This window comes from Tamandua tetradactyla, chromosome 23 (assembly GCF_023851605.1).
Source record: "Tamandua tetradactyla isolate mTamTet1 chromosome 23, mTamTet1.pri, whole genome shotgun sequence".
NCBI classification, from domain to species: Eukaryota; Metazoa; Chordata; class Mammalia; order Pilosa; family Myrmecophagidae; genus Tamandua; species Tamandua tetradactyla.
The window spans coordinates 11,428,596-11,571,504 of record NC_135349.1 but is presented as its reverse complement, the minus strand read 5'-3'; the positions used below and the strand labels follow the sequence as shown (position 1 = coordinate 11,571,504).

The following is a 142,909-nucleotide window of genomic DNA, read 5'->3' as shown; positions in this document are numbered from 1 at the left end:
TCTGCAATGAGTGATGCTTAATCTAATCACTGGAAGCCTTTTAAGGAGGATTCATAAGAGACAGGCTCTCTTCCTGCTTCGGCCAGTGATCCTCTCTTGTGGAGTTCATCCAGATCCTCCATCAGAATCATCAGCTTCACTTTCTTTTAGTTCTTTATAAAAGAAAGTGTGAGGATTAAGTCTTACCAAATCAAGAATACCAGAAAACAGAAGTTATAAAAAAGAAACAACTAGAAATTCTGGTTTTGACAAAAAGCTATGACTGAAATGAAAAAAAATTATTAGGCCTCAATAACATATTCAAGGTATCAGAAGAATAAGGCAAGCTTGAAGATAACAGAGATGATTCAGCCAGAGGAGTAGAAAGATGGGAAAAAAATGAACAGTCTCAGAGACCTGTGGGACACTGTATTAGTTAGGGTTCTCTAGAGAAACAGGATGAACAGGAAACATAAATATAAAATTTATAAAAGTGTCTCATGTAACTGTGGGAATGTATAGTCCAAAATCTGTGAAGCTGATGATTCTGATGGAGGATCTGGATGAACTCCACAAGAGAGGATCACTGGCCGAAGCAGGAAGAGAGCCTGTCTCTTATGAATCCTCCTTAAAAGGCTTCCAGTGATTAGATTAAGCATCATTCATTGCAGAAGACACCCCCCTTGGCTGATTACAGATGGAATCAGCTGTGGATGCAGCTGATGTGATTATGATGATTTAATTCCATGAACTGTCCTCATAGCAACAGACAGGCCAGCATTTGCCCAGCCAGACAAACAGGTGCCACCACTTGGCCAAGTTGACACATGAACCTGACCATGACAGTTCACCTCTTGTCAGCTTGGCAGCTATACATACCACCTTAAGCCATACCTAATTTCTAGATGAAAAACAATAAAACACACATTTTTTCTTTCACCTAACAATACTCTTGCATATAACTGGAAACACATTAAATCTCTCCAGAATACGGTGCAAGTCCTTAGGTAATCTTCATTCCTAAACTTGACGTCTCATAACTTAAATAGTATAGCATGAACAAAACAGCATTACAGTCCCCGATTCTGTAACTGATCACGTGGTCGTAGTTCATATTTATCACTACCTTCTTCCACTACCCATTCCATGTTCCCTTTACCCTCAGCAAGCACTTCAGCTGGCTGTGGTTCTTTGCCTGGTGGCGTGACCCAAACTTTCATTTCTGAAGTTTTAGAACCATTGGTAGTCTTGCTGGGATTAGGTTGCTGCAGTTTTCCATTGATTTTAATCACAGGGCATGGTAGTACTAAAAGATGCTCTAGGGGATCTCCTATATTCCAGGAAAACCTTTCTTTACTTCCACTGTGTAGTTTCAGTCCTATTTCCCCCTAATAGTCAGGGTCAATCACCCCAGCCAATAATGCAATCCCCTTCTTGGCTTGTTGATCCAGGGGCATGAGTAGCCCAAAGTGAGAAGGTGGAAGTCTTAGATTCCAGTTCAATGGAATCATTGTTGTTTCTCCTGGTGGAAGCACTCCCCCTTTTGGAACTAAAACCTGTAGACCAGCAGAGCTCAGGGTCACAGGGACAGGAAGCAGAAATTTTCCTAGTGGATCAGTAGGGGTAATAGTGAGTGGTACCACTCCCATTTGCACCCCTTGGTTCCTGGACCCACGGATCCTGGCTATGGGAAAAATGGCACCATACAGCGGATGCTGATTCAGAGCCTACACAACTTCCTGGAGCACATTACCCCAGCCTTTCAAGGTACTGCCACCTAGTTGGCACCGTACTTGAGTTTTTAAAAGGCCATTCCACCGTTCTATCAATCCAGCTCCTTCTAGATGATGGGGAACATGGTAAGACCAGAGAATTCCATGAGCATGTGCCCATTCCCACACTTCATTTGCTGTGAAATGTGTTCCTTGATCAGAAGCAATGCTATGTGGAATACCATGACGATGGATAAGGCATTCTGTAAGCCCACGGATGGTAGTTTTGGCAGAAGCATTGCGTGCAGGGAAAGAAAACCCATATCCAGAGTATGTGTCTATTGCAGTTAGAACAAATCACTGCCCCTTCCATGAAGGGAGTGGTCCAGTGTCATCAACCTGCCACCATGTAGCTGGCTGGTCACCTCGGAGAATGGTGCCATATCAGGGGCTGAGTGTGGGTCTCTGCTGCTGGCAGATTGGGCACTCAGCAGTGGCTGTAGCCAAGTCAACCTTGGTGAGTGGAAGTCTATGCTGCTGAGCCTATTCATAACCTCCATCCCTACCACCATGACCACTTTGTTCATGAGCCCATTGGGCAATAACAGGAGTTGCTGGGGCAAAAGGCCGACTGGTATCCATAGAACGGGTCATCTTATCCACTTGTTTTAATAATCATGGCCCAAATGTGCATGGTCTTTCTCTGCTGAAGTCACCCTCTAGTGCACGTTCACACTATCTTCACAATATATCTTCATGTTTTTAGCCTACTCAGAAAGGTCTATCCACATACCTCTTCTCCAGACCTCTTTGTCACCAATTTTCTAATTATGGTCTTTTGAAGTCCCTGACCATCCAGCGAAACTATTAGCAACAGCCCATGAGTCAGTATACATACACACCTCTGGCCAGTTTTCCTCCCAAGCAAAATGAACAACCAGGTGCACTGCTCGAAGTTCTGCCCACTGGGAGGATTTCTTCTCATCACTGTCCTTCAAGGACACCCCAGAAAGGGTAACCTAGTGCTGCAGCTGTCCACTTTCAGGTGGTACCTGCATATCATGCTGAATCATCTGTAAACCAGGCCTGAGTTTTCTCTTCCTCAGTCAATCCACTGTGAGGAACTCTCCATAGAGGCCAAAGCTCTGGTCTGGGAAATAGAAGGTAATGTGGCAGGAGTGGAGACCATGGGCATTTGGGCCACTTCCTCATGTAACTTACTTGTGCCTTCAAGACCTGCTCTGGCCCTATCTCGTATAGACCATTTCCATTTTATGACAGAGTGCTGCTGCGCATGCCCAACTTTATGGCTTGGTGGGTCAGTCAACACCCAGCTCATGATAGGCAACTCAGGTCTCATGGTAACTTGGTGGCTCAAAGTTAAGCATTTGGTCTCTACTAAGGCCCAGTAGCAGGCCAAAAGCTGTTTCTCAAAAGGAGAGTAGTTATCTGCAACATATGGTAAGGCTTTGCTCCAAAATCTTAAGGGTCTGCATTGTGATTCTCCTATGGGGGCTTGCCAAAGGCTCCAAACAGCATCCCTACTTGCCACTGACGCTTCTAGCACCATTGGATCTGCTAGATCATATGGCCCAAGTGGCACAGCAGCTTGTATAGCAGCCTGGACCTGTCACAGAGCCTCTTCTTGTTCAGGTCCCCACTCAAAATTAGCAGCTTTTCTGGTCACTTGATAAATGGGCCAGAGTAGCACACCCAAATGAAGAATATGCTGTTTCCAAAATCCAAAGAGCCCAACGAGGTGTTGCACTTCTTTTTCGGTCATAGGAGGGGCCAGATGCAGCAACTTATCCTTCATCTTAGAAAGGATATCTTGACATGCCCCACACCACTGGACACCTAGAAATTTCACTGAGGTGGAAGGTCCCTGTATTTTTGTTGGATTTATTTCCCATCCTCTGAAACACAAATGCCTTATCATAAGTCTAGAGTAGTTGCTACTTCTTGCTCACTAGGTTCAGTCAACATGATATCATCAATATAATGGACCAGTGTGATGTCTTGTGGGAGGGAGAAATTATAAAGGTCCCTGCGGACCTTGACATAGGGCTGGAGAGTTGATATACCCCTGAGGTAGGACAGTGAAGGTATATTGCTAACCTTGCCAGCTGAAAGCAAACTGTTTCTGGTAGTCCTTACTAACAGCTATTGAGAAAAAAGCATTTGCCAGATCAATAGCTGCATACCAGGTACCAGGGGATGTACTGATTTGCTCAAGCAATGATACCACATCTAGAACAGCAGATGCAATTGGAGTTACCACCTGGTTGAGCTTACAATAATCCACTGTCATTCTCCAAGACCCACCTGTTTTCTGCACAGGCCAAATAGGAGAGTTGAATGAGAATGTGGTGGGAATCACCACCCCTGCACACTTCAAGTCCTTAAGGGTGGCAGTAATCTCTGCAATCCCTCCAGGAATCCGGTATTGCTTCTGATTTACTATTTTGCTAGGTAGGGGCAGTTCGAGTGCCTTCCACTTTGTATTTATTACCATAATAGCCCTCACTGCACGAGTTATAGAGCCAATGTGTGGATTCTGCCAGTTGCTCAGTATGTCTATTCTAATTACACATTCTGGAAGTGGGGAAATAACTACAGAATGGGTCTGGGAGCCCATGGACCCACTGTGAGATGGACCTGAGCTAAAACTCCATTGATCACCTGGCCTCCATAAAGCCCCACTCTGACTGGTGGACCAGAGTGACGTTTTGGGTCCCCTGGAATTAATGTCACTTCTGAACCAGTGTCTAATAATCCCCAAAACATCTGATCATTTTCTTTTCCCCAATGCACAGTTACCCTGGTAAAAGGCCGTTTGTCTCCTTGGGGAAGACTTAGAGGAAGGTTAACAGTATAATTTTGTGGCAGTGTAACACGGTTCTCCCCCAAAAGGACCTGGCCTCCCCTTCATTCAAGGGGCTCAGGGTCTGTAAACTGTTTCAAGTCTGGAAATTGGTTAAGGGGCCGTGACTCTGTGTTTTTGTAATTCAGGTTAGACTTCCGTTCACTCGACCTAGAACTCTTTTGTTTATACAGCTCCAACAAGAATTTAGTAGACTGCCCTTCTATTGTATTTCTAGGTACCCCATGATTTACTAGCCAATGCCACAAATCTCTGCTAGTCAGATTATTTTCACTCCTGCTTTGAGTTTGTTGTCTATTATAATGGTCATGTCCACCCTGTCTTTGGCGATTAAGTGCTGCCACCTGGCTTCTGCCAACTCGGGATCCTGTCATCCCCATTGTGTTTAAGGATTCCAGCTCAGTGACAGCAATTCCCACAGTAATATCTGATCTACAGAGAAGCACAACTACAGAGCTCTTCAGGGATGATGGTGCTAGTCTCACAAACTTATTTCTCACTGTTCTGGTAAAGGGTGCATCCTCCGGACATTCCTGGGGTGTAAGAGCAGGCTTTGCATGATACATCCACTCTAACATTCCAATCTCTCTAAGCCTCTGGATCCCCTCATCTACATTATACCAGGGCAGTTCTGGCATTTCAACCTCAGGTAATGTTGGCCACCTTTTGATCCATGTTTCAACCAACCATCCAAACAAACTGTTAATGCCTTTTCTAACCACTTGAGCTATAACATTGAATGCAGAATCTCTGCTTCGTGGGCCCATATCCATAAATTCAGCCTGATCCAGCTTTGTATTCCTCCCACCATTATTCTATACATTTAAAATCCATTGCCACACATATTCCCCTGATTTCTGTCAATATAAATTGGAAAACACAGAATTCTTTTGGAGTATAATTGTCATGGTCAGGTTCATGTGTCAACTTGGCCAAGTGGTGGTACCTGTTTGGTTGGGCAAGTTCTGGCTTGTCTGTTGCAATGAGGACATTTCATAGAATTAAATCATGATCATGTCAGCTGTGTCCACAGCTGATTCCATTTGTAATCAGCCAAAGGGGAGTGTCTTCTGCAATGAGTGGTGCTTAATCTGATCACTGGAAGCCTTTTAAGGAGGATTCAGAAGAGATGGGCCCTTCCTGTCTCGGCTGGCGAGCCTCTCCTGTGGAGTTCATACAGACCCTCCATCAGAATCGTCGGCTTCACAGCCTGCCCTGCAGATTTTGGACTCTGTGTTCCCACGGTCATGTGAGACACTTTTATAAATCTTATATTTGTGAATTTTCCCTGTTGATTCTGTTTCTCTAGAGAACCCTAACTAATACAAAACAGATAATAATTAGTAAAATTATTTTTAAACCCAAATTTATCAATAATTGTAATAAATGCAAATGATCTAACCACACCAACTACAAGACAAAGATTGTCAGAGTGGATTTAAAAACAGCAACAACAATAAGACATGACTATAAGCTCTTTTTTTTTTTTTTTACATGGGCAGGCACCTGGAATCGAACCTGGGTCCTCTGGCATGGCAGGTGAGCATTCTTGCCTGCTGAGCCACCATGGCTTGCCCGACTATAAGCTTTATAGGTAAGTTAGAAGTTAGAAGATGAAAAAATATACACCATGTAAACGCTAGTTAAAAGAAAGCAGAAGTGGCTGTAATGATTCCATTTGTAATCAGCCAAAGGGGAATGTCTTCTGTAATGAGTGATGCTTAATCTAATCACTGAAAGCCTTATAAGGAGAATTCAGAAGGGACAAGCTCTTCCTGTCTCGGCTGGTGAGCCTCTCCTGTGGAGTTCATCCAAACCCTCCACTGGAATCGTCAGCTTCACAGCCTGCCCTGTGGATTTTGGACTCTGTGTTCCTGTGGTCATGTGAGACCCTTTTATAAATATTATATTTGCAAGTGTATCCTGTTGGTTCTGTTTCTCTAGAGAACCCTAACTAATACAATAATGTACCTCCTCATATGTGATACTTCGTACTTCACCTTTAGGGGCCTGTTGGGACTTTAGTCTAGTTATAGGTCTGGAAGAAATGAGGGGTGGTGAGGATGGGTCATGAAAAGAATTAGAAATATCTTCCAAGCCATTTGCTTCAGGGCATTCATTTGCAGTTTCAGCTGGTGAAACAGGATTAATCACTCTAGGGCTAATCCCTTCAGGTGGAGGTTGGGTGGCCAACTCCTCAAAGCAGGCTGGAGGTGGGGCAGTTATGTCCTCAGGGCAGACTATTAGAGGGTTATCTCAGCATGACCTAGGGTTTCAACCTTGCCCCCGACATCATCATCAATCCTTATGTCACCATCCCATTTTTCAGGGTCCCACTGCTTTCCAATCAGTGTCCTCACTTTAATGGCAGACACCATGCAAGATTGAGATTTCAGTTTACCTTGTAAAGTTGCTCTCTAACAATAAGATTCTGAGTCTGATTTTCAGAGATCTCAAGTCTACGGCTACAGGAAATAAGATTTTCCTTCAGGATACTCATAGAAACGTCTACATCTTTCAGAGGGCACTTAAGCTTCTGGTTTGAAGCCTTAAGCCCATCCCTTTCACTCATTAATGTGTCCAGTGTATCTAACAACAACCAGCCAACATCTCTATACCTCCTATTTCCACAAAACTCCATAAAGGTGTGAAACACATTATCCCCCAGAGTCTGGCTTCATACAAGGGAAGCATTAGAAGAATTGAATGGTGATATTTTGACTATCTCTTTTGCCAACTCACTCCATGAATTGGCAGTGTCATTCTGATTATGGGAATCAAAGTAGAAAACAATTCATAAAAACACATTTTTAAGATTCTGTTTCTTAAGAACCATTCCTGGTACCAAGTTGTATTAGTTAGGGTTCTCTAGAGAAACAGAATCAACAGGATATATTCATAAATATAAAATTTATAAAAGTGTCTCATGTAACTGTGGGAATGTAGAGACCAAAATCTGTAGGGCACACTGTGAAGCGGACAATTCCAATGGAGGGTCTGGATGAACTCCACAGGAGAGGCTCACCAGCCAAATCAGGAAGAGAGCCTGTCTCTTCTGAATCCTCCTTAAAAGGCTTCCAGTGATTAGATTAAGCATTATTCTTGGCAGAAGACACTCCCCTTGGCTGATTGCAAATGGAATCAGCTGTGGATGCAGCTGACGTGATCATGATTTAATTCTGCGAAATGTCCTCATAGGCCAGCACTTGCCCAACCAGACAAGCAGGTACCACCACTTGGTCAAGTTGGCGCATTAACTTGACCATGACAGACACCATAAAGCATACCAACATATGCTTAATAGGAGTCCCAGAAGGAGAGGAGGGGAAGAAAGGGACAGGAAGAATATTTGAAGAAATTTAATGAAGACCAAGAATCTCAACACACTTCAAGAAGAATAAATTCAAAAAGATCCACACCTAGGGACATAATAATTAATTCTGCAAAAGATAAAGAGAGAATCTTGAAAGCAGCAAGAGAGAAGTAACTCATCATGTACAAGAGATCCTCAATAAGATTAACAACCAATTTCCCATCAGAAACCATGGAGACCAGAAGAAGTGGGATTATATATTCAAAGAGCTTCAAGAAAAACTGACAGTCAAGAATTCTAGGGCAGTACTTAAGATTAGGCCTAAGAGTCACCCCCAAGAGAACCTCTTTTGTTGCTCAGATGTGGCCTCTCTCTCCAGTCCACACGACAAGCAAATTCACCACCCTCCCTCCAGGACATGATTCCCAGGGGTGTGGACCTTCCTGGCAAAGTGGGACAGAAATCCTAGAAAGAGCTGGGACTCAGCATCAAGGGATTGAGAAAACCTTCTCTACCAAAAGAGGGAAGAGAGAAATGAGACAAAATAAAGTATCAATGGCTGAGAGATTCCAAACAGAGTTGAGAGGTTGCCCTGGAGGTTATTCTTATGCATTAAATAGATATCACCTTGTTATTCAAGATGTAATAGAGAGGCTGGAGGGAACTGCCTGAAAATGTAGAGCTGTGTTCCAGTAGCCATGTTTCTTGAAGATGATTGTATAATGATAGAGCTTTCGCAATGTGACTGTGTGATTTCACAGTGTGATTGTGAAAACCTTGTGTCTGATGCTCCTTTTATCTACCTTATCAACAGATGAGTAAAACATATGGAATAAAAATAAATAATAGGAGGAACAACAACAAAAAATAGAATTCTAGGGCAGGCCATGGTGGCGCAGCAGGCGGAGTTCTTTCCTGTCATGCCAGAGACCTGGGTTCAATTCCCAGTGCCTGCCTATGCAAAAAAAAAAAAGAGAGAGAGAGAGAGAGAGAGAGAGATAGAGAGAGAGAGAGAGAGAGAGAATTCTATATCTGGCAAAAGTATCCTTTAAAAATAAGGGAGAACTTAAGACATTCCCAGATTAATAAAAACTGATAGAATTCTTTGCTAGCAGACCTGCCTTACTACAAATGCTAAAAGGAGTTCTTCAGGCTAAAATAAAATAACATTAGATAGTAACTTAAATGTACACACACACAAATAAAGAACATAGGTAAAGGTAACTACAGAGGTAAGTATAAAAGATAATTTGAATGTATTTTTTTTATTCCTTTTTTTCTATCTGATTTTGAAAATGTTGATAGGAATACAATGTCTAAAGATGTAATTTGTGATGACTGCAGCATAAGGGGCTGCTGATGGAGCTATTTAGGAACAAGTATTTGCATACTATTGATTTTAAATTGGTATTAATCCAAACTAGACCATTATAAATTAAGATCTAAATTGTAACCCCCGGGCACCCTTTAAGAAAACAATGCAAAAACTATATAGTAAAAGAAATAACAAGGTGATAAACTGATACAATAGAAAATGTCTATTTAACACAAAAGAAGACAGAAATAGAGAAACTGAGGAACAAAAAAATAATAAACAAATAACATAATGGCAGAAGTAAGCCTTTTTCTCTCAGCAATTACGGTAAATGTAAATGAATTGAATCTCTAATAAATAAAGGGGAAAAAAGACATGATCAAACAATATGTTGTCAACAAGAGACTCACTTTAGATTCAAAGACAAACATATTGAAATAAAAGGACAGAGAAAGACATCCCATGCAAACAGCATCAAAAGAATGTTGGAATGCCTATTAATTTTTAAAAACTAGACTCAGACAAAACCTGTTACTAGAGATAAAGAACGACACTCTAGCTCCTTCTCCCCTCTCTTTCTCCACCGGCCCGCCACGTGGCGCCCATGCCCCGCAGCAGCCGACCTGCCCACCCTCCTTCTCCCCTCTCTTTCTCCGCCGGCCCGCCGCGTGGCGCCCACACCCCGCAGCAGCCGACCTGCCCACCCTCCTTCTCCCCTCTCTTTCTCCGCCGGCCCGCTACGCAGCGCCCACACCCCGCAGCAGCCGACCTGCCCGCCCTCCTTCTCCCCTCTTCCCCCTCCTGCTCCGGCGGCTCTCCAACCACCACGGTGCCCTCTTCCACCTTCACCAGCTCCTCCGCCACCAGCCTCGACAGCCTTGCCGCCCTCACCTTTCCTCCTCCAGAACAGCTACTGGGGGAGTGGAGACGATACAGAGCAGCTCCCGGAGCCATGATGGAGATCAAAGGGACAGCGTACCCCATCCTGGAACGGCTGACTGTCTGGGAGAACCAGCTCCGGTGAGAACACAGAGGGACGCGGGCTTTCCTGGGAGGGACGGCAAGCGGCCAGAGTCCCTCCCTTCCTCCTTCCCAGGCCAGCTGGCAGAATTGGGCAGGCGGTCCATTCAGGCCGCGGCGGCTGGCGTCCACACCACGCGAGGCCCCCCGGACCAACTGAAAGAGTTGGGTCAGAAATCCCCAGACTGCGGAGAACGGTGACAAGGGGGTCCCCTCCAAACACGTGACTCCCCGGTCCGCCTGGGAACAGTGCACTCTCCCGGGCTGCGACAGCTGGCGCCCTTCCGCCACGCTTGGCGCCCCGGGCCGACTAGGAAATTTGGTCGGGCACTCTCACGTGCTGCGGCGGCCGGTGACCCTCCCCGCGTTCGGACCCCTGGGCCGGCTGGCACTCTTCCAAGACGCTTCGGCTGCCAAACCTCCCCTACGGCGAGAGTTTTCCAGAGTTAAAGGACCCACAGCAACTTTTATTGGTGGATCCCATAGACAAACGTGTGCCACGAGCGCCACCTACTGGGCAGGATAAGAAAAACAGAATCCAGAGATCTCACAGAAAAATCTTACAACCTGTGGGGTCCAACACTCAGGGAAATCTGACTAAATGCCCAGACGCCAGCAGAAGATAACGGATCACGCTCAGAAAATTGAAAATATGGCCCAGTCAAAAGAACAAACCAATAGTTCAAATGAGATACAGGAGCTGAAACAACTAATGCTGAATATACGAACAGAAATGGAAAACCTCTTCAAAAACGAAATCAGTAAATTGAGGGAGGACATGAAGAAGACATGGGCTGAACATAAAGAAGAAATAGAAAAACTGAAAAAACAAATCACAGAGCTTATGGAAGTGAAGGATAAAGTAGAAAAGATGGAAAAAACAATGGATACCTACAATGATAGATTTAAAGAGAAAGAAGATAGAATTAGTGATTTGGAGGATACAACATCTGAATTCCAAAAAGAAACAGAAACTATCCGGAAAAGAATGGAAAAATTCGAACAGGGTATCAGGGAGCTCAAGGACAATATGAATCGCACAAATATACATGTTGTGGGTGTCCCAGAAGGAGAAGAGAAGGGAAAAGGAGGAGAAAAACTAATGGAAGAAATTATCACTGAAAATTTCCCAACTCTTATGAAAAACCTAAAATTACAGATCCAAGAAGTGCAGCGCACCCCAAAGAGATTAGACCCAAATAGGCGTTCCCCAAGACACTTATTAGTTAGAATGTCAGAGGTCAAAGAGAAAGAGAGGATCTTGAAAGCAGCGAGAGAGAAGCAATCCATCACATACAAGGGAAACCCAATAAGACTATGTGTAGATTTCTCAGCAGAAACCATGGAAGCTAGAAGACAGTGGGATGATATATTTAATTTACTAAAAGAGAAAAACTGCCAACCAAGACTCCTATATCCAGCAAAATTGTCCTTCAAAAATGAGGGAGAAATTAAAACATTCTTAGACAAAAAGTCACTGAGAGAATTTGTGACCAAGAGACCAGCTCTGCAAGAAATACTAAAGGGAGCACTAGAGTCAGATACAAAAAGACAGAAGAGAGAGATATGGAGAAGAGTGTAGAAAGAAGGAAAGTCAGATATGATATATATAATACAAAAGACAAAATGGTAGAGGAAAATATTATCGAAACAGTAATAACTCTAAATGTTAATGGACTGAATTCCCCAATCAAAAGACATAGACTGGCAGAATGGATTAAAAAACAGGATCCTTCCATATGCTGTCTACAGGAAACGCATCTTAGACCCAAAGATAAATATAGGTTGAAAGTGAGAGGTTGGGAAAAGATATTTCATGCAAATAACAACCAGAAAAGAGCAGGAGTGGCTATACTAATATCCAACAAATTGGACTTCAAATGTAAAACAGTTAAAAGAGACAAAGAAGGACACTATACACTAATAAAAGGAACAATTAAACAAGAAGACATAACAATCATAAATATTTATGCACCGAACCAGAATGCCCCAAAATATGTGAGGAATACACTGCAAACACTGAAAAGGGAAATAGACACAAATACCATAATAGTTGGAGACTTCAATTCCCCACTCTCATCAATGGACAGAACATCTAGACAGAGGATCAATAAAGAAATAGAGAATCTGAATATTACTATAAAGGAGCTAGACTTAACAGACATTTATAGGACATTACATCCCACAACAGCAGGATACACCTTTTTCTCAAGTGCTCATGGATCATTCTCAAAGATAGACCATATGCTGGGTCACAAAGCAAGTCTTAACAAATTTAAAAAGATTGAAATCATACACAACACTTTCTCGGATCATAAAGGAATGAAGTTGGAAATCAATAATAGGCGGAATGCCAGAAAATTCACAAATACGTGGAGGCTCAACAACACACTCTTAAACAACGAGTGGGTCAAAGAAGAAATTGCAAGAGAAATTAGTAAATACCTCGAGGCAAATGAAAATGAAAACACAACATATCAAAACTTATGGGATGCAGCAAAGGCAGTGCTAAGAGGGAAATTTATTGTCCTAAATGCCTTTATCAGAAAAGAAGAAAAGGCAAAAATGCAGGAATTAACTGTCCACTTGGAAGAACTGGAGAAAGAACAGCAAATTAATCCCAAAGCAAGCAAAAGGAAAGAAATAACAAAGATTAGAGCAGAAATAAATGAAATTGAAAACAATAGAGAAAATCAATAAGACCAGAAGCTGGTTCTATGAGAAAATCAATAAGATTGATGGGCCCTTAGCAAGATTGACAAAAAGAAGAAGAGAGAGGATGCAAATAAATAAGATCAGAAATGGAAGAGGAGGCATAAATACTGACCTCACAGAAATAAAGGAGGTAATAACAGGATACTATGAACAACTTTACGCTAATAAATACAACAATTTAGATGAAATGGACGGGTTCCTGGAAAGGCATGAACAACCAACTTTGACTCAAGAAGAAATAGATGACCTCAACAAACCAATCACAAGTAAAGAGATTGAATTAGTCATTCAAAAGCTCCCTAAAAAGAAAAGTCCAGGACCAGACGGCTTCACATGTGAATTCTATCAAACATTCCAGAAGGAATTAGTACCAACTCTCCTTAAACTCTTCAAAATAATTGAAGTGGAGGGAAAACTACCTAATTCATTCTATGAAGCCAACATCACCCTCATACCAAAACCAGGCAAGGATATTACAAAAAAAGAAAACTACAGACCAATCTCTCTAATGAATATAGATGCAAAAATCCTCAGTAAAATTCTAGCAAATCGTATCCAACAACACATTAAAAGAATTATACATCATGACCAAGTAGGATTCATCCCAGGTATGCAAGGATAGTTCAACATAAGAAAATCAATTAATGTAATACACCACATCAACAAATCAAAGCAGAAAAATCACATGATCATCTCAATTGATGCAGAGAAGGCATTTGACAAGATTCAACATCCTTTCCTGTTGAAAACACTTCAAAAGATAGGAATACAAGGGAACTTCCTTAAAATGATAGAGGGAATATATGAAAAATCCACAGCTAATATCATCCTCAATGGGGAAAAATTGAAAACTTTCCCCCTAAGAACAGGAACAAGACAAGGATGTCCACTATCACCACTATTATTCAACATTGTGTTAGAAGTTCTAGCCAAAGCAATTAGACAAGAAAAAGAAATACAAGGCATCAAAATTGGAAAGGAAGAAGTAAAACTATCACTGTTTGCAGACGATATGATACTATACATCGAAAATCCGGAAAAATCCACAACAAAACTACTAGAGCTAATAAATGAGTACAGCAAAGTAGCAGGCTACAAGATCAACATTCAAAAATCTGTAGCTTTTCTATACACTAGTAATGAACAAGCTGAGGGGGAAATCAAGAAACGAATCCCATTTACAATCGCAACTAAAAGAATAAAATACCTAGGAATAAATTTAACCGAAGAGACAAAAAACCTATATAAAGAAAACTACAAAAAACTGCTAAAAGAAATCACAGAAGACCTAAATAGATGGAAGGGCATACCGTGTTCATGGATTGGAAGACTAAATATAATTAAGATGTCAATCCTACCTAAATGATCTACAGATTCAATGCAATACCAATCAAAATCCCAACAACTTATTTTTCAGAATTAGAAAAACCAATAAGCAAATTTATCTGGAAGGGCAGGGTGCCCCGAATTGCTAAAAGTATCTTGAGGAAAAAAAAAACGAAGCTGGAGGTCTCGCGATGCCGGACTTTAAGGCATATTATGAAACCACAGTGGTCAAAACAGCATGGTATTGGCATAAAGATAGATATATCGACCAATGGAATCGAATAGAGTGCTCAGATATAGACCCTCTCATCTATGGACATTTGATCTTTGATAAGGCAGTCAAACCAACTCACCTGGGACAGAACAGTCTCTTCAATAAATGGTGCCTAGAGAACTGGATATCCATATGTAAAAGAATGAAAGAAGACCCATATCTCACACCTTATACAAAAGTTAACTCAAAATGGATCAAAGATCTAAACATTAGGTCTAAGACCATAAGACAGTTAGAGGAAAATGTAGGGAGATATCTTATGAATCTTACAACTGGAGGTGGTTTTATGGACCTTAAACCTAAAGCAAGAGCACTGAAGAAAGAAATAAATAAATGGGAGCTCCTCAAAATTAAACACTTTTGTGCATCAAAGAACTTCATCAAGAAAGTAGAAAGATTGCCTACACAATGAGAGATAATATTTGGAAATGACATATCAGATAAAGGTCTAGTATCCAGAATATATAAAGAGATTGTTCAACTCAACAACAAAAAGACAGCCAACCCAATTACAAAATGGGAAAAAGACTTAAACAGACACCTACCAGAAGAAGAAATACGGATGGCCAAGAGGCACATGAAGAGATGCTCAATGTCCCTGGCCATTAGAGAAATGCAAATCAAAACCACAATGAGATATCATCTCACACCCACCAGAATGGCCATTATCAACAAAACAGAAAATGACAAGTGCTGGAGAGGATGCGGAGAAAGAGGCACACTTATCCACTGTTGGTGGGAATGTCAAATGGTGCAACCACTGTGGAAGGCAGTTTGGCGGTTCCTCAAAAAGCTGAATATAGAATTGCCATACGACCCAGCAATACCATTGCTGGGTATCTACTCAAAGGACTTAAGGGCAAAGACACAAACGGCATTTGCACACCAATGTTTATAGCAGCATTATTTACAATTGCAAAGAGATGGAAACAGCCAAAATGTCCATCAACAGAAGAATGGCTAAATAAACTGTGGTATATACGTACAATGGAATATTATGCAGCTTTAAGACAAGATAAACTTATGAGGCATGTAATAACATGGATGGACCTAGAGAATATTATGCTGAGTGAGTCTAGCCAAAAACTAAAGGACAAATACTGTATGGTCCCACTGATGTGAATGGACATTTGAGAATAAACTTGAAATATGTCATTGATAACAGAGTCTAGCAGGAGTTAGAAACAGGGTAAGATAATGGGTAATTGGAGCTGAAGGGATACAGACTGTGCAACAGGACTAGATACAAAAACTCAAAAATGGACAGCACAATAATACCTAATTGTAAAGTAATCATGTTAAAACACTGAATGAAGCTGCATCTGAGCTACAGGGTTTTTTTGTTGTTGTTTTTTACTATCATTACTACTTTTATTTCTTTTCTGTATATTAACATTTTATATCTTTTTCTGTTGTGTTGCTAGTTCCTCTAAACTGATGCAAATGTACTAAGAAATGATGATCATGCATCTATGTGATGATGTTAAGAATTACTGAGTGCATATGTAGAACGGTATGATTTCTAAATGTTGTGTTAATTTCTTTTTTTTATTTTTCTTTTTTTTCTTTTTTTCTTTCTTTCCGTTAATAAAAAAAATAAAAAAAAAGAACGACACTCTATCATGCTAAAAGGGTCAATAAGTTAAGGCAATGTAACAATTATAAACATATGAACTTAATAAATACATGAAACAAAAACTGAAAAGAATTGAAGTAGAAAATAAATAATTCAACAATAATCGACGCTTCAATACCCCACTTTCAATAATAGATAGAACAAGACAGAAGATCAGCAAGGAACGAGAAGGCTTGAACAATGCTATATACCAACTAGACCTACCAGCTATCTGTAGGACTCTCCACTCAATAACTTCAGGCTTCACATTCTTCTCAAGTGCATTGAACACTCTCCAGGATAGAGCATATTTTAGGCCATAAGACAAATCTTAGTAAATTTTGAACAATTGACATTGTACAAAGTATGTTCTCTGACTACGATGGAATGAGATGAGAAATTAATAACAGAAGAGAATTTGGAAAACATTCAAATATGTAGAGATTAAGCAATACACTCCTAAATAACCATGGGTCAAAGAAGAAATCCCAAGGGACATTAGAAAAATACTTTGAGATGAACAAAACAAAAACAAAAACAACTGTGTGGCTTGGAGTGACGTACCGCAGAAAAACATGTCTTACACTTAACCCATTCCTGTGAGTGTGAACCTATTGCAAGTAGGACTTTTCGATGGAGCTTCTTTGCTTAAGGTGTAGCCCACCTCAGTCAGGTTGGGTCTTATTCCTGGGGTCCTTTATAAGCAGAACAAAATTCAGAGAGAAAGTCACAGAGGGAATATCAACAGAACCCGGAAGAGAAGCGAGAGATCAGGAAACATGACACCGCCATGTGCCCTGCTATACGACAAGCTAAGGATCAAGGATCAATGCTGGCAGCCAGCCCCAGAAGGCTACAGTCTTTGAGGAAGAAGCATCACCTTGATGATGCTGTGATTTGGATTTTTTTTCCTAACCTCAAAACTGTGAGCCATTAAGATCCCTTTGTTTAACCCAAACCCATTGTCATGGTTAGGGACATGTGTCAAGTTGGCCAAGGTGTGGCACCTATTTATCTGATTGGGCAAGTGCTGGCCTGTCTGTTGCAATGAAGACATTTCATAGGATTAGGTCATGATCACGTCAGCTGCATCCACAGCTGATTCCATTTGTAATCAGCCAAAGGGTGATTACACCTCTAGAAAACCCTAACTAATACATCTTGGTACCAGAAGTGGGGTTCTTAAGAAACAGAATCAACAGGGAACATTCACAAATATAAAATTTATAAAGTGTCTCACACAACCACAGGAACACAGAGTCCAAAATCCACGGGGCAGGCCGTGAAGCCAACGACTCCGATGGATGGTCTGGATGAATTCCACAGGAGAGGCTCACCAGCTGAAGCAGGAATGGGACCTGTCTCCTCTGAATCCTCCTTAAAAGACTTCCCGTGATTAGATTTAGCATCACTAATTGTAGAAAACACTCCCCTTTGGCTGATTACAAATGGAATCCGCTGTGGATGCAGCTGACGTGATCATGATCTAATCCTATGAAATGTCTTCATTGCAACAGACAGGCCAGCACTTGCCCAATCAGATAAACAGGTACCACAACTTGGCCAAGTTGACACATGTCCCTGACCATGACACCCATTTCATGGTATTTGCTTGAGCAGTTCAGGAAACTAGAACAACAAATTACCAAAACTTATGGGATGCAGAGAAAGTAGTGCCCAGAGGGACGCTTATAACTATAAATGTCTGCATTAAATAAGAAGAAAGAGCTCAACATGATGGCCTAAATCTCCACCTTAAGAAACTAGAAAAACTTGTGCAAGCAGAAGGAAGGAAAGAATAGATTAGACCTTCTCAACCAAAAGGGGAAAGAGTGAAATGAGACAAAGTGTCAATGGCTGAGAGATTCCAAACAGAGTCCAGAGGTTGTCCTGGAGGTTATTCTTATGCATTAAGTAGATATCACCTTCTTATTCAAGATGTAACGGAGAGGCTGGAGGGAACTGCTTGAAAATGTAGAGCTGTGTTCCAGTAGCCATGTTTCTCGAGGATGATTGACTAATGATACAGCTGTCACAATGTGACTGTGTGATTGTGAAAACCTTGTGTCTGACGCTCCTTTTATCTACCTTGTCAAGAAACGAGTAGAACATATGGAATTAAAAAAAAATGTTAAAATAAATTTAGTTTGAAATACTAGTGATAAATGAAATTTAGGGGTAAGGGGTATGGTATGTATAATCTTTTTTTTCTGGTATTGTTTTATTTCTTTTTCTGTTGTCTTTTTAGTTCTTTTTCTGAATTGATGCAAATGTTCTAAGACATGATGAATATGCAACTATGTGATGATATTGAGAATTACTAAATATATATGTAGAACAGAATTATATGTTGATGTTTTTGTTTGTTCTTGATTTTTTTAATTAATAAATAAATTTAAAAAGAAAGAATAGATTAGAGAAAAGTATATGAAAACACAACAGAGAAAAATCAACAAAACCAAAAGTTGATTCCTTGAAAATATCAGCAAAATTGAGAAATCTTTACCAAAACCGATCAAGAAAAGAAAAAGAGAGAAGATTTAAATCATTAAAATGAAATGAAAGAAATTATGGCTACCAGCCTTGTAGAAATGTAAATTATTACAAAGGAATACTATGAACAATTGGATGTCAACATATTAGATGAAATGGACAAATCATAGAAAACGCATTTGCCACAAAACTGACTCAAAAAGAAATTAAAAAATCCAAATAGATGTATAGCAAGTAAAGAGACTGAGTTAGTAATTGGAAACTTCCAATGAAGACCAATATCAGATACTGAAGACCAGAATCAGATAGTCACACTGGTGAATTACACCAAATGTTTAAAAATAAATTAATGCAAATCCTTCACAAACTCTTCCAAAAACTGGAAGAGGAGAGGATGCCTCCTAATTCATTTTATAAGGCCAGTATCGCCCTGATAGCAAAGCCAGACCAAGACATGACAAGAAAAGAAAGCTGTAGACCAATATCCCTTATGTAATACTACTGCAGAAATCCTCAACAAAATACTAGAAAACTGAATTCAGAAGCTTGAAAAAAGGATTATGCACCATGCAGCAATGCATGATTGATTGATACAAAAGTCAATGAATAAAAATTTGATGGGGCGGCCCACAGTGGCTCAGCAGGCAGACTTCTTGCCTGCCATGCCAGAGGCCTGGATTCAATTTCCGGTGCCTGTTCATGCAAAAAAAAAAAAAAAAAAAACAATTGATGAAAGAAAAACAAAATAAAGAAGGGCAAAACCATATGTTCATTTCAATAGATGTTGGAAAAGTATTCAACAATATCCAACACCTTTACATGATAAAAATGCTAAACAAATTAGGAACAGAAGGGAGCTTCCTCAAACCAAAAACAGTCGTTTATGAAAATGCCACCACTGACATCATATTTGACGGTGAAAGACTAAAATTTTCACCAAGATCAGGAACAAAGCAAAGATGTCTCCTCTAGCAACATCTATTTGACATTGTATCAGAGGTTCTACCAAGGTGAAAAGGCAAGAATATAAAATGAAGTCATCCAGACTGGAAAAAAAAAAAGAAGAATAACTTCTTTTATATCCTCTATTTGCAGGTTGTTCTAGTTTGCTAGCTGCTGGAATGCAGCACACCAGAGACAGATTGGCTTTTAATAAAAGGGGATTTATTTAATTAGTTCTTCAGAGGAAAGGCAGCTAACTTTCCACTGAGGTTCTTCCTTACGTGGGAAGGTACAGTATGGCTCTGCTGGCCTTCTCTCCAGGCCTCTGGGTTCCAACAACTTTCCCTGGGGTGATTCCTTTCAGCATCTCCAAAGGCCTGGGCTGAACTGCTAGTGCTGAGATGAGGTATGGTGAGCTGCTTGGGTTGTGCTACACTGAGCTCTCTCATTTAAGCACCAGCCAATTAAATCAAACCCAATTCATTGCAGCAGGCACGCCTCCTAGCCGACTGCTGGTGTAATCACCAACAGAAGAGGTTCATGTACCATTGGCTCATGTCCACAGCAACAGAACTAGGTGCATTCACCTGCCTAGTTGACAACTGAATCTAACTACTACACAGGTGATATGCTCTTCTATGTTGAAAATCATAAAATAGCCACACAAAAGCAACAAATTAGAACTAATAAACAAGTTCAGTAAATATGCTGGATTGAAGCTGTTATGTACCCCAGAAAAGCCATGTTCTTTTAATCCAATCTTGTGGGGGCAGACCTACTGTTGGGTGGGAACTCTTAATTAGGTTGTTTCTGTGGATATATGGCTCATTCAATTCTGGGTGGGTCCTTCTGATTAGGTTGTTTCCGTGGAGATGTGACCCTACCTGTTCAAGGTGGGTCTTAATCCTTTCCTGGAGCCCTTTAACAGAGAGAACTAACAGCCGACACTGAGGGCAGAGAGATGAGACCAAGAGATACAAACAGTTTGAGATGTTAAGAAAGAGATGAAACCCAGAGTTTACCTTGGAGAAGCTAAGTAAGGACCACAGACACTTAGAGAAAAAGCCACTGGAATAAAAGCTGAAAGCAATGGACTGGAAGCAAAGGCCAGTAGATGCCAGCTGTGTGCCTTCCCAGCTGACAGAAGAGTTCCAGATGCTGGCAGTCTTTCTTCAAAATCAAGATAGCTTTCTCTGGATGCTTTAATACGACATTTTCACAACCTTAGAACTGTAAATTTGTAATCTAATAAATCCCCTTTGTAAAACCCAATCCATTTCTGCTATATTTCATTCCAGCAGCTTGAGCAAACCAAAGCAGTAAACTTTCAGGCTACTAGATCAATATCCAAAAATCAGCTGTTTTCCTAGACACTAGCAATGAACAAGCTCAAAATGAAATTAACAATTCTGTTTATAATAGTATCAAAAAGAATAGAATACATAGGAATAAATTTTCCCAAAGAAGTGCAATACTTGTTCTGAAAACTACAAAACATTGTTGAAAAAAATTAAAGAAGCTCTAGGTAAATGGAAAGACATCCCATTTTCATGGACTGGAAGTCTTAACATTGTTAAATTGGCAATAGGCCCCAAATTCATCTACAAATTCATTGCAATCCCTATCAAAATTCCAGCTACTTTTTTGGCAGAAATGGACAAGCTGATCCTAAAATTCATATTAAAATGTAAGGGACATATATAGTCAAAATAATCTTGATCAAGAGGACTAAAATTGGAGAACTCACATGTCCTTATTCCAAAACTCGCTACAAAATGAGTGTTACAACATAGTGTGACAGTGGCATAAGGAAAGACTTAAGGATCAGTATCTTAGGATTGAGCATCTAGAAATAAGCCCATATTTTTATTATCAACTGATTTTTGACAAAAATTGCAAGACCATTCCATAGGGAAAGAATAGTCTTTTCCAGAAATAGTGCTGCTCCAATTGTATATTTGCATGCAAAAGAATACATTTGGACCATACCTCACACTATATACAAAGATTAACTTGAAATGGATCATAGACCTAAATGTAAAACTAACCTAAAAACCTGTAAAAAAAAAAAATACATAGGTGAAAATCCTGTGAATTTGAATTAGACAAAGATTTAGAGATGACACCAAAACTATGATACATAAATGAAAAAAAATGATAAATTGGACTTCATTGAAAACTTAATTCTTAAGCTTCTGGTCTTCAAAACTTAAGAGAATAAAAAAAAAGACAAACCACAGACTGGAAGGAAATATTTGAAAATTACATATCTGAAAAGGACTTGCACCCAGAGTACATACAGAACTCTCAAAACTCAATAATAAGGAAGCATAGACACAATTTTAAATGGTCAAAGATTTAAATAGCTCTTTCACCTAAAATGGCAATGAACACATGAAAAGAAGTTCAACATCATTAGTCATTAGGGAAATGCAAATTAAAACCACAGTGAGATACCACTACATACCTATCAGACTGGGAAAACTCAAAGGCAGCATACACTATGATTTCATTTTTATGAAATTCTGTAAAAGGCAAACCATGGAGTCAGAAAACAGATTAGTGTTTGCCAGGGGCTAGGGACAGGTAGAGAGAATGACTACAAGGGACATAGGGAATTTTTTGGTGTGAAAAATTATCCTATACCTAGTTGGCGTTAGTGATCATATGACTATGAATTTGTCAAAACTTATAGAACTTCATACTAAAAAGAGTAAATTTTACTGTATACAAACTTACCTTGTAAAGAAAAAGGAAAAAGAAATTAAGTCAAGATAATAAAGGAACATTATTAAACACTATATGCCAATAAATTTGACAAGATAGATGAAATGGAAAAAATTACTTGGATATCACAACTTACAAAAACTAGCACATGATGAAATAGAAAATATGAATAGCCATATATCAATTAAAGAAATTAAAATCTTTATCAAATACCTTCTCATGAAGAAAACTCCAGGCCCAAATGGTTTCAATATAGAGGCATATCAAAAATTGAAGAAAGAAATACAGTTGATCTTAAAAATTCTTTCAGAAAATAGAGGAGGTGGGGATAGTTCCAAATCATTTTATGAGGTTAGCATAACCTTGATACTAACATCTGACAAATATTCTAAAAGAACAGAAAATTATAGACCAGCATCTATTGTAAATATTCATGCTAAAATCCTTAACAATATATTAGTAAATAGAAGCCAACAGTTATAAAAAGGATAAGACACCATGACTAAATGGGATCTATCCCAGGAAAGCAAGATTAGTATAATACTCAAAAATAAATCAATGAGATAGGCCAAGGTGGCTCAGCAGACAGAGTTCTCGCTTGCCATGCTGGAGACCCAGGTTCATTTCCCAGTGCCTGCCCATGCAAAAGAAGAAAAAAAAATGTAAATAAAGAGAACATATAATTAGGGCGGGCCATGGTGGCTCAGCAGGCAGAGTTCTCACCTGCCACGCCAGAGACCCGGTTCGATTCCCGGTGCCTGCCCATGCAAAAAAAAAAATCAATGTAATTCACCATATTAACAGACTAATAGAGAAAAGCCATATGACTATCTCAATGGCAAAAAGTAAAAAAAAAATTTCAGTGCCTATTCATGAGTAGATAAAAAAGAAAATCTTTAAAAACTAGGTCTAAATGATTTTCTAAAAAATGATTAAGAAAATCAGAGCATACTAGGTGAACATTTTTTAATCATTTGTATTTCTCTAGCTAGCATCAAACAATTGGAAAACTAAATTTTAAAAGCAAGCATGTCAAAAAATATAAAATAATTAATATTTTAAAAGACTAAATTATAACAAAGGTTACCCTGGGAACTACAAAACAGTGCTAAAGAAATTAAAGAAGGCATAATAAATATAAATAATATTATATTATATATGAATATAATAAATGTATTATATTTGTAGGTTGGAAGACGCAATATTTTTAAGGTGTCAGTTCTCTTTCATCAAATTAAAATTTTTACTCTTCAAAAGACATCATTAAGAAAATGATGCTAAGAGGGAAATTTATTGCCCTAAATGCCTATATCAGAAAAGAAGAAAGGGCAAAAATTCAGGAATTAACTGTCCACTTGGAAGAACTGGAGAAAGAACAGCAAACTAACCCCAAAGCAAGCAAAAGGAAAGAAATAACAAAGATTAGAGCAGAAATAAATGAAATTGAGAACATGAAAACAATAGAGAAAATCAATAAGACCAGAAGTTGGTTCTATGAGAAAATCAACAAGATTGATGGGCCCTTAGCAAGATTGACAAAAAGAAGAAGAGAGAGGATGCAAATAAATAAGATCAGAAATGGAAGAGGAGACATAACCACTGACCTCACAGAAATAAAGAAGGTAATAACAGGATACTATGAACAACTTTACGCTAATAAATATAACAATGTAGATGAAATGGACAAGTTCCTAGAAAGGCATGAACAACCAACTTTGACTCAAGAAGAAATAGATGACCTCAACAAACCAATCACAAGTAAGGAAATTGAATCAGTCATTCAAAAGCTTCCCAAAAAGAAATGTCCAGGACCAGACGGCTTCACATGTGAATTCTACCAAACATTCGAGAAAGAATTAGTACCAACTCTGCTCAAACTCTTCAAAAAAATTGAAGTGGAGGGAAAGCTACCTAATTCATTCTATGAAGCCAACATCACCCTCATACCAAAACCAGGCAAGGATATTACAAAAAAAGAAAACTATAGACCAATCTTTCTAATGAATATAGATGCAAAAATCCTCAACAAAATTCTAGCAAATCAAATCCAGCAACACATTAAAAGAATTATACATAATGACCAAGTAGGATTCATCCCAGGTATGCAAGGATGGTTCAACATAAGAAAATCAATTAATGTAATACACTATATCAACAAATCAAAGCAGAAAAATCACATGATCATCTCAATTGATGCAGAGAAGGCATTTGACAAGATTCAACATCCTTTCCTGTTGAAAACACTTCAAAGGATAGGAATACAAGGGAACTTCCTTAAAATGATAGAGGGAATATATGAAAAATCCACAGCTAATATCATCCTCAATGGGGAAAAACTGAAAACTTTCCCCCTAAGATCAGGAACAAGTCAAGGATGTCCATTATCACCACTATTATTCAACATCATGTTGGAGGTTCTAGCCAGAGCAATTAGACAAGAAAAAGAAATACAAGGCATCAAAATTGGAAAGGAAGAAGTAAAACTATCACTGTTTGCAGACGATATGATACGTCGAAAACCCAGAAAAATCCACAACAAAACTACTAGAGCTAATAAATGAGTACAGCAAAGTAGCAGGTTACAAGATTAACATTCAAAAATCTGTAGTGCTTCTATACACTAGCAATGAACAAGCTGAGGGGGAAATCAAGAAAAGAATTCCATTTACAATTGCAACTAAAAGAATAAAATACTTAGGAATAAATTTAACTAAAGAGACAAAAGACCTATACAAAGAAAACTACAAAAAACTGTTAAAAGAAATCACAGAAGACCTAAATAGATGGAAGGGCATACCGTGTTCATGGATTGGAAGACTAAATATAGTTAAGATGTCAATTCTACCTAAATTGATTTACAGATTCAATGCAATACCAAACAAAATCCCAACAACTTACTTTTCAGAAATAGAAAAACCAATAAGCAAATTTATCTGGAAGGGCAGGGTGCCCCGAATTGCTAAAAGTATCTTGAGGAAAAAAAACGAAGCTGGAGGTCTCACACTGCCTGACTTTAAGGCATATTATGAAGCCACCATGGTCAAAACAGCATGGTATTGGCATAAAGATAGATATATCGACCAATGGAATCGAATAGAGTGCTCAGATATAGACCCTCTCATCTATGGACATTTGATCTTTGATAAGGCAGTCAAGCCAACTCACCTGGGACAGAACAGTCTCTTCAATAAATGGTGCCTAGAGAACTGGATATCCATATGCAAAAATGAAAGAGGACCCGTATCTCACACCCTATACAAAAGTTAACTCAAAATGGATCAAAGATCTAAACATTAGGTCTAAGACCATAAGACAGTTAGAGGAAAATGTAGGGAGATATCTTATGAATCTTACAATTGGAGGCAGTTTTATGGACCTTAAACCTAAAGCAAGAGCACTGAAGAAAGAAATAAATAAATGGGAGCTCCTCAAAATTAAACACTTTTGTGCATCAAAGAACTTCATCAAGAAAGTAAAAAGACAGCCTACACAATGGGAGACAATATTTGGAAACGACATATCAGATAAAGGTCTAGTATCCAGAATTTATAAAGAGATTGTTCAACTCAACAACAAAAAGACAGCCAACCCAATTACAAAATGGGAAAAAGACTTGAACAGACACCTCTCAGAAGAGGAAATACAAATGGCCAAAAGGCACATGAAGAGATGCTCAATGTCCCTGGCTATTAGAGAAATGCAAATCAAAACCACAATGAGATATCATCTCACACCCACCAGAATGGCCATTATCAACAAAACAAAAAATGACAAGTGCTGGAGAGGATGTGGAGAAAGAGGCACACTTATCCACTGTTGGTGGGAATGTCAAATGGTGCAACCACTGTGGAAGGCAGTTTGCGGGTTCCTCAAAAAGCTGAATATAGAATTGCCATACGACCCAGCAATACCATTGCTAGGTATCTACTCAAAGGACTTAAGGGCAAAGACACAAACGGACATTTGCACACCAATGTTTATAGCAGCATTATTTACAATTGCAAAGAGATGGAAACAGCCAAAATGTCCATCAACAGAAGAGTGGCTAAACAAACTGTGGTATATACATACGATGGAATATTATGCAGCTTTAAGACAGAATAAACTTATGAAGCATGTAATAACATGGATGGACCTAGAGAACATTACGCTGAGTGAGTCTAGCCAAAAACTAAAGGACAAATACTATATGGTCCCACTGATGTGAACCGACATTCGAGAATAAACTTGGAATATGTCATTGGTAACAGAGACCATCAGGAGTTAGAAACAGGGTAAGATAATGGGTAATTGGAGCTGAAGGGATACAGACTGTGCAACAGGACTGGATACAAAAACTAAAAGATGGACAGCACAATACTACCTAATTGTAATGTAATTATGTTAAAACACTGAATGAAGCTGCATCTGAGCTATAGTTTTTTTTTGTATTTTTCTCTATATTATCATTTTATTTCTTTTTCTGTTGTCTTGCTACTTCTTTTTCTAAATCGATGCAAATGTACTAAGAAATGATGATCATACATCTATGTGATGATATTAAGAATTACTGATTGCATATGTAGAATGGAATGATTTCTAAATGTTGTGTTAGTTAATTTTTTTAAATTAATAAAACAAAAAAAAAAAACACCATTAGTGCCCCAAAACACACATCGTCACTTCCCTATCCTTTCCTCTCTCAATCACTTCTCTTTCTGCCTCTTTTCCTCCAGCTCTAATCCATCGTATATCATTCACCCTTTTCTCCCCTTCCATAGCTTCCCCCAACCTACATTCATTCCTTCTTATCCTTTCTCCTCCTTCTTTCCCAATTAAAAAAAAAAAAGAAAATGAAAAGCCCAGTCACAGAATGGGAGGAAATATTCATGCTATACATTTGATGAAAAACTGTTAGATATACGCTTTAATAATGAGTCAAATAACCTACTTAAAAAGTGGGGAAAAGATTTGAATAAACACTTCTTAAAAGAAGTTATACACATGAATAAGATATGCCCATGAAAATATGCTCAACATTAGTCATTAAGCAAATGCAAATTAAGACTACAATGAGGTACGACTATATACATGCATGCAAGAGAATGGCTACAAATAAAAAGACTGATAATACCAAGTGTTGACTAGGATATGGAGCAATTGAAACCCTTGTCTATTGCTGATGGGAATGCAAAATGATGCAACCACTTTAAAAATAGATTATTTTTAAAAATAAAACATATACCTAACATATGACGTAGCCATTCCACATTTAGCAATTATGCCCACAGGAAAACTTAACTACAAATGTACATAGTGGTTTTATTTGTAAGAGCCAAAAACTGGAAACAACTGAAATGTCCATCTACAGGTAAATGGATAAACAATTGTGGTATATTCATATCAGCAATAGCAAACTACTGAAATATGCACAATGCAAATGAATGTCAAAAACACTATTCTTGCAAATGTTTAAAAAGTTTAAAAAGTGATCAGACTTCAACTAGAGATATGAATGAAGCTGACTTGACTAGGGCTAAGGTCAATCAGAATACAGGGTAAAGGATGATGTGTTCCATATTTTAAAACTTCAACTTCTGTGTGAGACAGAGGAAGGAATGTTTATTTGATGCAAAATTTATATTTTTGGTAGTGCATTATCTAGTTTAACTTTGTATGATCATTTATATAAACAACATAATTACATGGTGTTCTAGCTTGCTAGCTGCTGGAATGCAGCATACCAGAGACGGATTGGCTTTTAAATAAAAGGGGATTTATTTCGTTATTTCTTCAGAGGAAAGGTAGCTAACTTTCAACTGAGGTTCTTCTTTTGTGGGAAGGCACAGGGTGATCTCTGCTGGCCTTCTCTCCAGACCTCTGGATTCTAACAACTTTCCCCGGCTGATTTCTTTCTGCATGTCCAAAGGCCTGGGCTGAGCTGCGAGTGCTGAGATGAGGTATGCTGAGCTGCTTGGGCTCTGCTATGTTGGGCTGTCTCATTTAAGCACCAGCCAATTAAGTCAAACATCATTCATTGCAGCAGACACGTCTCCTAGCCAACTGCAGATGTAATTACCAACAGATGAGGTTCACATGCCATTGGCTCATGTCCACAGCAATAGAACTAGGCACCTTCACCTGGTCAAGTTGACAACTGAATCTAACTACCACATGTCCACCCCTTGTCAACTTGGCAACTACATGCATCACCTTAAACAATATTAAGGTGCAAAAAATTCTCTTCTGTTGTGGACCTATGAATCTTGAAACAAATTATCTGGTGCCAATATGCAAAGGAGGATATTCACAGGATACAGGTTTGCATCTCCATAGGGAAAAATTGGAAGGAACATAGATGTAAAACATGCAAGGCAAACACCATTGGATTTCAAAGTCTGAAAGTCATTCATCCTTTGAATGACTTAGAAAGTGGCAGTCCCACCCTTTCCAAGTGCCTACACAATGGCCCGCCTCTTTCCCAATCAACCTCAGGGAACATTGAAGAGACCACCTTTTTCTCGACTCCACTCTCTCCAGGCATTGGGGCCACCCCTGGGCTCTCTGCCATTTCCGGGGCACATGTTCAACCCCTCTGTGTGGTGGCAGCCAGGCTCTCCCCAGTCCCCAAAGAGCATACTACACCTTTTCCAAGGCCTGAGGCAGCACAATGCTTCCACTGCAATGAGATGAGAGACTCATCCTCTGCCCTCAGGGCAAACTCACCCTCTCCATATATATGGGTAGGTCCACGCTCCTGGCCGAGATTTCTTGGCTTCAGACCTGAGCTTCCACGGTTCTCACTCTGCAAACTCCAATTTGCCCCTTTTGTGTCCCCCTTTGTCCAGATTGGCAGTGGTTCCGTTTACACAAACAATCTCTTCAAGCACTCCAGGACCTCTCCATCATTCTCTTCACAGTTCCTCAAAAATCTTCCCCTTAGGTATCCAAAAAAACATTCCAACATAACTGGTATTTGCAAACTGCAGCAGCAGCACCCCTCTCTCCAGTACCAAAATCTGTTCTAGTTTGCTAGCTGCTGGAATGCAACACACCAGAGATGGATTGGCTTTTAATAAAAGGGGATTTATTTCATTAGTTCTTCAGAGGAAAGGCAGCTAACTTTGAACTGAGGTTCTTTCTTACATGAGGAGGCACAGGGTAATCTCTGCTGGCTTTCTCTCCAGGCCTCTGGGTTCCAACAACTTTCCCTGGGGTGATTCCTTTCTGCATCTCCAAAGGCCTGGGCTGAGCTGTGAGTGCTGAGATGAGGTATGCTGAGCTGCTTGAGCTCTGTTACGTTGAGTCTCTCATTTAAGCACCAGCCAATTAAGTCAAACATCATTCATTACATCAGGCACGCCTCCTAGCCGACTGCAGATGTAATCAGCAACAGATGAGGTTCACATGCCATTGGCTCATGTCCACAGCAATTGAACTAGGCACCTTCACCTGGCCAAGTTGACAACTGAATCTAACTACCACATGTCCACCCCTTGTCAACTTGGCAACTACATGTATCACCTTAAACAATATTAAAGTACAAAAAATTCTCTTCTAGCTGTGGACCTATGAATCTCAAAACAAGTGCCAATAGGCAAAGGAGGACATTCACAGGATACAGGTTTTCATTTACATAGGCAGAAATTGGAAGGAACACAGGGGTCACAGGACCCAAACAGTTCTGAAAACCTGCAGGGCAAACACCATTGGATTTCAAAGTCTGAAAGTAATTTATCTTTCAGTTTTAGAAAGTGGCAGTCCCACCATTTTCAAGGGCCTATGCAGTGGCTGCCTCGTTCCGAATCAACCTCAGGGGACAATGAGGACACCACCTTTTTCTCGGTTCCATCCTTTCCAGATATTGGAGTCACACTTAGCTCTCTGCCATTTCTGGGGCACACGCCCAACCCCTCCATGTGGTAGCAGCCAGGCTCCCCCCAGTCCCCAAACAGCATGCTGTACCTTTTCCAAGGCCTGAGGCGGCACAACTCTTCCACTGCAACAAGGTCGAAGACTCACCCTCTCCATGTATATGGGTGGGTTCACTCTCCTGACTGAGGTTTCTTGGCTTCAGACCCGAGCTTCCATGGTTCTCACTCTGCAAACTCCAATTTGTCCCTTTTGTGTCCCCCTTTGTCCAGATTGGCAGTGGTTCTGTTTACACGAACAGTCTCCTCAAGCACTCCAGGACTTCTCCATCATTCTCTTCACAGTTCCTCAAAAATCATCCCCTTATCCATCCAAGCAACTGGTCCAGCATGTCTGGTATTTGCAAACTGCAGCAGCACCCCACTTCTCCAGTACCAAATCTGTTCTAGTTTGCTAGCTGCCGGAATGCAACACACCACAGATGGATTGGCTTTCAATAAAAGGGAATTTATTTAGTTAACGTATAGTTCTTCAGAGGAAAGGCAGCTAACTTTCAACTGAGATTCTTTCTTATGTGGGAAGGCACAGGATGGTCTCTGCTGGCCTCCTCTCCAGGCCTCTGGGTTCCAACGACTTCCCCTGGGGTGATTCCTTTCATCTCCAAAGATCTGGGCTGAGCTGCGAGTGGTGAGATGAGGTATGCTGTGCTGCTTGGGCTGTGCTACGTTGTGCTCTCTCATTTAAGCACCAGCCAGTTAAGTCAAACATCATTCATTGCAGGAGGCACGCCTCCTAACCGACTGCAGATGTAATTACCAACAGATGAGGTTCACATGCCATTGGCTCGTGTCCACAGCAATAGAACTAGGCACCTTCACCTGGCCAAGTTGACACCTGAACCTAACTACCACAACGTGGGACAGAAATTCCGGTATTTGCCAGGACCCAGCATCATGGGATTGAGAAAGCCTTCTTGACCGAAAGGGAGAAGAGAGAAATGAGGCAAAATAAAGTTTCAATGGCTCAGTGTCGAGAGGTTATCCTGTAGGTTATTCTTATGCATTATACAGATACTTCTTTTTAGTTTTTGGTGCATTGAAGTGGCTGGAGGGAAGTACCTGAAGGGAAGTACCTGAAACTGTTGAACTGTGTTCCAGTAGCTCGATTCTTGAAGACGGCTGTATAACTATATAGCTTTTATAAGGTTACTGTGTGGTTGTGAAAACCTTGTGTCTAATGCTCCTTTTATCCAAGGTATGGACAGATAAGTAAAAATAATCGTAATAATAAGGATAAAAAATAAATAAACAATGGGGAGATAAAGGATAAAAAATGGGTAGTTTGAAATATTAGTGGTCAATGAGATGGAGGGGTAAGGGACATGGAATATATGAGTTTTGTATTTTTTTTCATTTTATTTCTTTTTCCCGAGTGATGCAAATGTTCTGAAAATGATCTTGGTGATGAATACACAACTGCGTAATGATATTGTGAGCCATTGATTGTATACCTGTGTGGACTGTATGTGTGTGAAGATTTCTCAATAAAAATATTTTTGAAAAACCCACTATTCTTGGCAAAAGAATGTAGACACAAAGAGTACATACATTATGATTCCACTTATATAAAATCCTGGAAAATGGAGATTTAATCAAGTTGTGAGAAAAAGCAGATCAGCAATTGCCTATGTCTGAGAGTGGGGGAGAGGGACAGGAGGGGTGTAGAAGGGAATCTTTTAGGGTGTTAGAAATGCCCGATACCTGCATTGCAGTGGTGGTTAGAAGCCTGTAAGGAAATGTTCTTTACCTTGAATGGACTGTGGGTCACACAAGGGTATGCATCTGCCAAACCCATAAAATCATACACTTAAAATATGTGCATTTTTAGCTTTCACAATGTGACCGTGTGATTGTGACAATCTTGTGTCTGATGCTCCTTTTATCTACCTTGTCAACAGACGAGTAGAACTTATGGAATAAAAATAAATAATAAGGGGAACAAATGTTAAAATAAATTTAGTTTGAAATGCTAGTGATCAATGAAAGGGAGGGGTAAGGGGTATGGTATGTATAATTTTTTTTTTCTATTTTCGTTTTATTTCTTTTTCTGAATACATGCAAATGTTCCAGGAAATGATCATGATGATGAATATGCAACTATGTGATGATATTGTGAATTACTGATTATATATGTAGAACGGAATGATCAAAATAGGAATGTTGGGCGGGCCATGGTGGCTCAGCAGGTAAGAGTGTTTGCCTGCCCTGCCCGAGGACCTGGGTTCGATTCCCGGTGCCTGCCCAAGTAAAAAAAAAAAAAAAAAAAAAAAAATAGGAATGTTTGCATTTGTTTGGTGTTTTTTTTTGGTATTTAAAAAAATAAAACAAAAAACGATGAATATGTATCTATGTGATGATATTAAGAATTACTGATTGTATATGTAGAATGGAATGATTTCTAAATGTTGTGTTAGTTAATTTTTTTAATTAATAAAAAATAAATAAATAAAAATAAAAGAAAAAGAAGGAAAGAAAGGAAAAAATATATGTGCATTTTAATTTATTAAATATTATCTCAGAAAAAGGAACTTTAGAGCACTACTGAAATCTAGTTGGTAAGTCGGCCTGTTACGGTAGGTGGGTTACCAATTCTGAAACTACTGCCTTAGATTTTTGAATTGAGTGAGAGTCAAAAAATGAGAACCAACTTTCTCACTGGTGGAGAAGGGAATTACTTATATAGAAAGGGGACACCTAGTCTGTACCATGGATGGTTGGACGGTAGGTTTCGGTAGAAACTCAAAATTTTTAATGCTGCGGGGGGAGTCGGACAGAGGGAATATGATTAAGCAACCGGGGCAATATGTAAACAAGTGGTTAAATCTAGGTTAAAAAATACATATGACACAGGACTTACTTGTACTATTCTTGCAATTTTTCTATGAGTTTAAAATGATTTCAAAATGAAAATGAAAAAAAATAATAATAATAAAGCAACCTGGCAGTGCAAGCTTTCAGAGATGCAGAAAACAGATGCTTTTGAGACCTGCCGCGCCCAGCGGTGCTCAGGAAGGGAAATCCACTTTACACTCACAGCCACGTGATCCCACGCTGCATTATCCCCTCCAGAACCCAGGAGCCATGCCACGTGGATTTTCCCATTTGGAAGAGGCAGCAGGGGCCTGGCACTGAGCGAGGAAGGCAGGACCAAAGCCAGCATACCTGGGCCCGCTTTCCAGCTTCACTGCAGCCCACGGCGACGGCCCTGATCCTGTGTTCCTCGCCGTCCTGTCCACACCGTCAGGCGGCCAGACTCTCATCCACTCTGATTTCACCACTCCGATGGCCCCAAAGCCAGAATGGTGCTCGCCAGACGCTCAAAGACCTGCTGCAGCCCCCCGGGGGTTTCCACTTTCCAAGAATCCATCTCTCAGCCTGCGCAGGCTGCCTCTTGGAACGTCAGCCTCTCGGCACTCTCCCTGCCTTGTCCGGGGGCCAGCTCCAAGCCCGTGATGCGATTTTCCGTCCTCTCGGAGCCTCCGACTCATCCCCGCGGCGTCTGAGGACAGCCGGGGGCCCCCAGCTCCCGGCCCCTCAGCGCGCAAATGGGCCATGGAGGCAGCGGGGGGGGGGGGGGGCCGCTCTTGCCCGAGGCCCAGCTTTCCGGGTGCTGACCACAAAGAGAAGCCTGACCTCGGGGGCCCAGTGCCCCCCAGTCTCCCATGCTCACCAGACCCCAGTAGTCAGGGCTCACCTGTTGGCCCCATCTATCAACAGCTATCTGTCTTCATTGGTGTCTCGGAGACTTCTTCTGCAGGCTCCAGGCTCCCCCAGGCAGGGCGAACGTTCCTTCGTTCATGGGACAATTCTTATTGCGTGTTCTGAGTTAGGGCGGGCACCACCCCCAGCAAGCTTGCACTCCAAACAGGCCTGGTGTGTCATTGTGAAGGAGTGGAGGAGCTCAGCGAGAGAAGACACTGGGGATACGAGTACTTCTTAGGCTTAAATAGGGGAGATGGGAGTTACAGTCAGAAGGCACAGCAAGTGCAAAGGTCCTGAGGTCATGGGCAGGCTAGAAGAATGGAGAGAGGACAGTGTGGCTGGGTGGTAGGGACTGGGTATGCAGGGCCTTGTAGGCCAAGACAAGGATTGTTTTTACCCTAGGAAGCACGAGAGGTCGGGCATAGGGGACTGAGCAGTCTGCCTGCAGATGCCAACAGTGCCCATCTGAGCCATAGCTGCAACTCCCCCTCTATGGGGGTCCAACCCACAGTCCCTTGCCAAGCACCCCAGTTCTGTGACCTGCCCTGCTCCCCACGCTCTATATGGGGACAGGTTTAGAGGCTCCAGGGCCACTTCCGAGCCTGCCCTGCCCTTGGGTGCCAGCTCATGACCTACTGCTCATTTCCCGGGACAACCTTTTAGCTGGCAGCTCCCCCTGCCCCACCTGCCCTGCCCAGGCTCTGCCCGGTCGCTGCCAGCCCAGTACTGCCAGGGGAAACAGCGGGGAGGGGTGACCTGTTCTACCACCTGCCCCAAACCCCAAGTCCAGGTGGCCCTTGGACCTCAGTTAAGGGTCTGCTGCCTCCCCTTCTCCCTGACCCCCAGATCCCTGACCACGCAGCCAAAGCCTGCATGTCATCTGCCCCTCTCTCGGGGGCAGGGTGCAGAGGGCCTTTGCACTCTCCACATGCCCCACCCCGTGTCCACCCTGACCTTCCCAGAGTCCTTTGGGGGCCACACCCTGTCTCAGAAACACGAGGGGCAGCAGGCAGTACCAGCACGGGGAGAGGGTGCCCAGGGTTGCCAGTCCTGGGGCCTCATTCCCTTCTCTCAGCAGTAGAACCTTTTTTCCCATGGAGACTCCATTTCACCCACTTTGGAAGAGCTGACCCTTCCCTGTGCCCCTCAGGGCGGGAAGCATGTGACTCAGGCCTGACCAATCAGAGGGAGAGAGACAGAGAGACAGAGACAGAGACAGAGAGACAGAGAGAGGCAGAGCCCCAGAGGTGGGTGGCACCCATGTGGAACAGAGCTACCCACAAAACCGACAGCCGGTCCCTTGGGGTCAGAAGGCACCGTGGCGCTAGGTTCAGGGATGGCCTGCGACCCAGTAGGGACAATTAGCGTCCTCTAGGAATTGGCATATGGCAGCCAGGAGGGAGAGGATGTTTCTTCGTTTCATGCTGGAATGTCAAGGACAGCGCCTGGGGCTGCCAGAAGCCAGCCTTGCCGACTCACAGAGGGAGATGCCACCACACACGGAGGGGCAAAGCCAACAGCTGGGAAGAACCCAGTGACACCATCCCTACCTCGGACCCAGTCGCACCTTTGGACTTCCCAGCTGCCCAGTCAGTAAATTCCACCACCCCCCCCCCTTTTTTAATGTCGGTTTGAGCTGAGATTCAGTCCCCAGCGACCAAAGGGTGCTGAGCAGCAGAGGGGGTGCTGGCTTCCGATGGAAAGCTGGGTCAGGGTGACCTTACAGTCCTTTTTAGCCAAAAGCCCGGGCTATGGGTGACCCCCGGGGAGCCAGCCTCCCCTCACTGTACTCTCTCCTGGGACTGCCCGTCCATGACCCCGGCTTCAATGACTGTTGGCCGGCTGCTGATCCACTCCCAAACCCTGTGGCCACCTCTGTGTCCCTGACTTTGTCACATCCTCTGTCAATAACTACCACGGGGCCCTTTTTTAGGGGGCTGCCTTGGGTGGCTGGAGCACGTGTGTAGAGAGCCTCAAATGCCGGGAAATTTCCTCGTCCCACCCCTTGCAGGCACCTACATCAGTAGAAAAGCCCAGGTCTCAGCCAGGCTTCCTCCCCTTTCCAGTCCTATGTCCCCCACTTCCTTTCCCATCCCCCGGGGAAGCCCTTCCTTAATAAATCATTTGCACGGGACTTTGCATCTCAGGGTCTACTTCTGAGAACCCCAACTTCAGACAACTTCCAAGACTGGATCTCCGACTCTAGAAATCTCTTTTGGAACTCAGCCTCCCCTTGGGCAAGGCCAGCTGGCTAGCCCAGCTCAAATTCCATAAACCCCAACTGAGATCACACTTTACAACGCCAGATTTTCTCCTCATTCCCTGCCCACCCCATCTCCTGATCCCAAAGTGTGAGGGTCCCTCTCCACCCCCACCCCCCCCTCCATCTCCAACGCCCAACATGTCACCCATGGATGCTGCCTCTTGAATATCGCTCGATTTTCTCCCTTCCTCCCTGGTTTCCTTACACTCAGCACCGCCCCACCCAATCCACGGGTTGTGTTCAAACATGTGGCTGTGTCCTTTCCCTGGCTGCCCCCCACCCCTTCCACAGCTCCCCCCTGTCTGAGGTCCCCCAGAGCCTGCCCGCTGCTTGCCCTGCCTCACCTCTGGGGGAAAGGGGGGTGACCCAGGGCCCCTCGGCCAGGGGGCCCACTCAGGAAGCCATCCTACCCCCCGCCCAGCCCTCTCCACCGCATCAGGCTGCCCTTTCCCCTTTATTTTCAAAACACGAATTTTTCATAATTCAATTGTTTAAAGTTTCCTGGCACCCCCTTTCACCATCCGATCGGCGTTCTCTGTCTACCAGAGGGTGTTTATATTTTGACGGTTTCTAGCTGGGCTTTCAGCAACCCAAGGCTTCGATTGCTTTCCTCTTTCAATGATCAGACATGTCCTCTGGTGTCCTCTGGCTGCGTCTCCTTGGACGTCTTTTCAGAGCCCTCATGTCTGGCAACGGGCTTCCTGGGTAACGGCTTCAAGAGGCCATCTGGTCGCCTTTAGCCTGAGAGCGGGGCTGGAAATCGCTCCACGAGGTCGCCACGGCCACCTCCTCACTGGCGCTCCTGCAGCTCCGCTGGCCCCCAGCAGACAGGGCGGGGGCTCCTGGGCCTGCTCCCCACCTGGACAGAGGGGGCTTCCCCGGGTGGTCCCGCACCTGAGACCACGCCCACCTGGCTCGACCACCCTCATTTGGCCAGAGGAAGCAGCTTCTCACCACCAGGAACCTACAGCAGACGAGAAGCAGAAAGAATGGCATGACCAAGTGCTTTTTATAGCTGACCAAGTGCTTTCAGATGCATGCGTTCCATTTGCATCCCATAATAAGTCTGGGAGGGAGGCATGATTATTACCATCTTCACTTCTAAGTGAGGAACTGGGTGCTGGGAGAGAGCAGGCCGGCTGCTTCCAGAGTCTAGGGTGGAGAGGGTGGCAAGGCAAGCAGTCAGCTCCAGACCTTGGTTCGCCAATGCTGTACTTTGCTGAAATAAACAGATGCATAACTATAACCAGGTGTGAATGGTAAGTGCTGAGTGAGGGCAATATGACAGGCACACGTGGGGGGTGACAGCAGTGCAGGGAGGTTTCCTGAGTGTGTGTCCCAGAATGGGTAAGAAGCTGGAGAAAGCAGAGGTGAGGCTCGAACCCGGGACCAGCAAGGCAGGACTGGGGTTAACTCATGTGCTGCTGTCCCCCATCCCATCTTACCTGGGCCTGCTACACCGCACACCAGGGGTCCCTCCTGCTCTCCCCATTTCACCAGCCAGGAAACTGAGGCTCAGAGATGCAAGGACTTGGCCAAGGTCTCCCAAACAGTGAGGGAGGAGCCAGGACTTGAACCTTTGGCCCAGACAGGAAACCAGTGCTCTCAGGGCAACGCCCAAGTGAAAGTCAGGGAACCACTGGGGAAAGGAGAGGGGGACGAGGGGGAGTGTTGGGGCCTGGGGTCAGGTGGGAAACTGGAGCAGGGGCTTCAGCAGTACAGCCCTCCGGCTGAGCTTTGGTAGACCCTGTCTTTAGCCTCCCCTGATGAAAGGGGAGGTGGGACAGAGGGGCGGGAGTGTGACTTTGGAGAGACCCCCAGATGGGTTCAGCAAAGGCTGGGATGGCCTGGCTCCCTCCATCCAAGAGGATGTGGCCACTCCGCTCAGCACCTGGAAGTCCCTGCAGGGAAGCAGGTCCTCAGCCCTCTCTGTGTTGTGCTTTTTTAGCTTTTGGCCTCAGTGGAACCCGGGCAGGGGCAGGGAGGGCAGGTTTGTTTCCAGTTGGTCTCAGGAGGCTGCAGTGACCAGACCTCTGTTTTTCCAAACTGAAGTAGAGACGGTCTGCATTAGGGCAGGGAGCATGAAATCCACTCTAAGAGGTTCCATGTGTCACGGGGGATGGGGGCCAGTTCTCAGCACCCCACCCCACATCCGACTGCAAGGGAGGCTTGCATTGCGCCCAATTCCCCACACCCCATAACACGGCAAGTTGTACCAGGGCGGACCACTGGGGCACCGGTTACCAATTCCATTTGACATTTATCTTCTCTGGAGCCTCCTCCAGGAAAGTGAGTTGTCGCTCCCATCCCACCTCCTCCAGGAAGCCTGCCTTGACTCCCACCACTTACAGGATCTCACAATGCTGCCTCAGCACAGCTGTGGCTCTGGGCAACATCATTCCTGATGAATGCTTAGTCGAACACCACATCTCATCTGCCACATTTTATATTCCTCTTCTCCTGTTACAGGTTTTTAAAAAATCATATGTCATGAATTCTTTCCATTATTTATTCAACAAACAGGTTATCTGGAGCTAGATCCTAGGAGCAAGGAAATGGTTTATATGCAGTCTTGCCCTCGGGTCTCAGTGGCTGGCAAGGAAGCCAGACTGATAAAACAGATGTGAAAAGTAAAAAAAAAGCAAGTGTTGGTGCAACACAGAGAAGGGACCCTTCGGTTGGGGAAGGTTTCCCAATGGAGGTGACTTTTGAGCTGTGTCTAAAAGAGAAGCAAGTGTTCCTGGGTCAGACAGAGAGGGCAAGTCCCAATGTCCCACCATGGGGCAGTTATGTGCAATGGGAGAGGCAGGCTGATGTAAGTACAATCATAACAATGCAAACTTTTGTTTAGCTTGTACTAGGTGACAGGAATTGCCTGGAAGTTTTACTTGTGTTAATATGTTTAATGATCACATTTATAGATGAGCAGATGAAGGCACAGAGAGGTTAAGTAACTTGCCTGAGGTTACATAGCTAATAAGTGGCTGAGCTGGATTTCTGCCTCCTCCAGTCTGGCTCTCTAATGGTGATAATCTACTACCTCGCTGGGTTAAGGCCTGGAATTACTGCATTTCTTCCAGTGCTGTGGACATTTCAGCCAAATCAATTAGCATTCCCATCTCTAACGATCAACCCCATGTCCCCCCAAAAAGTCCCACCGATCTTATTCTCTCATTGTTTCCCTTGTGAACTCCCTTTCCCCAATGATGGCACAAGCCTCTCCTGGTGGGGTCAGCCTCTCAGGGTTCCCCACGGAACCCCCAGTTTGTGACCCATCTGGAGGGGACCCCAGCCCCTCAGAACTTGCTGGGGAGAAGGGTTGACTGAGTCTCCACCACAAGTCACCTGAGCTGCCAATCCCTTTTAGTATGGCCAAGCAGCAAGCTTGAGTGTGAAATTTTCCAGCTCTCCACTACAGCCGGCTCAACCAGGCCGCCCCGGGAAAGATGAACTCACGCAGAGCCTCCTGCCCCGCGAAGGCTCTGAACTGCAACCAGTCCCGGAGTCCCTTCCAAATCTCTAACTAGAAAAACCTGTCTGCAAGCCTTGGCTGCAAGTGTGTCTGCCGCACACAATTGGAGCTAAGAAATGATGCCCGAGGCTGGCTCAAGCCCAAAAGCAGAGCCTCAAGCATGGCCATGCTGAGGGGGACACGGCCAGGGCCAGCCCTGGGGTCTACATCTGGAGCCAAAAGCCAAGTTGATTAGCAAAGGTGAGGCTGGAGGTTGAGATATCCACAAGGAGGCCAGTGAAACTGTGTCAAAGGCCACGGGGCTGGAGGAGAGAGGAGGCTCCCCAAGACATTCGAGAGGTGGCATGGACAGAACTTGGGTTCTCCTGCTTGGTGGCTGGGGGAGAGGAAATGGACAGAGTAAAGGAAGACCCTAAGTGGCTGGAGAAAAGGTGGAGCAGTCACTGAAGGAGGCACAGCAGAGGGAGAGGTCCATCCGGGGAGGAGACGGAGAGGGCAATTGGGAAGGTGTAGGGTGTAAAGCACCTGAGCCTCTTAAGCAGAGATGCCCATCTTGCTGCTGAGCTTTAGCAAACTCCTAGAAGGACAGAAGGCAAAAGCTAGGGTACCATCCTGCTGGACTGAGGATTAGAGCCTTGGGAGGGGATGAGATGGCCAAGGAGGGTGGCCAGAAGGGGAAGGCACCAACTGGGATTTAAGAAGAGTCAAAGGAGTGACAAATGAGAGGTCAGAGGGGTGGGGAGAAGCCAGAGCCATGGAATTTGTGGGAGGTGTGGGGCTTGAGAAGTAGGGCTCTAACCAGAGTTCAGGCTGGTGACCACGAGGAGAGGCCATGGAACAGCGTGTCCTCCAAGGATCAAACCACCCGGCAAACCCTCTCCTGAATGTGCATGAGAGAGAAATGATCCATACATCACATCCACCAAAAGACACATGCAGGACTGATCATAGCAATGCTGCAGCAGCCCCAATCTGAAATATCCATCAACATAATGTCCGTCAAATGAAGACCGGATAAACAAACCATGATCTATTCATACAGTGGAATTGTCTCAGTAATAAAAAAGGATTAAACTTCAGCTAATGCAACAACATGGATGAATCTCAAAAAGCCTTAGGCTGAGCAAAAGGAGCCAGACTCAGAAAAGTACCCACGGCCTGGTTCCATTCATATAAAGTTCTACAAGAGGCAAAACTAATCTAGTGTTAGAAATCATCATCAGGGCTGGCTGAGCGTGGGTGTGGCCTGGGAAGGGAAATGAAGGAAACTTCTGAGGAAATGAAAACATTTTATGGCTGGATCTGATTGGTGGCTACACAAGCGCATGCATATGCAAAAATGTATCAAACTGTACACATAGAATTTTCGTATTTTGCTGTTTGTACGTTTCATTTCAATAAAAATGCAAAGTTAAAAAGAAAGAGAAGGGTGTGTGCACGGGTGGTTCAGTGGTTAGAATGCCCGCCTTTCATGCGGGAGACTCGGGTTCGATTCCCAGACCATGCACCACCCCCCCAAAAAAAAGAAAGAGAAGAGGGTACGTGGGTGGTTCAGTAGTAGAATGCTTGCCTGCCATGCAGGAGACCCGGGCTCAATTCCTGGCCCAAGTGCCACCACCACCAACTCCCCACCCCACACACACACGAGAGAGAGAGAGAGAGAGAGAGAAGAGCATCTAATGAAAAACCTACAGCTCAGACTAAACTCAGCAGTGAAACTTGTACTTTCCCCCTAAGATCGGGAACAGGAAGAGATATCCATTCTTACTACATCTGTTCGACGTTGTACTGGAATATAAAATACTGCAATAAGATAAGAAAAAGAAATAGAAGGCAGAGAGATTGAAAAGAAAGAAATTAAACTGTTTGTCTACAGGTGACATGATTATGTGTGTTGAAAAGCCTAAGGAACATATATATGCACTAGGGTAACTTTCCAGAAACCTATGACCTCCAGGTGGGTCTCTGGACCAGGTAAGTCCTGAGATTTAGAGAGGCCAGTCTCTCCAGAACATCACCTAGTTCCATCCCCCTATCCCATATTGTAGACACCCTTTTCCAACATGAAAAAATTAGACTGGTCATAGCCCAAATACCCCTAATATTCAGAGAAGAAGAAGAAGTTATAATAGAGAAGAAAGGATTTAGCGAATGAGAATGACTGCTGAATCATTACATTGATATTATAGTCTCCAGCATCTTGGAGCAGCTAGAAGGAAAAACCTAAAATTGTGGAACTGTAACCCATACCAAACTCTAAAATCTATTCTATAACTATTTGTTACAATGTACTTTGAAATTTGCTTTCTTTGTGGGGGGTGGGGGTGGGGAGTTGTTTGGTCCCGGAATCAAACTTGAGTCTCACGCATGGCAGCTGAGAATTCTACCACTGAACTACCCTTGCACCACCTTGTAACTACTTGTTGAAGAGTGCTTTGAAAACTGTTGCTCTTTTCTTTCTTTGTTTTGTATGTATGTTATTTTATGCAATTTAAAAAGCTAAAACCAAAACCATGTACTTTGAAATGTATTGGTTTTTTTCTCTAAGTTATAGTTCGCAATAAAAAATGTTTAGATAAAACTGTGCCATATCATCAGTCAATGGGGAAATGCAAATTAAAACCACCATGAGATTCCACTGTATACCCATTAGAATAATCAAAATAAAAAAGATCAGCAACTCGAAGTGTTGAAAAGGCTATGGAGCTACTGAACCATTCATATATTGCTGGTGGGAGTGTAAAGCAATGCAACCTCTTTGGAAGACAGTTTGGCAGTTTGTTAAAGAGTTAAACCTGCAAAACTATGCAATCCAACTATTCTATCTGTTCGTAGATATTTCCCCAAGAAAAATGAAAAACATATGTCCACTCGAAAACTTGAACACAAGTGCTCATAACAGCTTCATTCAGAGGAGCCCCAAACTGTAAACAGCCAGATGTTCACCCACAGGAGACTAGAATAGATAATAAACATATCGCCATACAATGAAATATCATTCAGAACAAAGTATAAACAGCCAACATGGATGAATCTCAAAAATATTACTCTGACTGAAAGAAGCTGGATCCAAAAAAGTGTCGACTGTATTATTTCTTTTCTGTGAAATTCTAGAACAGGCAAAACTAACCTCGGGTGATAGAAATCACATCAGCGGACGTGAGGGTCTTGAGAACAAGAAGTGAGATTTCCCATTCATTCATCCATTCATTCAATAAATATTCATTGAGCTTCTACTGTGGGCTACGCATAAGGCAGTTGAATAGTCCCTCCAGCATTTAGGTTCTTTTAAGATAAACAAAAAACAGGCCTTTCCCTCTCCCACAAAAGAACACTTAATAAAAATAATTTTAGGTTGTGATTTGAAGATACTGAAACAGAAACTAGTAAAGGGGGTTGGGGTGGGTGGTGGTTTTAGGAAAATTCCAGCAGGGATCCTCGAAAAGGGAGCATTTAAGGCAAGCCCTAGAAGGAGGAGTTGTCACCAGACAAAGCCGGCGGATTTTCTGCCCGATGCGCTCAAATGATCCTGAGACATGGGGGCTGCAAAGAGACAGAGTTGATTGCTGAGTGCAAAGCAAGAGATCAGACGACCTGTGGGCCCAAAAATCTGTCTCCCCAAACTGCAGTAATTCAAAAGTATCAAAAGATGGGCGGGTTTTAGGATTATGAGCCCAACGGTTCCAGATGATGTAATTAGAGGTGATCGGATTATTCAGCACGGGCAGACTGATTGCACGCTTATTCACAGAACACGTGTGAAAGAATGGTGGCCTTCACACGACGATGGGTGTGATTTTTAGTATTAGAACGAGCTATAGGTCTCTTATAGGTTAAAGTCTAAGCCACTGTGCATTTCAGGTGGGCCCGTTTGGTTAGACCCAGTTTCGGTTATCTAGATAATTTTGGACCTGGGGTAGGTTAGCTCTGGGCCGACCCAAAGCCCTTCATTAATAAACATTAGAGTCTTGTGTCAGGGAGCACAAGACTCTAAAGGCTAAGAACCGGATAAAATGGGCACAAGCGAGGGTCAGTCATGAGGTTTTTACAATCACAAGGGCACACGAGATAAAGGCTATACAATCATCATCAGAGATCAAGTTCAGAGATTTCCCTCTGTCTCCTTCAATAACCAGAAAGTGTAAAAGAATATACACGATGATTCACCAACCAGGCAGGCCACTTCGGGGCGGCGGGAGGAATCAGTGATAGGGAGTTGCAGGGGTGGGGGGTTCTCGGACAGGGGATTCAGACTGTCCATCCTTGGTCCCCACATTCCCTCGCTCCCCAGAGATCCCTGAGCAAGGCTGGACGAGGGGGAGGCATTGGCACTCTCATGCCCGGAAGCATCAAACATTTTTTCCCCATTTGCCCTTTATTGCAAACATATTGAAGACCGCTGCCCTAACTGTCTCTGCCCTGGCTTCCCCTCTCCCTGGTTTTTTGGGCTGGGCTCCCAGGGCAGACCTGGCTGAGTGTAGAGGCCAGGCCCCACGCCATCTCCCCAGCCCCTCACATCCCTGGGGCCCAGAGCTCAAGCCAAGACCCCAGCCCTGAGCACAAGGCGTGTGAGCCCCTGACCACCCATCCTCTCCTCTCCCAGGGGCAGCCCCCTGTGTCCCAGGCACCCACCCACCCTGCCCCCTGTCCCACACGTGGTTGGAAATCCTGGAGGGCAGAAGCTTCCCACACTCACCAGCTGTCAGCTCAGGGCAAAAATGCTCGGCACTCAGCACGGCCAGAGCCCAGAGCTGAGAGAGCGGCCCAGGCTCGGACGTGTCCCCAGAGAGAGGACGAAGGTCCTTGTGGGGACAGGGGGGTGGCTGAGGGCAGCCTGGATCATTCATTCATTTGTGCAGAAAGCTCTGGTTGAGCACTCCGTGCACTCCAGGCCCCGGGGGAAGATTGGAAGGCCTGGGCAAGGCCCTGTTCTCAGAGTCTAACGCCTAGTGGGGGCCCAGCAGGGAGGGGGTGGCATCCAGTGTGACAAGCACAGGGCTACAGGGGCACAGAGGATGTCCCGGAGGGTTTCACCTAGGAGATGAGCCTCCACTTGGGCAGACAGTTTGCTGAGTAGAGTGAGTAGAGGGCAGGAAGGTGTATCCCAGGTAGGAAGATTAAAAGTGAGACTCAATCAATATGGCACAACAGGGGAGAACCAAACACTGGGAAGTAGCCAAATAGAAGGCAGGGGGTGTTGGGGCTGGGTCGAGGGCCAGGCCATAAGGGTCCAGGTGGGCAGTGTGGAGCCAGTGACAGGTGCTGAGTTGACGAGGGGCAAGGCCAGGTTTGCATTTGAATAAGCTTCCTATGGCTTCCTACGCAGGACCAGCTGGAGGGGCCGAGCCCAGAGCCCAGGAGACAGCCACTTGGATGTTGCAATGGTCCAGGCCAGACGGGATGAGCTCAGGATGAAGGCAATGGTGGTGGGGAGGGCATGGGGCCGGGAGGTGGTCACATGGCTTGACCTTGGCATTGAGGTCCATGGCACCAAGCGTGGGGGGAGAGAGAGAGAGAAGTCTCAGGTGGCAGCAGGTCTCAGCCAGGTGATTGGGTGGATGGCGGGGGCAGGGCCGGGGGACAGATGGTGCTGAGCTTTGGACTCGAGAGGTTGGGCCTGTGGGTCATCCAGGCTGACACGTCCGTAGGTTCTGGACATGCTGGCCTGGAGCCCTATGAGGGCCACCGGTCTGGAGACCTCGTATGAGCTGGGCCAGTGACAGCACAACCGGTCAGCACGCCACGGGAGAGGGCAGCTGGGAGAGAAGAGAAGAGGGGCTGAGACCCCATAGCCCCAGCATGTGCGGACGCAGAAGAAGAGCCCAGAAGGGACTGGGGGTTTGGGGAGAGGCAGGAAGAGACCAGGGCAGGCAGGGCTGTGGTGGACATGGCGGGGGGGCAAGGGCACATGCCAGCAAGGAAGGGCTATTGCCTTTAGCCTCAAGTTCCAGTGTTCATCCATCCGTAGGGCTGGGGAGGGTTCTCTAGAAGGCGGGCGGTGAGGAAGTGTAGACTTGAATATAGGACGTCTGGCTGTGGACAGACGGGGAGATCCAGGGCGAGGGCTGGAGGGCACCCGGGCCCCAAGAGGGTTTTCTTGTTAATACGAGAGAGAGAATTGCGCATTGTAATATGCCGGGGGCTGGGGGCCTCGGCAGACACAGGAGAGCAAGGGGTGCTCGCGGGGGTGAGGGCTGTGTCCCAAGGGTGCCCAGAGCTCGGAGGGCAGTTTCTGATTGAGCAAGGAAGTGGGTAGAGATGGCAGAGCAGGCTCAGGCATCGTGAGAACCCCCTCTGCCGTGGGACAGGAGGGTTGGCGAAGGACACCCAGGCTGGGGGAGTTTGCAGATCGGGGGCTGAGACGGGTCAGGAGTCTCCACGGGGCAGCTTATATGCTTGGAGCAAAGAGGGGGAGCAGGAGGAGGTGTCCCAACACCCATGCCCAGACACTGCTGCTGGGACACACGTCCTCTCAGTCATCCAGGGAGCACACAGACATGGCAGGGGAGGAGGGGGTGCAGGGGCAAGTGGGGCCGGCCAAGGCATCGGGCAGGGGTGCTGGACACCTGGCTGCCCACACAGCCCTGCCTCGGCCTCTGCCCTCCGGGGACCTCACTTCCCCACCTGCAGAGCAGGACCCTCAGCTGCAGCCTGCTGCAGGAGGCATGCAGGGTGGCGCGCCCTGAATCCTGCATTCCAGGGCCTCTGGAATTCTGAGAGACCAGGACCGTATGATTCCAGGATCCTTAATGCCTATAACATAATTTCTGCGTTGCCACCAGGGATGGGGCCAGCAGACGTCGCTCCCCTGGACATGGCTCAGTCTGCCCATCCCCGCCGCCAGCTTGCCTTCCCTCCCTCTTCCCCATCTGCTCTGGGCACGCCGGCCTCGAACATGTCCCAAGTGAGCCCTTGGCAGGCGGGGGCCATGATTCATGCCCCTCCAGCAGGCCTCGTGGCCCGCCCGCCCGCCCGGGTATGCCAGACATTCTTGGCCGCACGGTCTGCCCAGGATCGTGGGGGCGGGGAGGGGGGGCCGCTGGCGTTGGGGGAGGCAGACTGTTCTCTGTCCCCGGCCAGGCAGGGGGCGTCCAGGCACGAGCATGTCTGAAGTGGCCGCCAAGTTGGCCAGGGTGGGAACATGGGCCCCATAAACCGAGGCCGCGTCTGGGACCCAGACAGCAGGGCCATTGCAGGGAGGCGGCCACCTGCTCCGTGTCCTGGGAAGGAAGCAGGGCCAGGAGTGTGGGGCCAGCGTGGCTGCTCACCCCCCATCCCCCAAGTCCTATTTCCCTCCTCCTCCCCCTCCCCCCCCATGCCTCCTCCTGGCCCGCGGGAGCCTGGCCCACCCCCACCCCCCCACTGCCTGGATCCCAGGCTGGGCTGCGGTCCCAAAGCCCGTCCCTGACCCACCAGGGAGCTCAGCAGCCTCCGGACCCACCCCCTGCCCTGAGCAGCCACACAACCCCCAGCCCCCACCTCAGAAACAGGACTCTGTGTTCCTGCTCAGACTGGAGCACCCCCAGCACCGAGCTGAGCCGCCCCCCTCATTTCAGATCAGGGCTATGCCTCCCCCAGAACAAGCCTCCCAGTTCAGGGCTGTGCGGCCTCCCCCAGCCCCCCAGCGCCCAGTCTCCCAGGCCAAGGTCATGTCTCCCTCAGACCACCAGCCCCGGGCAGGGTGCCTCTCCCCACTCAGACCAGACTCCCCCGGGGCAAGGCCTGTCTCTCCCTCAGGGGCCGCAGGACAGGGTGGGGCAGCCCTGGGGAAAAGAGGTGGAGGTAGGTGCCAGGCCCACGGCCCGAGGGCTCACCTGGCCCCTGGGACAGGCCCGGGAGGAATCTGCTGGGCCAAGCACGGGATTAGCAGTTCCCTGGCTCGGGGCCGGACTGGGAAGTGAGGGGCCTGCCCCGGAGGTGGCTGGGGAGCAGGGTCTCGGGCAGGGAGCGGCCAGGTCTGCACAGAGCAGGAAAGGACGGTGTTGCAGCAAGGGGAGCTGTTTGCAGACCTGTGAAAACTCATCTGCCACCCCCTCCAGGGCTCACCGGTGCTGTCCCCAAAACACGGTCGCTGATCCTCAGCGGGGCAGAGGAAAAAGCTTCGTGTCAGACCCACCTGAATTTAATCCTGACTCCATCTTTCCACTCCTCGACCTGAGACTAGTTTTTCCTCATCTGCACAATGGGGACAATAAACGATATCAGGGGCACAAAATCCACAAGGTGGCCTTTCCCTTTAATAGGCCACAGGTAACTCAGGTGATGATACAGCCTGGCCCACCTCCGGCTCCAGGTCATATGGAAGTACCAAGACAAGGCAGCCAGGTGGAGCAGGAAGAGAGCTGGCTGGCTTTGTTAGGGCAGGGGGCTCGGTGGCCCAGACGGAGAGGTGATGGGGCATCCCTTGAACAGGACCTGAAACCCTGGCACCTCCAAGTTTCCTCCTGGGTCCCTTCACTTCCCGAGCTTTGGCTGAGACCTGGCGAGAGCCCCCTTGCAGGGCAATGCCAGAGCCCCAGAATGCCCCAGCTGGGGCCCTGCTCTCCTGGAGCCCTGAGCCCCACAGTGCGGAGAGGCAGAACTGGGGCAGTGGAGGGACTGAGAGCCCAGGGTGAAGGCCACGCCAGGAAAACCCAGAGACCCTAACAGCCCTGGGATGGGGGTGGGGTTTGGGGAAAGACGAGGTCAGCCTGGAGAGTAAGAAGCCCCCGCTCAGGGTGGGCAGTGCAGAGCAGAGGCCCAGGGCCTCTGCTGGAGGGGTCAGACGCCTGAGCAGCAGCACGTGGGGATGACGGGAGGGACCGAAGCCCCAGAGCATTCCACAGCCAGGCACTGAGATCCCTCCCCACTGGGGACCTCACCCAAGCCCCTCCGCAGCTGGGCCAGAGCTTGAGGCCAGGCTGGCCAGGCCAGAGCCCAGGGATGGCGCTCGCTCCAGGTTCAGTCCTTAAAAGTCCAGCGGGCCCAAGCTCCTCTCCCACGGCGAGGGACCCGCGTTGGCAGGGGCTGCATTCCCAGCATGCCTTGAGGGGTGGGGGGCCGGAGGTCTCCCCGGAAAGTGCTGGGCTGCAGGCCAGAGCCTGGGAAAAGTCCACAGGACCGACGCAGGCTGACTGCTCGCTGCCGGACACCCCCGGAACTCTGCAGGATGCTGGGCAAAGCCTGGACTCCTGGGACAGCCGGCCCTGGGCACAGGGACAGCGGGGAGCCTGGCAAGGGGGAAGGCTTGGGGGAGAGGGTTGAGTTGGGGGATTTAGTAAGATGATAGGGGCTCCAGGAGTGGTCAGGGAACAGGAGGGGGCGAGTGAGAGGAGAAGCTGCTCAGGGAAGGACAGGAGGCTCAGAGACGGAGGGAGGGGATGCAGAGAAGGGGCTCACATGGGGGAAGGGGGCTGCTCAGTGAGACAGGCAGGCACCGCTACCCCTCCCCACTACACTTCCTCTTGTCCAGCTCTGCCACCATCTCTTCCTTCCTCACCCTCGGCCACTCCCTCCGGCAGCCCGCCTGGCTAGGGCCTGAACCTCTGCTTTGTGTGTTTCCATCCAGAGCCTCAGTGAACCCCACAAGAGAATGGCCTGAGGCCAGGGCAGTGCAGGCAGGGCAGGGCAGAGTCCCCAGGGACCCTGCCTGGAGTCCTTCTGGGGTGGCAGAGGACACAGAGTGGGGACCAGGCTGCCCCACACACAGGGACCTGCATGGACGGGGGTCAGCCCAGGTGGGAGCTGGCACCTGAGACAGCCATTGACTCTCTCAAGCAGGCCCAGGAAGCCTTCCTGGAGGAAGAGAAGGCATGGCCTTGGAGCTGGGTTCAAAGGAGGAGGGGGAGGCCCTGCCAGTCCCTAGGCCTGGATGTCCCTCCCTCCTCTGCACCCAACTTGGACCTCAGTTTCTCCATCTGTAACATGACAGGTTGTCTCGATGGCTTCTTTGGCGCTGGTTTTCCAGCTCTTGTATTCTCTGCTGCCAGGGGCTCCCCTGGAAGTCCAGGGATCCAGAGGCCCCCCACTTCCCTACCTGAGCACCCCTCCGGCTCTGCTTTGGCCTTGTGCACGAAGGGGCGGCTGGTTGGATGGGGGGTGGGAGGGCTTGGAGTGGGAGGAGCCAGAGCTGGAGACATAACCTGGAAGGGCAGGGTGGGGAGGAATTTGGAAATTTTTAGGACCTTGACAGCCGGAGCCCCGTGAGTCAGTGGGGCAGATGGAAGCGATTAGGCGCTGGCAGGGGGCGTCACGGGCGGAGACAGAATCAAGTGCGGGGAGCTTGGAGCTCAGGCCCGACGGGTGGCTTTCTCCAAGCCCACGCAGCCGCCAGGGGACCAGGACCGGTGTGCACGTGTGGGGGCACCAAGCCAGGCGTGCAAATAGGTGCCTGTGCCAGGAGATGAGGGGTAGGACACCAAGGGCAGAAGACTCCGGGCCACGGAAGAGGGATGGGTGGGAGGACCCTGCTATTGGATCAGTAATGCTGCTCCAGACAGAGGAGAGAAGGTTCCCAGTGCCCCCAGCCCCAATATCCACTCCTCCCACCCAGAAGGTCCTAGGACCTTGTGCTGGTTTGAAAGGAAGCATGCCCCCTAAGAAAAGCCATGTTTTAATATAAATCTCATTTCTTAAAGGTAGAATAATCCCTATTCAATACTGCATATTTGAAACTGTAATGAGATCATCTCCCTGGTTGATGTGATTTAGTCAAGAATGGTTGTTAAACTGGATTAGGGGATGACATGTCTCCACCCATCTGAGTGGGTCTTGATTAGTTTCTGAAGTCCTATAAAAGAGGAAACATTTTGGAGAATGAGAGATTCAGAGAGATTCAGAGAGAGCAGAGAATGCTGCAGCACCACGAAGCAGAGAGTCCACCAGCCAGCGACCTTTGGAGATGAAGAAGGAAAACGCCTCCCGGGGAGCTTCATGAAACAGGAAGCCAGGAGAGAAAGCTAGCAGATGACACCGTATTCGCCATGTGCCCTTCCAGCTGAGAGAGAAGCCCTGACTGTGTTCACCATGTGCCTTCTCACTTGAGAGAGAAACCCTGAACTTCATCGGCCTTCTTGAACCAAGGTATCTTTCCCTAGATGCCTTTGATTGGACATTTCTTTAGACTTGTTTTAATCGGGACATTTTCTCGGCCTTAGAACTGTAAACTAGCAACTCATTAAATTCTCCCTTTTAAAAGTCATTCCATTTCTGGTATATTGCATTCCAGCAGCTAACAAACTAGAACAGACCTCACTTCTGGACAATGCACACACATGCACACACATACACACACACGCAACCCAATCACACCCTCCCCCCACAGGAGGCTGCTCTTGTGTCCCTCATTTCTAGGGGAAAGGACTGCAAAGAGCAAGTCATTATCCCAAGAATGACCTTTTAAATAGTTATCAAGCACCTCCTTGGGCCAGGCCAGTGAGAAGTTCTGAGGACTCTGAGAGTACCAGCCAAGTCCCTGAACCCAGAGAAGTTCACCATTGACCATGGAGACTGACTAAAACTCCCAGCAGCTGAGAATATGCCCTTGGTCTTCAGAGCAATCTGCCAGAGTTGGGGTGATGGTGGGCTGGACAGCAGGGGCTGTGGGTGGGGAGGCCATGGAGAGTCAGGCCCCTGAGCGGGGAGGTGGGGGGGGGGCAGGCGAGAAGGCCAGAGACGTGGGGTCCAGGAGGAGGGAGCTCAGGAAGAGGGCCCTGTGGAGACTGGGGGGAGATGGGGGAAAGCCCTGGAGCCACTGGGCAGTAAGGTGGCCACCAGCCTCCACAGAGTATTAGGGCAAGGAGCTGAATCGGAGTAGACAGAAGGGTGGGGACAGGGGAAGAAGTGCAGGGGACAAGAGCTCAGCTGCTGATGGGGAATGACTGGCAGAGGTGAGACCTGAGGAGGTGGCATGGTTGAAGATGAGGGACACACAAACACAGAGCCTACCCCCTGGTTCCATGATTCTACAGTTGCAGTGAGCTCCAGATCTGCCATTCACAGCCTCTCTGCACAGACCCAGAGATGGCTCCTGCCCATGGAGGTGGGGACCATCACCTGATGCCCACCACACTCAAACGTGAGCTCCAATGGCGAAGCACCCAACCCAGCCACCTTCCGAAGCATCACACAGGCCCACTTCCTCCACCAGCCAGTCCATCCACTTGCAATCCGCAAACATCCACTGGTAATTGTTCTTTTCCAACCATCAGACATAATCCGACCCAGGGAGGGAGACAGATGGTGTCCCAGGTGCCATGGCTGACATCTGGAAGGAGGGATCCCTCCCCACTATCTCTTCAATGGTGGGGTGCTATTGGGAAGAAGTGAAACTGGAGGCAAGTCAGGTACCAGGAGTAGGTATTTGCCAGGCAGACCCAGGCAGGTTGTCTGTGATGGACACAGAGAAATAGATCTGCAGGAATTTCCCACAGATGATGCAGGACATGCCCAAGGACAGAGGAGAGGTGGGTCTGGTCAACCTCCTTACCTAGGACCTGTCCCTACAGGTGATGGGGGCTTATAAAAAGGTTTGATGCAAGCAAGATTTATGTTACAGGGAGATCACTCTGGTGTCCTGTGATCAGGCTTGGATAAAGCCTGAAGTAGAGAGGGTCAGACACAAGAGGGGCTCAGGAGGTAGCATCTATAGGATTTGGTCTCAGAATCCAGAAAGGTGAGGAAGAGAGAGTGAGATTTCTGGGAAGATGGCTGGGTTCCTGCAGGGATGCAGGAGGATGGAGGCACTGCAGCTGGAGATGGAGACAGGGGAGAAGGAGCTGATTTGGAGCAGTCATTGAGCTTCTTTTGAGCCAACTTTGCAGCACCTGGGACAGCTTGGAGGAAAGACCACCAGGGTCATCAACACAGAGCTGAAGTCTTTGATGCGGATATAGGGTCTTAAACACAGAAAACTTAGGATTTTCTTTTGTGGATGTGATAGGGAGGTATTGGGGGCTGTAAGCAGGAATATGACACAATCAGAGTTAGGAGAATCTTTTGGGCAGCAGGGAAGAAGCTGGCTCAGGCAGGAAGACCAAGGATGAGGAGTTGCAATGTCCCCATAGAGATACGGACCCAAGCAGGAGCAGGGGCAGGAGATGGGGTCATAGAACAGGTTCTGGGTGCCAAATGGCCTTGGCTTAAGGGTCACAGGTGGACCTCACCTTACATAATAGGTGGGGTCTTGACAAGTAGGGTCATAAGTGATGCTTCTTGTTGATGCTTTATGCCAAATCCTATTTGAAGTGACTCACTGTAAAAATCAAATTAAGAAAACAATTCCATTTGCAATAGCATCAAAAAGAATAAAATAGCTAGAAATAACAAAAGAAGTGCAGAACTTTGTTCACTGAAAACTAAAAGCCACCATTGAAAGAAATTTTAAAAGATCTAAGTAAATGGAAAGACATCCCATGTTCATGGATTGGAGGATGTAATGCTGCTAAAGTAGTAATACTGCTCAAATTGACTTGCAGGTTCAATGCAGTCCCTATCGAAATTCCATCAGCATTTTTTTTGAAATGGACAAGTGGATCTTAAAATTCATACAGAAATACAAGAGACCTAGAATACCAAAACAGTCTTGCAAAAGAACAAAATTGGAGGACTCACACTCCCCAATTTCAAAACTTACTATAAAGTTACAGTAATCAAGACAGTGAAGTACCGGCATAAGAACAGATACACAGATCAATAGAATAGAGCTGAGAGTCCAGAAATGAACCTTTACATCTATGGTCACTCGATTTTCACCAAGGATGTCAAGACCATTCAATGGGGAAAACAATATTCTGTCCAACAGATGGTGGTAGGCCAAACGGAAATCCACAGGCAAAAGGATGAAGTTGGATCCCTACTTCACATATAAAAAATGAACTCAAAATGGATCAAAGGCCTACATGTGAGAGCCAAAACGATAAAACCCTCCGAAGAAAACTTAGGAGTAAATCTTCGTGACCTTGGATTAAGCCACGGTTTCTTAAAAACAACCAACACACAAGCAACAAAAGAAAAGCGGATAAAGTGAACTTGGTCAAAATGAAAAACCTCTGTGCTTCAAAGGATGCCAACAAGAAAGTGAAAAGACAATCCTCGGAGTGGGAGAAAATATTTTCCAATCATACTTTAAATGACCAAGACTATCCGGTATTAAAAAAAAAACAACTGCCTGGGAAAGCCTTATCAACGTTCCAGGGAGCAGGTGGGGGGTAGGTGGGGAGGGGGAGAGAATCTCGGGCAATGGACAGGCAGTGGGCGACCTGCCCGCATCTGCTGGGGTGAGTTTATTCGATGAGAATCTACCCACGTAGGAAATTAGGAAAATGAGACCCGGGATGGGGAGGGTGGGACGGAGCAGGGACCCTTGTCCCCGGGGCAGCCACAGTTCTCTGGGAACTCGCTCACAAATTCCCTGAATTCCCCCACATTAATTTTAGAACGAGTCCTCGAAACCCGAGGAGGCCGGGGGCCGGCCCTGGCGCCAGCGCGGGCAGCTCTCTGGAAGGGGACCACGCAAGGGAGAGGCTGTCTGGCCTGGCCGGGTCTCCCAGCCAGGCCTCGGCCATGGGAGGGTCACGAGAGGCGTGAGCCGGGGCCAACCCCCGTGCAGGGCGCGGGCCCAGGCGGCCGGCCAGAAGGTCCCGGGGCCCGAGGCCTCGGTTCCACTGACATCAGTGCGAGATGTCAGGGGGCCGGGATCGCTGGGGACGGGGCCAGCCACCCCACCTCCCCCCCCACAACCACCACCGCCCGGGGCGAGCATAGCAGAGGCATGAGGCAGGCGGCCCCGGGCTGAGCCGGCCCGGTGACTGTTTTATAGAATTAGCTAGTGGGTCTGGCCGCAGCGGGGGTGGGGGAGTAGGGGTGCAGATGTCATCGTCCTGGATTTTCCAAAAGGCTGCACCGCCCCTCCCCCCCACCTCGCCCCACCTTCTGATTCACAAAATTAATTCCAACAGCTAGAGAGGGGAGCCTGTCAGCAAGGCCAGGGGGTCATAATCACAGGGAATATTAATAGTCCCAGCCTGGCGGCCTGGGGGCTGGGGGGAGCTGCCAGAGAGACTGACTTATTTAGTCTCCTCGTTTATGATGTGGAAAGAGGAGAGTTTGCCCAAGCCCGGGGCGGGAGCTGACCTACCTCAGGGCAGGGACTGCCCAAGCTGAGGACACACCGCAGGGGACCAGCCATCCCAGGTTCTCTCTCCTCCCTCAGGGAGGACTCCACTTTGTGTCCCCGAGGTGCTCCTGGTCCCCAGCCCAGCCTGGAGGGCCTAGGAGGGGAGCAGGGTGATCTGGCTGTGCCCAGTGGCAGATGGGGTGAAGCCAGTTTTACTGGGCAGGTAAGGATGACCCTTCCCCCTGAACTGGGGTCACAGGAATCACCCAGGGATGCATGTGCCCCCACACACATACCTGGCCACATGTTTTGCAAAACCCTCCCCAGGTGGGCCCAACCTGGGCACAAGGGGCCAAGTTAGGGTACAGAAAGTGCCACCATCCCTGAGTGGCAGATGATGGAATGAGCAAGGTGCATCAGAGATGAGGTGCTGGCCAGGCGAGGACGGGCTCCTTCCTGTACAAGGAGGGCCCCTACCCCTCGGTTACCCCGACCTTCCTAGCACCCACCCCCAATCTCATCCTACATTTAACCAACCCTACACACAGCCCCCGCCAAGTTGAGGGATATTTAAAACTGGGAGCTCAGGAAAAGACCCATGCATACACTTGCATGCGTGCAAACACACACACACATACACTTTCTCGTACATACACCCTGTGAATAGCCTGTCCTACTAAGGGGAACAGAAATCAGGGCATTGGCAAGCTCTGCCTCTTTCTGACCCCCTTAGTCCAGAGAACCTCATTCCAATCGGGCCTCTGGGCTCCAAAGCTCAGGGGGTCAGCGGCAAAGGAGCTAGTGAAGAGAAGCAGCTGGGAAAAGGGTTTGAAGAGAACAAGTTGGTTGGCATGTACAGCACCCACCACGGACAGCCTAGAAAAGCCTCCCCTGGGAAGCCCTCAGCTCCCAGCTGCTCAGCTCCCAGCTGCCAGCCCCGGGACAGACACAGACCGACGGCGACTGGCAGCAGCTGCAGCTGGGAGCCTGCCCGAGTCCCAAGCTGGAATGAAGGCGAAACCTGTCCAACAATGAGATCAAGGAGATGGCACCAGTGTCTCCCCAGGGAGCCGAGCGCCGCGTCCCAGGACATTCCAAACTCTGCGAACAAAACATGGGGTGGGAGGCCGGCCAGGCTGGGCCAGCGCCAGGTGACCCCCCCCTCCCGCCTTAGCCCTCAACAAGGGGGGCCAGCCTGTGTGGGGGCTGTCCCAGCCTGGCGGTGGGACTGGCTGGGAACGCAGCACGAGCTGCCGGGAAAGCTGCCCACACAAGTCGCCTGGGGACGCGGCGTCCAGACACCTGCCACGTTCCCTCAGCCGGGCGCCGCTCGCTGTGCTCTGCCTAGCCTCCTGGGGACGCAGGCCCCTGTGGAAGACGGTGGGTGACAGAATCAGTCACCCAGCAGGGTGACTGGGCAAAAGCCTTCGAAGCCTCAATCGATTTGTGTGGGAAGCCACGCCTGGCTGCTGTCCCATTTCACGGGGAACTGGGGCCCCAAGAGGCACTGTGATTTCTCAAGGTCCCACAGTTAGTGGGTGGCAGGTGCAGGAGTCTCTCCTGGGAGAATCCCACCCTGGGCACTTGCAAATATACCTGGTGCAGGCAGTGGGGATCCACCAAGATACCAGCCTCAGCCTCCCTGACCAATGCTAATTCCAGGGCACAGCTTCCAGAATGGGCAAGTTCAACACCTTCATTCTGTAAATGGGTTAGCCGAGGTATAAAGGGATGGGGCTTTGCCCAAAGTCATAGGGCAAAGCGGTTTGACATCAGGCCTCCCATGACAATGCTCATGGGTACCATTTCCCTTTACTATGTGAGGCAGCTAATGCCAGGAGCCAAGGAGGCTGGACCATGGCCAGTGTGTCCAGGGCTCATAGAGGGAATGGGGAGTGGAGGAGAAATCCTGATGGCTTCCTGGAAGAGGTGTTCTCCTCAAGAGTCAAGTCCTCTGTGAAACCCATTCCAGTAACCCTAGGCAGAGACAGCAATAAATGAACAAACAAAAGATTGCAAGGAAGACTCAGGCCGTTGGAGCTCAGAGCTATAACTGCCCGTGTGACCTTGTGACTGTCCCTTTCCCTCTCCAGGCCTTGGTGTCCTAATCAGTACAATGGGGACAGAGGATGCTGGCTCCCACCAGGCACAGAGTGGGGTGCTTGCCAGCTCAGAAGTTCCTGGAGCATCATCTGAGATCCAGCTCAAGGCTGCCCAGATTTCATCACTTAGGGGTCCCAAGTCCAAGTGGGGTCCTGGGAGAGGTGAGGGGCAGGGAGCTGGTAGCTGAGCCGGGATGTGAAGGCTGAGAAGGAGCCAGGTAAAGGCTCAGAGAGGCAAACAGTGCTGGCATTTGCTGGAGAAGCCGTGGGTGGGCAGGGGGGCTGGAGCATGGGCTGGAGGGGTGGGGCCTGGGATCAGCAGCCTAGGCCATGTTCCATAGATGACAGGAGATCGAGGGCAGGGTCCTGGTGAGCTTGAGCATGGCATGGGGACACTGGAGGAGGCACCCAAGGAAGGGGTCCCCAGTGCACCCAGGCAGGCCTGGGTGGAGCCAGAGCCCAGCCTGCGGGGTTGAGAAAACTCAGGGTGAGACGCAGGGGGAGTGTCTCTCCCTTCTGCACCACCACCCATCCCGTGGATCCTAGACCGTAGGCCCCTCGAGGGCAGCAGTGAGGCTCGGGCCCCCCAGGGCAGGCCTGGTGACTGGGTGCTGACCCCCCAGTGACACCCTCCCCTCAGAGGGCCCCCTCTGCCTGGACCAGGTCACACTGACCGAGGGCACGACTGACAGGCAGCCTCCTCCCACAGCAGCCATGTCCGGCTGCCCCGGCTCCTTCCAGAAACCCGTGGTTCAAATGTCCACACCGCAGAGGCGGCAGAGCGAGCAAGGAGGTGAGGAGCCCGAGAGGACTTTGTCCGTCCCAGCCAGCGCAGACCCACTGGGCACCATCCCTGTGTGGGCTGTGGGCTCGGCGGGAGGCCAGTGAGGGGAAGGCAGGGCCTAAGCCTCGGCAGCCTGGAGGGGGCAGAGGTCCGAGAGCCAGGACTCAGGGGCGCTGGGCAGTGGGTGCCAGCCCCAGGTGGGACCTGGAGGAGGTGGGCTTCGGCCAGAGGAGAGGAGATGAGAGGGAGGAGAAGGGCAGGAGGACCAGGGGTCAGGGACTGGTAGGCACGGCAGGAGTCTGCAAGGGAACGGAGGGGGGAGGATTCAGTGGGGGGGCAGTTTCAGAGAGCGGAGGGAGTTCAGTGAGAGGAGGGAGCTTAGAGAGAGGAGAGGGGGCTCAGTAAGAGGAAGGGGTCTCATAGTAGAGAGGAAAGGGCTTAAAGAAGGTCATCTAATGAGAGAAGAGGGCTCAGAGAGGGGAGGGGAGGCTTAGAGAGGGGAGCAGGGAGTGGGGGGTGAGGCTCAGAGAGGGGAGGGGGCTCAGTAGCCCAGTCTAACTCTATAATCAAAGATCCCTACAGCCCGCCTTCCCCCAAACTGCCCACCATGCCAGGTTTTGGTGGAGACACAGAAGGGGGGAGCCTGGGTCCCTTTCACCTTCTAAACCCACAGACATCCAACACTGGGCACTGGAGCCAAATGTCGGGGAGAGGCAGAGGCCCTGTGCGCCCTTTTGCCTGACGTAAACTGGGGTTTCTCTTCTGTGTCTGCGGCTTGGACAAGAGGCCAGATGAGGGGGCTAAGCTGAAAGAGGGGAGAAGGCCAGGAGGCAAAGGAGTCTCCCTCGCTCCTGACCTGCCCGCCTGTGCAGAGCCCTTGTCGGGGTCACTGCTCCCTTGTCGGGGAGTCTGCTGATGAGCAGGGCAGGTGCCAGAGGCGCCCCGTGCGTTCCGGAAGATTCCAGGCCAGGGAAGAGCACCCTTTGACTATGGGGTGGCACCATCAGCCACAAAGGGATAGCAGATGCCTGCTTAGCTACAGACTCTCATCCACTCGGCTCAGGAAGGCCTGTGAGGTCTGCCACCTCCCTACTCCCAGCCAGACCTGCATGGCTGTAACTGCACCCCCATTCCAGTCCCCTGATTGCACCCCAACTCCAGTCCCTTGACTGTACCCCGACTCCGGGCTCCTGACTATACCTCCCCCCATTTCAGTCTCCTGACTGCACCCGACTCCAGGCCCCTGACTGCCCCCATCCCTACCTCAACTCTAGTGCACCTGACTCACCTGTCCAGGCTGCCAGACCCAGGTTTCTGAAGTACAGCCCAGCTTCCAAAATGTGTTTTTTAGATAGGGAAACTGAGGTCCGGAGAGGTCTAAGGTGCCGTCTGGCACACCCTGTGTCCCCAGGCCTGGGACAGGCATCAGGGCACCTCTGTACCATCGAGCCCCGCCCCAGAACGCACTCTGCCTCTGGGCCCCCTTAGGAGTCAGGGACCAGCCGGCAATGGGGGTGGAGGGCAGGGGAGGAGGGGAGAGGGGTCACCTTTAATACTTACCTGTCCTCTCAGCTCCATACACGGGGTCCTGTCCAATACTCGGGGAAATCCTAGTCTGGCTGACCCCAGTCTAAGCCTTGACCCCAAACCCAGGATGCCCCTAACCCCGGCCCTAGTCTGAGCCCTACGTGTGTCCCAAACCGAGCACCAGGCATTGTGCCAGACTGAGCCAGACCCTGGCCCTAGGCTACACTTGACCCTAATCACAGGTTGAACCTGACCCTGACCCTAAATTGATCTTGACCCCAACCTCAGACAAAAAACTGACCCTGACTCCATAAGGAGCCCTGATACTGACCCCAAATGTCAATCCTGACCCCAATTCTGAACAACAGCCCTAGAGTGAGCGCCAGTCAGGGACCCAGATGAACCCTGACCTCAGCTCCAGACTGAGTCCTGACCCAACCCCAGGAATGAGCCCTGACCCCAACACCAAGCAGAATCCCTACTCCACCCCGAGACTGAACTCTAACCCTGAAACAAGACAGGCTGAGCCCTGACCCCAGCACAGACTGAGCCCCGACCCTATTCCCAATCCCAGCTCCTGTTCCCGATTCCAGATTGACCCTCCCCAAGGTGGAGCCCTGGCCCAGCCAAAGCAGCCCAGGAGAGAGGCTGGGACTCCAGAGCTTGCACACAGCCCCTCTGCTGCTGGCAGGACAACAGGTCCCTCCACACGATGGGACTCACCAGGTATAGGACAGGAGAGAGAAGACCTGGTGGCATGTGGTGTCACCACCCTGACCAGCAGCCTTGTCCTGGGGCCTCAGTTCTATCCAATGGGATGGAAGAGGGCTGAGTCCTGCCGTCCCGGGGGTGGGAGGCTGGACCCATGCACCCCCTTACGTTCAGGGTCTTCCAGAGGGAAGACCAGAGGGCCCAGCTTTGGGCCAGCTCCTGCCTGAGGACCCCAGCTGGACAGGGGACAAGCTCTGCAGAGGGTCCAGTTGACGTGGCCATTGGAGGGGAAGGGACGGAGGGGCCAGGAAGCTGAGCAGGGCAGGAGCCCCTGCTCTGCAATCTCCTGGGTAGTAGGACATGCAGGGTGGGGGGAGAAAGTGGTCCTAGTTGCCAGGCAGGGCTGACTGGGGACGGGGGAACCCCAGCCTGAGGGGTCACTCCTCCCTCCTCGCTGATGCCCTCTGCTCTCTGGATCCGGGCCAAGGCTCCACCTGAGCCCCCCTTCGGCCATTGCCCCAGTCCCTGGTGCCACTTCCAGCCTCACTGTGAAAACGTGCATGCACTTGCTGCAGGGGGAGGAAATCAGCCTGGAGGAATGTACTGCCCGAGGGCCAGCAGGATGGGGCGGGATGAGAGGGAGAAACTGAAGAGAGCTCGGGGAGGACTGGGGTTGGGAAGGAAAACCGAGATATGCCAAGGCACCAGGCCAGACCGGCCCCACAGGTCAGGTGCTCTGGGTCCGCGGCCCAATCCCAGCTCTGCTCAGTGTGGCCCCAGACCTCCCCAGGCCTGCCTGCCTCCCTGCCAGCCCCACACCCTGACCTCTGAGACCCCGCCCAGGCTAGAAAAAAAGACCAAGCCTTGTCCTCCAGGCCCTCAATTAGCTTTGATGGGTCCGTGTCTTGGCAAATGTCTCCCCTCTTACCCCCGGTTTTTCTCCCAGTCTTACTCCTCCAGACCTCTCTTGTAGGAGGAAGCTTCTGGTTTCAATGGCCTGATAAATGAGTCCACATGTGCGTGTTAATAGCTGTTAATGGCTTAGACCAGTGGTTCTCAAAGTGTGACCCCAGACCAGTCACATCCGCAGCTTGTTAGAAATGCAAAATGTTGGGACTCACCCCAGACCTCCTGAATCAGAAAATCTGGGGACGTGGCCCAGCACTCTGCATTTTAACCAGTCCTCGGGGTGATTCTGATGCACGTTCAAGTTTAAGAACTATTTACTGACTTAGAGCATAAGCATGGTCGACTCAACAATTTTTGATAAAAATAGTAACTGAACAAATAGACAAGTGACTAAACGAATAAATTTCAAGAAGCCCTGGTCTTATCCCCAGACTTGACTAGAATGGTTCTTTCTCACTCATCTGATGCCCAAGCCCTAGGGATGGTTGAGGACTACAGACTAGAACAAGGAAGGACTTGCCCTCTGACAGCCTTACCAGTAAGGCCATACAGCAGGTGGGACCTGAGGCCCAGCCAGAATCAAAGAGGACCCGCCAAGCTAATGGGAGAAGGGGATCCAGCAGGAAAGTGGAAATGTCACATCAGGAGTCTAGGACCCAGAACCGGACAGTAGGGCAGAGGTTGGGAAGTCCAGCGGCAGACGAGAGGCACTGGGCTGTGCTGAGAAAGGGAAGGAGAACTGCCAAGAGGGACCCTGGAGCAAAGCTGAGTGTCCATTATTAGAACTGGGACAGAAGATTGGATGCCAATCACCTGAATACCGACCTTGGCTCCTCCAGAAATCCCCTGAGGTCAGGCTGCCAGTGGGGTCCAGGAACTCCAGCACTGAGGAGGCGACAGCCAGCTGCAGGGTTAAGAACCCAGCATGTTCTGAGCCTTGTAAACTCATCCCAAATTGTGACCTTGGAACCCAATACCTCCTAAATGCCCTTCAAGAACTGTAGACCAGCTTGATGAAAGAAGTTCTTTCAACTTTCCCAACTGCCTGGGTTTCACTTAACCTTGGCCACAGGTGACCTAATTGGCTCGTGTTTTTAGAACAAGTTAGAGAGATGGACAAGGTCTGTCCTAACCTCCTTGGCAGCAAGAATATTCTGTCCACCTGCCAGTTCATCTCCTTGGAAGAGAGGACAAATCATGTGGCCAAGACTGCACACTAGCCTGACACTAGAGAACCTCATGGGGCCAACTTCCTCCCGTGTTGAAAGGGTAATTTTCCACTCCATATAAAGAGACAAACATTTTCACCCACAGCTGCCATCTCTGTTGGGGGTCACTTCACATTTCAAGGTCGATAATCTCTGGGGTGTCCTCTAAACCTTTTTATCCCACTTGTCTTGAAAAAGATTCCATGGGGGCAATTGGTTTTGGTATCAAATAACCAATTATCGGGGAAACACTTCATACCAGGGCCCCCTTCTTAGGAGGGCAGCATCGTATTAAAGGCTCTGAGAAGTCCTGCAAGAGAGAAGCTTGTCTGACTTTATTGAACCCAGTGTTTCCCAGGCTCATTAGACACCAGAACCATTTTCCTCTCCCCGGACAACATTCCATGGGGAGCCACATGGGAAGCAGGTCCTAAGTGCAAAGCAGCCCCATCCACTTCCAGCTTTCTAGCATCCTGCGGAAGAAAAGCAGGCACTGGAGAAGCACCTGGTTAAAAGGTCCTGATGCAGAGAGAACAGGGGCCTCTGGAGGCTCACTAGGGCTCAGCATGGAATGGATGTCCCCATCCCCAGAAGCACAGTCCCCAGGAAAGGTGCCATCAAGCAGGACCTCAGGGGAGGGGCGAGACTCCCTAGCTGAGCGGGGCTGTGGGCTGCCTGCTGCATCACAGCAAAGACAGAACCGGGAACTTCCAGGCCAGGGCAGCAGCCTCCTTTGGCTGTATGGGAATTCTCAGACAGTCATGGCCACACCTGACTACCCCACCCCATGCAGCTGGGCTCCCCATTCTGTCCTCTCCTAGTTCCCCTCAACCCCTAGGGCTTGGGACAACCTCCCACCCCCCACCCCCACCCCCAGCAATGTGCTTTGGGGCCCCCATCCTCTCTGCGGTGGAGGGGGAAAGAATTTTGCTGCAGCTCCTTCCCTCCCTCCTGTTGAGACTTTTGGCTGTTTTCTGAAGCCAGACAATACAGGGAAATGTTTGCACCCAAACAACTCCGCTGCTTCAGGAACTGCCTGACCCTGCCCAGGAAAGCAAACTCCTGGAGCTCCACCCTGCTGCCCCCTCAGCCTGGGGGCCAGAGATCAAGGCCAGAGGGGCAGCCGGGCATGGGGGCTCACGGCCAGCCAGCCCTACTATGAGCTCGGGGCCACCTCTCTCTAGGGATTCGTACTTTCCTTCCTGGCTAATTCAGGAAGGGAGTTAGGTCCCTAACTGTGAAATATGCATGAGCCAGGTTGTCAGTATTTGTCTGGGAGAGCTGCAGCCCTGGATTCATCCAGCCGGGTGATAACACAGGTAATAAAACCTCGACTTGATCTGAAACAGGTAATAATTCATCCAGAGAGCATCTGCGGGGCACCGGAGACCCCAGGATGGACCCCGGGATGGCTCAGTGCCCCCCACCCTGCCCTGGACAGGTGCCCAGTCCAGCAGGAGAAAGAAACCCAAAACGGGAACAGGAGGGCAGGTGGGGGACCGCTCCTGTCCCCAGCCCTAGTTCCTCCTAAGAAATGCCAGCTTTGTGCTGTTGATGTCCCAGGGATGGGTGCTCACGTGGGTGGGCCCATCTGGGGAGACTATCGCCAAATGCACCCCAATAGCAAGCCCCAGGGTCAGAGCTGTGTGTGCAGCCAGAGGCCCCAGTCCACACGTTTCATAAAGGATCAAATGTCCCCTCCCCCCCTACCGCTTCTGCCTTCGCCCACCTCCCCGCAGCCTCCCCTGGGTGGGGGGGCGGGGGACACTGCGTGGGAGCTGACAAACGCAGGGGAAGTGAGCTCTGGGCACCCCTGCACCTGCACTTCCGGGCATGTCGACTTACTGCTCCCAGAAGTGACCCCCAGGCCCCCCAAACCAACCCCGGTGGGGTGGGGGGGCTGGGGGGGGCGCGGTTTGGTGAGCAGCCCACCCTCCTCGTCTCACCTTTGAGGAAACCGAGACTGCGACGGCTGGAGCAGGACAGACGGAGGGACGGGCGGCCAGGGCAGCTGAGGTCAAGGCAGCCAGCCTGCTGTCACAGCCCCTCACACCCACCTCGTCTGCAAGCCAGACGCTGTGTTTTTGCCTCTTTTTTGGGGGGCGGGTGGTGTTGCGGCTCAGAGCCTTGAGTGATGAGTTAAGTGACAGTGAATTTGAACCACATGGAGCTCGGGCTTCAGGGGAAAGTGTTTTGGTGGAATTGCAGCTGGGATTTCATCAGCCCCCCTCCCCCCCCGACACCTCCCCCCCTCCCCCCCACGACGGTACAAAAATAGTCCAGGGCCAGGCAGGCTCTGACCCACAGGCCTGGCCCAATTTCGCCACCCCCTGTCCGGGACAGAGGCTCCGAGTGGCCTCGTTCCCTGAATCCGGGTTTCGTAACCTTCCCTCGTTTTGGTGGCCGGTTTGCTACCCGGCCCGCTTTGTCTGGGAGGATGTGCTCCCCCAGGGAGCCCCGTGCTGCTTGCACTGAGGAGGGGGCACGGCGGGGAGACCCTCTCACGTGGCTGCTGTCGAGCCCCCCTGGGGGCCTGGGTGAGGGGCCCCAGCCGGGGCTTTCCGGTGCAGGGTGAGATGCTGGGCCCTGGGGGTACAGGAGGAGAGCTGGAAAGGAACAAGGACCTGTCGGGGGGACAGGGAGAAGGGGGAGGAAGCCACGGAGCCGTCGGAACCTGCAAACAGCAGAAGCTCAATTGCACAACTTCCATCGGCAGGACGCGGCCCCAAGTCTTGGTGGGTTGAGAGAATGAAGGCTCAGCTCAAGGGAGGGAGAGGGAGCTGGGCCCCCGGACGGACCCTCCAGGCAGGCCCCCCGTAGCCCTAAATGCCCTTTAATAATCTCCTTTCCCAGGAGTGGAGGGTGACAGCCACACCGGAGGGCCCAGGGTGGGACGAGGGGACTCTGACGGCACCCACAGTGAGGCCAAGGGCTGCTGGGGTGGAGGCCAGACCGCGGCCAGCCAGGTGAGGGGCTCAGAGGCAGGGGCCCCCCCACCTAGGCCTTCCTTAGACCAGCTGAGGGAGCCACGGGCCCAGCAGCCCAGGGTCAGGTCTGCAAACCTCTGAGCAGACCAGATGCCTGAAACAGGGCTGGCTGCTGCCACCCTGAGGGGTGTGGGCTGGGGGGCAGGAGGCCACTGTGCTACGTGAGAACCACTGCTACCTGTCCCAGGCACAGGCAGGGGGCATCCCCCAGTTTAGCAACCAGAACCCCGAGGCCCAAAGAGACTCAGATCCTTGTCCAGCTCCCAGGAAGCTCCCCCACTTTCCATTCAGGTCACTGCTCCCCAGGGAGGGCCATGACCCCCAGCCCCCACCCCTGAGGCCTTAGGACAGGCTCCGGGTCAATCCTTCCTGCCTCAGTCTCCCCACTCAGGACCCAGGCCACAGCTTTTCAAACACATACAGAAGCGTGGCCTGGGAAGCCCCCTGCCCCAGAAGCTGCCCCCTGCCCCGTGGACTCCAGGGCCGGGCCTGTCTGGAAACCCCACTGGCCTGGTCTCCTTCCCTCCCTCCAGCTTCCTGAAGGATTTCCGTTCCTTTCACTTCCATTGTTCTCCCAGCACTGCCGGCTCCCTCTGCTCCCTTCCCGCCCTGGGCCCTGGGCCAGGCCAGCCAGGACGTGGCGGCATCAGGCTGGGACTCTGGAAGTCCAGGGTCTTGGAGGATCAGGGAGAAAGTTATACTTCCCAGACCTGACGGCAGGGGTGGGAATTGGGGGCTCAGCGAGGGGGGTCAGACAAGACCAGGCCTTGATTCAGCTGCCTGGACGAGGGACTTACCGTCTCTGAGCCTTGGTTTCCTCATCCATAAAATGGGGGTGACCATGGGGCCTTCCCATCAAGGTGGTTGTCTGAATTGAGATAAACCCTCCCTGGCACCTGGCCACCGAGCAGTGGAGTGAGGATAGTCTCCGGGTGGTGGCAGGGCCTAGTAAAGGTACCTGGGGGGCAAAGAGGGGCAGTCAGAGGGGGCTGAAAGGGGCCAGGCTGCTCATAATCCTGCTGGCTCCAGAAGGCCTTCTCCTCCTCTGTCTGCTTTGTTTCCCCGGCAGGTCAGATGGCAGCAGAAGCAGACAAAGGGACGGATCTCCTCACATGCAGACACACCCCAGCACCCACCTGGAATGACCCTGTAACCATGCAGGCAGTGCCCCCACTGTAGCACAGAGTGTTCCCCTGGCGACTGAACCAGGTTGCAGACCCTGACTCCCTGCCAGGGGAACCCGGCTCAGTCTCCGCTGGCAAGACTCAGATGATGCAAAGCCTGTCTTGGTTCGACTTTGGAAGGCTCTAGAAGGTAGAGGTCTTCAATGCCTGGGACAGTTCACTCTGAAGGCCGGGGGGTTGGGGGGTAGACATGGGACGGGCAGGCTGCCTGGTCTGAAACCCAGCTTTGTCCCCCAGTAACCCACTGGACCTCCAAGCCTCAGTTTCCCCACCTGCAAAGTCAGTTAAGGACATAACAGTGAGGCTGGAGTGAGTTAATCCAGGGCGATCTCTCAGGAGGCCGCCTGGCCCGTCGTAAATACCCGATAAATGCTAGCCCTCATTATTTTTTATTTGTGTCTCTGTCTTGCATGTTTGTTGACTCACATTTTCCGTGGGGAAGGAGGTGCAGGAGAAGGCAGAGGACTCTGTGGCTTAAATTGCCCTTTGCTCCAGGGCGCCCGGGCTGGAGGCTACAGCAACAAAGGATTCCTTTCATTTGGGGCCAGTGATGCTGCGATAAAGCTTGACCACAGGATGTGGAATCGCCTGCGCTCTGCGCACACACCCCGGGCCCAGGAGGCTGGGCCGGCACCAGGGCTGGGGCCATTCGGGCAGGAAAGCAGCAAGGTCCTGGGTCCCCAGGCCACTGGCTGGTGTCTCAGCGTTCCCAGCGCCCCACTCTCCCGGCCCAGCTCTCCCCACTCACCGAATACCAGGTCTCCACCCCATCATTTTTCATATACCTCTATCACAGACACTGCGCAACCTGAGAAGGCGGCATCATGGAATCCTAGGCCCTTGGAATTACAGGGCTTTAGCATGGCACTAGGAGGTTGTCTAACACAGCCTGGGGACTCCTTGCAAGGACAGCCTCTTCCCTATCCCTGACAGAGAGCAGCCCCACCGACTTGGATCTTTCTGTGACGGGGAGCTCATTACCACGCGGACAGTGATTTAAGACTCCCACGTTCTTTTGCTCATTAGGTTCACCTTCCCCACAGTAAGGTCAGAAGGGCAGGGTTTAAATTCCCAGGCCACCCACTGGGCAGTTACCAGGGCTCAAAAGTTTCTTGCAACCACACCCAGACCCACCTCCTTTCCTTGACCCCCGGCTGCCCGCAGTGGTGCGTCTCTGCCCAGGCAGCCCCTTGGCCCTAAGCTTTCCCAGGCTCTCTTCTCTGAGTCTGGGGGCTCTGGGGGAGACGCCCAGCCCCTGTCCTGCCAAGTGTGGGTGTTGGCTGGGAAGAGGGCAGGAGAAGGGAGTGATCCTGGGAAGTGACAGAGGGTCATCATGCAAGGTGGGTTCTGGAACCAGGACCCAGTGCAGTCCCCTGCTCCCACAGCTGGTGGCACCCCCACAACACCCAAGGCACCCCAGGAGGAAGTGGGCAAGCAGGCGCTCCAGGGTGCCCCAGAGGTTCTTTCCAGCAGTGCCAACAGGGCTGCTGGGTGAATTGGTGCAGAGTGGATGCTGTCACCACTCCTGGCAGGGGACATGCGTCCAGATTATGTCAAAACTTAGCTATTCCCAAGGCGGCCCCAGGAAGAAGCCCTGTGAGCCATATCACCCAGGATGGAAGGGTGAGACCCCTGCCCCAGGACCCCTACCCCGGGGCCTAGAAACCCAGGCAGCCAGCAGCTCCAGACCTGGGCGGGAGGGCCCCGGCGGGTGGGTGGGGGGTGGCCAGGAGGCTCCGGCCCTCCAGATGTGCAGCCAGCATTCCGCTGCCGAGCTGGGCCAGGCAGAGCAACAGGTCCAGATGGGCCGCCTTAACCTGGAACAGGCTCTGCAGGGTCCAGATGCTCTGTGTTTAGCTGGCGAGCCGGCGTGGGGCCCAGATGTCGGCCTGGGGTGGGGGCGGAACCCGAGTCCAGATGTGCGGGGTGTGTGCAGGAGTGGCTGTGGGGCCCAGATGTGGATCCAGGGCCCAGGGGCCCAGGGGCTGAGGGTGCTGGGCCCAGGGGCCTCTCTGCTATGCCCTCTCCAGCACCCCCATCCCCGACCTACCAGCCCCTAGGCCAACAGAGGTTCAGAGTTCACAAAAATCCAGACTCAGAGGCCTGAAGAGCCCAAAGGGGCCGCAAGGCAGGGACAGTCAGGACTGGGGCTCCCTGTGGGGAGCATAAGATCTGGGGGTCCTCAAACCTGAGGCAGTTCCAGGGTAGGGGCCTGGCTGTACAATGCCTGCCCCTCCCTCCCCACCCCACACAGACCCCCCAGGCGGACACACACAGGCCACAGGACGTCCCTGGCCAAGAACGTGTGGGGTGAAGCTGTGACCTTTAAGGCGGGTCTGGGAGGTGGAGGGGACACAGTCCTGCCCTCAGGGACTCTCCAAGGGAAGGCCTGGCCCTGGGGCACCCCCACCTCCCAGCTGGGCGGAGGCCGGGGAGCTGACCACCCGCCCCCTGATCCTGTGAGGTGGGAGGGGGGGTGACGAGGAGGAGACACAAGCAAAGCTCTCACGCTTATTGAGCACCCACTGTTTGCTGCATCTGCCCCCCATGGTTCCCTGCATGAATCCTATGGCCCCATGTCAAGGTGGGCAGCCCCAGGGGTGGGGTCTCTATAGGGGAGCTCCGTGGCATGGCAGAGAGACAGGGAAAGCTTGGCTGAGAGCAAGTGCCTTTCCTGGAACCTGGCCCTCCTCTTCCCCACAGAGCACTTTGGCCCAGCTAGGGGTGGGACAGCAGGGGGATGCTCAGAGACCCCGCAGCAGCCCCTTACTCCCACCCGGGGAGGCCTCCAGCCGAGAGAACTGGAAGTCTCCCAGCAGCTGCAGCCTCAGTAGCTGCCTGAGTTCAGCTGGGGCCCACCAGGCCCTGGAAGTGCTGAAAGACTAGACATGAGAGCAAAGGACAGCCCATCAGGAGAGCCTCCTGCCTTCTGACCTCCAGTCTCCAGGTCTGTGCGTGGCCCTAGCTTTGGACTCTGAGCTGAGAGGCCATGGTAGCCACGGTGGACAAAGGTCAGAGGTCAACCCACCTGACCACCGGGCAGCTACCCCATGTCCCAGCCGCGCAGAGGCCTCTGGGTAGACAGCAGCAGCCCCTGGGCCCCAGCTGAAGAGGTGAGTCCAGGTACAGCTACTCCCGGGGCTGTTGGGGGTCCCGCAGGCTCCTTCTAACCCTGTCCTGGCCCCACATCCAGAAGGGACAGCAGGAGCAGCCCCTGTCTGGCCCGGGTGGGGAGGCTGGCCAGGGGAGCCGGGCTGAGGCGAGAAGTGCTAACAGGTCATGTCAGGCGAGCGCTCTGGGGAGGGGGCCACGCCTGTCGGCTCTGGCAGCCCCACCTGGGGCCGGCGCCCAAGAGGTGGGCCTTGGCCAGAGATGCTGGCTTGGCTCTGGGCTCAGCGTCAGGGCCGGGGAGGGGGCTGCTGGTCCCCGAATGCCTCAACTAGCCAGAGGGAGCGGAAAAGCAGGGACAGGGATGATCCCTGCAGCTGCGGCAGGCCTGGGGCAGCAGGGAGTGCCCGAGGTGGCAAATGGAGACCCCTCCCAAGGGCTGCAACGGGCCTCCAAACCAGGAGACTCCGATTTCTCACCCCATCTCCGCACTGCTCTGCCCAGGCTCTGATGCACCTCGATGACCCCCAAAACCACAGGGTTGTTGGATCTGGGATGGGGTGAGGAGCTGCGGGCAGAGGGAAAGGCCTGAAAAGGAGCTGCTGGGGCTGGGGGCCCTGGGGGCCAACGGCTGCTCGATGAGATAGAGGGGGGCCTCGGTCAAAGCAGGGTCAGCGAGGGGCCCAGACTTGGTCTGGGCCCGCGGACAGACCGAGGAGGGGGCCCCTCGCGGTCCTGGGCCCTGTGTGTCTTGGCCGAGTGGGACCCCTGGGCCGCCAGGTATGTAACAATTCCAGCCATTTCCTGCCCTATTAATGAGAAAGGGGCTGATATAAATACACGCTCAGCATAAATAAATACAGGCCAGGCCCGGGACTGCATAGCAGACAGATTGCGTGGAGCTGCTGGCCAGCCCTCCAGCCAGTTCCCCCCCAACTGCCTGCGCCCCCACCTCCCCCCACTCCCACCCCCCACTTGTTTTCCTCCTGCAGACCAGGGCCCCTCCACACTCCCAGGCCAGAGACAGATGGACTGACTGCCCACAACCCCCCACTCCCACCCCTGGCCTCCGAACCAGGTCCTGAGGCCCCCTGGAAAGCTGGGGGCCAGGAGAGGAGCAGCAAAGGGGACTGGGGGTCCCCTGAGAGCCCCCCAGTCCATGCCCAAAGCATTGCTGCACATGCACGGGCAGACAACGTCTCCTTAACTGTGCTCTGCTGACAGGTGGGGAAACCGAGGCTTGTTGAGTGAAGGTCATGCGCCCAGGAGATTGTGGCTCCAAGATTCAAATCCCAATGTTCTCTGATCCAGGGCCTTTGCTGTGTCCCCATGTCTGCAAGAGGCAGCCCAGCGTAGGTTCTAGCTCACCTCCCTCCCAGACAAGGACCAACCCTTGGAAGGCCCTAGAGGACTTATTTTCATGGACTGGAAGCATAAGCAGCAATGCATTCTGGAAGCAGATTTCAGCTGGTGTGAGAGGCCCTGTCCACAGAGCTGTCCACGGGGGAAGCCTGGCTGTACTCCAGCCCAGGACCACCTCCCACCTGGGATGTTCAGGAGCAGGGCCTGGGTACCGAGGCCGCTCACGTGCTGACACTCTTAAGGGGCACGGTCCCCTCCACCCCGCATTGCCCAAGTGTGGAAACTGAGGTTCAGAGGGGCCGAGTCTTATTCAAGGAGGCAGGGGAGGCAGAGACAGAGCTGCGGGCTGCAAACCTCTCTGCCCAGCCTGGGTCTCCTCCTTGAGGAAGGTGGTCTCCTTGCATAAGCCCCTCATGGGCCAGAAACCCCCAGATCTCCAGCCCAGGCATTTCCTGAGGGTGACTCCAAGCGTGTACCTGTGTCCCAGAGCCCTGCCTGAGGCCCAGCCCAGGACACAGCTCGGTGACAATGGCTAAGGAAGGCCAGGTCCAGAGAGGATAGGCACTTGGCAACTCTCGGACAGCCAGAGTCAGATCTGGGTCAGAATCCAGGGTTTTCTCCTTTGGACTGCAGCACATTCTTGTCTTCCTGGGCAGGTTGGAATGACACCTCCTTCAGGAAGTCCTCCCAGCTGCCCTAATCCTAAGGCATGATTCCCAGTGTGTATTCCAATCCACTGAAGTCTTCTCTCACCATTGTGTCTCATGGCTGGGCACTCAGGCCCAGGCACCGCCACACTGGAGTACCTGGGAAAGTAGCAGCTGGGCACTCCATCGCCACCAGCAAACAATGGTTCAGGTGCCAAATGCTTGAGGAGGCGAGGCAAGCAGTCTCCTCAGGTAGCAGGGCTCTCAGCTCTGGAACCCGGGGCTGGTCTCCTGGCCCCACCCCACCCCAGGCGCAGGGCCCAGGCTCACTCTCTCCCTCTGGTCAGCTGGGCCCACGACTTCTTCGCTCCCAGCCCCTGTCCCAACCCAGGTCCCTTTGCAGCCCTGGTCCCCTGTGCCCAGGCTCCCTCCAGCAGGAGGTATCAACACCCTCGGGATGGGAACACGGCCTGTGAGTGTCAGAGAGGAGCTCCCCAGGGCAGGGACACCCCAACCCCCTCCACCCTATGTGCCCCTCATTGCCCTCCAGGGCAGGTCCTCCCCGAGGCCCACCTCCTCCCAAGCTTCCTTCAGGCTACATTGTGTGAAATAAGGGGAAATGGGAGCCGCCCTGAACGGTTTCAATGCCATTAGAAAGAACAAGATGATGTGTATGCATTGACTTGGAATTGGGGGGGCCGGTGGAGGACTAAATGCAAACCGGCAACTGGTCTACCAATAGGTATCCTTCCATCGGAGTTGCCTCAACACGCTCTAAACACGAATTATGTACGTATAAGTGCCGGTCTGCACATATGCAAAAAAATCTATTGCAGAAAGATCAACACTCATGGTTGATGCTTTCTCTCAGAGTTTAGAACAGGAGAAGGAGGAGACATTTTTAGCTTAACACCTGTGTGTTATGGGTAGTTGAAAATTAAGTAGAAGGAAAAACCAGATCAGCATCACAGGCACAGTTTGGCCCCCAGCCCCGCTGCCCAGCACCTCCGCTGCTGTGGCCTCCTGCCCTGCCCATTCCCTAACGCCCCCGGGCTCCAGGGCTCTCTCCCCCTGCTCAGGTTCTTGCCACCTCCCTCCCTCTCCCCTCCTGGCCTTCAAGGATGGCTCCCCCTGCCCTGGGGAGAAAGGCCTGGAAGTTCACCCCAGACCCTCTCTGGGCCATCTGCAGGAGCTGAGGGGAGAGGTCAGAGGGTAATCCAGCCCCAACTGACCTGGGAGCCACGATGGCGAAGGGGCAAGTGGCGCGGCACTCACTGGAACCTGTCCTCACACTCACTCGTTGGCCTGTGGGTTCCTGTGGGTTGGGAAGCATTCCTTCCCCTCTGCTCAGCAGAATCACTCACCTGTGTCTAGGGCCCTAACCCCACTGCAGCCTGAGCTTGCAGAGGGCCTTAGTGGGACCCAGAACTGGCAGGGGTAAGTGCTGGATACTGGGAAGTTTCCCTTCTCCCTGGAAAAGATGGGTGGAGGGAGGATGGATGGGTACACAGGTAGATGGATGGATGGGTAGGCAGGTAGAAAGGCTAAGAGATGGAGGGATGGATGGATTTGCAGGTGGGTGGATGAAATGGGGGGGATGAGTGAAGCGAATGTTTCAGCGTGTGAATGGATGGATGGGACAGACTCAGCAGCTACTACTTCTCCAAGGAATTTTCTAAATCTCTCAAATGTGAGATCCTGGCACCCCCCAGAGGCCAGAGTCTCTAACTGCCCAATGCCCCCAAAACCTTGGACACCAAAGGTGCTGAGAACCAGGGGCATGGATGGAGCTAGACAAAATGAGGGTTCTGGGAGACAGAAAATCTAGGACCCAGTGCTTGTGACCTTACTGTGACTTTCCCAAGGTCAATTTTTCTTGAATGAGGCTCAATTTTTCTCATCTGGACAACGAAGCTAATCAAAACCGATGGATGGGTTGCTGTGACATTGAAACGAAATTATGGGTGTAAGTGTCTGAGATGGTGTCTGGCACATGGAATGCGGTTTCCTTCCCAGAGGCAGCCCCAGGGTGTGCGTGAACACACACACACACACACACACACACACACACACGCGCGCGCGCGCTTTCAGCCCGGTAGGGGAGAAGGAGAGGGAAAGCCTAGGTCAGGCCAGACCACGAGCGGTAGACAAGGACACATTTATTCTCCAAGGGTTTCGTGCACAGGTGGGGTTGGCCCAGCCTCGGGGGTCAGGGACTCGGGGAGAGGGAGCTCAGACAAGGGCCCTGAGGCCTCCTGGGGCTCAGCCTCCTGGGCCCGGGCCAGTTGAGCTGTGTGGTCAAAGGCAGCCTGCAGGAGGCGGGAGGCAAGGCAGGTGGTCCAGGTGACAAGGTAGGCCAGGTGCCAGGTGGTGAGTGCCACCAGGCTCTCCGCCCGCCAGGACAGATGCTTCAGCAGCGCTAGGAGCTCCAGCACCACACGGTTCTCCAGCAGCGCCTGGAGCAGGCAAGTAGACGGGCAGGTGGCTGCTAGCTCCCGTGCCCCAGACCTGGCCCGCAGCAGCCCGGCCCCTGCCCCAGCCCACCCACCTTGCCGAGCAGCTGGCCCAGGCTGCGGCGGCAAACCATCCGGCACAGCCTCCAGGCCGGCAGCAGCAGCAGCAAGGCTGCCTGCAGCAGGCTGTGCAGACACGACAGCAGCAGGTCTGCCCAGGTGGCTGCCGAGAGGCCCAGCCGCGCCCAGGCATCCAGCCTCTGTGGGGCCAGGTCCAAGGCTCGGGCGCAGCCCAGCACGCCCGCCCACGCCAGCTTGGGCACCCGCAGCACCAGACACACGGGGGCCTCTACCAGCCCCAGCCCGGCCCGGAGAGGCGGGCCCACGGGGCAGGCTGCACCTGCCGGGGGTGGGGGGCCCTGTCTGCTGCAGGACCCCTGGGCCTCCTGGGCCAGCGCTGACACCCACTGGTTGAAGAGGACGATCTTGAGGAGCAGCAAGTTGTAGAGGTGGGTCCGGTTCTGGACCAGCTGCAGGAGGAGGGAAAGAGCCCTGTCACCCACTGTCACCCAGCTGGGGCGGGAACCCGCTGCAGGCCTCAGTTTCCCACCCATGTGAGAATGGATCTGTGTCTACTTGCAAGGACTCCATCCTCAGAAGGAGGCTTTGGGAAAAGTGTTTTGTATTATATTTGGCTTTATTTCTGTTGGTTTTAAATGATTATTTAGAATGTTCCAGACTGAAGGAGGTTGCTCTATTATTACTATCCTCTTTATCATCATCGTCATTATTATAGAATGAGTGACAAGCCCTGACCCACCCCCTCTGGTCCTGCAAGATTTGAACCCAGAACAATAGTTTTCTCCCAAGCACCGGGCTCGGCGTCACACCAGTTGTCTCTTGGTGTCACGTGGGCAGCTGGGGGCGAGGGGCAGACCTTGAAGGTAGAGAGATGTGTCCCCAGGAGACATAGTCGTGTCATTAGGAGAGAATTCACAGCCAACCTACCGGGAGGGCTGAAGGAGAAGGAGGGACCCAAGAAGGTTTCCAGATCTCTAACCTGGATGACAGGTGGGCAATGATCTCTCCCGTCCCCGGAGAGAAATTACACAAAAGTGGGGTTGGGTCGGGGCTGGGGAGGAATTAAAAAGTTCTGTTTTGACATGAGACAGCTCCTCTCGAGGCCTGAAGTCCAGAGGTCCCCTCATCCGGGCACTTGAGTGCCACCAGCCCACCCAGTGGGACCCCCACGTGCTGTGTCTTCAGGAACAGCAGCTCGACTCCGACGGGGCCTGGGTCTTGCAGGCCCTTTGGTGGAGGGTTTGATAGCAGCCAGCCCTCCCAGCCCTGCCCCACCCCTCCCCCATTCTCATGGGCTGGACGAGCAGAGACTGAGGGGCTGGAGCTCTGCTGGGAAAGGAAGGGGACCCAGCTAGGAAGCTGCCTCCCAGATTGCAGTGCTGGGACCAGGGAGGAAAGGAAACTACTAGTCCCACATGATCCTCCAAGTTAGGTTTTCTAGGAGAGGAAACAGAGGCTCAGAGAGGTGAAGCAATTTGTACAAAGTCACACAGCTGAGGGTCCAATCCAGTTGCGTCTGACTCTTCCTACTGCGCCATGTCACCTCCCTTCCTGCTGCCACACTGTGGAGACCCAGTAGACCCTTTTCTGAGAACTCAAGCCGCTGAGGGCTTGTGATTTGGACATGTGATCCCGACCACAAGCATGTGGATGTTTTAAAAAGATGGATGAAAGGGTAATGCTCAACCCCCGGGAGAGACCCTCTCTAGAGAAAACCCTGTGGTTTGGGGGCTGGGCTGGTGGGAACACCAGCTTACTCCAGGAGGCAAAGGTCCATTCCCCGTTACTGAGACAAGCAAGGGCTTGAGTCTGGCAGCTCTGCGGTGGCTGTGTGGCCGAGGTGAGGCCCGTGATGCCCTCCCAGCTCCAGCCCCACCCCTGGCTCCCCACTCACCAGCACCAACAGCCTCACCACCTGTTGCAGAATCCCCAAGAGGCTGGACCTGACTGGAGGGATGGCCTCCATGTCTGGTCCTCCCTCTGCTCCTGCAGTGGGAAAGGCAGGGTGACCTCACAGATACCCCAGGGTGGGGGCCAAGTTACCATGGGGACCCAGTTGTCACAGGAACCCGCCCCGCCCCTTGTCTACCTCCTGCTCCCTCCAAGGCCTCAGTTGCAAGCCCAACAACCTCAGGACTGGTCAGGGCTTTGCTGGCCAGGCTGGGAGACAAGGATTCGAGCGCATGAAGTTTACCCGGGAGGTGACCCCTGGAAACATCATTGGAGAGTAAGAGAGTGAGGCTGGGGAGGGAAGGACGCGTTCTCAGCGTGAGTTGACGAGCAGGTTCTCACTTTGCATAGCTGGGCCTCCAGTTCCGGGCTCTGGGTGCTGGTGTAGAAAGAACCTCCAAGCCGCCCCATCTCAGCAGCATGAGAGCTCGGGCAGGTACCTTCCTTTCCCTGTCTATCACTGTTTGGGGACCACTCCCGGACTCATCAGCTCCCTCAAACCTCCGGCCTGCCCCCGTCAGACATGAGAGCCAAGCTCTTGCAGGAGAAAGGCTCAGGCAGATGTCACTAATGCAAGTCGCAGGCAGCTGAAACTGTCTCCATGTGTGGGAACTGAAGGTAGGGAGTAGGTGGGCATTACACCTTCCGGAATCTTCCAATGCCCAAATGATCAAAGACAAACTTTTACCCCCCTCCCAGGGCTGCAGGTGGCAGAAGGAAGCCTCAGCTGTCCAAACCTGAAGGCCCCATCTAAGTGTCCCACCTCACTGATTCTTTCATTTTGCTAAAAGCTTGTTTCCAGTTACAAAGCAGACATTTATTCTCTGAGCTCTTCATCAATGACACCTCAGCAGGTTCTGAGAGTAGGTTAGGAAATGGGAGGGGAGATAAATGGGCTGATGGAACAAGTCCTGAGGGAAAGGAGGGCAATTTGCTGAGCCACCCTATTCTGGGCTGCAAGAGGCAAACAGGAAGACACAGGCTGCCTAGAGCATTCCAGACAGGTTGCCAGAAGCACGGACTGGCTACGGAATTCAATGCCTTAGAATTCTAGAAGATTCCAGAACCTTGATCAAGATGCATTTCTTACAGTGCTATCCTGTCTGTATCCCACGGAGAGACCCTCAAAGAGAAATGGGCTTTATAGAATGTATGAATATATCTCAGAAAAATTGCATGGGAGAAAAGAGAGAGAGAGTAAGGATCTATGGACATGTCCCACGGCAGTGAGAAAGGGAGAGGGACCCCACAAAAGAAGAGGGACGTTAAGGGTAGAGCAAGAGAAATGGGACACTGGCTGGGGGCCTGCAGATGGCACCCACAAGGCTACAGGATGAGGCTCCCAAACATCTGAGTGGTTTTTTTTTTTAATGTAGGAGAAAGCACATCCCCTGGCGGACAGGTGAGTGCAGGGTTCAGTGAGGAGTGGCCCCTCTGGGCAGTCTGGAAGGGTGAGTGCTGTTCTGCCCTTGGACACAGCCTGATTTCAGTCCCCCTTGCCCCCTCAGCCAGGCACCCTTGTGCAGGATGCAACCTGCCCAAACGTCCATGGCAGCCTGCCCCAGGGAGTCCCTGGAAATGTCGACGATGACCTTTGCCCAGGACAGTCCCGTTCACCCACTTGTTTCCTCCCTGGGGCAAGAGATGGGGTCTGAACACTGAATGTGGCAAAGTCCCTGTCCTTGCCCCTCCCCCACCCACCATCTCTATCTCCAACAGCACGGTACTGAGTGTCATATGACCACTGGGGCTTCAGAAGGGCTTCCCTGAGCTGAGTTTTGAAGGATAGGTAGGAGTTTTCCAGAGAAGAAAGTGTGAAAAGTGGTCCAGGCAGAGGAAACAGATTGATTCAAACAATTCAGTATTACTAGAGCATAAAGTAGGACATAGGGAGGAGCAGAAGGTGGGTGGTGAGGTCGCCAAGGGCCACGTGGGTCACAGAATATTCTAGCGAACAAGAAGAGTCATTGAAGAGCCTAAGCACCGAGGAAATTGGGATAGCTGTGGGCTGCAGAACGGTCCCTCTCTGGGTGCATGAAGAGGTACCAATGGGGTAGGGAAAGGGTCTGGGGGAGGGAGTCCAGAAAGGAACCCCACAGCGATAAATCCTGCAGGCACAAGGTGATAGGAGCCTGTAGGGCTACGGGGCTGGGAATGGAGAGAAATGGAAAGATGCCAGAAATCTGTAGAAGGTGGGGTCGAATCTGAGGATGGCAAGAACTGTGTATGGTTTCAGATTTTACCTTATTTGCAACCTAGCAAGTTAGCGTGCCATAGTTTCACGGAGGCTAGTAGAAGACACAAGACTCCTGGATCAGAAATAAAGGTGACTTATTACTTCCAGCTAGAGCAATTAACGAGAGCATAAGATTTTGCTCTGGTTCCTTGAGCCCCAAATCTCACAAGGCAGCGTGAAGAGGGCCAGACAAACCTGGGCACACATGCTGGCTTGTTCCAGGGGAAGAATCCTGAGCTTGGGAGACCCAAATGTTTTATAACGGACAGTAGGCCTGCTTCCCTTCACTCCCATAAGAGAGATTATCTTTATTCTACTGGAACCGAATTGCCCTTTGCTCCAGAAGGATGGTTGTTCTATATACAAACATCCTGGAAAAGATAATTCAGTGCAAAGGGCAATTAATTAGTGCCTTACCCACAAGGCCTGCAGAAACATGAGCAACCAGAGAATTATCTCCCAACAGAGGACTGATTAGGAAGAAACGCAAAGCAAGGCAGGGGTCAGGGAGGCTTGGATAAAGGGAGGACAGTGGCGCTGCTCACAGAAGCAGGGGCCAAGTAGCAGGAAAGCGGGTTTAGGGGGAGGAAGCAAAGGGCTTGGGTGAGGCAAGCCTGGGGTTAGGGACTGAGAGATTGCTGGGAGTCAGGTGGCAGCGGCTGAAACTAGGGTTTTCAATTTGTTTTCCCTCTATTCTGTCCTCCCTCTCTGGCTTGCACCCACCCACCCACCGCTTCTTCCATCTGGCATTGCCCACACCCAGAATTCCACTGTCACTAAGGCTGAGTTGATGGTCCCCAACCTCAAATTAACCAGACTCCCTGGACAATGTGGTCAGGGTTAGGGCTGGAGTTAGAGACCTCTCTCTGCCCCACTGCCCCTCAGGGTGGCCGCTCAGGGTACCCCTCAACCTCCACGAGGATGACACACCCAGATGTCGGGCTCAGCTCCAGCCAGTGGCCTCCGCCCAGCAGACCCTATATCTTGGTCCCCAAACTAGATGCCAGAGTCCCTCTAGTGCTCTGCCTGTGTTCAGACCAGGGGACCTCACAGGGGCCACCTGTGGAGGGTGAAACCAACTCAGGACCGCCCCCCAACCTAGCTCAGGAAGCAGCACCTGCAGCCACCCAGTCCCATAAGCCAGAAACCCCAGAGTCCCACTGCCACCTTTCTCTCCCCACCTTCATGCCAAGCCTTCTCCAAGAGCCAAGACCATGAGTCTTGTTCAGTATTGCACCCATGCCTAAACAGTGCCGGGTAGGGTACACAGTAGGAACTCCATAAATACTTGTTCAACTAGTAAATGAAGGAATGAGCAGTGGCCTGGGAGATCCCACCCATCGGGCTGGATATGGACACAGCAGGAGCTGCTGCAGAAGGGACCTCCCCCGTAGAGGCTTCCCTTCCCCTCCCAAACCCACCCCCTTCCCTTTCCTACTCAGCATCTGGGTTCACAGCCAACACTTCCCTTCCAGGGTCCTGTCCTCACCTTGCAGAGTAACAGGGACCACTAGGTAGGATAGCCCAGTCACGGTTGCCGCTGCCTTGCACCACGCCAGGGGACGTCATTTTCTCGTGGTCCCGGCTCAGGACCGTGGGTGAGAAGAGAGGCAGGACACCAGCGTGGGACCTGCTCCCAGCCAGCCAGGGCTCCCGGACGGGCTTTCAGGTGCGCTTCCCCGGCGGGTGCAGGACGGCGGCGCGGCCGCGCGGGGGCAGCAGACACGCGGCGCGGCGGGGTCGGGTGCGCCCTTGGCGCTCAAAGCACACCGGTAAGAAGTTCCCAGCTCCTTGTTTTGTCCCTAATGGGCCTGCGAGGCCGGTTTCCCTGCGACAGCAACGTTGCGTCATCTGAGCAGCTCGCCCTGTGCAAGCCCAGTCATGCCTAGGTTGCTAGAGGCGAAACCATCGCGAAAAGATCCGGACCCAAATATCCCTCTCTTTATCTCACGTTCCGATGTTAGAACTTCATTTTGGTTCATTTCCCATCTTTACTCCGGTATTTTCAGAAGGGCACAAAAACTAAAAAAGAGTGCCTTCCTACTTATTGGAACTTGTATTTTTCTTTCAAAAGATGACTTTATCAAAAATAAGGAGGAAAGCAGGAGGGCCGGTACGCTGGTGAAGGGAAAAGGTTTTAGAGTCTGCCACTTACTTATAGATCTGTGGTCTGGGACAAGCTCCTGCCCCAAGTTTCTTTATCAGTAAACGAGGGCTAGTAGAGGCTGCCATATGAGGCTGGGGAAGGGAGCCAATGAAATGGGGTCTGTGAAGGATTTGGAGCTGTGCCCCGCAGGGCACCAATGCTTGGCGATTGTTGGGAAAGAAAAGTTGGCATCTGGAAATGAAAAGGAATGCAAGATTAAAAAAGAAAAGAAATTGGACAAAATGGCTTTAAAATATATGCAAAGTTGATATTATATATATATATATACAACCCAGGTTACACAAATTAATTCACAATGCCATATGTGGAAAGATTTGTTTTTAACCAATCTGCTTTCAGGCAATTTACTTGGAACCCAGACTAGATTTTGAAATTCAGAAAACACTGCTAAATGTAAAAAAGGGTCATTGCTACCTTAAAATTAATTCACTGTGTGTTTTAACATAAAAATGAATGGAAATAGGGCGGTGCAGTGGTGGCTCAGTGGCAGAATTCTCGTCTGCCGTGCCAGAGACCTGGGTTTGATTCCTAGAGCCTGCCAATGACAAAAAATGAAAAAACAAACAAATGAAAATGCTTAACAAATGCTTTTTTAAAAGAAGTGTGTAAAGTTGTCAGATCATTCCATTGTTCAAAAGCGTTATTCGCCTGGAAAGCAAAGCTCTAATACATGGACAAAAGTGCATGAAGACGAGTAACAAGTTGCAAAATCATACCTGTGGAATACAAAAATCATTAAAACGTGGGGAGGGGGGGACAGAAACAGGAAATACTCATAATTTTCACCAATTCATTTATTGACCAGTTTGGGACCAATGTTTTTAGCTCTGCTGTTTTCTGCCAACTTACCTAGCTCCTTTCTGGGGAATGTTCTCCCACCTGCTACCCCATCTCAACCACTCCCCATCTCTCTACTTGCTCCAGGTTATCCTGGAGGTTATTCTTATGCATTAAGTAGATATCACCTTGTTATCCAAGATGTAATGGAGAGGCTGGAGGGAACTGCCTGAAAATGTAGAGCTGTGTTCCAGTAGCCATGTTTCTTGATGATGATTGTATAATGATATAGCTTTCACAATGTGATTGTGTGATTGTGAAAACCTTGTGTCTGATGCTCCTTTTATCTGCCTTGTCAACAGATGAGAGGAACATATGGAATAAAAATAAATAATAGGGGGAACAAATGTTAAAATAGATTTAGTCTGAAATGCTAGTGATCAATGAAAGGGATCAGTAAGGGGTATGGCCTGTAAATTTTTTGTTTGTTTGTTTGTTATATTTTTCTGTTGTCTTTTTATTTCTTTTTCTGAATTGAGGCTAATGTTCTGAGAAATGATCATGATGATGAATATGCAACTATGTGATGATATTGTGAATTGCTGAGTGTATGTGTTGGGAATGTTTTTTTCTTGTAATTTTTTTTAATTAATAAAAAATTAAAAAAAAAAAAAAAAAGAAAGAGCATCTACAGTCCTGCAGTAAACTTCTCGCCCCACCCCACCTCCAGCCACCACCGACCTGGCCCGAGTCAGTGACAACTCTCTGTGGCTGAATCCAGTGTACAGAGATCAAAAGCAAAGCCAAAGGCGAGTGACACCCTGGAAGAAGATGCGTCCAACACATAGAAACTGACCATGGATCAGTATCCAGAATATATAAAGAGCTCCTACCCATCAATAAGAAAAATCAAATGACTTGATGGGAAAAAATGGGCAAAGGCAATTCATAGAAGGGGAAATCCAAACAAGCCATTAAACTTATGAATAGATGCTCAGCCTTACTAGTGATCAGGAAAAATGCAAATTAAAACCACAGAGAGATATTATCTTACACTCATTCACAAAGACAGAAATGTCTGATACTATGCCAAGCATGGATGAGACTGTGGGGCAACCAGGGCACTCAGGCACTGCCTATATCCTGAGCCAGCAGCTCCATATTGGTTTTCAAACTCTGACTGCCACCCGCAGTAAGAAATTTATTTTACAGAGCAGCCCATTACACACACGAACTGAAATAAGAATGAAACAAAGCAGGGCAGGCCACTGTGGCTCAGTGGCAGAGTTCTCACCTGCCATGCCAGAGACCTGGGTTTGATTCCCGGTGCCTGCCCGTGCCAAAAAAAATTTTTTAAAGACAAGAATGAAGCAAAGCAACAATTACCCTTACTACGTGCAAAGTGCTCTTTTATTTTTGTATCCTGTTCTATTTCACAACTGACTAAATTGTTTTCACTGCCCTTCAACGAGTTGCAAGCCCCAATTTGAAAAGTACCTCCCTGGAGAAACATCCACTTGTAAACAAAGAGATTTGAATGAGGCTGTGGCAGCATTTTTCCCTTCAGTAGATAAGTGGATAAACAAATTAATGACTTAGGCAGTAATTAAAATGAATGCATCAACATGGCAAGCTCTCAAAAACATAGGAAGTGAAAAAGGAAAGTTGCAGACTAGCAGCTGTAGTGATAGCTACAGCATGGCATTTATAAAAACCTTTTCAAACCCAAGAAGCAATATTACATGTTCTGAACACATCATATATATAGTAAATAGATAAATTTATATATAAGCCAGACCTAGAAGGTCCCCTCGCATTCATGATGTGGCTGGTTCCTTGGGGAATGCCAGCTTCATCTGCAGTCCTGTCTTCTTTTCCTACAATCTGCACACAGTGAAGCAAGGATAAAAAAATGTTAGCATATGCTCATTCTGGGTTGGGGGTACACAAAGATTGAGAACGAGCCCATCAAGCAAACATCTGAAGGAAGAGTGATCCAGGCCAAAGAAAAGCAGTGCAAAAGTCCTGAGGTAACCTTGGCAAGTTCCCAGAACAGCAGAGGTCAAGATGGCAGAGCAGGGAGGACAGATGTTGGAGACAAGGTTAGCAAGGAGTCTGGATTTTAAGTTTTAAGCAGGAAAGTAAACTCATCAAATGTAAACTGTGAAAATAAAACTCTGGTTGGCCATGCTTTAAGTACTGGAATGGGGTGACAAAATGAACATGGGGTTATTGTACCCATTTCTTCTTTTGTGCATGCTTGAAATTTTCCATCAAATTTTCTAAAATAATAATCAGAGCTACTTCCACTGGCTACTATGAAGAAGATGGACTGTTGGTGTGGCAAAGGAGGGGGCAGGGAGGCCAGTGAGAGGCTGCTGCAGGGGTCTGGGCAATGGAGAGGGTGGCTGGGACAAGAGATGGAGGGGAGAGAAGGGGTATTTGGTGTCCACCAGATTTGCTGATTGGCAGAGAGTGGGCTAGGGGGAAATAACGAGGGCTGAGCCCCAGGCGCACGGTGGTGCAGGGCATTGGCTGAGATGGGAGCCCAAGGAGGAGGGCGGTGAGGAGAACAGGAGTCAGGTCTGGGCACATGGCCAGCGAGAGACTGTGGGCTCCAAGGGCACTTGCCAAATGCACAGGCAGATAGGTAAATGCAGAGTTCAGGGGACAGTCGGGACCAGGAGTCGCCAATTGGGGAGTCACCGGCACATAAACAGTATTTAAAGCCACGGGACAAGATGAGATCACCTAGAAAGTGGGTGTAGATAAAGAAAGGAGGTGCCCAGGACTGTGCCCGGGGGCCCTCCCATGTCAAGAGATGGGGTGGAGGACAGGAACAGGAGGCAGCAATGCAGACTGAAAGGGGGCAGCTCAGGGGGTAGGAGGGAAACCGGAGAAAGGGAAGTTGCTCTCTCATCCCCCACAACCTGTAAGTACCGAGGTTGCTCTGTCGGCTACTAAATGGGAACCCGTGGGCGGCCTCCCCTACCTCTGCTCGGGACCCCAGCTCTCGCTCAAAATAATTGCAACAGCCTCAGAACTGGCAGTTCACCCAGCCCACTCTCCACGCTGCCTTCTCGAGCCATGTTCGTAACACGCAGACCTGACTGTGGCTTCCCCATCGCTCCTCCAAGACCAGGAGCCCATGGCCCACCAGGGAAGCATGACCTTCGCGGTCTGGGTGCCGCACCCATCCGCGGCCCCACCTGCGGCTTCGCCCCCTGACGGAGGCACACGCCAGCACCCTTGTTCAAACCCAGAGGTTTGTACCCACAACCGTTCCCTGCTCCCTTCTTCCTGGAGGCAGAGCTCCCTTCCCACACCAGACGCAGAAAGTGCCAGCCCTGGGCGCTCCCAGCCTGCCTTGCAGCTCGAGCTTGGACAATGGAAGCAATCCTGGAAGAGGAGCTGCCAGGGGCTTCTGGGCAATATCTTCCCCCAGACACAGAAGGAAACCAAAAAGGAGACACTCCCTCCTCGGGAGCTTGCCTTTGGAGCGGTGCCGGAGCTGCAGCCATCGTCTTGTGACCAGAAAGGAGAGCAGGGCAGACACACAGGATGGCAAATTGGGAACGGAGGGTGGGGAAAGCCTGGGCTAACAGCAGACCCCTACTATCTTGAAGCCACTCTGGGTTGGGTTTTCTGACACATTCTCACCCTCACACTCCTGATCCCTGAAAGTCTTGTTTTTCCCCCAAAACTCAGGCCCTCTTGCCCTTGCTGCCATCTCAACCGGACATGTCCCTGCCCCTTGTCTGCTCACTCCAGTCCCTCAGGGGCTCCTGCCTCTCCTCCCAGGGCCAGCTGCAGCCCTTGGCCTTTGGCTTGGGCATCTGCAGGGCCAGCTAACAGCTACGAAATATGGACAAGCTTTCACCACCCCTCCCTACCCCCAGACAATTTCTTGCCCCCCAGCGCTTCCCTCTTCCATTTTGGCAGCAGCTGGACTGGGTGCCACCCATTGTTCCTGGTGGCAGGGAGGGATTTTCAGCAGAAGACACAGAAAAACCTTTGAGCTCCAAAAGCTTAGAACTTGAGGGGACTGATGCATTGGAGAAACGGGTCAGACCAAAGGCTTCCGGCCCCAAGGCCAGCACCTGTTTCTGGGCCAGAACGGGGAGAGAATAGAGAAGGCTGGGTGGGGCCCGGGGCCCGTGCCTGGAGACCAATGCAGCCTCCACCGGCGTCCTCCACGGCAAGCCGCGTCCCCCGCCAGGGCCCCTGTAGGAGCCACATGGGTGCCACAAACTTGCAGCCTCCGGTCAACAAGCTGACATATCACCGAGTGGAGGTGCTGAGGGGCTACTCGGCCAGGTGGGGGGGCCCCCTGAGTACCTCCCTGGAGCCACCCAAGTCGTCCTTTGCTGGTCCATCAGAACTGCCACCCACCTTACTTGAAGGGTCACACATGCTCTATATCCCTCAATATCCTCACCCTCACCCCCGCCCCAGACAAAGGAGTGGTCCTGGACACCCCGGGGGTAGGGAGTGACTGGGAAAGCAAAGGCTGCGCATCTATATTTAGGACAGTCTGGACAGAGCAAACCCCCACCCCCCCTCCCCCACGAGAATGGGCAGCGGTAGGGGGTGGGGAGGTGTTTCCGACCCATCTGTGTGACTCCAGGGTCCTGCAGAAGGTACCAGATGGGGTTTCCAATAAAAGCTTGTTTAAGGAATAGACTTAGCTGGCATAGCATTCTGCCTTTCGCCCTCCAGGAGCAGCCATGTCGAGACCACAGGCACGGGGTCAGAGGTGGCAGAGAGGAGAGACGATGAGAGCCACCATATCATCCTGCCAGTCTCATGCCAGTAAATCCCTCGCGACGTAAGCCGCTGCCATGCAGGTGTTCTGCTCTTTGCAGCCAAACACACAGCAGGTAAGTGGTTCACTGGACAACCTTCAGGGTAAGACTGACCAGGATTTGGATCTTGGCTGGTAAGCGCTGAGTTCTGGGCTTCCCCCCACCACCTCCAGTCCCCCCAACCGCTCTTGTCAAGGGCACTGTATTCAAATAAGTGAGGCTGGCAAGTTGTTTGGGTTTGCTGATGCTGCCAGAATGCAACATAACAGAAATGGGCTGGGCTTTTCAAAGGGGATTTATTAGGTTACAAATGTACAGTTCCAAAGCCATAGAAACGTCCAAATTAAGGCATCAACAAGTGGATCACTGAGGAAAGGCCAAAGGCACCCAGGGCTCCTCTGTCACGTGGGAAAGCACATGGGGACGTCTTTTGGAACTTCACTCCAAGATGTCTCTGGGTCCTTGCTCATGTCTCCCGGAGTGCTTCTGTCTCAGCTTCTCTGAGCTCGCACCAAAATGTCCCTGCCTTTTATCTTCTCATAAAGAACTCCAGCACGGGAATTAAGACCTACCTTACAGGGGCTGGGTCACATCTCCATGGAAACAACCTAAGCGAAAGGCCCCACCCAAGGAGGCCCGCACCCACAGGGATGGATTAAAGACCACAGCCTTTTCTGGGGGCACCTAACAGATTCAAACCCACACGCGAGTATAACAGACAAAGCCTGGGATCTCCTATGACACTGACAGTTTATTCTTGTTCATGCAACAGTGCAAGGTGGGGTGGGGGAAGGGCACTGCCCCACACAATCATTTAGGGTCTCAGGCACTTTCATCTTGTAACTCCAAACTCCTCTGGCTGCTGGGAGACCTCTCCAGAGGGGATCAGTGACCAGGCCCGGAAATGGAGGCTTCGCTTCCAGCCACAGTCCACTGGCCAGAAATCTGCCCCCGCGACAGGCACAGGCCTGTCCTCTAGCTCAGGAGGCGAAGGTAAACGCAGCAGCTGCTGGGCACCGGCGGGGTCTAGGTCAGCCACCCAAGGCTTCCATGTCCCCATGCCCAGTACACTTCTTAAAGCTCACTTTGCACCACCTCCCAGCAACACTGGGCATTCTTGGCCATCCCAGACATTCTGAAATCCTCCCTGTTCTTCGCTCCTGGGCTGGTGTGAAACTGCCATGCACCCCAGAAAAAAAACATGTTCTTCTAATCCATTCTTGTGGGTGCAGATCTCTTGGGGGCGGGACCTTTTGATTAAATTGTTTCCATGGAGATGTGACCCGCCCAATTCAAGACGGGTCTTAATCGTTTTACTGGAGCCCTGTGTGAAGAGAATAAAAGACAGAAAACAGCTCAGCTCAGAAAACAGAGATGCTCTCCAATGCATCTCTCAGAAAACAGAGAGCAGCGAGATGAAACCAAGTGAAGGACACAGAGGGAGAGAGATGCCCTAGAGACACTGAGAGAAGACCCTCAGGACACAGAGAGCTCAGAGAAGTGTCCCTGGAGTAGGAAGCAAGGACCCACAGACACTCAGAAAGAAAGCACTGGAAGCAGAGGCTGAGAGCAACGGAGCCCAGTAGCAAGCACCAGCAAACGTTGCCACATGCCTTCCCACATGACAGAGGAACCCAGATGCCATCGGCCTTTCTTCAGCGACGTATCCTCTGTTGATGCCTTAATTTGGATATTTTTATGGCCTGAGAACTGCAAATTTGTAACCCAGTAAATCCCCTTTGTAAAAGTCAATCCATTTATGGTATATTGCATTCCGGCAGCTTTAGCAGACCGAAACAGCTTCCTTCCTTTCTCTGGGTTTTCTCCAACCCGCACCCCCACCCCCAAGCACTCCTCTTCCTCCACCTGCCCTGAAATGTTGGGGTCCTCAAGCTGGATCCTGAGCCCTCTTCCCTTCTCCGCCTCTTCTCACCCTGCACAATCACACCCTTACCAGCTGCCTCAACCATCACCATCATATACTAATGACCCTGAATCTATCTCCAGTCCCTGCTCTCTCCGAAACCCCCGACTCTGGCATCAAACAGCCTCCTGGACGTCGTCATGTAGACGTATCACTGATACCTCAACCTCAAATGCTCCAAACTGTTAACATCCTCCTCGTCCCCCACCCACTTCCCAGCACCCAACACTGCTCCACCTCCTGGGCTCTCCCAGCTGCGAATGCACCACCATCAACCCAAGGGTGAAAGCCAGAAACATGGCTTTCATTTCTAACAGTAGGTTCCCCATTTCACATCCACCAATTGACAAAATCCTGCCACTTCTACCTCCTAAATATCTCTGGAATCCATCCCCTCTTCTCCAGTGCCATGACCTCACCCCAAATTCATACTACTGTCCCCTCCTGCCTGTTCAGCTACAGCCCTGCCTCCTAAACTCTGTCTCTTCAAACCCTGATCCCCTCCCCAGGTCCTCTAGACCAGTGCTTCTCAAACTTCAGCTGCAAAGAAATCACCCAGAGACTTTGTTGAAACAGATTTCTGGGCCCCACTCCCAGCAACCTCATTCTGATTCAGTAGTCCAGGTGGGGCCTGGGAATTTGTCTTTCTAGCAAATTGGCCTGTTCTAGTTTGCTAGCTGCCAGAATGCAATATTCCAGAAACGGAATGGCTTTTAAAAAGGGGAATTTAATAAGTTGCCAGTTTACAGTTCTAAGGCCAAGAAAATGTCCCAATTACAACAGTCTATACAAATGTCCAATCAAAGGCATCCAGGGAAAGACACCTTGGTTCAAGAAGGCCGATGAAGTTCAGGGTTTCTCTCTCAAGTGAGAAGGCACATGGTGGACACAGTCAGAGTTTCTCTCTCATCTGGAAGGGCGGATGGCGAACATGGCGTCATCTGCTAGCTTATTCTCCTGGCTTCCAGTTTCATGAAGCTCCCCAGGAGGCGTTTTCCTTCTTCATCTCCAAAGGTCACTGGCTGTGGGTTCGCTTTATGGTGCCGCAGCATTCTCTGCTCTCTCCAAATCTCCCATTCTCCCAAATGTTTCCTCTTTTATAGGACTCCAGTAAACCAATTAAGGCTCACCCAAATGGGTGGAGACATGTCGTCACCTAATCCAGTTTAACAATCACTCTTGACTAAATCACATCATTCAGGGAGATGATCTGATTACAGTTTCAAACATACAGTATTGAATAGGGATTATTCCACTGTTATGAAATGGGATTTTGATTAAAACATGGATTCTCTAGGGGGCATATTTCCTTTCAAACCAGCACAGGGCCCCACTGGAGCAACCCAACCTGGTGGTACTGAGGTTGATTCTGCCAGTCTGCAGACCACACTTTGAATGCTAAGTCTCTCTGCACTGTACAGTACGTTACAGCTTTTTAAACTAATAAAATTGTAGAGAAAAAGCCCTGGAGACTGCTCAGAGCTAAATCAAAAAAAAAAAAACTCTTGAGTTCTCTATCTTCTGAAATTTGAAATCCCCACCAAGACAGCTGATTCAGATAACCAATCAATCCTCTAATTCATTACCTTTGACCCAATACAAAATAAAGCCCACTTGTCCTAAACCTATCTCTAGAATGGACATACCATGGTCCAATCAATAGAAGTCAAGCAACTTTCTTATTATATCTATAAAAATAATATGCCATCCCAGGAATCATTGTCCCTAAGGAAGCTTCTTTTGTTCTGGTTTCCCTTGCGGCAGCAAAACTTTGGGGTCTGGAATAAAATGCTGTAGTCTGCAAACTCAACTCCAATTTGTCTATCACAAAATTATTAAAATGAAATAAAATTAAATATTCAGTTCCTCCATCGTATTAGCCACATTTCAAGTGCTCAATAGCCACACATGCGTAGTGGCTACCATATTGGACAGCATGGATTCCAGAAAGCTTCCACCTTTGCAGAAAGTTCTGGACAGCTTGCCTAGACTTTGGGGAGCATTCTAAAAATGAAGGCTAATTCTATATCCCTCTCTTTGGCATAAGAATCCAGAGGCAGAGCTTGGTGCCAGGGCTGAGGCTGGAAGGCTGGCGGCAAGATGAGCCGTGTGCCAGCGTTCCTGAGAATGGCCAATGTGCACGGCCACCTCCGTGGCTCCAGCCTCTTCATCCCACCCTTGGAGGTGGCTCTGGCCAACTCCTCCAGCAGCCTGGATGGGGGCATCACACAGCCGTTGGCCGCGCACAGGGGTTTCCTGGGGGTCACGCCCACCTACACAGCAGCCCAGGATGCTCTGACCACTAAGTGGGTCACCTCCTACGAGGGCCACGGCACCACCCCCTCCCACCAGGCCACTGCGCTGCTCTTTGAATCCAGCAGTGGCTCCCTGCTGGCGGTCATGGATGGGAATGCCATAACCGCAAAGAGAACGGCTGCAGTATCTGCCACTGCCGCCAAGTTTTTTAAACCCCTCAACTGTGAAGTGTTGCGCATCGCTGGAACTGGTGTTATGAGGTCTTCATGGAGCAGTTCTCCTTTAAGGAGATGAGGCTATGGAACTGCACCAAGGAACATGCAGAGAAGTTTGCGAACACCACCCAAGAAGAGGTACAGGTCTGCTCATCAGTTCGGGAGGCTGTGATAGGTGCAGGTATGCGCAGCCCAGTCACCATGGCAACGGAGCCCATTTTGTTTGGTAAACGGGTGAAGCCAGGGGCTCATATCCATGCCGTGGGAACCAGCAGGCTGACTGGAGAGAACTGGACGCCCAGCTCATGAAGCGAGCAGGGCTGTATGTGGATTCCCGGGAGGCTGCCATGAAGAAGTGTGGGGACGTCCTGTTGTCAGGGGAGAAGCGGCGAAGGGTGTGAAGTCGGCCCAGTGTGAGAACATAGTGTCCAAGTCTTTGGGCCTGGCGGTGGAAGACATGGTTGCAGCCAAACTAGGGTATGATTCCTGGTCATCTGGTAAATAAAACAAAGAATTTAACTGCTGCCAGGGATCCTCAAGGGATATTTGCCGCTGGCTGTCTCACAATTCTAGAACAAAAAAGAGCCCAGTCCGCAGTGAACTTTAGTTTTATGCTTATTGGGTCTTTCCTTAAATAATGAGATTCCCACTCATGCTCGCAGTTGGAAGGTAGAGCTAAGTACCCATGTGCCCTGAAATGCGCGGTGATTCCTTTCCCTCCTATATCACTGCCTTCTGTATTTCCGTGAAATAAAACACTTTCCATCCAGTGTTTAAAAAAAAAAAAAATCCAGACGCTAACATGCCTAAAAGCGCATGTTCTTAGGAAACAGTCGGGAGCTGGGAGGGCAGCTGGGGGAGAACAGCAGAGGTGCCGCCACTCCAGGTGGGCTGGAGCTGCCACGGCCAGAACGCAAGGAAACCCCTGAAACCAGACGCCCCGCGGTCTCGGAGCCTGGGAACTTCCTAGGTTGGAGGAGGGCAAAGAACCCAGAGCTCATTGGCTGACGCGGGGGGCAGGCTGCCAGCGCTTTCCCTTCATTGGATAGTTTCTCTTACCGGGAATCCAATCACCGAGGACGGCGGGGGCGGGACCAGGCGGGACTCTTATGCCCCCAGTCCAGCCTGGCCCCGCCCCATCCTCTTCCCGCTAGGTCCGCCGCCCCCGGCCTTCTGCGCCTGCGGCCCTGCTGTCCCGGTCTGCGCGTTGTCCCCTCCTGCGAGGGGTCCGGTGGGCGGGGCTAGCGCTGGGGGCCGGAGAGGCGTCTGCGGGGCGAGAGACCTGCCCCCGCCGGAAGATGGCGCGGGAGGAGGCGGGGAGGTTGCCCGACGTGCGCGCGCGGGTCGGGGCGTCCCACGGCATCACCGACCTGGCCCGCAAACTCCAGTTCTATGACCGCTGGGCTCCGGATTACGACCAGGTAACCCGCCGGGTCCTCGCCTCCGCCGGCCTCAGGTTTCCTCTCTGCGTCCCGGGGCGGCTGTGAGGCCTGGGTAAGAGAGAGCCCTGCAGTCGAGCGCCTCACGGGCTGACCCCTCCTCCGCCCTCTGACCAGCCGCACGCCTCTGGATTGGCAGCCCTAAAGAGCAGGGGCCAAGAAAGCCCCCCGATCCTGGGGCCGCAGTCTAGGCAGAGGGGCTGCCTGAAGGAGGTGTCATTGAGGGCTCGCCGTGGGCGGAGATTGCAGAGAGGGTCCACGCCCCAGCAGTGCCCCCTTGAACGGAAAGCCCCTTCCGCGCAGGTCATCTGTCACTGGAGCCCAAGGCCCCAACACACATACAATTTGGCCTGACCAGCGTCTAAACTATCTGGCAGAGGCGGTCCTCAAAACCCCGGGGCCTTGGGTGGTGGTCGGCTTAGCCCTCTGTCCCCAGGATGTGGCTGCCCTGCAATACCGCGCCCCCCGCCTGGCAGTGGACTGCCTCACCCAAGCCTTTCCAGGCCTGCCCCACTCTGCCCTGATACTGGACGTGGCCTGTGGCACCGGCCTGGTGGCTGCGGAGGTGAGGCCTCCCCAGACCCTCTGATCCCTGCTTGGACCCCCATATCCTCAGATGTCCTTTCCTCTGGCTTCAGAACTCTGCACACCCCTTGCCTCCATCCCCACCCCCCCACCCCCCCAACTCACTCCCCGAGGTGCGGGGACCCTGCTGGAAAGTGGCAGAGCGGGCATCGTGACTGGAGATCCCTCACCCCAGCTGCAGGCCCGGGGCTTCCTCCAGCTCCATGGGGTAGATGGGAGCCCAGAGATGCTGAAACAGGCTCGCGCCCGCGGCCTCTACCAATGCCTCAGCCTCTGCACCCTGGGCCGGGAGCCTCTGCCCAGCCCTGAAGGTACTGCCGCCCACCGTTTTCACCAAGCCCACCTTTGCCAAGGCCCCTCCTGCCCACCCTCCCTGCCCCCTGCAGAGTCTCCCTTGCGCCCTTGGTCCATTCATTGAGACCCACCTGTCCTCTCTGAGCCCCTGTCTCCCTTGCTGAATCTCCCAACCCCTCACTGAGACCCCCTGTAGGTCACTGAGAGCCCCACTCACTGAGCCCTCCACCCCACAATCTCACTTCAGCCCATGGCTAGGCCATATCCCCCGTGGAATCTGGGTCCTGCAGACACTGGTGGCAACCTCATGCCTCCCCAGGGTGAGCTGGGCTGGGGCCACATTGAGGACAATCAGCCCACCACACGCCCAACCCCGGCACAGGGACCTTTGACGCAGTGCTGATGGTGGGTGCCCTCAGTGACGGCCAGGTGCCCTGCAGTGCAGTACCCGAGCTCCTGCGAGTCACCAAGCCAGGTGAGGTGCCACCCAACCGTCCCTCAGACACATACCTCCTCATCCCCACCCCATTGATACGGGCCTCAGAACCCGACAGGCCCAGAGAGGGGCAGGTTCCTCCCAGAGTCCAGCATCCCCACCGCCAGCCGAGGGCTCAGCCTCCACGGCCACCGTCAACAGACCCAGACAGGCAGGCAGGACAAGCAGGGGCCAGCTTGCCTCCCAGCCATTGGGCAACTCAGAACAACTCCACTCTCTCTCTCTGGCCTCTGTTTTCTCACCTGTAAACAGGAGTGGCACGCATCCCTTCTCTGTGGAATGGCAGGGAGAGCTAGATGACACAATGTCTCTAAACCTTTGCTCCACTCCTGGCACATAGCAGAGACCCAGCTCAGGCTTCCTCATCCTCCTGCTTCCTCACTAACTCGTGGACTGCCCTTAGGCAAGTCTCTTTCCCTTTACTGGTCTCAGTTTTCTCATCTGGGAAGTGGTGAGATGTTAGATGCCAGCACATGTTGTAAACTCGACACGTCGGGCTAGTGTGCAGGTGAGGATGTGGCTACTGTGCTACTGCTGTGTCTTGCCCTCTCTCTCTGAGCCCTGCTCACCAAGCCCCTGGGGACCAGGAAGGGGCCAGAGGGCACAAGGCTGTGCTAGACGTGGCCCGACTAGGGCTGTTGAATGTTCAGTGCTCAAGAACTGAGAGGCATTCCCAAGGACTGGGAAGGGCAGTCCCTGTGAGGCCCGACTTCAGCAAAATCACAAGGCAGAAAGAATGGCGGAGCTCAAGGATTTCGAGACACCAGCCTGGTTGCAGAAAAGAATCCGGGGATCAGAAGGGCTCCACTGAGAGATCACTTCCTCTCTGTCCCAGATCCCAGCAGGGACTATGGCTAAGCCTGGGCAGGTCTGGGCAGGCTTGGGCCTCAGTGAACCACAGGAGGCTGACAGATGCAGGGCTGTTGGAGTCAGCAGGAGAATAAGAGGTGGGGCTCAGGACGACAGGAAATTCCCATCCCAGGAACCAGCAAGAATCCAGGCCTCCAAGAGCCCTACCTACTATACCCACCATGGGACGGGTTCCCCTGTCTAGGAGCCTTTCCTTTTACTTTGCTCCCTGAACCGCCCATACCTCCCACCATAAGTACCCTGCTTCTCCCTACCCCTTCCTCCAGGAAGCCTTCCCAGACCCCAGTCATCAGGTCGTCCCCTTCTCTCATTCAAGGTATATCTGAGGCCAGCACTGGGCATACCTTAGGTAACTGAATTAGAGCTGGCTGTGCCAGGCATTTAACCTGCAGGACTTCCTTGAGACAGAGTAATTATCCCTTCTCTAGAAATTGGGAAAGTAAGGCTCAGAGAAGCCCAAAGCCCATGTGTCTCCTTCCTCCTTCCTGTCCATCCAGACACAGCTGCCGTTGCTACTGGCCCCTAGCAGAAGGGCTAGGTGAGTGGTGAGGAGGGAGCCGCTTCTGTCCAGGGGATTCCATCAAGAAATTTCCAGGAAAAAGGACATTAGAGCTAGATCTTGAAGGGGGCCTAAGAGGGCGTCAAGTTGGCAAGCAGAAGGGCATTCCTGGGGGAGGGAACTGGGAACATCAAAGGCATGGAGGTGGGAAGAGGCCAGCCTGGGGACGAAGCTGGAAGAATTCATAGCCTTGCAGGCGTGAGCAGGAAGGGGACAACTGCCCCTGGCCCAGCTCACCGGTCCTCCCCCCACCCCTCTCCAGGTGGGCTGGTGTGTCTGACCACCAGGACCAACCCATCCAACCTTCGCTATAAGGAGGCACTGGAGGCTACCTTGGACAGGCTGGAGCAGGCTGGGGCGTGGAAATGCCTGGTGACCTGGCCTGTGGACCGGTGGGAACTGGCCACCTCTGAGCTCGAGGTGGTACCCGGAAGCTCTGCCAATGACGGCTTTATCTCTGGCATTGTCTACCTGTACCGAAAGCAGGAAGTGGCCTTGGTTGAGAAGACACAGCCCAGTCCCCAGCCCCCACCTGACCTCTGAGGCTCCTAGTGGCCCTGGCTGGGCCCATCTGCTGGGCCTCCTCTGCTTCATCTGGAAAAATTGGGCCTTTGTGCCCAGCCCTGCCCCAGGAATGGTCTGCCTATTAAATGAGCTCCCAGAAGGGAGGGGAGGACTCGTGGCTGTGTGGTTCTCTGGCCTCAGGAAAGGGTGGCATCTGTCCCTGTGGGGACCAGAAGCAGGAATGGTGCAGAGCCCCTGCTCCCGGCCACCCAGAGCCGCGCCTGCCCTCAGCTGTGTTTTTATAACGCCTCCCAGGATGGTGGGCAGTCTTGCCTCTGATGCATAGATGGGGAAACTGAGGCTGGGCAACGTGGGAACATGTTTGCACTGTGAAAATGGCAGAGCAGGGGTCCCCAGGCCCTGACCCAGACAAATCCCTGATTCAGGGATGAGGGTCCCAAGCTCTATGTCTGGGATTAGCCGAATACATTCACGTGTCTGGGACTGATGCCCACACCTATAAAATGAGATGGGAACGGTGAACACAGGGCAGGGCCTGTGAGCTCCCCGGAGCCCAGCAGGTGAAAGGGGATGATCCTGCAGCTGGGGCCGTGGGAAGGCTTCATGGGGGAGGAGGCTCAGAGCCGGGCCTTCAGGACCAGCAGGATTCAGGTGGGTGGAGAAAAGGAAAAGGACATTCCAGGCCAAGGATAGGGACAGCCCTTGCAAAGGTCAGGAGATGGGACTTGCAGGGTGAGCAGACCAGCCTGGCTGCTCGGACTAAGTGAGGGAAAGGAGGAGGGAGGAAGGGAGGTGGCCCATCTCCCAGAGCTGGGCATCCTTTGTCCTTCTTCTTGGGAGTTCCCAGCACCTCACCAGCGTCTTGGGTATCCACTAGTATTTCATGTATATGAGGTTTACCCTCTTTAAAAAGGAAGGGGATTCCCTAGGTCAGAGCCAATTCTGATTGCTCAGAGTTCCCTGAAACCAATTCTTTCAGTGCTGAAGTCCTGCCCCTGCCCCCCGGTCAGCCTCTCCCGAGGTCTCCAGCCCTACCCCCCACCCCCACCTTCACAGCTGAAATCAGAGACGGCATCTCATTCTTCCTGTGTTCAGGTCCTATTTATTGTAGAAAATAATAATAATTACAGTGACGAACAGATCCTATTACATTACAAAACAGAAACCACCCGGGAGGCAGGGAGAAATGCCGGGACTTCCTGGGGTGAGGGCAAGAGAAAGACCGAGCGCCTGCCTTCTCCAGGCTGGCCAGTGTCCTCGGCTGGGGCAGAGGATTCGAAGGTGGTCAGCTTCAAAGAGTCCGGGGCCCCCTCTGCTGAGGCCAGTGAGGCAGAGTCCAGAGGCAGCAGAGTGGGGGCAGGTAGGGGGGCGGGGTGGCAGCCTGCCCCTGCGGCCCCCTCCCCCACCCCCCACCCAAACCACTTCCTAGCAATCTTGGCCCTTCCCTCCCAAACCCGTCTGTCCACTCTGTGCCTGCGGGCAGGTGGGTGAACGAGGCCCCAGCCAGCCTGGGGGCCACAGGTTTCCATGGGCAAAGCGCAGCCCAAGCACTCAGTGGACATTCGCACACCAACGCACCAGGACTGGGCAGGACCAGGGGTGACCCTGGAACTAGGAGGCAGCAGCAGGAGAAGGGGCCGGAAAGAGTCACGGAAGATGCAGGCAGGGGGAGTGGGGAAGATCAGAGAAGATCAAGGGCACGGTGCCAGCACGGGCCTGGACGGGTCACCGGCTTGTGTGCTCAGAGGCAGAGCCCAAGGTCAGGGCTGAGCTGTCCCGGCCAGCAGGAGCCAGCTCTCCACCCCCACCCCTGGAGGCTTCTGCCCCCTCACCTGTGTCCACCGGCCCTCCCAAGGAGGATGACACGGCGGTCTCTTTCCTTCCACCTTTCTTAGTGTCGAAGAGGCCTTGGGAGGGTGCCAGAAGGGGCTGGGGGCTGCCGGCCAGTGGTCAGCCTCAGTCCCTGCTCGTCCAGCCCCACCCACCCCACCCACCCCCCGACAGCCAGCAGCGCGCGTCCGGGGCCCTCCCAGGGTCACGGGCTGCAGAGCTCAGTCCAGGGAGAAGAAACAAAGCCGACAAAGGGGCAGAGTTGCCGGGGGCACCTCACACGTAGTTGCTGGCGGGCACGGAGCGGGCGGCGGAGTACTTGGCGGAGTAGGGCTTGTCGGAGCGCGGGGGGCAGTTGCAGCAGAGCAGAGCCCCCCCAAGCAGCAGCAGGCCCGACGCCGCCCAGCCGATGTAGAGCGAGGCGCCCATCTCGCGCTTCTGGCCCGAGGCCACCAGCGGGTTGTAGAAGTCGCGGATGACGTTGTGGGCCGTCCAGGACACGGGTATCATCACCAGCAAGCCGGCCAGCAGGAACACCACGCCCGCCACGATCATGATCTTGGCCTTGGAGCTCTCGTCGTCCACGCAGTTGGTGCACTTGCCCCCCACCACGGACAGCAGCACGCCCAGCCCGGCCGCGATGATGCACACGACGGTGAGCGCGCGGGCCGCCTGCAGGTCCTGCGGCAGCGCCAGCAGCGAGTCGTACACCTTGCACTGCATCTGGCCCGTGCTCTGCACCACGCAGGTCATCCACAGGCCCTCCCAGATGGTCTGCGACGTGACGATGTTACTGCCGATGAAGGCCGTCACGCGCCACATGGGCAGCGCGCAGCACAGGATGGCGCCCAGCCAGCCCAGCACGGCCAGGGCGATGCCCATCACCTGCAGCCCCATGGAGGCCATGGCGCGGCGGCGTCTGCGGGGGGTGGCCGGGGATCCGGGCGGCGCTGGGGATCCAAGCACGGAGGACGACACCCAGCTTCTGGAGGGGAGTCCGTTCACCGGGAGTTCCAGAGACAAAGGCCGTCGGAGCCCAGACCGACCAGGCCAGTTCCTTTCTGCTGCTGTGTGCTCTCGGCCGGCAGGCTGCCACGGTTATATGGCTCCAGCAGAGCGGGCGGGGGCAGAGGGAGGGGTTTCGGTCACGGGGGGGGGGGGGGGGGGGGTGCACCCCCCCCCCCCCCCGACCAGTTTCTCTGGATTCCTGAGCCATGGCCAACAAAGGCACTTCACTGCGCGCCCCAGCCCTGGGTCCCTGAGTCACTCTCTTGAAAAGTCAGTCTCAGAGGAAACTGCCCTGTCCGCTGTCCCCAGGCCCAGGCTGAGGTCAGCTGGGAGGCAGACACTGAGTCACAGCCTAGGGGCACTGGGTCATTGACAGAGGGAGGGGCAGCCGGACCCCGTCAGGAGACCAGGGATGCCCCCCTACCCACCCACCCACCCACCCAGTGCTCCCTCATTCTGGGCCTGGGTAGGCGGCAGGGGTCGGGGCCTTCGGGGAGGGGAGCTGGGAAAGGAGTCTGAGAACATCAGCAAACCCAATTCCGTGATGACGGTGGCAATTGGCCTTATCATCTTCATCACAGGTGTTATGGTTAGGTTGTGATTATGCCTATGGTTACGATTATGATAATGATTAATTACTATAGTCTGTGGAGTTGGCCTCACCAGCAATCTTCTGGCATTAGCCAGAGAAGTTGTAAGTCCGAGCGCAGAGAAGCTAAAGGTCCAGGGCTCCTGGGTCCGTCACCTGCTCTCCGCCATCTCTCACCACCATCCCCTGGCTTCCCTGCCCTGCCAGAGGAGGGGACTGTGCACTTCAGGACAGGAGTTGAGGCCAGTGGAACTCTGTCCCAGCTGGGCCTGGTTGGTCGGAACTGGGTGGGGGTGTGTCCCGAAGAGGAAGCCATGGCCCAAACCGTGGGGACATTAGCCAAGCAAACGGATGTTTATTTTTCATGAAGACACACAAAGCTAGACACACAGAGCCATCCATTAAAGCCAGGGTGGGTACAAAGTCTCATGAGACTTCCAAGTGGGCGAAGAACACAGAGGGTGGCAGGGAAGGGGCTCGAGGGGGGCTTGCCGGCAGAGGGGCCCCCGCATTCTTGGGCTGTGCTGCAGAGGGCACACAGAAACCGCTGTGCATGGGGTCCCCTGGAGTTGTACGGGGCAGCAGGGCCAGGTGAAGGAGGCTGTCCAGGCAGAGGGGACAGCAGGGCAATGGGGAAACGGGACTCGTTCTGGCGTTCTGGGAACTGCGAGGAATCCAGTTTGACCAGAAACTGGGGTATGTGGGGGAGGGGCCAGGGGGAGAGGATCAGAAATCTCTGCTCCACGACTCACTCCTGCCCCAAATGTCACCAGGCCACCTGGCCCTGGCCCAGGGCTGTGCCCAGAGCCACAGGCATTGAGTGCCAGGCTGAGAGGTGTCCACCTCTCACACACCTTCCAGAAAGGGTCTCTGGAAGCAGGGTGGAGGTGGAGACAGGACAGGGGTCCAGGAGCAGCAAGAGGACCGAGGGGATGGCGTTGTTGGGGGGGTGGCAGGGAGTAGCCAGGGCACTTCAGAGCTGGATTGAGGGCACCCCTTGCTTCCCCACCATACCCGGGGAGCTCCTCAGGGACCAAAGCTCTGATGCATCCCTGGCACTGCCTAGCACAGCACCTTGCATCCTGGGTGGCTCTGTGTCCAGCACTGACCCAGAAGGGCAGTCCTTGAGCTGCCTGAGGGAGGATCACCGAGGGTGCTGTGATTTAGGTTGAAGTCGTCTGTGAGCCCTCGGCACATGGGAGGCATTAGGGACAGGTTTGTTGATCGACTAATAAACCGCAGGGCTGGTTGGGTCCAGCTAGCACAATCCATCCATTATACAGATGGGAAGTAGAGGCCTTGTAAAGGTGGTGAACTGTAGATACATGCAGCTCCCCTACTAGGCTGAGGGCTCCTTAAGGACAGAAGTAATTCTGGATTCCACCTCAGTACCCAGCTCAGGGCTTGACACATTACAGGTGCTCAATAGATGCCTGGTGAAGGAAAGGAAGAAGGCATCTGCTCTCCTTCCCCAGCTGCCCTCCTCTCCCTGCCCCCACAGGCACATACATCCCTGCACAAACAGAGTTGGGTTCTGCCTGGGCCGCACCTCCATGGGGTTTTCCTTACAAGGCGCAGGGGATCAGCCCCCAAAGTCCTGTGGGCCCAACAGCAGAGGTAACTGCCCTTCCTGATTAACAAAAACACTTTCCTGCAGGTGACCTCATCACAGCCTTCCAGTCTGTCCGCAGAGCTGGAACTCATGTTGCCTTTCTTTGTTCGGATGAGTAAACTGAGGCCAAGAGAGGGCCTCTAACATCAGAGCCTCCTCACTCAGGAGTCCCTTCAGTGTCCCAGCACAGGCACCAAGAAACCCCTCAACAAGCTTCTGGGGTAGAGAGGTGCATTGGCCACAGCCCTCCCCACCCCCACCCCAACCCTGCCTTCCTGCCCTGGTCCTCCTGGAACATAGCCAACTGGCAATTGCAGAAGCTGCGGGGAGCCAGGCAGGCCCTAGAACTTTCTCCTTGTGGTCCAACAAAAGTACCTAAGAAGCCCGACTTCCTGTTGGCCTGGCCCAGCTCAGCCCAGCGGGAGCAGGAAGGGGCCCTGAGGGGCTGGGAGAGGGGAGGTGCAGGAGGGGCCCCAGGCACAGGGGAAGGCGCAGGGCAGGAGGAGACCCAGATGGGAAGGTGGGGTGGGAGGAGGCAGAGAGTCCCCAGGTGTGCTAGGGAAGCAGTGAGCAGCTTTGCACAGGAGTGGAGCTTCGTAGATATTTGTCAATGTTTGATTTATGCTAAGACACACTGGCTCAGTTCCACCCACTGCCGCAGGAAAAACATCAGCAAAACCAAGACATTTTTTCTGCACCTCACACTGGCTCCCTGACCCCCAAGATGGAGGAAAAACAAGGAAATTCAGCTCTGGCCCTGAGCCCGAACTCCCAGATACCTTGACAGCCTTTTTACTGTGACACCTTATGATGTGTCTGTACCTCAGTTGGGGGCAGGGTTATCATTTATTTATTTTCTTGTTCTTTATCCCAGCATACTTGTTTTATGCCAATAGAATTGTACTGGAGCTGCTGGGTTTTATCAAGGACACCCCATCAGATTGGTTTACCCTTCCCTGCCCATCCTCATAAGCCATCTTACTTCCCTGTGGCCTCAGGGACAGACCATAGTTCCACCTCCGAATTTCAACATCCTGTCTTGTAAACTGAGAACCTGAGCACCTGTTCTCTTTATCTAAAAGAGATGAGACGTGAGATGGGAGTGTGATGGGCGGGGGGGCTCATAGCGCAAGGCACAGACCCCTCACCACTGGTCCCCCTTACACCAGGCTAAGACTTCTAGACCCCTGTGCCCAGAGCCCCAGGGGGCTCAGCCAAATCTTGGTCTCACATACACACCTCTGGCCTTGCACCCCAGCTCCCTGGGAGTCTTTGGGGAAAGGGCAAAGAAAGTCTCCAGTCTGTCTAACCCGGCACCATCCTGCTGCAGCTGGGACCAAGTTCTGGAAACAAAAAGACTGAGGCCAGGCGAAAAAGGTAGTTATCAACTTAAAATCATCCCTCCCCACCAAACATGGCCTTTGATCCTTATCAGATCGTGCAGGCTTTTTGAAGAACAAAAGAAATTAGCCTCCCTGCTAGCCCAAAAAACTATTTTAGCTGCAAGTTGATTGAAAACTATTTATTTTTGCAAAAGTTCGCTAACTTCCTGGCGTACAAACAACGCACGAGAGAGAAGTTAAGATCCTGTTTCTTTGTTAACCAAAGACGCCATAAGTTACAAAATCTGAAAATTCCAGTAAATGCTCTACAGTGGGATTTCAAAAAACCAAAAACATGCTTCCTCTGTGAATGTCAAGAATGTGTCACCAAGCAACTTGAGCAGCATCTCCCTGGATTGTTCTGGAAGGAGGGTCTCTGGAGGGTTTTGGGAAATAGACCAACACTTCCTGACCCAGAGCCCGTGGGGACCGGCCCCTTCCTGGGTGGTTCTGGGGCACAGTGCTGAGGTTTGCCCAGGGTAGACCCTGGGCTGGTGGGGGGGACACGGGCGGCTACTCAGTGGGCTCTCACTGGAGATGACCCCAGCCCTCCCTGGGTCACGTCCAAGCTCTGCCATTACAAACTCTGGGACACTGGGGAACAGAATGAAACTCTCCAAACCGATGTCTTCCCCTCAGGAGGTGGGAGTTAACACCTCGCTCCCAGGTGCTGGGAGGCTGGATGAAGGCATGGAGGGAAGACCCCAGGAGCCGGGTTTGCTCTGTCCAGATTCTTCTGGCCACCCCAGCAGGGCACAGAGGGTGGGTACAGGCTTTAAAAGGCCACAGGTGTTGGACTCAGAAGGGGCAGGCCGTGGCTCCAGGCTGAGCAGGGAGCCCCCCCCCGCGCCCCTCCTGGCAGTGCTCCCTATTGGGCCCCCCTCCCCTTGCACCCCGGGACAGGTAATGTCAGCCCTGGCTGCACAGGAGGCCTGGCTGCCCTGCCTGGCCAGACTGGCTGAGCTGGTCATGCCCCCAGTCTGGGCCCCACGTGGGCTGAGGGAGAAAGCAGAGGTGGCCATGTCTGGGGGTGCCTCTCAGGGGCAGGCTGGGCATGAGAGAGGATGGGGGATGCCGTGGAGAGGAAGGGGATGTCCAGGGAACGGGAGGGGCTGAGTGGGGGGGACCGTTTTTAAATTACTTTCCACTGAATTAGTACATCCAATTTCAGCTTCTGTCTGGTGGTTTCAAAAAGGCTGGACCGAGCTTTAGGAGAGGGAAGGCAGGGCTCAGACCCAGGACCAGCCCAGATGCCTAGAGCAGCACCCCTGGCCTCTGAGCAAGGAGTTGGGGTGAGCCCATCTTGCTTTGCCTCTGGTCCATGAGTGGAGGCCTCTGGGGATCTTGGAACTCAGTTCCCTTTTCCAGCCCCATCACCTTGGCCAGCCAGCTGCAAAAGATCCCAGGCGTGAGACTTCCTCCCTCCTCACCCCCTCCCTCCTTCCTGCTCCACCCCACCCCCACCCCCGCACCCCGCTTCCGGGCAGCCCCTCTCAGGGGGGGCCCCCCCCCCGTTGTCCCTTTACTTCAACTTTCCAGAGACAGCAGATGGAAAGGAGCTAAAGGCTGGAGTCTCCTTGAAGACACTCAGATTTGATGGAGGAGTCAGACCGGCCCAGCTCCAGCGCCTCCCCAAACTCCTCCCTCCAGCCCCCAGCCACTCATCAGTTGGTCAACAAACACTTGTCCAGCACCCACTACGGGCCAGGCGCTCTGCTAGGTGCCTTTGCCTTCATATAACAGGAAATTATTTCATTTTATGCCGAGCAATGCTGGGGCATTGTCACTCCCATTTCCAAGGCTTGGAGAGCCCATGTGGCACTCCAAGCCGCGGGAATAATAAGACCAGAATTCACACCCAGCCCTCACTCGGGATCTTAGCCTCGACATCCAGACATCCACTCTCTCGGTTGCTACTGACTCATTTGTTTATTCTTTCATGAGGAAGGTACTGAGCACCTGTCCTTGAACCCTCCCCCCTCCCCCCAACCCTCCCAGGCTCAGTAGACAGTTCCCTGCACAGGAGAAACCAACTCTGGGTGAACTCAGGGGAGGAAACCATCACCTCCACCTGGGAGACAGGGCAGGCTTCCCAGAGGAGGTGTTAGGTGAGGCAGAGACTCGAATGTAACTTAAGAGTTTAGAGGCCTATGAAGGGGAGGGAGTTACCCACTAAGGGGAGGAACAGGTGGAAAGGCCAGGAGCACGGGAGTGGGGGCGGAACAGGTTTGAGGCACCTGGAGCCGGGCACAGTGACAGCGCTGGGGCAGGAGAGCAAGTTGGGCACATCAGGAGAGGCCTTGAGTGCCGAGTCCAGGAGTGTGTTTTCTTCCTGGGAAGGCAGGGTGGGGTTTAAGGAACGGCATGCCCTAAGCAGCTGTGATTTGTGAGGAGGTCCCTGGGCCAGTGGGGAGGGGTTCATTGGAGTGGGGGACAGGAGGGGCTGCACTGCTCCAAGATGGGTGATGGGAGAGGGGAGGCGGGGCTTTCATGGGGTGGGGGGTATCCCAGACCCAGGGCCAGCCTGGGACCCCAGAGCAACCCACCTGGCTCCTGGGCCAGGAGCAGCCTTGTCTCCAGTAGGATGAGCAAGGGCTGGGGTGGTGCCAATCTGCTTCCTTCTCGGCCCCATGGGTGGGGGCCACAGGGAATCCTGGCACCCAGCACCCTTTCCCTCCACGCTGGTCGCCCGGGCACACCCCTGGGGTCGAGCTTGCAGAGGCTTTCTCTGCTTGTCACACACTGAGAGGGAAAGAGAAATCAGGAGGCAGAGCTGGGGACTCACAGTCAGGTACCCAGTGAGTCAGCGATGACGGGACCAGGGACAAAACCCAGTAGCCCAAGTATCTAAACGCCATCTCGCCCCCACCCCAGGTGACTCAAAGGTCATGGTGTACCTCTGTCCTGGATCTGAGGGCCCCAGCCTCCCGCTCCAGGCTCCCCATTCCACACCCTCTCCTCCTCTCCCCTGCCCCCCACTTTGGATGCCCATTCCTGCCACACACAGCTAGTGGCCTTGACCCCTCACTTTCTCTGTGCCCAGCAAGGGCCAGCGCTATGCCCTCCTGCCCAGGTGAACCCACCGCCCAGCCCAGCAAGCAGGTTCCCATTCTCTGCTGCTCTAGGCCCTGCCCTGTCCTGCCCCATCCACTGGTAAGCAGGAGGAGGGTGGAGCCTGGAGCAGCCATGCTTGCAGGTCGTTTTATACGTTTTTATTTTTCAATGCTCCTTTTTTATGGGACCTTTACTTCCGTGGTTTGAATTTCTAAAGCACGCTGATAGTATTATAAATCGTTGATTGAATAAATGAATGGAGCAGAAGAGACAAACTTTGGTGCATAATTTACGGAGATACTTCACATAACCCCCCACTCCTTAAGTGTGGGCTGCACGTAACGGCTTCCTTCCAAAGAGGACAGAAGAGAAAGGGAGAAACAGAAGTAACTTCCCAGTGGAGAAACCTGACAAACACTGCCCCAGCCAAGAGATCAAGGTCAACACTAACCACGATAAGTCATGTTAATAGTATGTGCCCTTAATAGGATGCGATAACAATGGCAATTGACCTATGATCTGTCTTTCCAAAACCCAAATGCGCAGTTCAATCATGAGAAAAACATCAGATGAATTCCGGTGGGGGGTGGGGCATCATGCAATATCCCTGACCAGGACTCCTTAAAACTGTCAAGGTCATCCAAACAGAAAGCGTGGGAAGCTGCCACAGCCAAGAGGGGCCTAAGGAGATATGATGGGTGACGTGGTGTCCTGCTTGGGAACCCAGGACAGAAAAAGGACATTAAGTCAAAGCCCAGGAAATCTGAATAAAGTGTGGACGCTAATAATAATATATCACTATTGCTTCATTAATTGTAACAAATACACCATAAATAATAGGGGAAACCGGGCATGGGGTATATGGGAACTCTCTTCTTAATTTTTTGTGTAAATCTAAAGCTGTTCTAAAAAATAAACTGTATATGGGGAAAGAAAAGAAAGCTGAGCCCAAGCCCCACCTCTTCCAGGGAGACATCCCCATTCCTGCTTTCTGGTGTCTTGGGTAGTAAGGGGACCCCGAGAACCCAACGGAACCCAGCAACCAGGACTCAGGACGCAGCCCCGCTCAAGTTCCAGAACGTCTGATGGAGAATATCTTTGCCCAAGTACCGGGCAGTCAGCAATGTGTCATGACATCCTCATCTAAGTCTCAAATGGTTCAGAAAAAAAGTGCATTGTAGAGAGGGGAGAGAGAGAGAGAGTGCAGTTGCAGCCAGGCGTTAACTATTGGTGAACCTAAGTGAAGGGCAGATAAGTGCCTGTGAAACTGTTCTTGCAACTTTTCGGTAGGTTTTAAATTTTTCAAACTAAAAAGTTGGGAGAAAAATCGAGAAGGGCCCCAGCGAGCCGAGGGGGTAAGAAGAACCTATCTTTCAGGTAGGGGAACCACAGGTGCAGAAGCCATGAGGTCTGGAGGGGTGGGGCACAGGCAGGGCAGAACCATGGGCCTGGAAGGCTGGAGGGGCCCTTGGGGCCAGAATCCTAGTGCCTGGCGGGCCAGGGTGAGATGCAGAGGACAGCAGAGGTGCAGCTGAGTCAGCTTGGGGACAGCGACGGGCGATGGGAGCGAGGGAGGGCAGAAGCTGCTGGGTCGGGCTTCCTTGTCCAGCCCATCCCACCGCCCAGCAAGCCAGCCAAGGCCCCAGAGCCCTCCAAGGCCAACTTGCCCCGCCCCAAACACGCACAACGGATTTCCTGGACCCTGTGTCCGCAGTCCCAGGACCATCAAACACAACTCCCTGGTCTGTCTCCCAGCACCTGACCCAGTGCCCTGCACTCTGAGTTTCCCTGCTGATAGGCTGAGTCTGGTACCAAATAGCCACCCCCCAACAGTTTCCCTTCTCTGTGCTCTAGATGGGCTGCAGAGCTCAGCCTCCTTTCCCTGGAGGACCAGTCCAGTGACATGATTATAGGACCTAGCATGTCTTCTAGGTGTGCAGCTGGCACCACACTGATTATTTTCAGGTCCCTAATATCACCCGCATTCTACCAATAAAGAAACTGAGGCTATAAAAAAGAAGAAACCGAAGCTCAGTGCATTTAGGAGACTTTCCATGGCTACACAGCTATGGAGCCAGCATTTGAACCAAGACCTGTTTAAAACCAAGGACAAGCCATGGTGTGTAACCATGACAACAAGCATCTTCTCAAATTTTTTTCCAAGACATTACTGTGCAGGGGAGAAACTCAGAAGTGGGCAGGCTCTGCCCTCAAGGGCTCTGGGTGGAGCAGTGGGCACCCAGGAGCAAGTGAGACCAGCCTGAGACGGTCTGGGTGGCCAAGGGTGCAGGGATGTAGCAGGGTGCTGGAAATTCAGGGTGCCTCTGTCCAGCGTGGCCAAAAGCATCCCAATCTGATGACAAATAGACCTGACCCCCAAGCGATGCCCTCACACGACAGCCTGTCCAGAATGCGCCGGGACCCCCAACAAGAAACCAACCCGGCAGTGGCACCAGCACCCCAGCAGGCAGACGCTGGCGTCCACTCTCCCCGCCCCCACAGCCCCCACCCCCTCCCCGCAGCTCTCTCTGCTTGTCGGGTAGACAGTTTAGAAATGACTCCTGGCTAGCAGCCCGTGGAGCGGCGGAGAAGCAGTTGCACCCGGCAGAAACGCGGTGAGGCTGCCCTAAGTGCCCGGGTTTAACAGGTGCGCGGCTGAGGCCCCGGGATCCATCCTCCCAGGAGGTGGGGGTGGCTGGGCCGGCCCCGGGGGCCTCCGGGTGCCATGGGCTTGGGCGTAGCGCCCCCTTGGGGCCTGCGGAGGGCACTGCAAGCGTGGCGAGGCCGGCAGGCGGAGGCTGAGCCGCGCGAGATCCCAGGGCAGGACCCGGGGAGGGTTAAATGGGAAGGAGGAGCAACCCGAGGGGTTCGGCGGTGGCCCCAGGGGTAGGGGGCGTCACCCGGGGGTGGGGGTGAGGGTGAGAGAGGTCGGTAATGGCGTGCTTTGGGTGAGGTCTCTGTTAGGAGAGAGAATGAAGGGGAGTCAGAGGAGGGGCGGGAGTTGTTGGGGCGCCCGTGGGGGTGAGTGGGATCCCCGAGTCATGGCGGAGCCCCCTCCCCATCAGCGTCCCTCAGTCACAGCCAGGCCCACCCTTGCCTGGGAAGGTGGCAGCACCCCTGCCTGCTGGGGTGCTGGTGCCACTGCCGGGTTGGTTTCTTGCTGGGGGTCCCGGCGCGTTCTGGACACGTTGTCGTGGGAGGGCATGGCTTGGGGTCAGGTTTATTCACTGTCACAGTGAAATAGAGAGCCGGCCAAGGCCAAGCTGGCTGTCTTCCAGATCCTCCCACCCCCCCGCCCCACCCCCAGCCCGTCACCAACCCCCTGCCACCATCGTCCCTCAAGGGGGAAAGACCAGGGCACAGAAAGTGCAAGAGCTCAGGGAGGGGCGGGGACTCGGACTTGGAGGGAGGGGCTTAAAGAAAGGGAGGGGACTCGGACTTGGGGGGAGGGGGGAGGGGAGGGGCGGGGACTCGGACTGGGAGGGAGGGGTTCGGGGAGGGGCGGGGACTCGGACTGGGAGGGAGGGGCTCGGGGGGCGGGGACTCGGAGTGGGGGAGGGGCGGGGAGGGGCGGGGACTCGGAGTGGGGAAAGGGCTCGGGGAGGGGTGGGGACTTGGACTGGGAGGGGGGGCCTCTCGGAGGGGACATAGGTGGGCGGGAGCGCCGGAGGAGAGGGAGCTCAGGGAGGGAGGAGGCTCGGGAGGGGGCGATGTCCGGGTGGCACAGACCAGGTTTGACCCGGGAAAGCCCCAGGTGCGAGTCAGCGCCTGGGAACCAAGTCCGGACCTGGACGGCGCCCTGGGCGCGGCTGGGACAGCCCCCAGGCTCGCTTTCGGCAGGCCTGGCTGCCAACGGAAGAAACCCAGCCCCGGGGTGGGCAGGGCCTCTTCAGGCTCCCGGTGAAACCTGGCCCTGGGGACAGGGAAGAAGTTTCTGCGGGGAGGAGGAAATGTGACTCACGCTTCCCTTCCCAGCGCCGGGACACCGGAGAGCCTGGGAATTACCCCAGAGCAGCCGATCGGGCCCAGCGGAGGGAAAGCAGTGCCATCCGCCCTGCCCACGTTCACCTCACACCTTCCTGGCGTCACCCACGCAGGACGCGCAGCGCCGGCAACTCCGGACCCCTCGGATGAGACGCACACGCCCTCTCGCACAAGCACGGACAGACAAGAGCCCTAACGCCCACCCTGCGCAGACGTGGGCTGGCCACGCGACCCCCACACACCCTGGGGGCTTCGGAGGCGCAGACCCCCCGCAGCCAAACCCAGCGGACAGCGAGCCCTGCTCACCCCGTAGCCAGGGCCGAGGTTGGCCATCCCCGCACCCCCACCCGGGGGTGGCCCAAGAGCCAGTTTTGCTTCCCAGGTGGCCAGTTTAAGAGGCTCCATCCGGCACCGGGGAAAGACGAGGGCCTGAGCTGGGCCAAGAGAGGTGGGGCGGTGAGGAAGCCAAAATGGGGTGGGGGGCAGACACCAGGGGACCACCGCTGAGTCAGGGAAGTTCACATTGACTTCTTTTTTTTCTTTTTCTAATATTTTTTTAATTAAAAAAAATTTTTTTTAAATACCAAAAAAACACCTAACAAACGCAAACATTCCTATTTTGATCATTCCGTTTTACATACATAATCAGTAATTCACAATATCATCACATAGTTGCATATTCATCATCATGATCATTTCTTGGAACATTTGCATCTCTTCAGAAAAAGAAATAAAATGAAAACAGAAAAAAAAATTTATACATACCATACCCCTTACCCCTCCCTTTCATTGATCACTAGCATTTCAAACTAAATTTATTTTAACATTTGTTTCCCCTATTATTTATTTTTATTCCATATGTTCTACTCGTCTGTTGACAAGGTAGATAAAAAAGAGCATCGGACACAAGGTTTTCACAATCACACAGTCACACTGTCACACTGGGTTTTTACTGTCCCCGGGGCCAGTGCCTTTATCACCACATGGACTGAGGGGCTGATCATTCTACCCCCTGGCCAGAGGCTCTGCGGTGAACTTTCCTGCCAGGACATTCAGCTGCCCCCATCCCCACCCTCGCTGCCTCCTGACCCCAAGACCACATGCCCAGGTCTGACTGTGGGGCCTGAGGGAACACACATAGTCTTCTGGGCTCGTTCCCAGGTTGCCCTAGTTTGTGCCTTTTCTGGAATTGGGGTTGATTAACTTTTATTTTGCTCCTGTGAGAAACCTCAGAATCCATACTTTAACTGCTACTTATTTATTTGTTCATAGAATTAGACATTTTGCCTGCAAAAAAAATTACCTTTCCAAGAAGTCCATGGAATCCACAGCTCCTGACAACGTTGGCCAATTCCATCAATGCAGCCCAGCCCCAAAGTATACAGCCTGAGCTGATTTCTGGCAGCTTCGGGAATACAGGGTCCCTTCTGACTTTTCTGCTCAGACTGAGGCTTCCCAGGGCGGGGCCTGTCTCCCCTCAGCAGGGTCTCCCCAACGGCATAGCCATGTCTCTCCAATCAGACCAGGGTGTCTGTGGTGAGGTGAGCAGGGGCGCTTGCTGCTGCTATTTTGATGCAAAGCAACAAAATCCTACAATGTCCAAGGTAAGCAAAAAAAATAAAAGTATGAGAGCAGGGGGAAATGGTTATAGGGTGGAATTCTAGGGTTTCTCATGGGAGCAAAATAAAAGTTAATCACCCAAATTCCAGAAAAAGGCACTGGGCAGGTGGGGGACCGGCATTGTCTGTGTGTCTGTGGGACAGAAGAGGAAGAGAAGAGCACGGAAAACAATAGTCAGATTGCTCCTATTAAAAAAGAAAAGAGAATGTAATAGGAAAAAAGAACATTTATAGTAGCAACCCAAATGATAAGCTATATAGGGATAAAACTGACAATGGATAGGCAAAACCTTTATGAGGAAGAAGATGTTATTGAAGGATATAAAAGAAGATCTAATTAAATAAAAAGCTATACCATCTTTATACTATGAAAAGACATCAGCTATTCCCAAATTAGTCTATAATTTCAAAGCAATTCCCATAAAACCTCATCTTTGGGGGTAGAATTTGGCATGCTGATTCTAATATTCGTATGTCAGAGCAAAGAGTTAAGAATAGACAAGTTTTGGGGGAAGATGCAAAAGGTAGGAAAGGAAACAATAGACAATTCAATACAAGATGTCCCAACAACTGGTCATTCGCATGGGAAAAATTATACCTGTACCCCGTGGTACAGACAGCACTTAATTTGAAATAAACAAAACATCTAAATGTGGAAAAAAGAAGTATAAAATTTTTAGAAGAAACTATGGGAGAATTCTCTATTTCTTAGGGCTAGGGAAGGATTACTTAAATAAGACAAAAGACGTGAAAAAGAAAGAAAAATGATAAATTTGAGTACATTTTTAAAAGAGGAATGACAAAAGACACCATAAAATGTTTTTTTTTAAAAAAAGAAAAGCCGTATGGAACTCATATAACCAACAAATGATTAGTAACCAGAATGCACGAAGAATGTCAAAAATCAATAAGAAGATAACCTAATAGATAGACAAAGATTATGAAAAGGCATCCTATCGAATAAAAAACTGGAATGACTAATTTAAGTACATGAAAATGTGTTCAACCTCACAAGCAATGAGAGAAATGCAAGTTAAAACAATGAGATGCCATTTCACACTCACAGAGTGATAAAAAAAGGTCTGCCATGACCAAGTGTTGGCAGAGATGTGTGGCAATAGGAATTGGCCTATTCCTGGAGGGAGCACTGAATGGCACAACTTTTGAGGATAACTTGGCAATATCTGGTAAGGTGAAAGACGCGCATGTCTTGTGACTCAGCAATTCCACTTCTAGAGAAACTCTCATGCGTGAGAACCTGGAGGCATTCGCAAGGATGTGAATCACAGCATTATTTGTAATAGCAAAGCAATTGGAAGCAATTCAAATGCTCACCAGAAGAATGGATAGTAATGGTGGGGCATTCAAACGATGCAATATTATACAGCTGTTAAAATGAATGAATGAAAAAAACAATTGCACAGGTAGTGCAGTGGTAGAATGCTTGCCTGCTGTGTGGGAGACCAGGGTTTGATTCCCAGCCCATACACCCATTAAATAATAATAATAATAAAAGAATGAACCAGAGCTTCTGGTATAAACATCAATAAATTTCAAAAACATAGAGTCATTGTAAACAGCAAATTGCACAATAGCAAGTACAATACCATTTTTGTAAAATTTTTTAAAGCACAAAATGTATATTATGAATAAATGTTTCCCTAAATAGCAAAAATATAAACACATGAAATGGAAGAAGGCATGTCACTTTCAGGGTAGTCTAGGAAAAAGGGAAGTGAATGGGATAGGCAAGAGGTACAAAAGGAGCTTTAACAGAATGTTAAGAATTGTTAAATCTGAGTGGTGGTCACATTGGCGCTTCTTGTATTATTTGTAGTCTCCTCTGTGTTTGAAATGTTTCATAATTTAAAAAATATTTTCCAAGGCAGGAGAGCATTTTGCATTCTAGCAGCAAGATGATGGGTTGCCATGCTGATTTCTGAAGCTGATCCCAGACTGTGCCATCCCTCCCCCGCCCTAAAGTTCAACATTGGCAGCCCCTAGGTGGGGTCAGGGTTCTCCTCTCACAGTGGTGACTTTGCCTTCATCCCTGGGCCTCCTAAACCCTTGGTGGTCCTACCTGTCTTCTCTGAACATTTACCACTGTGATGACATAGAATGCGGAGATCCAAAGGGTTCTTGAGCTATACATATACTGACCATGCCCTCCTCCAATAACTGTGACTTGATTTACCCTACCTGGGCAGGGTTGGGCACCTCAGCAGTAACCCCCTTTTGCCTATCCTTGTAGGGGCACAAGGAGCTCAAAATGGCCAAAAGGTTCCCTCACTTCCAATGTAATGGACTTGTTACTGTGAACTCTCCCAAGAAAACACTTGTCCCTTGGCAGAGCTCACAGAAGGAGGAACCTAGTCTTGAGAATGAGTCATTGGCTGTTCCTGGGAGTAATGCGAACTCCAGGTTTGTCCCTCAGTTCCTGGATCCACAAGTCACACTTTTGATCCTGGCCATCTGCAAGTCGGCAGTCAAATCTCCGCTATTACCTCCCAACTGGGGCCACAGCTTTCTTCAAAAGGCTGTTTCATCATTCCTTAAGACAGGATGGTTCTAAATGGTGGGGTTCATGATAACAGCAAGGGAGTTTTGGACCATCACCCTGTACTTCTTTTTGTAGTAAGAGAGCTCCTAGATCAGACGCAACATTGGAAGATGCACCAGAACAGTGGATGAGGGCATTAGTAATTTCAGGAATGGTGATACTTGCAGAACTTAATGAGTAACTAAAGCAAAGCCAAATACAGAATGAGCATCTATGCACACATGGACAAATTGCTGACCTCTTCCTAACAAAAGGAATCTGGAGTAATTAGGTCACATTTAGCTGGTGGTTCCCCAAGGGAGGGTGCCATATTGGATTCAGGATTGGTGCTATTTGGCTGCCAGTGGGCACTCGGGTGAGGCTTGGTGTCAGGAGGCCTGTGCTGTCTGGCTGTTGTGTGGCCTCTGGTGCTGTGGTCACCAGCCCATTGCTGGGGAAGAAGGCTGCCTGACACGCCCAGACCTGCTCATCAGACCACAAAGTCACTTGAGCCCCTCTGGCGGTGTGCGCTTCCTCCTTTGGGTTGGAACTGAGCGGGGTGCACAGTCCCAGGGCACTGCCCTGGCAGGAGAGCGTGGCCTTTGTCAGCGATAAGGCAGCTCCACCAACAACTGGGTAAGGTGTGATAGAGCCTATCTTAAATAAACTTCTTTCTCCTTGAGCCTCGAAAGCTGCTTTGTTTAACTTTGTGCTGTTTGGATGAAGATATGATAAAGTCTCCAGGTTTAAATAAACTTAGAAGTCAGTAGAGTCTACCACCCTCCGTTCCCTGGAAGGAGCCTGGGTGAGTGAGGAGACATAGCCCGCAGGGCCTGGGGACAGAGGTGGCACATCCCCTTCCCGCCTGCAGCCCTTCCACCCCCAGCCTCAATCCCAGCCCAGGTTCTCTTGGATTTCTTTCTTTTCCTTTTCCATCTTCTCATTTTTGTTGTCAGTGGGGTCCTAAGGCGAAAACACTGAACCGCAAAGCCTAAACCAGGGGTTTCAAACTTCCAGTGATTACAGGAGCCAAATAGGTACCATACACGTGTGCCTTACATGTGTACCGTAAATGTGTACGCTGAGCTGGGTAGAAGCCTTCGGCTTCTGGGAAGATGAAGTATGTTTTATTTTGGTAAAGCTGGTGAAATGCAATATACAATGGGGATTTATTAACTTACAAGTTTTGAGTTCTGAGGTCATGAAAATGGCACCAAAAAGCGATGCTTTTGAACTACTGCAAAGGTATGAATCTTGCGCAAAGACTGTATAAATTCGGGATATACGGAGAAAACTGCTATTGCAGGCTCGGGGCTGTGTTTAACAGGAAAACATCAACAGCAACACCAGGGGTACATGATGGGGGAGGGGCAATAGTTAAGGGGAGGTTTGGACTCTCTGTTTGGTGAGGGTGTGTTCATTGGTTATCTTTCTCTTGGGAACAATGAAAGGATCTCCAGTTGGAGTGTTGATAGACTGTTATGCATGATGCCCAGTGGATGGAGGTGGCTGAAGGATGCACTGACCGAGAAGTAGATGGGCGAATGACGGTGTAAACATATGATCAAATATTGTGCTGCTACACAATAGGAATGAAGCTGTGAGGCATGCCACATTGTGAATGAACCTGTGGGACGTTTGGTGAGGCAAAATAAGCCAGAAACCAAAGAGTGAATGTTGTATAATCTCAATTAGAAAATACTTTGAAGAAAACCAGGGCCTAGATTGTAAGCTCTTATAGCAGTCACGTTTAGTCCAGACTGGTAATTGTTATTTCTGGATTTTGAAAGGCTATTTCATGTATGAATAACCTGGTATTTAGAGATAAGAATGAAGCTGATCAGGTCAGGATTCAGGTAATTCAGAATACAGGGATAAGGAAGGCATTGTCTGTATTCTGGAACTCCACCTACTCTTTGAGACCAAAGGAAGAAAGTTTTACTATGTCCTGAACCTAAATTTTCCATAGCACGTAACCTAACTCAACCTGTCTGGATAGATCACTTAAACAATCCACCCACAGGGAGCCCAGAATAAGAATGAGGGCCTTTAATCCTGCATAGTTTAATGTAATGCCTGGATACATACCAGAGTATATTAAGCAGATAATCAAAAAGTATTGGCAAAGTCCCTTGAGGGATGGGAGAAAAAATATGAAACTATTAAACTTTACCACCAGGGAAACTCCAGGTACTTTGTCAAACATTAGGGACACCCAAATCAATAGGTCAAACCCTTGATCTTTAGTCTTGCTCTTATGAAGCTTATGTATATAAACTGAGAAGATTAGCCTACTATAGGTATGCCTAAGAGTTACTTCTAGAGGACCTCTTTTGTTGCTCAGATGTGGCCTCTCTCTCTCTAAGCCCAACTCTGCAAGTGAAGCTGTTGCCTTCCCCACTACATGGACATGACATCCAGGGGTGAAAGTCTCCCTGGTGGAGTGGGAGATGACTCCCAGGGGTGAGTCCAGCCATGGCACCGAGGGATCAACAATGCCATCCTGAAAATGGGGGGAAAGAAGTGTAACTAATAAGGTGTCAGTGGCTGAGAGAGTTCAGATAGAGTCCAGAGGCTACCCTCTTGACTAAAAAGTTACACTTTATTAGAAACAAAGTGTAACTAATAAAGTATTGGTGGCAGAAAGAGTTCAAATAGAGGCAAGAGCCTACTCTGCAGGTCACTCTTATGCAGGCTTCAGTAAGGCATTGCTACCTATCATAACGTGCCAAACCCCAACCAAGACCATTCCTGCCAATCCTAAAGAATCACTAGGGCAATACATAAGATGCTACAAAGGTTCCATGCACTAGGGTAACTTTCCAGAAACCTACAGCCTACCGATGGGTCCCTGGACCAGAAAGATAAGTCCTGAAGTGCCGAGGGATGAGCCTCTCCAGAACATCAACTATTCCATCCCCCATACCATATTATCGACAGCCCCTTCCAGCATGAAAAAAGCTAGAATGGGCATAGCCCAAATACCCCTAAAGATTGGGAGAAAGATCAAAGTTGATGACAGAGTTATACAGAGAAGATAGAGTTTAACAAATGAGAATTCCTGCTGAATCATGATACTGATATTTCTTTTAGCCTCCAGTACCTTAGAGCAGTTAGAAATAAAAACCTAGAAGTGTGGAATAGTAACCCATACCAAACTCTGAAATCTATTCTACAACTAATTATTGCGATGTCCTTTGAAATTTACTGCTTTTCTGTATATATAGTTATTCAAAGAGAAAGAAGAGTATAACAGAGAAGATAGGATTTAACAAATGAGTATGACTGCAGATCATTATATTGATTTTTCTGTTGGTCTCCAGTGTTTTGGAGCAGCTAGAAGAAAAAAAGAAAAATCGTGGAACTGTAACCCATACCAAACTTTAAAAACTGTTCTGGGCGGGCCATGGTGGCTCAGCAGGCAAAGACGCTTGCCTGCCATGCCAGAGGACCCAGGTTTGATTCCTGGTGCCCGCTCATGTAAAAAAAAAAAAGAAATTAAAAAAAAAATACTGTTCTATAACTGCTTGTTAAAATGGACTTTCCTAGTCACATGTTTGAAACACCAGGAATCTCTTTCAACATGGCCCAGAAAATTCTGCAATCAAGATCATCTCTACGAGAGGCTGGGTCTAGAGTTCAACAGAGTTTGAGGACAGTGTAAATAAAACGAATACATATCATTTTTAATCATCACACTAATGACTGATTCAGGCAAAAATCATCAGGGGATGTAAAACTCTCAAAATGAATGTTTTATGAAGAACAAGATATGCGTCATCTCAAAGAATCTACCCACGGATTACTTATTAATTACAAAAGGAAAATTGGTAAATTTGTATTGGAGAAACCTGACAGACTCCACCTTAACCAAATGCGCGAAATTTGCTTTATCAACAATAATACGGACTGACATGAGGTGCCTCCTGGTGTGAAATATCTAAGAAAGACACAACATCCTTTCTGCAGAATTACTACCAAAATCGGGCATGCTTAATTTAACCATAAGGAAACACCAGACAAGCAAAACTGAGTGACATCCTATAAAGTAACAGACCTGTGGTATTCAACAATGGATTGGATAATTGCAATAAAGATGGAGAGGTAGTATGCTAACTCAGGAAGCCTCCTGAAGAGTCATCTTGTATATGTAGAATGTGCTACCATTTAGGTGAGGAATGGACACAAACTCAGAGACCTGTTTATGCCTACAATTTCTCTCCAAAGATGTTCAAGGAACTGGTAACATTAGTCATCTCTTTTTTTGCAAATGTAATTTTATTGAGACATGATCACGCACCATACAGTCCGTCCAAAGTATACAATCAATGGCTCACATAGTTTGTGCACTCATCACCCGATCATTTTTAGAACATTGGCACTACTCTAGAAAAAGAAATACAAAGAAAACCCCAAACATCCCATACCCCTTACCCCTCCCCCTTAGTGACCACTAGGATTGCACTCTACCCAATTTTAAGACTTACAGTAGAGTTAACTAAGGCGGTGTCAGTTAACAGAACAAAACATCCAGAAGTAGAGCTATACAAACACGGACAACTGACTTTTTCCCTCACTCTAGTTTTACAATCATTATCAAAGATCCAGGCTACTCTATGACAGTTCCACAATTTCAGGTATTTCCTTCCGGCTCTTCTAAAATCTTATAGAATGAGGCAGTAGTCACAGTCATTTGTTAAATCCTAATTTCTCAGTTATGCCTCCTCGATCTCACACTAGTAACCTCTTGGGAAGAGAGGTGACACATTGAAGATAGAACTGTTTCTTTCACTTTACTCTTTTTTTATACTGTTTGTGGCAGTACCAAATGTACAACTCAGAATTTCTCATTTTAATCACTTCCAAGTGTACAATTCAGTGGCATTAATTCTTTTCACAATATTGGGCTACCGTCACTAGCATCCATACCTCAACTTTTTCATCATCTCAAACAGAAACTCTGCACCCGTTAAGCAATAACTCCCCCTCTGCCACCCCCACTACCACCCCCCACCCGCTCCATGGCTGCTGGTAACCTGTAAATCTGTCTGTCTCTGTGAGGTTTGCTTATTATATGTATTTCAGGGAAATGAGATCATACAGTCACACAAAACAAACAAAATGTACTTGGAAATGTGTTGCTTTTTGTATCTATGTTATAGTTCACAATTTTTTTAAAAAGTTAAAAAAGAAAAAAAAGAGCACCTAAGTCGTTATCTAAGATTCTACAAAGGTTCCATGCACTACAGTAACTTTCCAGAAACCTACAACCTCCAGATGGGTCCCTGGGCAGATAAGTCCTGAAATGCTGAGGGGTCAGCCCTTCCAGAACATCAACTAGTTCCATCTCCCTCTCCCATATTATCAACAGCCCCTTCCAGCATGAAAAAGTCGGAATGGACATAGCCCAAATACACCTAAAGAGAGGGAGAAAAATCAAAGGTGATGGTGCAGTTATACAAAGAAGGTAGGGTTTAACAAATGACTATGAGTGCTGAATCATTATATTGATATTTCTTTTAGTGTCCAGTATCTTAGAACAGCTAGAAATAAAAACCTAAAAATGTGGAACAGTAACCCAGACCAAACTCTAAAACCTGTTCTACAGCTAACCGTTGGAGCGTGCTTTGGAATGTATTGCTTTTTTGTATATATGTTATTTTTCACAAAAATAGGAAGTAGATTGTTATGATGAATGAGCAGTGATAAGATGATACTGTGAACCACTGATTGTACACCTGTATGTTATGTGAATATATAATATATATCGATGAATTGCAATAAAAAGGTTTAACGCCAATTCTACACAATCTCTTTCAGAAAATAGAAAGGAAGGAAACACCCCAGAGTTCATTTTGTTTAGCATTTCCCTGAAACCAAAACCAGACAAAGTTAGTACCAAAAAAAATCTATATACAAATATCTCTCATGAATTTAGATGTAGAAATCCTTAATAAAATATCAGCAAATAGGAATTCACCAATATGGAGAAAGACGTATACACCATGACAAGTGGAGGGTTATTCTGGGGCTACTAGGCTGTCTCAATATTTGAAAATATAATCTACCAGACTAAGAAAAAAAATCATATAACCGTATAAGATGATGAAGAAAAAGCAGTTGATAACATTCAGCACCCATTCCATGCTAAAAAAGAAAAAGTCTCAGGAAAAAAATGGATAGGGGAGAACCTCCTCAACTTGATTTTAAAAATCTTCAAAAACTATAGCTATTTATCTTGTGACTGTGTGATTGTCGAAACCTTGGGACTGACACTCCCTTAAACCAGTGTGTGGGCAAATGAGTAACAGAATAAAGACTAAACAAATAAATAATAGGGGGGAATAAAGGATATGAAACGTTTTTGGTGTTCTTTTTTGTTTTTATTTTATTTTATTTTATTTTTGGATTAATGAGAGTAGTCTATATTTCTTTTTCTGAATTGATGCAAATGTTCTAAGAAATGATCATGAGGATGACTATGCAACTATGTGATGATATTGTGAATTACTGATTATATATGTAGAACGGAATGATCATATGTTAAGAATGTTTGTGTTTGTTATATATTTTTAAAAAATTAAAAAATTAATAAAAAAAGAAAGCGGTCTAAAATTGATTGTGGTGGTGAATGCACATTACATGATGATATTGTGAGTCACTAATTGTATGACTTTGGGCGCATTATATGGTGTGTGAATATATCCCAATAAAATTGCATTAAAAAAAACTAGAGCTAGCATTATGCTTAATAGTGAAAGACTGAATGCTCATGCCCTAAGATCAGGAAGAAAGCAAGGCTATCCATGTAGAATGGAATTTCACCATTCTTATTCAATTAGGGGGGGAATTTCTAGCCAGTGTGATGAGACAATAAAAGGAAATAAAAGACCTACAAATCAGGGGTGCAAGGGTAGTTCAGTGGTAGAATTCTTGCCTGACATGCAGGAGACCCAGGTTCAATTCCTGGCCCATGCGTTTCCCCCAATAAATAAACAAACACGCAAACAAAAGAAAGGAAAAAATGAACAAAAATTCAACAAATGGTGCTGCAATAACGGGATACTCACATGGAAAGGGAATGAGATGTGACCCCGCCTTACAGCACACAAAAGTACATAAACAAACAAATAAATAAATAAGGGCATGCAAATCAGAAAGGAAGAAATAAAACTGTCTCTATTCATGAATGACGTGATTGTCTATGTAGAAAATCACAAGAAATCTATAAAAACTCCTAGAGCCAATAAATGAGTTCAGCAAATTCACAGGCTACATGATAAACGTACAAAAATCAATACCAATGAACACATGGATTCAAAAATTAAAATTATGATATCACTTACAGTTGCTCAAAAGAAAATGAAATACTTAGGGGTAAGTTCGACAAAACATGTATAGGACTTGTATGCTAAAACAACACAACACCGATGAAAGAAATTAAAGATCTAAATAAATGGAGAGCCACACCACGTGCATGAATTAGAAGATTCAACATGGCAAAGATGTTCATTCCCTCTAAATGAATATGTAGATTTAATACAATTTATATCAAAATTCCAGCAATAGTTTTAGTAGATACAGACAACATTCTTCTAAAATTTATGCAAAAAGGCAAAGAAAGAAGAAAAGCTAAAAAAATTTTGAAAACAGAAGAAAAAGTGAGAGGAATCAGTCTATCTGCCTTCACAATTGGACTATACACTTCAGTGATTGAGACTTTGTGGCATTGGTGGAGACGCAGACACATAGATCAATAAAACAGATCAGAGAGGGTGGGCCACGGTGGCTCAGCAGGCAAGAATGCTCGCCTGCCATGCCAGAGGACCTGGGTTCAATTCCTGGTGCCTGCCCGTGTTAAAAAAAAAAAAAAAAAAGATCAGAGAGCCTAGAAATAGGTGCACACATATGTTCAACTGGTTTTTGACAAAGATGCAAAGAAATTCAATGTAGGAAAGATTGTCTTGTCGACAAATGGTCCTGGAGCAACCGAACATCCATAGGTAAAAAAAAAATGAACATTGACCTAAGTCTTATGCCTTTTACAAACATTAACTTGAAAAGGATTGCTGAGTTAATTGTAAAATAAAACTTTTAGGGTAAAAAATATAGTAGAAACCCTTTGGGATCTAGGACTAGGCAAAGAGTTCTTAAACTTTATATCAAAAGCACAATTTATTTTTAAAAATTGATAAATTAGACATCATCAAAATTTAAAACTTTTACTCTGCAAAATACACTGTTAAGAGATTGAAAAGATAAGCTACAGTAATGGGAAAGCTAAGCCTACCTATAATTATGCCGAAGAGTCACTTCCAGAGGACCTCTTTTGTTGCTCAGTCATGGCCTCTCTCTCTATAAGCCCAGCTCTGCAAGCAAAATCATTACCCTCCCCACTATGTGAGGCATGACATCCACGGGTAAAAGTCTCCCAGGCAACATGGGACATGACTCCCAGAGATGAGCCTGTCCTGGCATCATGGGACTGACAAAGCCTTCTTGACCAAGAGAGGTGAAAAAAATGCAACAAAATAAGGTTTTCAAATAGATCCCGAAGGCTACTCTTATGCAAGCTTCAGCTAGATATTGTAAATTGCCATGGCAGCCAACCCTCAACCAACAGTATTCCTAAAAACCCCAAAGAAAACCCAGGGCTCTATGTGCGCCCTCTATAAAAAGCTCAGTGAAACTCCATAAATTTTCACCTTCTAAGTTTACTATCAGAAACCTAAAACCTTCCAGATTATTCTTTTGACAGATAAGCCCTGAAACCCAGAGGTACCGTTCTCACCAAGAACATCAACCATTGCATTCCAGAGCTCCATAATGTCGACACCCCTTCTCGATATGAAGAAGATAGAATGGTCATTGACCAAACATCCCTAAAGATTGGGAGAAGAATCAAATGAGAGGGAGGAGTTGTAACAGAGAAGATACGATTTAACAAATATGTATGACTAAAGAATCATTATATTGATATTTCCTCTTTGGTAGATTAGAGCTGCTAGAAGGAAATACCCAAAATTGTGGAATTGTAACCCATACTGCACTTTGAAATTTGTTCTATAACTACTTTTCAAATGTACTTTGATATTTATCAATTTTTTACATATATGGTGTATTTCACAATGAAAATGGTTTTTTTTAAAGACAAGCTACAAAGTTGGAGAAAATATTTGCAAACAACCTATCTGACAAAGAACTACTGTCTAATATATATAGAGAGATTCAAGACCCTCAAAACTCAGTAGTAGAAGAATCAAGTTAGAACATGGGCAAAAGACATGAACAAAGATTTCGCCAAAGACATACAGACCGCAAATGCACACATAATGATTCAGCGTCATTAGCCACTAAGAAAACGCCAAATAAAACTAAAATGAGACACTACTATACAACTCCTAAAATGGATAAAATAAAAAGCAGTGACAGCCCATGCCCCCAACCCCCAAAAAAATTAGTGACAACACCATTTTTGCCAGTGAGGATATGGAGAGTCTGGATCATTTATACACTGTTGATGTAATGTATAAGCCACTCTGGGAAAGTTCTTTAAAAATGAAGCATTTATGACTACCATACAACCTAGCAATGGCCCTCTGGGGCATTGCACTTATGCGCACAAGAAAAAAAAAAAACTGTATATAGCTATTTATTGCAGCTTTATTTGTAATAGTTCCCAAACTGGAAACTACCCAGGTGTCCTTCAGCCAGTGACTAGTCTGAAAAAAATGTGTACGTTCACAGCATAGAACACCACTCAGCAATTAAAAGATGGACTAGCAACACCTAGATGAATTTCTAGAGAATCTATTGAGTGAGAAAAGCCAATTCCAAATGCTCACCTGCTGCACAATTGCATTTGTTTATATACTATTCCTGGGAATGACAAAATTATGGCAATGGGGAACAGACTATGGCTGCCAGAGGTAAGGAGGGGTTGGGGTTTGGAGGACAGTGGACATGGCTATAAAAGGGCAACTTTTTAATTTTTTAATTGGAAAATACAACACATATACAAAGCAAAGAAAGAAAAAAAGCAATAATTTTCAAAGCACACTTCAACAAGTAGTTACAGAACACATCCCAGAGCTTGTCGTGGGCTCGCATTCTACCATCTCAGATTTTTCCTTCTGGCTGCTCCAAAACACTGGAGGCTAGAAGGAACATGAATATAGTGATTCAGCAGCCATACTCATTTATTTGTTAAATCCCGTTTTCTCTGTTATACCACCTTCTCTCTCTTTCTTTTTTTTCCCTCCTTCTCTTTTAATTTTTCCCCCGTTCTATAGGGATCTTTGAGGAATGCCTGTTCTGATTTTTCGTGTTGAGAAGGGGTGTCCACACTGAAGGACAGGGGGTTGTAAATAATGATAATCCTGGAGAGCCTGGTCCCTCTGGGTTTCAGGATTTATCTGTCCTAGGAACCCTCTGGGAATTACAGATTCCATGAAGGCAAACCTAGTGCTTGAAACCTTTATAGAGTCTCATGAGGTTCGAGCCCCAGGTGCTCTTAAGAGACAACAGGAGTGATGTTGATTAAGATTTAGCAAACTGTGAAAAAGGGCAACTTTTTATGAGAGATGCTTGTGGTGATGGAAATATTCCATGAAACTGACTGCATCAATTTCAGTCTCCTGGTTGTAATATCGCACTATTTAGTTTGAATTAATTAATTTATTTTTAATTGTGGTAAAATATACACAACCTAAAAATCATTTTCACCATGAGTGACATGAAGTACTTTGACAATACTGTGTAACTTTCACCATTATCTATTTCCAGACTATTTTCACCATCTGAAACCAAAATTCTTACTCACTTAGCATTAACTTGCCCTTTCTGCCACCCCTGGTGTGCTGGTTTGAAGCTACATGTTACCCCAGAAAAAAAAAATGTTCTTAAATGAACACATTGCTGCGGATGTGAACCCATTGTAAGTAGGACTTTTTTTTTCTGCCTCATTTTTTAAAAATTTTTTTATTAATTAAAAAATTAACAACAAACAAAACATTAAGATATCATTCCATTCTACATATATAATCAGTAATTCTTAATATCATCACATAGTTGCATATTCATCATTTCTTAGACCATCTGCATCGATCTAGAAAAAGAAATAAAAAGACAACAGAAAAAGAAATAAAATAACAGAAAAAAAAAAAGATCGTACATACCATACCCCGTACCCCTTGCTTTCATTTATCACTAGCATTTCAAACTAAATTCAATTTAACATTTGTTCCCCCTATTATTTATTTTTATTCCATATGTTCTACTCTTCTGTTGATATGGTAGATAAAAGGAGCATCAGACACACAAGGTTTTCACATTCACTGAGTTACATTGTGAAAGCTATATCATTGTTCAATCATCATCAAGGAACATGGCTACTGGAACATAGCTCTACATTTTCAGGCAGTTCCCTCCAGCCTCTCCACTACATCTTGAACAACAAGGTGATATGTAAGTAGGACTTTTGATGACACTACTTCAGTTAAGGTGGTGACCCACCTCAATCAGAATGGGTCTTATACCTTTTACTGGAGTCCTTTATAAGAGAAGGAAATTCAGACAGAGAGAAAGCCATAGAAGCAAGAAGCGGAAATCAATGAAACCCAGAAGAGAAGAGAGATATCAGCAAACTCTGCCATGAGCCTTGCCACCTGGCAGCAGAGGCAAGGATTCCCGGCAGCTGGTCTTCAGGCAGAAAGCACCACCTCAACGGTGCCTTGATTTGGACATTTTCCTGGCCTCAAACTGTAAGTGAATAGATTCCCATTGTTTAAGCCAGCCCACTTCATAGTGCCTGTCTTGAGCAGCCTAGGAAACTAAAACAGCCCGCCAGAATCTTCTCCTTGCTTATTGGCCATTTGTAGATCTTCTTTGGGAAAATGCCTATTCACATCCTGTGTCCATTTTTAATTGGGTTATTTGTCTTTTTTTATTATTGAGCTGCAAGAACCATGATGGCTAGGTTGCAAAAGGCCAATTGGCGCTTTTGTCTGGTGCCAAGGTCTTATTTGCAGCGTCCCTGAAGTTTGGCCCCTGGGCACAAAGCTCTCTGTGCTGCTTGCTTCATCACCGCACCACCCTGCCCGGCTGGTCCACCTCACTCAGGCGCAGGAACGAACCAGCTCTTCCCACCCACACCCCCTAACCAAAGCAACCCAGAGCAAACCTGTCCACACCAGTGAGGAACCAAACTCCTGGCGGCAAAGGGATATTTGTCGAGGTCTCAAATCAGGAATAGAGCCAGTTCCCCAAATTCGGATCTGGTTGGCTGGCTGAACCCCATGTTCCTTCCCCACACAATTTCTTTGCACATTTGCATGCCCTGCCCTTCCTTTTCTGGTTTAAAGTACACTGTGGCTGCCTCCCTTCTCATCACGCCCCTGTGAGACAAGTCACATGGACATCACTTTCCTCATTTTACAAGGAGGAAACTGAGGCCAAGAGAGGTGACATGACTGCACAGCCTCGCAGCTGGCAAGAGACGGAGCTCACGACATCCAATCCAGGAGCGACCGGCAGTCCCACAGGGCCCATTCTCTGTCCGGAAGGATCTGATCTCAGACCCAGCCTGAAACCCAGCCACACGCATGGGGGTGCCACCACTTCTCTGACCCAAAGCCAGTCCCGCTAACCAGGAAACCGTAGCAGTCAGCAGGGCACAGAAGCACACCTGAGCTCCAGTACTTCCTCCCAGGCCACCCCCACCCAGCATCAGCTGGGTCCTGTGGCCCGGCACTTCCAGCCCTGCCCCGCCCAGCCTCAACAGACCTAGCCCAGGACCTTTGCCCCTACAAGGAAGACCCTGGTTTCCATATGCTTCCTGTTTGCCTTACTAGTCTATCACCCCAGGGCAGGGACACCTGTGAAAGAGGAAGCAGGTTGCATGCTTGTGATTTGAAAGATATGCGGCAAACCAGAAAAATCTCTAGGCTCAGCTCAATGAGGTCCCTCAACTTGCTTGGAAGAGCCGTTGACCAGACTCTGGTGACACAGTATCCTGCCATTAGCCATTTCCACTGGTGGGTGGCCGGGACAGGCAGGGTTGCTGGAGCATGAGGTCATTCAGGTGACTCCATTTAGTGACTTCACTCAAGTCACTAAATCAATATGTTGAGTATCCAGCATCATTCTAGGCACCGAGGACATGGCAGCAAAAACTCTTGCCCTCAGGGGGCTGGCATTCTCCAGCAGGGAAAAAAACGATAAAAAATAAATAAGAAAAATATAGAGTATGCCAGATAGTGGTAAGTGCTAAGGAGAATATAAAATAGGAAGGAGGGCCAGGATGTTGTGGGGTGAGAAGCTGCGATTTTAAATACGGTGGTCAGGGAAGGCCCCCTGGGAGCAAAAATCTGAGGGAAGGGAAGGAGTCAGCAAAGTGGGTATGTGAGGGAGAGTCCCGTGCAGAAGGGACAGCAAGCTCAGGGACCCTGAGGTGGGAGCTTGCCACTCAGCAGTAACAGCCAGGAGGCTCTCTGGAGTAGGGGAAAAAAGCAGATGGGACACAGAGATAAGGTGGGGGTGGGGAGGGAACCACAGGCCCAACCTCCAGAGCCATAGCTGGGACTCAGGCTTCAGCTCTGAAGGGCCACGGGAAGGCTCCTGAGTCCGGTGAGGGCCAGCCAAGGTGTGGGAACAAGGGCATTGCAGGCAACGTGTGTCTGGATCAAACCTCTCTGGCCACCCCTTCTTTAAGCACTGACTCGGGGCTCAGAGGGAGGGAGGGCCAAGGCTCTGGGAGGACAGAGCTGCTCGGCTAAAGGGATCCAGGCTCCCTGGGAGGGATGGGAGCCCAAGGAGCTGGAGCGGGACTGGAGGAGACTCTGAGCTCGGCACTGGTGCCTCCGCAAGCGGTCCTTGGCTTCGGGACGGAGAACTTCCAGGGACCTGCAGCCTCAGGCCGGGACCACGGGCGGGGCGCGCTGCCTTGGCCGCCCAAGGGACAAGAGGAGCAGGTGCGCAGCTCCGGGGAAAGCAGCCCCGATGCTGGAAAACAGCTGCGGCCACGCCTACAAAGGCCCTTCCCAGCCCGCGGTTCCTGGGAACCTGGCAGCGCCCCCATCCCCACGGGTTGTCAGCCCGTGCCAACAGCGCCGAAAATGCGGGGGGGGGGCCGGGGGAGAGGTCAATAAAATTGTAGTTTGCACCCCAAATTCTTGAAGCCCCCTGTATTCCGGCCTGTCTTGGAGAATTCATTCCTGGGCAGTGCGGGACGCGGAGCGAATTAGGGGTGGGGTGGGGGCGGGGCGCAGGCTCCGCCCTCCTTGGCACCCTCCCAGCCCCGCGCCCTACCCGGCTCCTGCCCAAGCCCTTCCTCCCAGGGCGCTCCGTGAAGGTGGGGCGGGGGAGGGGGCAGGGGCCACGTCACTGTCCCCAGGCCCGGGAGAGCGCGGCTCCGCCCCCTCCCGCCCCTGCCGAGGCGCTGGGCACCCAGCTAAGACTAAGCGGCCCCAGCCCCGGGCCAGCCCAGTCGCCGGCGCCCGCCCACAAAGCCACAGGCAGGTGGGCCGCGCGGGGTGCAGAGCCCAGCCGCTAGCGCGCGCGCGCCGTCTGCAAGTCCGTCGGTCCGTCCGTCCGTCGGAGCGTCTGTCCGTCGGCTAGCGCCAAGCTCCCGGCCCAGGCCCCGCAGCCCCGGCCCCCGGTCGTGCAGCCCCCGGAGCCGCCGGACGGAGCGGGCTTTGGCACGGCCGCCATGTCCATGGGCCTGGAGATCACGGGCACCTCGCTGGCCGTGCTGGGCTGGCTGGGCACGATCCTGTGCTGCGCGCTGCCCATGTGGCGCGTGTCGGCCTTCATCGGCAGCAACATCATCACGGCGCAGATCAGCTGGGAGGGCCTGTGGATGACCTGCGTGGTGCAGAGCACGGGCCAGATGCAGTGCAAGGTGTACGACTCGCTGCTGGCGCTGCCGCAGGACCTGCAGGCGGCCCGCGCGCTCCTCATCGTCGCCATCCTGCTGTCGGCCTTCGGGCTCCTCGTGGCGCTCGTGGGCGCCCAGTGCACCAACTGCGTGCAGGACGACACGGCCAAGGCCAAGATCACCATTGTGGCGGGCGTGCTCTTCCTGCTGGCCGCCGTGCTCACCCTCGTGCCGGTGTCCTGGTCGGCCAACACCATCATTCGGGACTTCTACAGCCCCCTGGTGCCCGAGGCGCAGAAGCGCGAGATGGGCGCGGGGCTGTACGTGGGCTGGGCGGCCGCGGCGCTGCTGCTGCTGGGGGGCTCCCTGCTCTGCTGCTCGTGCCCGCCGCGTGAGAAGAAGTACGCGCCCGCCAAGATCCTCTACTCCGCGCCGCGCTCCGCGGGGCCCGGCACCACCGGTACGACCACCGCCTACGACCGCAGAGACTACGTCTGAGGGCGGCTCACCAAGGGGGACCCCCTCCGCAGCAGCTGGAGCGCCCACCCGGTTCAGGCTGCAGCCTCGCCACGGAGAGCAGATGCCCGGCAGCCGTCTCGCTCGACGGGAGGGAACGGCCCCGTCCCGCCTCTTCCCCAATCGCCGCCCGTCGGTGTCCTGGGGGGGTCAGACGGGGGGACCCAGAGACCAGCCTGCAGGGACAATGAAACCTCGCCCCTCTGGAGCGTGGGGCTGGGGTGATCGCCGAAACTCGGCCCCCAGGTTGGGCCTCCGGCCTGGACTGAAAGCCCGGGATGGGCAGGGGGCCGACAGCCTTGAAAGGGGTCGCTTAATGTGTTTCAATAAAAAAAAAAGCCTTTCGTTTTGCAATTGCTGGCTCCTCCTTGTCCTGAGCATGGCTGTCAGGTTTCTGCCTTCCTGCAAAGCGCCCCCTCTGGCTCTCTGGCTGCTGGGATGGAGCTTAGAAAGGGTCCAGAAGGTGGGGTTGTAAATTGAGCTGGGTGCCCACCCCTGGCCGCTCACCTGGGATTCTGGTGATAAAGAAGACAGGGCCCCTGTGGTCACCCTGTGGTCTGGAAAGAGGCATGGGGAGAGGGCGGTGGGGTGGGGTAGGGGGGAACTGTCAGGGACCCTCTTCCCATGATGAGCCATTTGGATTTGTGCTTGGAGCAGCCATTGGAATCTCCGGTGTGTGGTGAAAGAGCACATTCAATAGTCTGATTTCATATTTGGAAAAGGAGAACAAAACGACCCATTGTTTTGGTAAAACATCACCCACAGTCAAGCTGGGCAGAACCTTCTCTCCAGGAGGAGACAGAGAGAGGGGCCCCACCTTCTTTCTGGGAGCCTCAAAGGAGGGAGGGGGATCTCAGAATGAGGATGTGACATGCTTCTTTCTACTCAAAGGGGGCTGGAGGTGACAATGCTGAGAAGGCACAGGAGACTTAGGCAGTGGGGAAGGATTCAGGCCCAGGGGCCAGGAAGAATGGCTGCTGTGCCCGGGCAGGGTGGGTGGCAAAGGCAGAGAGAGAGCGGCAAGCAGGCCCCAGTGTCCAGCGGAGGCCAAGTCACAGAGAGTCTGGTGTGCGAAATTACAGACTTTGGACCTAACTCCGCGTGTTATAGGAGCCAAGGCTGGGAAGTCCCTGGGCAGACCTATGCTCTAAAAGAACTTCTCCAGCAGTCCCTGCGGAGCTGGGCTTCCAGGAGGGAGATGAAGGCAGGAGACCGCCTAAGGGTATCTGCAGCCTTCCAGCGTGTGAGATGTGGGTCAGAATTACGACGGGGCCAGGCAGGCAGTGAGCAGGGCCCAAGGGGCTGGGGACAGCGCCCGGTGGCTGCTGCTAAGGAAACAAGACGGGCTGAGTTTGAGAGCCGGTTGGCTGTGTGGGAGGAAGGAAGAATCTAGTATAACCCCAAGTTTTCCACCTTAGGCCACTGATTGGATGGTGGCGCCATTTGCCAAAATAGGGGACACGGATGACCAGGTCTGTGGGAAAGATGATGGGTTTTTGTGTGTGTTTTGTTTTGTTTTCTTTATTAGAGTTGTAGGTTTACAGAACAATCATGCATAAAATACAGGATTCCCATACACCACCCCGCCACCAACACCCTGCATTGGTGCAGAACATTTGTTACAATTGATGATGGCAATTTTTATAATTGTTCTATTAATTAAACTTCGTGCTTTAACTTAGGGTTCACTGTGTAGTGCAGTTTCATGAATTTTTAAAAAATTTTTATTCTGGTACCATATATACAATCTAACATTGCCTCTTTTAATCCTATGGCAATATATATTTCAGTGCTGGTAATTGCATTCGCAGTGCTGTGCTACCATCACCACCATCCGTTACCAAAACACTTCCATGTTCCAAATACGAACTTTGTACATTCGACCCTTAACTTCCCACTCCCTAATCCACCCTGTCCCCTGGGAACCTTTGTTCTAGATTCTGACTCTATGAGTTCGCTTATTCTAATTGCAGGATTTTGTTTTTAATTTTTTAAGCTATTTTTATTGTATAATGTAACGTACATAAAAAGCAAAGAAAGAAAAGAGCAATAATTTTCAAAGCACTCTTCAACAAATAGTTCAGGACAGATCCCAGAGTTGGTCATGGGCTACCATTCCATCATCTCCGATTTTTCCTTCTAGCTGCTCCAGAACATTGGAAGCTAGAAGGAATTTTTTTTTTAAATCATTACAATCGCCTTTTTTCTCCCTTTGTTGTGAAAACATATATACCAAAAAAACATCCAACTGTGTCTTGTTTTGTTTGGGGGGGGGGGGTGTATGATCCAGGAATCAAACCTGGATCTCCCGCATGGAAGGTGAGCATTCTACCACTGAACCTAATTGCATTTTGAATGTATCGAGTTTGACAAGCCTTTGGAATATCCAAGTAGAGGAGTCCAGGAAGTGGGAGAACATATATGGATATCGATACGGGACTCAGGAGTCATAAACTGGGGAGTTGTTGGCATACAGGCAGTAACCGAAACCAGAGGAGATGAGGTCACTCTAGAAACCAAAAGAAAAATGGGTTTCATGAAGGCGGGCATTGGCACCAGTGTCCGAGTCTGCAGGAGCGGTTTGAGGAGAAGCCGGGAGGTTAATGGCATCAAGGTGGTCACTGGTGGCCTTGGCAAGAGGGCTAGGGACAGAGGCAGAGGACGGAACATGAACACAGGACAACCTGTGTCCAAGAGGTCTGCTTGCAAAGGGGATCATGGGTCAAAGTGGCACCTTGAGGGAGAGAAGAGCTCAGGTCTTGGGACAAGTGTTTGGAGGATGAGGAGACTTGAAATTATTTCTAAGTTATTTTAGCTCAATTTTTTTTTCCTGTGGTAATTCCCCTTCCCCTCCCTCAGCCGAGGCAAAAGGCCCTGTGGCAGGCACATTGCTCAGTGGAATACCAGGTAGAGTCTCCACTTCGCTCCAGAACACTTCTCCTTCCAGTTAAAGAACATCCCTTATGACCAAGGAAGAGGGAGGAAAGGGTCTCTATCAGTAGTAACTTAGTAAGTGGACCCTAGCTGTAGGTCATTCTTATAAGGTTCCAGGAAAGTCCTTGTTTTCTAAATTACTCCTTCCCCAGTGGACTTCCCTTTGGACATCACTCTTCTAGCCTGGGGAGAAGGAAACAGAGAGAGTGAAATGAATAAGCAGGCTGTAGGCAAGGGAGGTGATTGCTGGAGACAGTTCTGGGAGAGAGCAGATGAAAGGGGGTGTAGGCTCGGCCAGGGGGTAGGGCTCAGAAAATGGGGTGGGGCTCAGAGATGGTAGGGGACTAGACCCTGGGAGGGCTTAGAGATGGGAGAGATGACTGGACAGGGAAAGATCCCCTGAGCCTGTCTGAGATGGGGCTGGTGGGGGCAGTGGGTAGAGGGCTTGCGTCTGTCTCCCAACCCAGGAGAGCCTGGGAGTTAGGACAAGCCAGAGCTAAAGCGTTGGGAGCCTCTTTGTTCCAGGACACCCTGGAGACAGGAGGGTTACCCACATACCTCCATCTTTGAAAAGGGTGGCCTGGACACAGTCCCTCCCTGGTGTGCATCCAGGTAGAACTGCACCCTGAGCCTGTGGCCCACCCCAGCACTCCCAAGCCAGATGGATGCTGCCAAGAAGGGAGAAAGACCCTCTGACCCACTCCCAGGTGGGGAGGATGGAAGGGTAGGGCTCTGGGGCCTCAAACCCTCCCTTGGCACCACAGTCTCTCCCAAGCCTAGGCTCCCCTGGGGTCTCCTGAGGAGACAGGCATCCTATTCCATCCTGTGTCCCCCTACGCCCTACACGAACACATCCTGCCTGACTTCAGGGTCTGACCTTTGTCTTTGGATCCTAAGCAGAGTGACAGAGCCTGCAGCATGCAAACCACAAGCTGAGGGCCCCAGGTCAGGGAGTCCCCGGAAGTCTCCAGAAGACTGGAGAAGAAAAAGGCATTTGGGGTCAGGGTACACATCCTGGGCTGGGGGGCAGGAAAGCTGGTTTCCAGCTTGCTTTCCTGTCTCTGAGCAGCTCCCCGTCCCCTCTGGGCCTCAGTTTCCCCATCGTTTCAACAGGGGCTGGACCAGAGGGTGTACGGGCCTCCTCTAGCTTGTCTCATTTTTATACTTATCACTCCCCACAGAAGAAAATCAGCCAGAACCAAACTTAGCAGGTGAGCAGGGCAGTTCAGGCCTCCGAGCCTCAGTTTCCTCGCTACAGAATGGGTAACTGCAGAGCGGCCTGCACTTCACTGGGCCATGTGGGGCACGAGCTTGAGCCCTCCTCTGAGCTCCCACCCAGCCCTTCCTCACCCCATTCCAGCAAATACACTACATCGTTTTGTTTCTGTTTTAGTGCCTGGAGGCCAGGGACACCATTCCGGGTGTCTCTCTGCCTGCAGCACCCAATTCCGGCCAGCCCCGGGAGGCGGTCAGAAATGTGTGTGGGATGCAAGCCAGCCTGTGTGCATGAAAAGCACCTGGCCCCATGCTAGGCACAGGGCAGGAGCTCGGCCGATGTGACTTTGGATGCCTAACCTTCGGATCCCTTACAGGAGTGAGATGGCTGGGTTGTGAGAAAATCCTGGATTTCTTCAAAATCCACAACACTTGGAGGCCCTGGCCCGGCCTCAGGCTCTGACCCCCACCACCACGCCACACCTCCCACCCGTGTGCCACAGGCTGCCCTGGTCTTGCCACACCTGTTCTAGCTCTTTCTCCTGCCAGACCAAAAGCCAAGGGCTTTATCAAACAAACACAGCGTTTATTGTGGCTCCCTCAAGGTCTGCGGCTGGCCTGGAAGAACAGACAGTCCCTTCCTTCCCTCCCCTCCCAGGGCTCCACTAAAGGTCAGCCATGCAGGGACGGGCATGCTCCGCAGAGCCGGCGGGAACACTGGCTTCTGGTGCTCGCTGCTGGGCTCTGGGCAAATTGCTGCTGCCTCTAGCTCTCCTTCCTGCTGTATTTTAGCCCCATAAAAACCCTGCAAGGAAGGCACCACCCAACAGAGTCACCAAGACTAACAGGGGGGATGAGACGGTCCCCTGCCCACTACCAGGCCCCAACAGGCCAACCTTCTCGACATTTCCACATGTGTCCACCTCTTCCCTGCTTGCACCACCGTGACTCCGGCCAGGCCACCGTCATCTATGGGCCTCCTCCAGGCCCCCCTCTTTCTGCACCCCAGCTGGGCTCTCCCCCGGCCAATCTCAGAACACCCAGGTGACTGCTCACAGCTGGGCGGTGCTTGCCCCTGGGGGGTCCACTTCCGCCATCCATGTTGCCCCCTCCTCCTCTTCCCTGCCCTGCATCCTTCATTTCCTCAAAAACCCCGCACCTCCTGACCCCGGGCCTGAGAACAAATTGTTCTGTCTTCCCAGCAGCTTCCCCACCCTCACCTCCTCCCACTTGCCGAGCTGAGAGGACAACTTCATGCCTCCACTGAGGGACGCTCCCCTGGCCCCCAGCCAGTTCCCAAGGAATCCTCAGAAGCCGGGCCTGTGGCCTTGGCCGCACTGGACCCGAATCACTGATGACCGTATGGGTCCCCCACCCTGTGAGGGAGGGCCCTGAGCACCCTGTACGCCCGTGTGAATCCCCAGCCTCGCGGTGGGACCAGCACAGACAGAAAGGAGAGGAGGGCAAGACTCAGGCGTGGGGTGCAGTTTGGAGAACAAACTGTGTCTTCTATGCACTCGAGGAGCAGCAGGCTGTTTCTGGAAGAGTTCAGTGGTCACCAAGGACTGTCACTGGGAGGGCTTCATGGAAGAGTTCCTGAACCGGGTCTTGAAAACAGGTAGGTTTCCAACGGGTGGAGCTGGGAGGCAAAGGCTTTCCAGGCAGGAGTCCCTAAAAAGGCACATGCAAGGAGGCAGGCAAAAAAAAAAAAAGGGAAGTCAACCTGGTTGACACAGAAAATTCATATCCAGAAACAGCATGAGAGAAGGTTGGGAAAAAAGCATATAGGGGTGTGGAGTTATAATTCAGTGCGAATTTCTCAGCCTCACATGCCAGGTCCTTCATTTTCCCCTTCCCAGAATTGACACTCCAGCCACCTGGAGCTTTCACTAAGGATACCCTGTTGCAGCTGCCATACCTTTTACAATCCTTCCTCCCTCTATCTGAAGTGACCTTTCCTCTGTTCAAATCCTAAGCATCACCAGGGAATTGGCAATTCATTGGGAATCCAGATGGATTAAAGGTCTAATGTAAAAAAGACAAAACTATAAAAGAACTAGAAGAAAAGCCCGCACAGGTATTCGTTCATGGTGGAGGATAGGGTGGCCCTGGCCGGGGTCCTCCAGCCTGTCGCAGGCCGCCCCTACTCCTCGGGGCACGGGCTTTCCCACCTCCTCCTCGGTCCGGCCCTCATGGGCCCGCACTCAGCGCCAAGGAGGGTGTCCCCCAACCCCGGACGCCAGAGGCCGGGTGTCCTGCGGAGGGGCCCGTAGCTGCCAGCCATCGCCGGGCTTCCAAGGTGGGCTGAGTGTTCCTGCTTAGGACTCCCTGGGCGGGTGGGGACTGTCCCTCCTAGTCTCACTACCACAGCTGCCTGAGCCTCAGGACATTTCACGGTGTTCCGGCCACTCCAGGCCTGGGAGGCCCAGGGACCAAGCTGCCCCCATCCGTGAAGCTGCACGAGAATGCCCGGGTGTGGGAGAACTACGACGGCATGGCGGAGCTGCGTGCCCTGGGGAAGACCAGGCAGGCTCTGGAGAAGGCCTGTGTCGAGGACTGTGTCACCCCTAATGAGTCCACAGCGGCCTGCCCCCGGCTCCTGGTCTGGTACAAAGCTGCCTTCCGGCAGGTTCTGAGATCAGCTCCATTGGGGAGTTCTGCCGCGTGTTCCGCCTGGACTGCCCACTGGCCATGGAGAAGACCGAGGAGGACCGGCTGGTCACCATCAAGGACGACGAGGGCAGCCTCAATCGCTGCAATGCCAACGTCGTCTCGCTCTTTAGCACCATGACGCACCCCCGGATGAGCTGGACGACGCCCAGGTGACCTGGGGTTGCCCTAAGACCCTTCAACCGCTGCCTGCACGCCTGACCCGGCGCCCGCCTAGCAGGGTTCATGGCCCTCTCCCCCTGCATTAATACAGCTGTCCTCTGACCTCCGAAAGAAAAAAAAAAGAACTAGAAGAAAACGCGGGGAAATATTTTTATAACACTGAAGCCCTCCTACATAAGAAACAAAATCTAGAAGGAATTAAAAAAGATTGCCTGATTTGACTGCATAAAAATATAAAATATTAATCTGGAAGAAAAGATAAAGTTCAAAGATAAGCAATAAACAGACAGAAAATGTTTGCATCATTTATAATACAAAAAGCGTTCGTACATCTCCTATGAAAAGAGTTCCTGCAAATCAATAAGAGGCAGTATGACAATTCAATAGAAAAATGGGCAAAGGAGAAGCAGCAGTTATAAAAAGAACCGTTTAGACTGATAAGTAGATGAAAAAGTGCATAGTTTCCTTATTAAATGAGATTTCTCTAAATTTTTTCCTCTCAGATTGGCAAACTTCAAAGACTAATTATATTATCAAGGGCCCATACTGAGATTTTGAAGAGACTTTATTGAAGGGACTATGTAGAGACATATAGGTACAGTTATGGGATTTGATAAGGAAAGTGAGGCGTCAAGGAATTAATAATAACAGGGAAATTACCAGGCCTAAGCCTGAAGGAGCAGGAAAAAGAAACCAAGTTCCAAGAACTGGAGTGAGAGATGGAGCCATGGAGAAGGGTTACTGGGCAATAGAAGGTTGTAGAAGGACTCAACCTCTGCTGGAACCACAGCAAGCCAGGGAGGGAACAAGAAAGACAAATAATTCAATAGCTCTCTCTTTTCACCTGCACAAGGCAAAAGGCAAGGCTGATCCAGAGGCCCAGAGCAGGCCAGAGAAGGGCAGAGAATGGATTTCAGAATACTAACCGGCACTTTGATAAACTACAATATTAGTGAAAGTGTGAGAGAGGGAAAGTAATAGCTGATGATTGCTGCATGCACGTGTTGAGTGAATAGTGCCATTATAATTATCATCCCTATCTCCTAGATAGGAAAACTGAGCGCACGGCACTCCATTGCCTCTTCGTTTTCTGTTCTCTGTTGGTGAAACAGATATTGATACAACCACTATAGGGGACAATTTGACCACTTCTATGAAAAGTAAAGCCCCTGACAAATATAAAATACTCCTAGACCCAGCAATTCTACTTCCGGGTAATACTGTGCAAAAATTTTCACACAGCGTACAGGGATGTGGAATGTTCATTTGATGCTGCAATAGCTAACTGCAGCAGCGCTCGCACACAGCCCCAGAGGTAAATCCTGATTAGACTACGCCAGTCGGGGTGGCCCCTTTCCCTGGGAGGTGACTGGTTTAAAGTGGGCATGTGATGGCTCCAGACAATGAGAGAGGAGGGAAAGTCGGTGGCTGCAGGGCTAAACATCAGTGCTCCTAAGCAGGAGACCACACCTGTGTTCTCTGGACGCTGCTAGGTCTGGTGGTGACACCTGGAACTGTGTCACCAAATTGAACCCCAAAGGGAATAAGCCTGAGGAAGAAGCCAAGGATGAGGACATCAGTTTGGAGAGGAGGAAACTGGACTTCTGGAAGTATTTTTGATCCAGAAACTGCCCCTTTCTTGGGGCCCGCCCTCTCCTTCTTCTAGACCTCTGGTTGTGGGAGATACAAACTTTCTTACTGCTTAAGCCAGTTCAACTGAGGTTTCCAGCCGACGTTGTCCTAACCAGTACAACTCTGCTGCCTTAAAAAAGTATCAAGTGCATGTCCTGTGAAGTAGTGTTGAAATAAAAATCAAGCCACAGTGGGGTGGATTTTCTAGATCCTATATCAATTTGCAGGATGTGCCAAAAGGGGAACATGTTAAATATAGAATGCAATTAACCAAGTCCAGAATGCAGAACTCTAGGGCAAACAGCTGGGTTTTCCAACCAAAAAACACTTGAAGAAAAAAAAATAGATAAAAGGGAAATGAAACCTAAAAGACACATCGGCCAATCATATGGTGGGCCGTTATCTGTTCCTGGCTCAAATTGTTAAAATCAGGTTTATTGGCATTTACAAGGCAATCGGAAATTTGAACACCGACTGGATAATGGATAATATTAAAGGGTTATTGCTTAGGAGGTAAAGTATATAAGTGCAGTTGTGGTTTATGGTTAAAAAAAAAAGAGTCCTTACCTTTTAGAGAAATATATTAAAATGTTTATGAAATGATATGATGGCTGAGATGTACCTCAAAATAATGCAATGTGGGGCAGGTGAGATGAATGGGGGGTGTTCTAGTTTGCTAACTGCTGGAATGCAATATACCAGAAATGGAATGGCTTTTAAAAAGGGGAATTTAATAAGTTGCTAGTTTACAGTTCTAAGGCTGAGAAAATGTCCCAATTAAAACAAGTCTATAGAATTGTCCAATCAATGGCATCCACCCAGGGAAAGATACCTTGGTTTGAGAAGGCCGATGAAGTTCAGGGTTTCTCTCTCAAGTGAGAAGGCACATGGTGAACACAGTCAGGGCTTCTCTCTTGGCTGGAAGGGCGCATGGTGAGCACAGTGTCATCTGCTAGCTTTCTCTCCTGGCTTCTGGTTTCATTAAGCCAGGAGAGAAACGCCCGGAGGCGTTTTCCTTCATCTCCAAAGGTTGCTGGCTGGTGGACTCTCTGCTCTCTCTGAATCTCTATTCTCCCAAACGTTTCCTGTTTTATAGGACTCCAGTAAACCAATCAAGACCCACCCAAATGAGTGGAGACATATCGTCCCCTAATCCAGTTTAACAACCACTCTTGACTAAATCACATCACCCAGGGAGATGATCTGATTACAGTTTCAAACATACAGTATTGAATAGGGGTTATTCTACCTTTATGAAATGGGATTTTGATTAAAACATGGATTTTCTAGGGGGCATACTCCCTTTCAAACCAGCACAGGGGGTATAGATGATTCAGATGGGCCATGATTTGCTAATTGTTGAAGTTCAGTGATAGGTTCATGGGGGTTCATTAGACCATTCTATCCCCCTTCAAATACGTTTACAATTTTTCGTATTAAAAAGTTAACAAAAGAATGAGGTAGATCTTTAGTGACTTGGAAAAATAGCCCTCAGAAATTCCCGTTCTCTTGCATTATCAAACTCCCACTCCCTACACCAACAAATTAGACAATTTAGATGAAGTGGAAAAATTCCTGGAGATACACAAACAAGCTACACTGACTCAGGAAGAAATAAAAGATCTCAACAAACCAATCACAAGAGATTCAATCAGTCATCAAAAATCTTCCTACAGAAAATGCAACTAAGTGATGATATTGTGAATTACTGATTATCTATGTTAATTTTTATTTCATTTGTTAATTTTTTAAATTAATAAATAAATTAAAAAAAAAATCTTCCTACATTAGATTTTGTTAGTTTGTCCGTAGTGGGGCCCCAATGACTCCCAGAGTGATTTGATCAGTGAGTGGAACAGTGTTTGCAGGGTCCCCTTCAGGGAATGGTGGGAGCGGGGGAGGATTCAACCTCCCCGGGTTGAGTTGTTGATATTCTCATGGGCAGTATGGATGGCCAGGGCTGTGGGCTGGGACCCCAGTCTTGGGGTTTGTTCACGTGAAGCTTGACCCCACGGAGGATGGGTCGAGCCTACTTGGAATTGGGCCTAAGACTCACCCCCAAGAGAACCTCTTTTGCTGCTCAGATGTGGCCTCTGTGTCCAGCCAACACAACAAGCAAACTCATCACTCTCCCCCTGTCTGCGTGGGGCATGGCTCCCAGGGGTGTGGACCTTCCTGGCAATGTGGGACAGAAATCCTGGGATGGGCTGGGACTGACCATCAAGGGATTGTGAAAAACTCTAGAATGGGTTGGGACCGGACATCAGGGGATTGAGAGAACCTTCTCAGCCAAAAGGGGGAAGAGTGAAATGAGACAAAGTGTCAATGGCTGAGAGACTCCAAACAGAGTCGAGAGGTTATCCTGGAGGTTATTCTTACGCATTGAGTAGATATCGCCTTGTTGTCCAGGGTGTGGTGGAGAGGCTGGAGGGAACTGCCTGAAAATGTAGAGCTGTGTTCCAGTAGCAACGTTTCTTGATGATGATTGTATGATAATGTGGCTTTCACAATGTGACTGTGATTGTGAAAACCTTGTGTCTGATGCTCCTTTTATCTACCTTGTCAACAGACGAGTAGAACATATGGAATAAAAATAAATAATAGGGGGAACAAATGTTAAAATAAATTCAGTTTGAAATGCTAGTGATCAATGAAAGGGAGGGGTAAGGGGTATGGTAAGTAATTTTTTTTTTCTTTTTCTGTTTTTGTTTTATTTTTCTATTGTCTTTTTATTTCTTTTTCTGAATTGATGCAAATGCTCTAAGAAATGATCATGGTGATGAATATGCAACTATGTGATGATATTGTGAATTACTGATTATATATGTAGAACGGAATGAGCATATATTAAGGATGTTTGTGTTTCTTTCTTGTAATTTTTTTAATTAATAAAAAATTATTTTTAAAAAATCTTCCTACAAGAAACTAAAGGACAAATACTTGTATGGTCTCACTGATATAAACTGACATTAGCGAATAAACTTGGAGAACTTCATTGGTAACCGAGACCATCAGGAGATAGAAATAGGGTAAGATATTGGGTAATTGGAGCTGAAGGGATACAGATTGTGCAACAGGACTGATTGTAAAAACTCAGAAATGGACAGCACAATACTACCTAACTGTAATACAATTATGTTAAAACACTGAATGAAGCTGGATGTGAGAATGATAGAGGGAGGAGGTCTGGGGGCACATATGAAATCAGAAGGAAAAGATACATGATAAAGACTGAGATGCTATAATCTAGGAATGCCTCGAGTGTACAATGATAGTGACTAAATGTACAAATTAAAAAAATTGTTTTTGCATGAGGAAGAACATAGGAATGTCATTACTGCAGGGTATTGAAAATTGATAGTAATTAATATTTTAAAATTTTAACTTATATGTAAGACTAAAGCAAAAAATGTTTATTTGGTACAAAATATTTATTTTGACTACTGCATTTCCTAATATAACTTATGTAGACAGTTTAATTGAACACTATAAATACATGGAACCTTGAGCAAGCCATGAGATTCTGTTGGTTTGTCCAGAGTGATGCTCCAATAAACCCCAGAGTGATTTGAACAGTGAATAAAGAAGTATTGGCAAAGTCCCCTTTGGGGAATGGTGAGAAACGGGGAAAATTCAACTTCCCCAAGTTGAATTCTTCATATTCTCACAAGCAGTGTGGACAACCAAAGCAATAGGTTGAACCCCCAATCTTGGATTTGTTCATATGAAACTTAACCCCACAAAGGATAGGTCAAGCTTACTTAAAATTAGGCCTAAGATTTACTCCCAAGAGAACCTCTTTTGTTACTCAAATGTGGCCTCTCTCGCCAGACAACACAACAAGCAAACTCCCCCTGTCTACATGGGACATGACTCCCAGGGGTGTGGACCTTCCTGGCAACATGGGACACAAATCCTAGAATGAGCTGAGACTCAGCATTAAGGCACTGAGAAAACCTTCTCGACCAAAAGGGGTAAGAGCGAAATGAGACAAAATAAAGTGTCAATGGCTAAGAGATTCCAAAGAGAGTTGAGAGGTTATCCTGGAGGTTATTCTTATGCATTAAATAGATATCACCTTGTTAGTCAAGATGTAATGGAGAGGCTGGAAGGAACTGCCTGAAAATGTAGCGCTGGGTTCCAATAGCCATGTTTCTTGAAGATGATTGTATAATGATATAGCTTTCACAATGAGACTCTGTGAATGTGAAAACCTTGTGTCTGATGCTCCTTTTAGCTACTATATCAACAGAAGAGTAGAACATATGGAATAAAAATAAATAATAGGGGGGAACAAATGTTAAAATAAATTTAGTTTGAAATGCTAGTGGTCAATGAAAGTGAGGGGTAAGGGGTATGGTATGTATAATCTTTTTTTTCTCTATTATCGTTTTATTCCTTTTTCTGTTGTCTTTTTATTTCTTTTTCTAAATTGATGCAAATGTTCTAAGAAATGATGAATATGCAACTATGTGATGATATTAAGAATTACTGATTGTATATATAGAATGGAATATCTTAATGTTTTAATTTTTTTTAATTAATAAAAAAAAGTTAAAAAAAAAAAGATGTAATGGAGAGGCTGGAGGGAACTGCCTGAAAATGTAGAGCTGGGTTCCAATAGCCATGTTTCTTGAAGATGATTGTATAATGATATAGCTTTCACAATGTGACTCTGTGACTGTGAAAACTTTGTGTCTCATGCTCCTTTTATCTACCTTATCAACAGAAAAGTAAAACAAATGGAATAAAAATAAATAACAGGGAGAACAAATGTTAAAATAAACCTAGATTGAAATGCTAGTGGTCAATGAAAGCGAGGGGTAAGGGGTATGGTATGTATGAATTTGTTTCTGTTTTCTTTTTATTTCTTTTTCTGAATTGATGCAAATGTTCTAAGAAATGATCTTGATGATGAATGTGCAACTATGTGATGATATTGTGAATTACTGATTATATATGTAGAATGGAATGATCATATGTGAAGAATGTTTGTGTTTCTTTCTTGCCATACTTAAAAAAATTTTTAATTAATAAAAAAAATTTTAAAAATAGGGGTAAGGAAGACAATGTCTTTATTTTAGAACCACACATACTCTTTGAGAGCAATGGAAGAACATTTATTTGGTCTGGAACTGAAATGTTCTGTAGTGCATGATCTAATTCAACCTATCTGCATAGCTCATTTGAACAACTGAAACACAGGGAGCATAGAATGAGAAAGACGTCCTTTAATCCTGTATAGATTATTGCAATGCCTGGAAACATCCTAGAGTTATTAAGCAGATAATCAAAAAGTTTGGAAAGTCCCCTGAGGGATGGGAGAAAGACTATGGAACTATTAAACCTTACCCTCTGGGAATCCCCTGATACTGTGTCAAACTTTAAGGACACCCAGGTCAGTAGGCCATGCCCTAGATCAGGAGACTTACACCTGTAGAAGCTTATGTACGTAATGGAAAAGCTTAGACTACCTATAGGCATGTGTGCTGGTTTGAAAGGATGTATATACCCTAGAAAAGCCATGTTTTAATCTTAATCCCATTTTGTAAAGGCAGCCATTTCTTCTAATCCCTATTCAGTACTGTATGCTTGAAACTGTAATTAGATCATCTTCCTGGAGATGTGACTCAATCAAGAGTGGTTGTTAAACTGGATTAGGTGGAGCTGTGTCTCCACCCATTTGGGTGGGTCTTGATTAGTTTACTGGAATCCCATTAAAGAGGAAACATTTTGGAGAATGAGAGAGATTCTGAGAGAGCAGAATGACACAGCCACAAGAAGCAGGGAGGGTCCACCAGTCAGTGACGTTTGGAGATGAAGAAGGAGCTTCATGAAACAGGAAGCCAGGAGAGAAAGCTAGCAAATGACGCCGTGTTTACCACATGTTTTTCCAGATGAGATAGTAACCCTGACCGTGTTTGCCATGTGCTTTCTCACTTGAGAGAGAAACCCTGAACTTCATTGGCCTTCTTGAACTAAGACATCTTTCCCTGGATGCCTTAGATTGGACATTTCTATAGACTTGTTTTAATTGGGACATTTTCTCAGCCTTAGAACTGTAAACTAGCAACTTATTAAATTCCTGTTTTTAAAAGCCAAAAAATAAATAAAAATAAAAATTCCTATGAAGAAAAGCTCAAGGCCAGACAGTTTTACAGGGGAATTTTATCAAACACTCCAGAAAAAACTAACACCAATCCTGCTCAAACACTTCCAAAATATTGAGGAAAAAGGAACTCTACCTAACTCATTTTATGAAGCTAATATCATTTTAAAACAAAACCAGGTAAAGAGACTATAAGAAAGGAAAACTACAGGCCAATCTCTCTAATGAACATAGATGCAAAAATTCTCAATAAAATATTAGC

At 49.7% G+C, this 142,909-nt stretch overlaps 4 protein-coding genes, 1 non-coding gene and 2 pseudogenes across 6 annotated transcripts; 5 read left to right on the top strand and 2 right to left on the bottom strand.

Moving 5' to 3' along the window:
• Positions 1-73,431: 73,431 nt before the first annotated feature.
• TMEM270 (transmembrane protein 270) lies at positions 73,432-75,846 on the bottom strand. Its single transcript, XM_077140954.1, has 3 exons — positions 75,714-75,846; positions 73,834-74,268; positions 73,432-73,741 (listed from the first exon to the last, which is right to left on the bottom strand). Exons 1-3 carry the CDS (start codon positions 75,783-75,785, stop codon positions 73,445-73,447), a joined length of 804 nt encoding a protein of 267 aa, XP_076997069.1. The 5' UTR covers positions 75,786-75,846; the 3' UTR covers positions 73,432-73,444.
• A 16-nt stretch (positions 75,847-75,862) lies between these two features.
• Positions 75,863-91,132, top strand: LOC143667123 (ketimine reductase mu-crystallin pseudogene; annotated as a pseudogene). Its single transcript, XR_013167858.1, has 4 exons — positions 75,863-76,046; positions 76,121-76,205; positions 85,669-85,829; positions 89,443-91,132. The product of XR_013167858.1 is annotated as a ketimine reductase mu-crystallin pseudogene (transcript).
• Positions 91,133-91,295: 163 nt separating this feature from the next.
• On the top strand, positions 91,296-95,916 carry METTL27 (methyltransferase like 27). The gene is given in 6 exon segments (XM_077140953.1): positions 91,296-91,570; positions 92,025-92,153; positions 92,349-92,484; positions 92,850-92,942; positions 94,655-94,775; positions 94,777-95,916. Coding segments are annotated over 6 exon segments (1,068 nt in total). The 5' UTR covers positions 91,296-91,447; the 3' UTR covers positions 95,243-95,916.
• A 57-nt stretch (positions 95,917-95,973) lies between these two features.
• On the bottom strand, positions 95,974-97,866 carry CLDN4 (claudin 4). The gene has a single exon (XM_077140955.1). The coding sequence runs from the start codon at positions 97,651-97,653 to the stop codon at positions 97,024-97,026; it is 630 nt and encodes a 209-aa protein (XP_076997070.1). The 5' UTR covers positions 97,654-97,866; the 3' UTR covers positions 95,974-97,023.
• A 21,575-nt stretch (positions 97,867-119,441) lies between these two features.
• On the top strand, positions 119,442-119,512 carry TRNAV-GAC (transfer RNA valine (anticodon GAC)). The gene has a single exon. It is a non-coding gene; the product is annotated as a tRNA-Val (tRNA).
• A 7,456-nt stretch (positions 119,513-126,968) lies between these two features.
• Positions 126,969-128,279, top strand: CLDN3 (claudin 3). Its single transcript, XM_077140951.1, has one exon. The coding sequence runs from the start codon at positions 127,242-127,244 to the stop codon at positions 127,905-127,907; it is 666 nt and encodes a 221-aa protein (XP_076997066.1). The 5' UTR covers positions 126,969-127,241; the 3' UTR covers positions 127,908-128,279.
• Positions 128,280-133,658: 5,379 nt separating this feature from the next.
• On the top strand, positions 133,659-142,071 carry LOC143666669 (vacuolar protein sorting-associated protein 28 homolog; annotated as a pseudogene).
• Positions 142,072-142,909: the final 838 nt, after the last annotated feature.

Excerpts from the sequence above, each read along its gene's own strand:
- TMEM270 (XM_077140954.1), bottom strand. The coding sequence starts at position 75,785 with ATGGAGGCCATCCCTCCAGTCAGGTCCAGCCTCTTGGGGATTCTGCAA. Across the intron at positions 74,269-75,713 it reads TGGTGAGGCTGTTGGTGCTG|CTGGTCCAGAACCGGACCCA; the intron begins GTGAGTGGGGAG and ends CTCCTCCTGCAG. Across the intron at positions 73,742-73,833 it reads TGGGCCAGCTGCTCGGCAAG|GCGCTGCTGGAGAACCGTGT; the intron begins GTGGGTGGGCTG and ends TGCCTGCTCCAG.
- CLDN4 (XM_077140955.1), bottom strand. The coding sequence starts at position 97,653 with ATGGCCTCCATGGGGCTGCAGGTGATGGGCATCGCCCTGGCCGTGCTG.
- CLDN3 (XM_077140951.1), top strand. The coding sequence starts at position 127,242 with ATGTCCATGGGCCTGGAGATCACGGGCACCTCGCTGGCCGTGCTGGGC.